Here is a 144,179-nt window from a genome sequence, read left to right on the forward strand (position 1 = left end):
GAGTCGACCCCTCGTCACGACTTCTTTGAGGTTAGACTAGATACTTACTGGGTACGCGTTGATTTACGTACTCATACTACACTTGTTGCACATTTTATACAGGTACATAAATGTCTAGTGGACTTGTGGGCGCAAAGGCACGGCTATTTCGGGGACTTACGTGAGTTTCATTCCATGTTGCGAGTCCGTAGCGCACAGAGTCTCCATCAGAGTTATTTACACTCTCTTGTCTAACTGTATTCCAGACAAATATGGTATTTTACTATATTTCCTAGTTAATGCTAATGCACTTGTGACACCGAGTTTTGGGGGTGCTTATGGGTTGTTCAGTATTGTAGTTGTGAAAACATTATCATTTACTCTGTAAATTTTATCTTTTACTATTTAATTGAAGGAATTGTGATTTTAAAAATACTAAAATGAGTAATTAAGTTAATCATTTATTGATGGCTTGCCTGAAACCGGTGTTAGGTGCCATCACGACCTTTAATGGATTTTGGGTCGTGACAACATGGTATCAGAGCATTAGGTTCACTTAGGTCTCACGAGTCATGAGCAAGTCTAGTAGAGTCTTGCAGATCGGTACAAAGACGTCTGTACTTATCTTCGAGAGGTTACAGGGCTGTTAGGAGAACTTCTATTCTTGATTCCTCATCGTACGATTTGATTCCTTTGAGGCTTATGCCTTTATTTCTTTCCTATTCAATCTTATGCGACGCGAAGCGTTTGTTATCAATTGGGAATCGAGGAATTTTAATGGTACTACATATGTAGTACAGGATGTTTCTCCCTACATATTCAATTGGGCTAATGTCGTCGCCTTGCGGAAGGATGTTCTGTCATTTCAGCTCAGTAGCTGTATTTCTGATAGTTTTGAGGCTATGCACAGATTGCTATAATGTTCATGAGTTGTTATCGCATAGTATTGATGTGATGGTAGGATGCTTGTCTATGTGTCGGGGCAATGAATGACTTGAAAGGAGGTTTTTCTCAGTGCATGATTCAGAGGTTCAGTGTTTTATTTCCAACGGAGGAAAGGAAATCGGACTATAAGTGTTCAGGTTTGGGTTGATGGAGTAACAAGATTTGGTATTTTCGAGCGTGGTGAAATTTTTATCTATGATGTGGTGTCATCGTCCTTGATTGAATGTGTTAAGTTCGCTAGTGTTATAGTCTTCTTCAATTCGCCTTTGGGCCAGGGTGTCGTGAAATGGTGCCGTGGAAGCGGCTGTCAGAGATCGCGATATTCAGTGGTTCAGGATTGAATCGGTGTTCCTAGTGTTGATGGCTTGAGAAAGATGGTCTTTAGAGAGGTTTAAAGTCGGTAGCGATCTATTGGTTCAAGTGTTACAGAGATGGATTTTGATTTAAGGCAACAACTGGGCAGCGAAGGATGAGGAAAGGCATGTGGGAGGTGTTTGCGGTGGTCGAATTTCTAGAAGGCCAAGTGTGAGAAACAGAAGTCGAGTAGTTGCTTAAGAGAGAGGGTCTGACCAAAGTGGGAGAGTGGCAGAGTAGCATATGGGTTCTGTGGTAGGATAGCTACACGCCTTGAGGAAAGTTTAGAGTGATTTGGGATTCATGGTGGACGGTGACTAGGTCTACGGACTAATTTGGTATATTAGCTACTACACTGAGGAAGATTGGATACGATAGGAGAGAGTTGCTTGATATGAAATGGGATGCAACATGACTTCGGATTGGAATGTATTGTCGCACTTTTAGTTGATATCAGTGGGGAATGAACGGATTTGTACAGCTGGTGAATAAGCACGGGCTCAGGATGGGTTACTGATTTCGTAGTAACTGTACCCAGTGCAACATCGTTGGAAGATGTCGGCATAGAATTTCCACAGGCGGGTTATCTTCTCTGAGAAGATTAGCAATTGAGTGGTATTGACGAAGCTTCTACGAAGAATTCTACTGGCTACCCAGTAAGATGTCGAATACGTGAATGTGGCTAGTGATTCAGAATGTTCATGAAATGTTTAACAGGAAGATTTTGAGAAATTTGGTGGGTCGATTGTGCGAGATCATGTCAATGAGGAAGAAGGAGTCTTGGTGGGTTCCAGGGTTATGTAATTGTAGCTTCAAGCTAAGTGGGAGAGCACCACCATCTACGATTGGATTACATGGTTGTCTACTTATGATGTTTCTGGTTATCGACATATTGGTGGGTTATTACGACTAAGGAAAGAAAACATCAGTGGTAATTTGAGCAAAGGATTTGGGGAATGTGTGCTATATTTGGCCTTATCGATTCATGTTCAGGCTTTAAGAAGACTCAGAATTTATGCTTCGTGTAGATGTGATGTACAAGGAAAGTAATTCAACCGAGTGCTTCTTTGAGAGGGTGTTCATGGGCTAGCAGAGCCTTGGAGTTGATTATATTCGGGACCAAGTCGGAGTGGGTGACTCTCAACAACGGTCCTGGTGGATTCAAAAATTTAAGTACGATGCCTAAGGATTTCGAGTCCGTAGTATGGTGAAGTATCGATCTTTTGCAGCTGATTATGAAAGGGGCTTGAGTTTTCTATGTTATCTTCGGTCTGCAGTGTAGCATTGGAGGAATGGTAGAAAATAACTTCGGATTCATAGAAGAATTTTCAGAATGGGTGTACCAGTTAAAGATGCGAATGTGCGCACAAGGAGGGTATGAGATAGTTCGTGAGTTTTGAGATGACGTGGTCTCATAAAATGGGGTCACTCAGGATGAGTGCAGATTGAGTTCGTTATATTTTGAATGGATCTATTGTTATTTCTAAGGAAAGTCCAGAGTAAATTAGAAGAAGTTGGTTCGGTTAGCAATGGTTGAATCGGCATGGTGGTGGCAATGATCAGTTCCTTTAGCGTGTTAAGTTATGCAGGTGATTTGTGGCGGTATGTGCGAGGCTTGACGACCGCCATAATTTGATTTACTTGGAGGTATTCGATTATAATAGCCTGTCATATATAGATGGATCCCAGAAGAGTTATGGTGGTTTAGACCACTACTTGAGGATTGTATTTTCTGTGGTTATGGGAATTCAGTCGCGTGTTGTAATGGTTCTCCTGAAGTGAGTTAAGTCAAAAGTTTCTACCCGATAGAGTGTTTATTCTATTAGTGGATCAGGAGTTATGATGGAATTTTTGTACTCTCGCGTATTGGCATGTTAGGTGCAGTGAGCGACATGGGAATTGGAAGTTGAGGGTCAAGGTTGCAGTTTGGTGTCGACAAGAATGTCACGAGCTCGGATGAGCAGGTTAGAATTCAGATGTTTAGAGTAAGCTGGTATTGTCTTTAGCGTCACCTGAGATCGGTGTTCTGTGTAAGAGGCTTGGTGTACTGATTTGCAGATTCCCGATTTGCTTTATAACATTAGTATGGCCGGTGGTATGGATGTGCGAACTTGTTACCTGATGCGGAAGGTCGTGGGAGCGTATCCCACGGGAAGATTATATAATTGTGACATGTAGTCACTTAATTGATTAAAGATAGAAACCAAGTATAGAGATTGTGGTACTATCACTAATGTGAGAATTTATGCCTGAAAGACGCTCTGTTCATTTGGTTGTGAACTATGGAAGTTTGTTTCGAATTTGATGGCTATTCTTGGGTGTCATGGGGAAAAGGTTATTGTGGATCGTGGAAAGGTTATTATCCCGGTGCAGTACGATCAGAATCGGCTTGAGGTCCGTGGATGGATATAAATGTGAATGTGGGATCTACATCAGGACGGATGTGTTCATTTCAGCATAGCTTTGGTTACGAAGGAGTCTTCGGACCTTGGATGTTATTTCTGTCGTTAGTAATTCTGTGTAGTCTCTATTATGCCATATGGGTTGTGAGGCGGTTTGATTATTCGCACTCATATTGAGATCCCGTGTAGTTTGTTGTATTGTGAGAGCAGGATAGATCTCAAGATACAGGTCATTTATTGCACCTTAGTTGTGCTTGAGTTTCATAGCGTATGGCGCTATCCGTCTCCTCAGGAATTGTATTATGCACTTCGCGTGTTTGTGGTTGATATTCGGGTATCTCGTAGGTATAAGCATTTTGGTTTGATGGGTACTTACCTATTTATTGTCATGTATGGATCAGGTGGCATGCCGCCACGGGTATATGGTTCGATCGGGTGGCACGCCGCCACGGGTATGTTGTTTGGATCGGGTTACACGCCGCAACGGTATCATGTATGGATCGGGTTGCATGCCGCAATAGTGAAATGTTGAGCACGGTTTCTTAGATATATTTTATGCGTCCTGTTTCTTGCCTCCAAGAAAGGATCATAGTATTTGATGGCCGTTTTATTCATTACGCGGGCTGGATAGTTCTTTCTAGGGTTCGTTCTTCCTTATGTATTACATTCGAGTTGGTAGCTTGTTGGCGCATTGTGGCATCATATGAGATCTTGGTCAATGTTTGAGGTGGCTCATTGCCAAGCAGCTTGTATTGAGGGAGATGAGAATATTGAAACTGGGATCGGTGCAATCGAATTTATATAAGGCATATTAAAGAGCAAATATCGTTATGTAGTTCAGGATGAGGTAATGGTTCTTGTCAGGAGGAGAGGCTCAATGGTTTGTTGACTCAGCAGGTAGTTATGAATTTCTACATATCTCTTCCATTGTGGCAGAATTGCGAGAGTTGGAACAAGACTTATATGTATCATGAGGTGTGTTGTGGGCATCAGATTCGTGGAATTTCGGCTATTATTATCGGAGGATGTTATTATGGTCATGTGAATTATGCGGTGCATGGTGTGAATTCAGCAAAGGTATGCAATCATGTTTTGGTACAGTGTATAGTGACTGATACAGTGTTCGTATGTTGAAAGCAGGCCCGGTGGAGAATTCCGGAAGTTGAAATTTAGCTCTAAGGCTTATTTGACTAAATAAAAGGGAGGATCTTCAGAATGGCTCGAGCTAATGTGCTCAACTGGGTTGTGGTAGCATGGGTAGGTGCTCAAGGGGTTAAACAGTGATTTCGGACAACTCCGGAGCAGTTCTTAGCATGTTCGAGGATGAACGTATGTTTAAGTGGGAGAGAATGTAATGACCCGACCGATCGTTTTGAAATCTAGCGCATCGTTCAGCGGTTTGAGGCCATGAGTAGCTTAATTTCAGGTATTATGACTTGTAAGTGTGGTCGAAATTGAATTTCGGGAAGTTCGGAGTCGATTTAGATAGAAAATTCTAATTTCAGAAGCTTTAAATTGGAGGAATTGACGAAGGTTTGAATTTTAGGTAAATGACCTTGGAATCGAGATTTGAAGGTTCCAACAGATTCGTATGATTATTTTAGACTTGAGCGTATGTCCGAATCGGGTTTTAGATGATCCGGGAGCGTTTCGGTGCCTATTATGGAAAGTTGGCATTTTGGAAGAATTTCATGAATTTACGTTGAAGTGTATTTCAATGTTATCGATGTTCATTTGGGATTTCGAGCCTGGGAATAGCTCCGTATGGTGATTTTGATCTTAGGAGCGCGTCCGGATGTGGATTTGGAGGTCCGTAGGTCACTTCGGGGTCATTTGGCGAAAGTTGAAAATTTGAAGGTTTTTGGGAAGTTTGACCGGGAGTGGACTTTTTTATATCGGGGTCTGATTCCAATTCCAGAAATTGGAGTAGATTCATAATGTCAAATGTGACTTGTGTGCAAAATTTGAGGTCAATCGGACATGATTTGATAGGTTTCGGCATCGAATATAGAAGTTAGAGGTTCTAAAGTTCATTAAGCTTGAATTGGGGTGCGATTCATGATTTTTGTGTTGTTCGATGTGATTTGAAGGCACGACTAAGTCCGTATTGTGTTTTATGACTTGTTGGTAGGTTTGGTTGAGGTCCCGGGGGCCTCGGGTGGATTCCGAACGTTTAACGGATCGAGTTGTGTTTGGGGGAAATGCTGAGGCTGCTTGTATCTGGTGAATTCACACCTGCGTGGAAAAGGCCACAGGTGCGAGCCCGCAAGTGCGGCGATGTGGTCGCAGAAGCGACATTTGGACTGAGCTGGGAGGGCTTCAGGTGTGAGGATGTTTCCACATCTGCGAGCCCGCAGATGCGAGGAAAGCTCCGCAGAAGCGGAATGCAAGCTGGGCAGCTGGAGTCGCAGAAGAGGAATGTCTCCGCATGTGTGTGACCGTAGGGGTGCATTTGTCATCGCAAGAGCGGAGCTGTGCTGGACAGAGGGTATGTACAGGTGCGAGGTTTTGGCCGCACCCGCGAGACCGCAAATGCGGTGAAGCGACCGCAGTTGCAGTAGTCAGGATGGGCAGTGTCCTCTTTAAAACGAAGGGTTTGGCTCAATTCCACCTCATTTCGTCCAAGGAAGCCAATTTTGGAGCAATTTTGGAGTGCCATCTTCATCAACTATTATGGGGTAAGTGATTTCTTCACATTTTGAGTTAAATACATGGTTTATATATGGATTTAAACATGAAAATTTGTAGAAAATTTGGATTTTGAAGAAAGACCTAGAAATTGGTATTTTTGGATTTATACCACGAATTTGGGCATGGAATTGAGAATAAATTATATATTTGAGTTCGTGAGGTTATGGGTAATGGTTATCTTCGAATATTTTTGAAAATCTGAGCACGTGGGCTCGAGGGAATTGTTTAAATTGATTAATTATGGGTATTAGAACACGTTTTGATTTGTTTGCACATTCGTTGCGTAGTTTTGGGCCGTCAAGCTTTGGGTTGAGATGTTAGAGCGGCGTCGAAGCCGGCTATGGAACTTCGGAGCGAGGTAAGTCTCTTTTCTAACCTTGTAAGAGGGAATTAACCCCATAGGTGAATTGATTTAATATGTGCTTCTATTTGTGGGGGCTACGTACGCATGAGGTAACGAGAGTCCTTACGAAGCTACTAATTGTACTTATGTCCGGGTAGTCTAGGACCCAAATCATGTTATACTTGCGATATTTGTACCCTACTTGTCAATTTAATTGTTTAAAATATATTGGAACTTGATAAAGGAATTATAAAAGGTTAAACTTCATTTACTTGAGTTTTGGACGGGTCACATGACCGTTAATGAGAATTGATATTTCTTTGAATATTAACCCTTAATAAATCTTGAATTGGTTGTTTTAATGTATTTTCTATTCTTGTGGAGCGGGTCGAATGCCTCGGTAGCAGATAGATGCATCTATGGTTCGTGTCGTTCGACCCTCAGCAGTCTACAGTTTATATTTATATGTTGTATCGGGCCATACGACCTCGGCATAATTCGTGCGTAAATATTTCTTGGAGTCCAATTATAATCGATATTGCTTCATTGGCTTGAAAGATTAATTTGTAAAAAAAAATGGAAATTAAATTGGGATTTACTATCAGTGAAAAAATTGTTTGCTTATTTCTTGTCCTTGAGTTTTCAGCTATTTCTACATAACCAATGCTTAATTATAATATCGATATTTTATGGTTAGCCCAAGTGTCGGAGTTGACCCCTCGTCACGACTTCTTTGAGGTTAGACTAGATACTTACTGGGTATGCATTGATTTACATACTCATACTACACTTGCTGCACATTTTGTGCAGGTACATATATGTCTAGTGGACTTGTGGGCGCAGGGGCGCGGCTATTGCGGGGACTTAGGTGAGCTACATCCCATGTTGCGAGTCTGCAGCACATAGAGTCTCCATCAGAGTTATTTACACTCTCCTGTCTAATTGTATTCCAGACAAATGTGGTATTTTACTATATTTCCTAGTTAATGCTCATGCACTTGTGACACCGAGTTTTGAGGGTGCTTATAGGTTGTTCAGTATTGTAGTTGTGAAAACATTATCATTTACTCTGTAAATTTTATCTCTTACTATTTAATTGAAGGAAATTATGAATTCAAAAATACTAAAATGAGTAATTAAGTTAATCATTTATTGTTGGCTTGCCTGACAGCGGTGTTAGGCGCCTTCACGATCTTTAATGAATTTTGGGTCGTGACAAGTTTTCAGAGGGAATTCAGGAAAAACTTGAGGTAAGTCACATGTGATCATTGTTAGTCAATAATATTGGATTATCATTGAGTATTTCGACTAGATTACGTGTTTTTGAGGTGAAATTAGAAGATTTGGGCCTAGAGATTTCAAAATAAGAATTTAAGAATTGGAGGTCGAGTTGATGTTGGAATTTGGTAAAATTTGTATGGTTAGACTCGTGGTTGAATGGGTTTTCGAATTTTGTAACTTTTATCGGGTTCCGAGACGTGGGCCCCATGGGTGATGTTTGAGTTAAATTTCGGATTTTGTTGGAAAATTAGTATTTTCATATGGAATTAATTCCTATAATTTGTATTGACTGAATCGAATTAATTATGACAAGATTCGAGGCATTTGGAGACCGATTCGCAAGGCAAAGGCATAACAGAGTAAGGAATTACATGGTTTGAGGTAAGTAACAGTTCTAAATTTGGTCCTAAGGGTATGAACCCCGGATTTTTGTGATATGTAATTGGTTTGAGGTGAAGCACATGCTAGGTGATGGGCGCGTGGGCGTGCACCGTAGGAATTGTGACTTGATAAACTCCATGGAACTGTATGGTTGAATAATCTGTTGATATTCATACTTTTTCTTGTATTAGACAAATGAACTATAAATCATGTTGAAAATATGTGTTGACACGGTAGGGACCCCCAGAGATCGTGTACATGTTGAATTATCTGCTAAATTGTTGTTTTGCACTCAGTCACAGTTTTACTTGCACATTACATCTCAGTCTCTATTGTTCATTATTGATGCATCATATCATTGATGTTTGGGCTGCTTATCATGATTTCTAAGAGCCCGAGAGACTGGAGAGGTTGATGACTGAGTGAGGCCGAAGGCATAATTGTGAGGATATTTATGGGATCGGGCTGCACGTCGCATCATTTTTCATTGATTTATGCCATGATTGGCTTGTTATAGTGCTTGGGCTGAAGGAGCCCCTCTGGAGCCTGTACACACCCCCAGTGAGCGTAGGTACCTACTGAGTATGTGTGTCGAGTGTGAGTACCGAGTGCTGAGTGACTGAGAGGAATGAGTGACTGTGTGGAAAGAGTGATTGTGAGGTTGGAGTGAATGGGAGGATTGAGTGACTATTGCTCTGAGAGGATGCATTGATTTTATTATTGCTGCACTTCAGTCATCATATATCACTGTTTTGGAAATTTCTGAAAGACATTATCTTCTGTTTCAGTCGAATTTGATATGAAATTACTGTTTGAGTTTTAAATGTTGAACTTGAAAGCATGCCTACCTTCTTATGTTGAAAATTACTGTAATTGGACTTAGCTGTGAAGCTCGTCACTATCTTCACTTCTTTATTTAGTATTGTTACTTACTGAGTTGGTTGTATTCATACTACACCATGCACTTCGTGTGCAGATCCAGGTGCTTCCGAACACAGTGGGTGTTGATTCTTTCGCACGGTTGATTTTTCAGAGATTCCGAGGTAGCTGCCGTATTTTGCAGACCTTGTCTCTCCTTCCCTATCTTCTTGTTTACTATATTTGGTCTCAGACTATTATAGACTGTGTTTTCCAGACTTGTGATGTATAGATGCTCATGTACTCTGTAACACCCCGATAGTTGGGAAATTCTACGTTATGTTTTGGGTTTTCTATCCCGTTTATGAGAACTTTTGCTATTAAATCTCTTTTAATTCATTCTTGTTAAAAGTGTTGGGAATTATTTGTGAGAAGTTGGCTTGCCTAGTACCACATTAGGCGCCATCATGACAAGTTAGGAGTTTGAGCTGTGACAAGTTGGTATCAGAGCCTAGGTTACATAAGTCTCACGAGTCATGAGCAGGTTTAGTAGTCTTGCGGATCGGTACGGAGACGTCTGTACTTATCTTCGAGAGGCTGCCAAACCCTTAGGAAAATTTCACTTTCTTGTATTCTATCGTGCGAATTTGTTGATTCCGGAAACTAAATTTCTGTTCTTCTATTCTCTCATAGATGTTGAGGAAACGTACTACCGGATCGAACGGTTATCCACCAGTGCCACCAATTAGAGCCGCGAGAGGCCGGGGCCGTGGTACAGGCCAAGGCCAAGGTCAAGGTCGAGGTGTAGCTCATACAGTAGTTGGAGCAGCACCGTAGCACCACCAGTTGCTCCAGCTCAGGAACAGATTCTAGATATAGTTGAGCTGGAAGGGATCAACTCTGGCACCAGCTGTGCCTATTGTGATTCTAGGCCTTCAGGAGGCTTTGGCCAAGATATTGACAGTTTGCACTGGCCTTTCTCGGGTGGTTTCGGCTCAGGCCACACCAGCCACTTTTCAAGCTAGGGGAGGTACTCATACTCTCGTACTCCAGAGCAGGTAGTGCAGGGACTTCAGATACCAGGGGAACTACCAGCCCAGCCGGCTGCAGCTGCTCAGGCCCCGGTAGTGCCCGTTATGGTAGATGATGAGCAGAGGAGATTCGAGAGATTTGGGAGGCTTTGACCTCTATCATTTAGCGGTGCTGAGTCAGAAGATGCTCAGGGTTTTCTGGATAAGTGACAGCGGATGCTTCAGACAACGGGTATTCTAGAGACCAGTGGGCTCTCGTTCACTACTTTTCAGTTTTTTAGGGTTGCCTTCATATGGTGGGAGTCTTATGAGAGGCGCAGGCCGGTCGGTGCAGTGCCACTTACATGGCAGAAGTTCTCTATTCTCTTTGTGGAGAAGTTCGTGCCGCAGTCTCGCAGGGAGGAGCTGCGTAGACAGTTTGAGCAGCTTCGGTAGGATGATATGTCTGTGACCCAGTACGAGATGAGGTTTTCTGAGTTGGCTCGTCACAAAGTTTGGTTGGTTCCCACTGATAGGGCGAGGATTAGGAGGTTCATTGATGGCCTCACATACTAGCTGCGGTTACTTATGACTCGGGAACAAGTATCTGGTGCTACTTTTGAAGAGGTGGTTGACATTGTTCGGCAGATAGAGATGGTCCATAGCCAGGAGATAGGGAGACCAAGAGGCCTCGTGGATTGAGTGGTTTCAACGGTATTCCTTCACGGGGTCAGTATTACCATGACAGGGGTCAACCTTACAGACACGCTCAGATAGGTCGTCCAGTTTACCGTGGTGCATCATCCAGTTGTAGTTCATATAATTCTCATCAGGGTCAGTCATCTCTCAGTGCCCTTCTAGCCCAGAGTTTGTCCTGTGCTCCTTCAGTTCAGGGTTCATTTGCACCGGGTGCTTCTAGCGGTTATTCTGGTTCTCGGGGCCCGATTCAGTCCTCAACACCGCCAGTACCGGGGAGTTGCTTTGAGTGCGGGGAGATTGGGCATATGTGGAGGCAGTGTCCTCGTCTTCCGAGAGGTCCAGTGCAGTAGAGGAGTCAGATTACGACTTCAGCACTTATTACTTTGCCAATCGCCCATCCAGCTCGGGGTGGGGCTCAGTCAGCTAGGGGTCACCCAAGAGGGGGAGGCCGATCAGGTGACGGTCAAGCCCGATTCTATGCTTTTCCTGCCAGGCTAGATGTCGTTGCCTCAGATGCAGTGATCACATGTATTTTCTCAGTGTGCCACAAGGAAGCTTCTATATTATTTGACTCTGGTTCTACTTATTCGTATGTATCATAGTACTTTACTCAATATCTGGATATGCCTCGTGAGTACTTAGTTTCACCTGTTCGTGTATCTACGCCGGTGGGCGACGCTATTACTGTGGACCGTGTGTGTCGGTCGTGTGTGGTAACTATTGGGGGATTGGAGACTAGAGTTGATCGTTTAGTGATCAGTATGGTTGATTTCGATGTAATCTTGGGTATGGATTGGTTGTCTCCATGTCACGCTATTCTGGACTGTTATGCAAAAATTGTGACGTTGGCGATACCGGGGTTGCCGAAGTCGAATGGAGAGGTTCTCTAGATTATATTCCCAGCAGGGTAATTTGTTATTTGAAGGCCAAACGTATGGTTGGGAAGGGGTGTTTGTCATATTTGGCCTTTGTAAGAGATGTTGATGCAGATACTCCTACTATTGATTCAGTACCGGTAGTGTGAGACTTTCCGGATATATTTTCTGCAGACCTGCCGAGTATGCCGCCCGATAGGGATATTGATTTCGGCATTTACTTGGTGCTGGCCACTCAGCCCATTTCTATTCCTCTATATCGTATGACACAAGCTGAATTGAAAGAATTGAAAGAGCAACTTTAGGAACTTCTTGATAAGAGGTTTATTAGGCCTAGTGTGTTACCTTGGGGTGCCTTGGTTCTGTTTGTAAAAAAGAAAGATGGTACTATGCGGATGTGCATCAATTACAGGCAGTTGAACAAAGTTACAATCAAGAACAAGTATTCTTTGCCGCGTATTGATGATTTATTTGACCAGCTTCAGGGAGCGAGGGTATTCTCCAAAATTGATTTGAGATCTGGGTATCACCGGTTGAAAATTCGGGATTCTGATATTCTAAAGACGGCATTCAAGATTCGTTATGGTCACTATGAATTTCTCGTGATGTCTTTTGGGCTGACCAACGACCCAGCAACATTTATGGACTTGATGAATAGCGTATTCCGGCCGTATCTTGATTCATTTGTCATGGTATTTATTGATGATATCCTGGTGTACTCACGTAGTCAGGAGGAGCATGCACATCACTTGCGTATTGTATTACAGAGGCTAAGAGAGGAGAGACTTTATGCCAAATTCTCTAAGTGTGAGTTCTAGCTTAGTTCAGTGGCATTCTTAGGGCACATAATGTCTAGTGAAGGAATTAAGGTGGATCCAAAGAAGATAGAGGCAGTTCAAAGTTGGCCCAAGCCATCTTCAGTTACTGAGATTTAGGGTTTTCCCAGCTTGGCCGGTTATTATCGTCGCTTCGTGGAGGGTTTCTCGTCTATTGTGACTTCTATGACTAAATTGACCCAGAAAGGTGCTCCATTCAGATGGTCGGATGAGTGTGAAGAGAGCTTTCAGAAGCTCAAGACAGCTATGACTATAGCCCAGTATTGGTGTTTCTTATAGGTTCAGGGTCTTATACTGTGTATTGTGATGTGTCACGTATTAGTCTCGGCCCAGTGCTGATGCAAGACGGTAGGGTGATTACCTATGCGTCCAGATAGTTAAAGGTACATGAGAAGAATTATCAGGTCCACGACATTGAGTTAGAAGCTATTGTTCATGCCTTAAAGATTTGGCGGCATTATTTGTACGGTGTCCATTGTGAGGTTTATACCGATCACCGGAGTCTACAATATCTGTTTAAAAAGAAAGATCTTAATTTATGGCAGCGAAGGTGGTCGAAGTTGCTTAAGTATTATGATATCACCATTCTCTCTCATCCCGGAAAGGCCAATGTGGTGGCCGATGCCTTGAGTCGTAAGGCAAAGAGTTTGGGCAGCTTAGCATACTTACCGATAGCAGAAAGGCCTTTAGCCTTGGATGTTCGGGCCTTGGCCAACCAGTTTGTCAAATTGGACATTTTCGAGCCGAGATGAGTTTTGGCTTGTGTGGTTTCTCAGTCTTCTCTTTATGATCGTATCAGAGAACGTCAGAATGATGACCCCCATCTGCTTGTCCTTAAGGATACGGTTCAGCACGGTGATGCCAAGGAAGTCACTATTGGTGATGACTATGTATTACGGATGTAGGGCAGGCTATGTGTGCCTAATGTAGATGGTTTACCTGAGTTGATTCTCCAGGAGGCTCACAGTTTGCAGTACCCCATTCATCCAGGTGCCGCAAAGATGTATCAGAATTTGAGGCAACACTATTGGTGGAAGTGAATGAAGAAAGATATAGTTGGGTTTGTAGCTCAGTGTTTAAATTGTTAATAGGTGAAGTACGAGCATTAGAGACCGGGAAGATTACTTCAGAGATTTGAAATTTCGGAGTGGAAGTGGGAGCGTATTACCATGGACTTTGTAGTTGGGCTCCCATGGACTTTGAGGAAGTTTGATGCTGTTTGGGTGATTATAGGTAGGTTGACCAAGTCCGTGCATTTTATTCTAGTTGGTACTACTTATTCTTCGGAGCGGTTGGCTGAGATTTATATCCACGAGATTGTTTGCCTACACGGTGTGCCAGTGTCCATCATTTCGGATCGGGGCACACAGTTTACATTTCAATTTGGAGAGTAGTGCAGCGAGAATTAGGTATACAGGTTCAGTTGAATACAGCATTTCATCCACAGATGGATGTGCAATCCGAGAGCACTATTCAGATATTAGAGGATATGCTACGCGCTTGTGTCATTGATTTTAGGCGTTCTTAGAATCAGTTTCTACCACTCGCGAAGTTTGCTTACAATAACAGCTACCAATCGAGCATTCAGATGGCTCCGTATGAGGCTTTATATGGGAGACAGTGTCGGTCTTCGGTGGGTTGGTTTGAATCGGGTGAGGCTAGGCTATTGGTTACTAATTTGGAACAAGATGCTTTGGAAAAGGTTAAATTGATTCAGGATCGAATTCGCATGGCGCAGTCTAGACAGAAGAGTTATGCCGACCGAAAGGTCCGTAAAGTTGCTTAAATGGTTGGGGAGAAGGTTCTGCTCAAGGTTTCACCCATGAAAGGTGTGTTGAGATTGGGGAAGAAGGGCAAGTTGAGTCCTAGATATATTGGGCCTTTTGAAATATTTACGAAGATTGGAGAGGTGGCTTATGAACTTGCGTTGTCGCCTAGTCTATCGAGTGTTCATCTAGTGTTTCATGTATCGATGCTCCAGAAGTATGTCGGGGATCCGTCTCATGTTTTGGATTTTAGTACAGTATAGTTGGATGGTAATTTGACGTATGATGTGGAGCCGGTGACCATTTTAGACTGGCAGGTTCGAAAGCTGAGATCAAAGAACATAGCTTCAGTGAAAGTGCAGTGGAGAGGCCAACCAGTCAGAGAAGCTACCTGGGAGATTGAGCGGGAGTTGCGGAGCAAATATCAATACCTATTTGAGGCTCAAAGTATGATTCTAAACCCGTTCGAGAACGAACGTTTGTTTAAGAGGGGGAGAATGTAACGACCCGACCGGTCGTTTTGAGTTACAGCCCCGTTCCCCAATTTACTGCTCAATTTGTGCTTTATAGTTGTTATGAGACTTGCCGGGGTAATTGGTTCGAGTCCGGTGAGGTTTTGAAATGAATTGAGACACTTAGTCTCCAAAATGAAAACATAAGTTAAAACGGTTGACCGGATATTGGTTTATGTGTAAATGACCCCGTAATAGAATTTTGATAACTCCAATAGCTCCGTATATTGATTTTAGACTTAGGAGCGTGTCCGTAAAATTATTTGGAAGACCGTAGTTAAATTAGGTTTGAAATGGCTAAAATAGAAATTTAAGTTTGGAAGTTTGACGGAGGAGTTGACTTTTTGATATCGGGGTCGGAATCCGATTTTGAAAATTGGAATAGGTCTGTTCTGTCATTTGTGACTTGTGCGAAAAATTTGAGGTCAATCGGACTTGATTTGATAGGTTTCGGCATCGAATGTAGAAGTTAAAATTTTTAGTTTCATTAAGCTTGAATTGGGGTATGATTCATGGTTTTAGCGTTGTTTAATGTGATTGGAAGTTTCGACTAAGTTTGTATGATGTTTTAGAACTTGTTGGTATGTTTGGTTGAGGTCCTGGGGGCCTCGGGTGTATTTCGGATGGTTAACAGATCGAAATTTGGACTTACGGAAAAATCTAAAATTTTTTGCTTTCTGGTGTAATCGCACCTGCAGACATTTTCTAGCAGGTGCGAGCTGGGAAAGCGCAGAAGCGGGGAGGGGCTGGCAAGGCAGTGTGCGCAGGTGCTGAGATTTTGCCGCATCTGCGAAGCCGCAGAAGCGGCTTTGTGATCGCAGAAGCGGAACACATAGGGGAGGCTCCATCGCAAAAGCAGACAGTGAGTCGGACCGCATGTGGAGACTTCAAGGTATATCTGCCAGCGTTCGCAAACCTCAGAGTCCCTCTCTATCCTTATTATGTTGTTTTTCTTATTCTCCTTGGACTCTGATGTATAGAGACACTTAGAATTTCTTTTAGAAGCTTATGACTTATTTTTACCGGGTTTTGGGAGTTGAAATTATGGATTTGCAGTTTTATATTTATATATCATGTGTTGAGATTGGAGTTCAGTTTATTATTTATTTATTTCCGCAATTTGTTAGGCTTACCTAGTCGTAGAGACTAGGTGCCATCACGATGTCCTACGGAGGGAAAACAAATGGGGTCATGACAAGTTGGTATCAGAGCTCTAGGTTCATAGGTGTTATGAGTTACAAGCAGGTTTAGTAGAGTCTCGCAGATTGGTACAGAGACATCTGTACTTATCTTTGGGAGGCTATGGAACTGTTAGGAAAAGTTTCACTTTCTTTGATTCCTTATCGTGCGAGATTTTGACTCCGGACTCTAAACTTCTATCTTTCTATTCTCTCACAGATGGTGAGGACACGTACAGCTGGATCGGATGATCAGACACTCGCTTCCCCTGCTAGAGCCGTGAGAGGTCGGGGTCGGGGTAGAGGCCGAGGACGTCCACGTGGTGCAGCCAGAGCACACGCACGAGCTACTACAGAGGAGCCACTAGTAGCTCCAGTTGGAGGGCAGGCACCTGAGATGCCTGTTACTACACCATCTCTCCAGGAGACTCTAGCCCAGTTCCTGAGCATGTTCAGTACCTTGGATCATGCAGGATTGATACCTATTGCTCCTGTCACATCTCAGGCCTGGGGAGGAGCACAGACTCCCATCGCCGGTACCCCAGAGCAGTGGGTTCAGGCAGACCACGATCTAGAGATTATACCGATGCAGCTGGTAGTCCCAGTTCAACTCGAGGTTAGGGCAGCAGCTTCTGAGGCAGAGCAACTCAGGCTCGAGAGGTATAAGAAGTACCACCCACCTACTTTCAGTGGCTTGGCGTCAGAGGATGCCCAGGGTTTTGTTGAGGAGTGCCACCGTATGCTCCATATTATGGGTGTTGCAAAGACTAGTGGGGTTTCTTTCACTACATTCGAGCTTATAGGAGCTGCCTACCAGTTCTGGCACGCATACGAGTTGGATTGTCCGGCTGAGGCAGCTTCACTCACCTGGACTCATTTCTTAGATATGTTCCTGAGGGAGTATGTTCCTCAGAGTCTCATAGATGCTTGGCGTGCAGAGTTTTAGCAGTTGCGCTAGGGTCATATGACTGCGGTCTGATTCAGTGATTTGGCTAGGCATGCACCAGCCTTGGTTGCTACTGTTCGAGAGCAGGTTCGTCGGTTTATTGAGGGGCTCAACCCCAGCATCAGATTGAGCATCGAGCAAGAGTTGGAGATGGATATTGTGTATCAGCATGTAGTGGGGATTGCTAGGAGGTTAGAGGGCATGCTGACTCGGGATAGAGAGGAGAGAGAGGCCAAGAGGTCTCAAGAGTCTGGCACTTACAGTGGTACTCGTGCCCTAGCGGTGACTCGTCATGCCAGGGGTTATATGGGTCGCCCTGTTCATTCAGCACTTCTAGCCGCCAGCGGTGCTTCGGCCACTATGATCTCAGCCAAACGCACACCATAATTAAGTAGTGAGGCGGTCGATGCAATAATAAACCCAACGAAGGTCGGGATCGAATCCACAGGGAGTTAGAATATGGGATTAGGTGTATATCTAAGTTAATTGCAAGTTCTGGCTCCAATTACACTTCCACAAACCTGATTGGTGTTCTACTTCTACTTTACTCTATTGTTTGCAAGTATAAAACTAAGGACAATATTTTTGGTTTTGAGTTTTTCAAATGATTAAAAGGGACTAGGGTCGTGACTTCTACCTAGGTGGTTATCTAATGGGTTGTAAACTCCAGGGCAAATTTGATTAGTTGGGGTCGTGATGTAGCAATCACATCCAGGTACTCACTCTATACCTCGTGGTAGTTTGAGTGATTTTGCCCAATTTGGCTTTCTCAAATCCAATTGGGTATTTGCACAATATAAGTGATATTAGCTCAAGTCGGGTACTACTATCTCTAGGTTTAACCCTTTAATTGGGCTATTAATTTTTTGAGTTCACCCCAATTTCTTGTTAGCCAAGTTTTCCTAGACTTAGTCTCTCTTTCTCAAGTAGAGGCTAAGTCAAATAGGCATGAATCAATGTTTGCAACCATTGATTCTAGGGTTCAATCATGAATAAGGTTAAATATCACTAACCCAATCAAAAATAATCCCTAAATTAAACACCCATCAAATACCCACACTAGGGTTGGGTCACAACCCTAGCTAAAGATTTAGCTACTTATGAAAAGTACAGAAATCAAAGAAGAAATTAAGATAGAATGCATATTAATTGATTAGGGAAAGAAAATCTAATGTATAGATGTTAATCTAGTACAAAAATCCTCAAAATAGCAAAGAAAATGGCTCATGTGCTCTTCTCCAGCGTCACTCTTCCTAAAAATGAAAAAAAGTTCTATTTATACTAAGTTAAAAATATCTAACAAAACTGCCCCTGCGGAGGTTGTGCGATCGCATATATCTGGTGCGGTCCGCACATTGAGCTTCTATGGCCGCACAATTATTGTGCGGTCCGCATTCTTGGAATATTTGGACTTGGAACTTTTTGGCTTCTGCGGTCCGCATAAAAACGAGTGCGGCCGCGCTTTTGATTGTGCGACCGCATAAAAATAATGTGGTCTGCACTCCTTGATTTTGAACTTGAATCCAACTCTCTGATTCTTCACTCCTGCGGACCGCATAATAGTGAGTGCGGCCGCACTTGATATTCTGCGGCCGCACAATTTTGGTACGGTCCGCACTCCTTCAGCTTGCCCAAATACCATTCTCTGAATCTCCTCTCTGCGGCCGAACTGCTGACCTTTTTGCCTTGTTTTGGTTCTTGTTCACTTTTGACTCCTTTATGAGTTGATTTTGACTTCTTTGGCTCATATCCCAATATTCCTCCAAGTAAGCACATTTTGTTAGTTTCCGGGAATGCCTTTAAGCATTTTTGAGCTAAATCGCAAGTAAAAGAGAGTAAATAATCCGTCAAAATCCCTACTTATCACACTACTAGGCCCCATGATCCTTATTATGCACAGCTAGTGTCTAGTGTGCCTCCTGCACAGGGTGCTTCCAGTGGTCAGTCCAGTCGATCAGGCTCGAGCCAGTCACAGCAGCCACATCCTCTAAGAGCTTGTTTTTAGTGTGGCGACACTCATCATTTGGGGAGGGATTGCCCCAGATTCAGGAGGGGTGCACCTCCACAGATTTCTCGGGCACCGCGTGCTCCACCGGGTCCTCAGGCTATGATTACAGCACCAGCTACCACCCCACTTGCACAACCAGCTAGAGGTAGAGGTCACCCTAGAGGGGGAGGCCAGGCCAGATATTATGCCCTTCCTGCTAGGACAGAGGCAGTCGCCCTATCACGCTATCCTCGATTGTCATTCCAAGACAGTGACATTGGCTATGCCACGTCTACTACGGCTAGAGTGGACAGGTACCTTGGATCATATTCCTAGCAGGGTTGTTTCATTTCTTAAATCTCAGTGAATGGTTGAGAAAGGGGTGTGATGCATATTTGGCCTATGTGAGAGATGTTAGTGTTGATACTCCTACTGTGGAGTCAAGTTTCGGTGGTGAGGGATTTTGCAAACGTATTTCCGGCAGAACTTCCAGGCATGTCGCCTGACAGGGATATTGACTTTGGCATTGATTTGTTACCGGGCACTCAGTCCATTTCTATTCCACCTTATCAGATGGCCCCGGTAGCTTTGAAAGAGTTAAAGGAATAGTTGTAAGAGTTACTCAATAAGGGCTTCATTCGGCCCAGTGTATCGCCTTGGGGTGCTCCTGTCTTGTTTGTGAAGAAAAAGGATGGTTCTATGCGAATGTGTATCGACTATCGCCAGTTGAACAAGGTTATAGTGAAGAACATGTATCCATTGCCACGTATTGATGACCTATTTGATCAGCTTCAGGGTGCCAGAGTGTTCTCTAAGATCGACTTGCGTTCAGGCTATCATCAGTTGAAGATTCGGGTTGTTGGATATCCCGAAGATTGCTTTCAGGACTCGGTATGGTCATTACGAGTTCCTTGTGATATCTTTTGGGCTGACCAATGCCCCAACATCATTTATGCACTTGATGAACAATGTATTTCAGCCCTATCTTGACTCTTTCGTTATTATGTTTATTGACGACAATCTGGTGTACTCCCGGAGTCGGGAGGATCATGAGCAGCACCTGAGGACTGTGCTTCAGACCTTAAGAGAGAAGAAGTTATATGAAAAATTTTTGAAGTATGAATTCAAGCTAGATTCAGTGGAATTTTTGGGCGATGTAGTATAGAGTGAAGGGATCAAGGTAGACCCGAAGAATATTGAAGCAGTGTAGAGTTGGCCCAGACCGTCCTCAACTACGGAGATCCGGAGTTTTCTTGGCTTGGCGGGGTATTACCGTTGATTTGTAGAGGGTTTCTCGTCTATTGCATCACCTATGACCAGATTGACCCAGAAGGGTGCTCCGTTCAGGTGGACCGAGGAGTGTGAGGAGAGCTTTCAAAAGCTCAAGACTACTTTGACTACAGCCCAAGTGTTAGTGTTTCCTACTGGATCGGGGTCCAATATAGTGTATTGTGATGCGTCGCGCATTAGTCTCGGCACGGTGTTGATGCAGGATAGTAGGGTGATTGCCTACGCGTCCAGATAGTTGAAGGTGCATGAAAAGAACTATCATGTCCACGACCTCGAGTTAGCAGCTATTGTTCATGCCTTGAAGATCTGGCGACATGGTGTTCCTTGTGAGGTTTACACGGATCATCGGAGTCTACAAAATCTGTTTAAATAGAAGGATCTTAACTTGCGTCAACGAAGATGGTTGGAGTTGCTTAAGGATTATGACATCACCATTCTCTATCATCCTGGGAAGGCCAATGTGGTGGTCGATGCCTTGAGTCGCAAGGCAGAGAGTTTGGGCAGTTTAGCATATCTACTAGTAGCAGAAAGGCCTTTAGCCTTGGATGTGCAGGCCTTAGCCAACCAGTTTGTCAGATTGGATATTTTCGGGCCGAGCAAAGTTTTGGCCTGTGTGGTTTCTCAGTCTTCTCTTTATGATCGTATCAAGGAGCGTCAGTATGATGATCCCCATCTGCTTGTCCTTAAGGACACGATTCAGCACGGTGATGCCAAGGAGGTCACTATTGGAGATGACGGTGTGTTACGGATGCAAGTCAGGCTATGTGTGCCTAATGTAGATGGTTTGCATGAGTTGATCCTCTAGGAGGCTCACAGTTTGCAGTACTCCATTCACCCAGGTGCAGCGAAGATGTATCAGGATTTGAGGCAGCACTATTGGTGGAGGCGGATGAAGAAGGATATAGTGGAATATGTAGCTCGTTACCTAAATTGTCAGCAGGTGAAGTATGAGCATCAGCGACCGGGTGGTTTGCTTCAAAAGATAGAGATTCCATAGTGGAAATGGGAGCGGATCATTATGGTTTTTGCTGTTGGGCTCCCATGGACTCAGAGGAAGTTTGATGTGGTTTGGGTGATTGTGGATAGATTGACCAAGTCAGCTCATTCCGTTTATATGGTTACTACCTACTCTTCGGAGCAGCTGCTCAGATTTACATTTGCGAGATTCTCAGACTTCATGGTGTCCCGGTATCTATCATCTTTGAACGGGGTACGCAATTTACATCATGGTTCTGGAGAGCCATACAATATGAGTTAGGTACTCGTGTGGAGTTGAGCATAATATTTCACCCTCAGACGGACGGACAGTCCGAACGCACTATTCAGATATTGGAGGATATGCTTCGTGCATGTGTGATTGATTTTGGGGGTGCTTGGGATCAATTATTGCCACTTGCGAAGTTTGCCTACAATAATAGTTATCAGTCGAACATTCAAATGGCACCGTATGAGGCTTTGTATGGTAGATGGTGCTGGTCTCCAGTGGGTTGGTACGAGCCGGGTGAGGCTAGGCTATTGGGTACAGACTTCATTCAGGATGCCTTGGAGAAAGTTAAATTGATTCAGGATTGACTTTGTACAGCCCAGTCCAGGCAGAAGAGTTATGCGGATCGAAAAGTTCGCCGATGTTGCATTCATGGTTGGGGAGCGGGTCTTGCTCCAGGTTTCACCCATGAAGGGTGTGATGAGGTTCGGAAAGAAAGGCAAGTTAAGCCCTAGGTATATCGGACCTTTTGATATCCTTGAAAGGGTTGGAGATGTGGCTTACAGACTTGCACTACCACCTAGTCTCTCTGTAGTTCATCAAGTATTCCATGTTTCAATGCTCCTGAAGTATCACGACGATCCGTCTCATGTGTTAGACTTCATCTCAGTCCAGTTGGACAAGGATCTATCTTATGTTGAGGATCCAGTGGCCATTTTGGACAGGCAGGTTCGAAAGTTGAGGTCGAAGAGCATCGCTTCTGTGAAGGTTCGGTGGAGGGGTCATCCAGTCGATGAGGTGACTTGGGAGACCGAGCATGATATATGCAGCTGTTGTCCTCATATTTTCACCACTTCAGGTATTCTTTATACTCGTTCGAGGACGAACGTATGTTTTAAGAGGGGGAGGATGTAATGACCCGGCCGGTCGTTTCGAGGAAATAAGCCCTGAACCCCTATTTATTGTTCCCTCTATTTCATTTTTGGGTTTTGTGACTTGCCGGGAGGATTTGTTTTGGTTTCAGAGTGAAATGTAACACATAGTCCCTAAAATAAAAGTTTAAGTCGTAGGAATCGATCGTAGTTTGAACTATGTGAAGACGACTTTGGAATGGAGTTTTAACAGTTCTAATAGTTTCGTAGGGTGATTTGGTTTTAGGAGCGTGTTCGGATATTGAATCGGAGGTCCGTAGGTCATTTTAGCGTTAATTGGCGAAAGTTGGAAATTTGATGAATTTTGGAAAGTTTGACCGAGAATGGACATTTTGATATTGGGGTCGGATTCCGATTTCGGAAGTTGGAATAGGTCTGTAATGTCAATTATGACTTGTGTGCAAAGTTTGAGGTCAATCGGACTTGATTTGATAGGTTTCGGCGTCGGATGTTGAAGTTTGAAACTTTAAAGTTCATTAGGCTTGAATCGATGTGTAATTCATGTTTTTAGCATTGTTTGATGTGATTTAAAGGCTCGACTAAGTTCATGTGATGTTTTAGGACTGGTGGGTATATTTGGTTGAGGTCCCGGGCGCCTCAGTTGAGTTTCAGATGGTTAGCGGATCATTTATGGACTTAGAGAATTTTCTGGTGCTGGGCTGGTTCTGTGTAATCATGCCTATGCAAGGCTGACCGCAGGTGCGAGCAAAGGGGTGCAGGTGCGGGGCTAGGGGAATTGGCCAGTGGTCGCAGGTGCAGTGTGAGGGCCGTAGAAGAGGAATCGCTTATGCGGAAGATCAATCGCAGAAGCGGACGGGTGCTTGGGGAGGCCTGTCAGCAGAAGCAGACGTATTGGACCAGATGCGCACCCGCAGAAGCGGGATTTGGACTGCAGGAACCGCAGATCCGGGTATTGTCTCACTTCTGCGAGGCCGCAGATGCGACTAAGTGACCGCAGAAGCGGAAATGCTGGACAGAACATTTAAATGCAAGGGTTCGCGATTTTTGCTCATTTTTGACATTTTGAGCTCGGGTTTGGTGATTTCTTGAGAGCATTTTCGAGGGATTTCTTGAGGTAAGTCCCTTGTGCTTATTTTGATTAATAATCTTGCTTCCTCATTTATTTTTCCACCTAGTTAGCGTGTATTTAAGGTAGAATTTGGGAGTTTGAGGCTAGGGATTTGGGGAGTGTAATTTGAGGATTTGAGGGTCGAGTTGGTATCGGATTTTGGTAATTTTGGTATGGGTGAACTCAATATCTAATTGGTGTTCATATTTTGTGACTTTTACCCAATTCTGATACGTGGGTCCGGGTCGACATTTTGGGGTGATTTTTTTATTCTTTGCTAAAGTCGTAAATTTATGATTTAAATTAGTTCCTTGTAGTTTTATTCATTATATGTAATTGCTTTTGGCTAGATTTGGTCCATTCAGAGTCGGAAAATCGAGGAAAGGCATTCTTACCGATTGATTGAGCGAGATTTGAGGTAAGTGACTTGTCTAACCTTATGTGGGGGAAATCCCCTTAGGATATGTTACTGTTGTAAAAATTTGTGATATGTGAGCGCTGTGTATGCAAGGTGACGAGTGCGTACATGAGCTGATTATGGAAAATTTGGTTTTTGCTGATTTGTCATCTTTTAAAATACATTAACTGAGTTATCTTCTTTTAAAATACATTAACTGAGTTACCTTAGCATATGTAGTGATCATGTTTAGCCTAGTAACGCATGTCTACATGCCTTAACCCTTACTTGCAAATTTGTGCAACATGCTTAGTTGAATTACCTGCGAGGCGTTTACTCGGGAGATCCCTATGTCTTGCATGTTTACACTACGAGGCGTTTACTTTGGTATCATAGCTCTAGGTCCATATGTGTCGTGAGTCACAAGCCGGTTTATTAGAGTCTCGCGGATCGGTACGGAGACGTCTATATTTATCTTCGGGAGGCTATGGAACTGTTAGAAAAAAAATACACTTCTTTGATTCCTTGTCGTGCGAAATTGTTGACTTCAAAATTCTAAACTTCTGTATTCTATTCTCTCATAGATGGTGAGGACACGTACAGGCGGATCCGATGACCAGGCACCCGCGCCCCCTGCTAGAGCCGCGAGAGGCCGAGGCTGGGTTAGAGGCCGAGGACGTCCACGCGGTGCAGCCGGAGCACCCGCACGAGCTGCTACAGAGGAGCCCCCAGTAGCTCCAGCTGGATGGCAGGCACCTGAGGTACCTGTTGCTGCACCAGCCCTCTAGGAGACTCTAGCCCAGTTTCTGAGCATGTTCAGCACCTTAGCTCAGGCTGGATTGATTTCACTTACTCCTGCCACATCTCAGGCCGGGGGAGGAGCACAAACTCCCATCACAGGTACTCCAGAGCAGCGGGTTCAGGTCGACCAGGTTCCAGAGATTTTACCGATGCAGCCGGTAGCTCCAGCTCAGCGTGAGGTTAGGGCAGCAGTTTCTGAGGTGGAGCAGCTCAGACTTGAGAGGTACAAGAAGTACCACCCTCCTACCTTCAGTGGATTGGCGTCAGAGGATGCCCAGGGTTTTCTAGAGGAGTGTCACTGTATTCTCCGTACTATGGGTGTAGCGGAGTTGAGTGGGGTTTCTTTTACTGCATTCCAGCTTAGAGGAGCAGCCTATCAGTGGTGGCATGCTTATGAGTTAAGTAGTCCGGCTGAGGCAGCTTCACTTACATGGACTCAATTCTCGGACATGTTTTTGAGAGAGTATGTCCCTCAAAGCCTCAAGGACGCATGGCGTGCGGAGTTTGAGCAGGTGCGCCAAGGTGCTATGACTATGTCAGAGTATGCAGTTCGTTTCAGTGATTTGGCCTGACATGCACCGGCCTCGATTTATTGAGGGACTCCACCCCAGTATCAGGATTAGTATGGCCCGGGAGTTGGAGATGGATATTTCTTATCAGCAGGTTGTGAGTATTGCTAGGAGATTGGAGGGCATGCTCGCTCGGGATAGAGAGTAGAAGGAGGCCAAGAGGTCCAGAGAGTGGTACTTTCTCGAAATGAGGATATGACTTTATGGCCTATACTCTTTTTTTGTCTCAAGGCCTGTCACCTCTCATCTTTTCCTTCACTTGAATATAGACTCTGTAATACTATCATCTTTTTGATCTAGCGATATCATCCATGTATCACATCTTACTCATAATGCTTCATTAACTCTCTTCTTATTTTTCGCTTACATTTATGTCTATCACTTTATTCTGAAAACTCGAACAAGACATTCTTTTGCTTTTAGCTCCCCTTGCTCCATCTACTGGCTCTTCGAGTTGCCTAACATTCTTTCTCTGCTAGGGACGGAAGTCACACTAAGATAATATTTATCCCTTCCAGGCTTCCAGTGCCTATCTTTATAGTACTCATATCTAGCTGTACTATTTTAGAGTGCACCATCTGGGTGTCTCACAAGGAGATTTATTAGTATATTTGCAATATCCTTCAGACATGTCAACCAACGCAAACAAGCCATCCACCATGTTGGGTAACTCTAACCCTAGCCGGATCCTAATATCCGTCCATCTCTTATACTACTTCTATTAGCTTCCATAGGGCACAAATGATATGAGTGTGGCCAATTGTACATACCTCTGTCATTGTTGAAGGTAACTCAAAGGGCTTATTTTCCTCTGTCTGAATTGTAAATACTGATAATCTTCATTAACTGGGCGCCTCGTACCCTTCTTCATCTTGCTTCTTTTACTTGTTCAAACTTGTATCTATCTTCTGAATCTCTCATTGCCTTTCACCATAGGGGTGGATAGATATTCTTGCCTTAAGACTCTTTGTCAAGAGGCTTACACGTCTTAGTACATACATGATCTACTGAAGACCTTACATTTACTCATCATAAGCATCATGAAAAATCGAGTTCCTCTGACTCAACTCTTCCATAGCTACATTCAATCTCTTACCAACTATAGGTAATGTCGTATTATGATTAAGATATAATTTAGGAAATTGAGTTCTTACAACTGAGCTATACCCCATGACCTAGAGTAAGAAGAAAGAGTGACATCCCTAGATGCCCTGTAACCTCCTGCTTATAAGTGTGGTGTACAACACACCCATAAACAAGACTCTACTAGATACGGCTTGTAGACTTCCTAGGACAGAACTGCTTTAAAAAAGGTACACCATTTTTTAATTTGCTTTTCGTATTTTTTCTCGTAAGCAAACAAGTATATCAACGGAGTATGTAAAAAAAAAGGAGGAAGAACGAGCACTTGAGCATTAACACAAACCCAAATAGTTGCCTTTTGAGGTATCTGATCTACTTTTTTCCTCTTATGTCTCAACTTGAATGGAATCAATTTAGAGAAAGCACAAAAAATGGGTGAAAAAATGTGTTACACAGGAGATAATCCATGACTAAAAACTATTTAAGCTGACAGTTTATATGACTTAAATACATATCAAAATAGCAAAATTTCTGCTTAAGCAATATATAATATAGCTAGCGTTTGGACATAGATTTGATGGAAACTTGAAAAAAGAATTTTTGAAGTTGTGTTTGGACATACATTTTATTTGAAGAAAAGTTGAACAAAAAATTTCACCCAATTTGGAAACTTGAAAATTTTTGAATTTTTCCTTTAAAATATGATTATATTTCATAAACAAATAATGCTTTATTTTTATTTTTTTAAAAATGAAACCAAAATCTATGATCAAAAGGGAGAATAATGTTTGTCTTGCAAACCCAATAACTATAGTATTTAAATTACATGACTTGTTTTAGGGAGGAAACAAAGCATTAATAGGTGACCTTATTTGACGGAAATCCTAATACGTTTGCACATGTTATTTTCCCACCCCATTAATGAATATTTCTTGATAACTGTTCGCCTTTTCTTTTTTAAAATATGAAGATTGGTTACAAAACAAAATACGAGGCATAACTTCTTCACAATTTTCAACTGTTTACACACTTGAACGTGGCAACACGACTACACCAAGTGGTCAAAGTAGCAATATATATAAGTTTTGGATAATAGACTTATTTTTATGTCGAAAAACAAAAGGACTTGTTTTTGGGCCATTTTTTGAAATACTACACTAAGTACTTCCGATTAATATTTGTTTTGAGAAATTGAGTCTCTCTTAAATAATTTTGTTTGGAACGACTTCTTTGTTTACTGAAAGAATATGGTAATAGCTACTAGTTAAAAGAGTTCATGCATTAGCTAGCTTAGACCCCTTCCCTTCCCTTAATTAACTTTATATTTTGGAACTACAATTCTACGTTGAGATGCTTAATACTACTACAAAAGTTATATCGGTCAAAGTCCAAATTCAGTAAGTTGTTTAAAAATCTCATTAGATTGCTGATATAGTGAGTTTTTTTTTTTTTATATACGTCACATATAAGTAGGGTACATGTAAGTTTAAGACATTTTCTTGATAATACAAAAGTTTCATTTTTCATAGAAGTTCAAAAATCACCAGGTAAATCGTGTAAAAAATTTTACTTCGAAAAAGGGAAAAGATGTAAAGTCCTTTTTTAATTGTCTTTTATTTTGCAATGGAATTATAAAAGGTTGTTTTGATGTTTGGGGAATGAATTGAAAGCAAGTGTTCTAATGGTCTCTTCCGTTTAAATGGCTCACGTATAAAGACAGATCCAGCCATCTAGGATTTAAACACTATAATTTAATAGTTTTGAACCTATTATATTTTTAAAATTATAAGTTTATATATATTATTTATTGTAATTTTAATAATTTTTTATACAAAGTTTACGCTTCGCATCAAAACTATTGAGTTCATGTGAACCTAATATTCTTATACTACATCAGCCCCAGCTCACATGCTCCTTACGAGCCATTCAATGAAGCTAGTTTAGACATAGTTTTGGTTGAAACTTGAAAAAATGAGTTTTTGAAGATGAGATGAAAAATATTATTTGAAAGCTGAAATTGTGTTTGGACATGCATTTTATTCGAAAAAAATTTAAAATTTTGTGAGTAAAAAACTTCAAAAACTACTCTAAAGCTACTTTTTGGGATTTGAATATTTTGTTTTCAAAATCTACCAAAAATGGTTAAAATCTATAAACAAACAAATATTTGAAAATAAAATTTGAAAAAAAACTCCCAAATTCTATGGCCAAACGGGAGCGAAATATAACTAATTTCATGTGTAAAAGAGATTAAAATTTATTCAATTTTGATAAACATAAAAGATTAAAATTGTTTGTATTCTCATTGAAAACGACAAACTTTGGTTAAATGAGATTTACTCACAAGAATTTACCATGGTAAAAATTCGTGGTCAAGAATAGCCACAAGACTTTCCTCTTCATTAAGTATGAAAAATAACGGTGATTTGATCCTATGAAAAACAATGCTCATTCTGCATGCTCCCCCACCGTTATTCTCGGCAACTTTCTCCTCTTCCTCGCTCTCTCCTCCGCCAACAACAACCCTCCCCCCACCCCCACCACCCCCAAATACGACAGAGATAACCTCTTGCCTTAAAAAAACCACATGGTACAAGTGCTAAAAACCAACCACGATCACATTTCTTTGTTTCTGGGTATAAAACATCACATCTTTCTTCTTCTTTTTTGCTTTTTCTGTCCCGACATGTTTTCCAGAATCCAAGATTCTTGCAATGATTCACTTTATTATTATTATGATTCAGCCCTTTTTAACGTAACTCTCATTTCTCTTGTATGCTTGTTATTGTGTTGTACTTGGTCGATTTTCCACATTTTTCCACATTGTATCTAATTTGGGTGTTCCTCAGATTTCCTATTCGATTGAGTGGCTATAGTTTTTTAGACAGTTTTTTTTAATACAAAAATTGGAGTTTAATTTACATATATTTATGATTCTAACTTTTTTCTCCTTATTGTTCTCAATCCCAGGGTACTTCACATTTTGCTTAAGGTTCCAAGAATCAGCCTTTTGGTCTTATTTTGGTAACATTCAGTGAATAAAGATTCAAACTTTCTTCAAATTGGGTAAAGATTCTTGGCGGGTCACGTTTAATTTGGCTGTAAATTTCAAGTCTGCATTGAAACTGGAATGGTTTGATGAGAAAGGGTATTATTGGTAATGTTCAGTGAACAAAGATTCAAACTTTCGTCAAATTGAGAAAAAAATATTTGATGGGTTAGTTCAGTTTGGCTGTAATTCTCAAGAATGTATTGAAACTATCAATCAAATAATGTGACAGGAGAAGGGTGTAAATTGATACTTGGAGTTGTTTGGGAAAAATGCTTAAATGGAGAAACTCGGACAGTGAGGATTCATATAGCAGAATCCAACTTGTTTGGGACTGAGACACAATTGTTGTTTGCTTATTGTAGAGTTGTTATAATAAAAGAATTAATATGAAAGAAGGCAATGGGCAAGAAGAGTTGCCATCATCACCCTACAGGGTATTACAGCAAATCTCTGAGGAAGCAGTAAGAGTTGCTGGCGAGGCGTTACAAAATGTTTACTCAAGTAGTAGTTCGAGATTTTCACCAAGTACAGGGATTGTTGGACATAGAAGAAGTCGTAGTGAGATTGTGACTTCTTCTATTCATAGAAGTGGGAGCAGTAATTTTACAAAATGGAAGTCTCAAATGCAAAGGGCTTTGCGTAACTGGGGTACTACTTCACAAGAAGACTGCTCGTTCTTATCGTTTAATCCTGAGGTTTTGGCTAATCAAAAGCGGCAGTGGTATCAGCTTCACTCTAAAACCTCGGTATGCTGCTTTCATATTGTATCCAAATTGCTTATAATTCAGTTTATGGCTGTTTTTTTACTAGAAATTTAAGTTGCTTTTTCATTGAACAACCTTTTCGAGGAAACATGGAGAATAATGTGTTGAATTTTGACATAGACAGTTCTGTGTTCCTTTATTTGCTCCGCAGTTCCTTTTTAATATGGGATATCAATTTATCGAGTAAGTGTATTAGGATACGAGAAGTAAGACTGAAAAGACACACTTCAAGTTAAGCCACTATAATTAGAATGAAGTAGAAATGAGATTAGATGTGATTTCGATGTCTAAAAATAAATGTTTTAGGAGAATTGTATGATAATGCCGAATCAAAATAAGATGGTTGTAATGGAAGAGTTATACGGAAGTATTTTGAGATAGGAAGACGCCAATAAAAATTCAAATCATAGTCGACACAAAAAGGTAGGTGGTTTCTTACCAATTACCTAAGCTTTGGTACGCAGAGTTACCCAGTACCTGTGTTGGTCAAGAGATGGAGGTACCCGATAGAATAATAGAGGTGGGCAAGTTGGCTTGAATATCACAGTTATTGGAATAAAGTTCTATGCAATGCTTGTAAGAATAACACTGTTGTATGAAAGTGTGTTTTGGGTATTTGAATTCAACATTTCCACAAAATGAGTAACATAGAAATGTGCACATTGAGATAGATGTATAATATTTACAAGATTAGACAAGATTAAATATGATTAGTTCAATAAGATGGAGAGAATGTCGTTTGCGAGGACTTGCTCATGTTGGTGCACTTGCATTAGGCGAACTATTTGTTAGGACTCTAGTTTATCTAGAAACTTTGTAGACCCTGAGAAAATTTAAAGAACTTACAGTATTAGAACCTTAAATTATTAAGTATTGGAATGAAATGGATCCAAATGGAGTGAGATGGATATTGAGGTTTTCGACCCCAAGTAGCTTGGGATTGAGGCATATGTGTTGTAGTTGGATCTGTACTTTTAAGGTATGTTTTGCTCTTTTGATATGGATTTTCTCAAACAACCTATGTTTTCCAACATTTTCCACTTTTATTAGCTTAATATGTGGGAAGGGCCTCTAAAGGAGGAGTAAGAGAAGTTGACAAACTTTTCAAATTCCTAATAGGGGATATTGCGTTAATGACATGTACAGATGCACAAGTATTCATGGCAAACAAAATTGTATATTTTGTTGCACAAGGATGAAGTATCGCCGACAAGCTTATATACTTTGCACATATCATTTATGGACATTCCCTTCTAGGGTGGTAGTAATAGTAAACATATATGGGTTTTTCTGATTCAGTAATTCTACCCAACTGTTTTTGCTTGAAAACTAGCCTTCAGCTCTTACACATTAGATTGCTCTAGACATTTGGGGAATCATGTTTGATGCAAACAAACGAAAATTCTGCGCAGGATTATAAGAAATATAAGGAGCCCGACACGCTTTTTGAGCACTTTGTTATCGTTGGTCTCCATCCCGATGCTAATCTTGAGGATGTTGAGGATGCATTTGCAAGGAGAAAAAAATGGGAAGTGCAGTTAGAAACATCTGACATGGTGGATTTCAGAATGCTTTCAAATTGTGGTCCTTCAGTTCCATCCCTAGAACCTCAGGTTTGTTTACTTGCATAAATCTGCATATTTATGGTTTACAAGTCAAATTCTGCTTATTCTGAAAAGAGGTAACTTTCTCATAAGTAATAAAATTATTCAAAGCCAACTTTGTTTCACATCTCAAATTAATTCGCTATGACTAACAAATTAGTACAGCCCTTAGGTGTGTTAGTCATAGAGAAAAAATTTGAATAAATGCTTTTTCTTTTCCCAAAATACGGCGAGACCTATTCTGCGTCATAAGTCTAATTTAGATATGATTTCAGGTTGTGACCAAGCAGAAATGTTCAGACTTCTTGATTCCCCCTTTCTTCTAATTACGAGTTTCAATTCATATTTTATGATCCTATAAGTTGGTATTTTGTTCACGGGCTTGAGCATTAATATTCCTATTATATTTTTTTCTTTCTTCAAATATTATATTGAAGCTCGGATTCGGTTCCTCAAATATTTCCAGTTATAATATTCCAGTTTTTATTTCATCAAATATTAGATTGGTCATTCATTGTTGCTGTGGGTACGTATGTAAATATCTATTTTGGCTCCAATAATTTACCTATATCTCAGTGACATGGTATGATATATTTTCTTGCCTTGACACTATCTTCCTTTTTCTTTCCCCTCTCTCGCAGGTACTCTTTAAGTATCCTCCTGGAAAGAAGTTAGCTATGCGCATGAAGGATTTGGCAGCATTCTGCTTTCCTGGAGGCGTTAAGGTATAGTTTTGCTGGTCTAATACTTTAATTGTGTTCTCATCAGCGTATAACTCAAGGCATTCTACTTCTCAAAATTATCCCATACATTCATGCGTTTGCTTTGTAATCCAGGCACATGTAATGGAAAGGACACCATCATTTAGTGAACTAAATGAGCTGGTCTATGGGCAGGTAAAGTAAAATAGATTTATTTTTCGATTCTGCTTGAAATCTTGATGCTCATTTGCATCATATTTTTTGATTATGCAGTAAAGCAACAATTCTCTTCTTAATAGAAATCAACTTAACTTTTCCTTTATCTTTAGGAGCACTTAGGCAGAGATGACTTGTCGTTCGTATTTTCCCTTAAGGTAAGCCCAAGGAAATTGCTGTGAATTCTTGACTTTTGATTTGGGATTGATACTTAGTTGATTAATTGACATGAACTTTGGTATTGCTTTCTTCGGTACGTAACATATATTTTCTTCTGTGCTTTTCTACTTTTCCCTTAGATCATTGTGGAACTGATGGTGCAAAATTACTCTGTTTTAAATTAAAAACTTCTATTTTTTGATGAATCCTAAAGAAGTCAAGAGTATTCATGAAAAGAGAAGAGAAAATTTGTCTTGAGTTGATGTTAAACAATGTACAAGGGGCTCCACGTATAGGAGTCTTAGGCTATGCACAAATATTACTAGGTAAGTAATTAACTTACTAGCCACTGTTGACTACTCTAAGTGAAGGGCGCGACCTGGTTTCCTCTACTGTTGGTATTTTCTTGCTCATTCTTTTTTTTTTTTATTTGGAGTTTTCTTGTAGATGACTTTTTCTATTTGCTGTCGTGGTGTTATATGTTGGCTTTGGATTTTTACCTTTTCTTCTTTTCATTGTGTTCATATTAATCCCTGTAAAATGCTGAAGTTACAATATGTGCTTTGCATCAGGTGGCAGACAATGCTACCCTTTATGGTGTATGTTTACATGTATCAGAAATTGTTCAGAAACCACCTGCTATCTATGTTCCTTCATCACCTCTTTCCCAATCATCAGTTGGTCGCAGTCGGTTTTTGGTTTCCGCGCCCCGCTGTTATTGTCTTTTAACAAGAGTTCCTTTATTTGAATTACACTACGAGATGTTGAACAGGTTTGCGCTGAATTTCTCATCGGCTGTCTACTGGTATGAATAAAGTTGAATAGTTATTTATTCTATACGATTGACTATATTATATTTATTTGAATGCAGTGTAATTGCACAAGAGCGTCTGAATAGGATAACACATTTTGTTAGTGAAATAAATCTCACTGATTTTATCCCCTCTGCATCGAAAATGAATGACGCATCAAATGCAAGCGTTGATTCCCCTTACAGGGATGATGAAGCAGATTGGACAGCTTCTGCAATACCAGTTGACTGTGCAATTGCTCTTACTGCTGCAGCAGCTGGGATAATCTCGGACGATGAGGTTCCCTCGTCATCATCAAAGTGGGAAGTTTCTTCGCCTGTAAGTGTCACCGCCAGTGAGGCATCAGATCATAGTCAAGCAAGAGGATTCGGTAAGGATGGGGGAAGGAACATCCATTATTTTGATGATTGTGTATCCGAGGCCTCAGAAAATCGATCCGATAGTACTGAAAGGGTTTTTGGAATTCAAGACAATTACCGAACCCCTGAGAGCGGGCCTTTTGTCTGCTCAAAGGTCCATTCTTTAGAGCGTCTTGGAAGCTTTGAATCCTTATTTAGGTGGTCAACTTTTAACTTTCTTATCTTGCCCGAATCGAGTCAGATCTTTTATTCTGTTATACCTTTCTTGTTGAATGGAGTACTGTTATTCTTCTTGTTTTCATCTTGTCTTTTATCCAGCATATGTGAAGCATAAACATTATTTCCTCACATTAAATATAAATTTGTCAATAAGTTGTTTTCTTTTGGCAGTTCAGCAAGAAGTATGGTATCCGAGGATGAAGACGATGACTTATTTTTCAGCAATGACAAGGATGCCGGTTGTGAGATGATAATGGAGTGGGCTAGAGTCTGTAGTTCTCTTTTCCACCCACAGAAATTCATGTTAGTGTTTGATTCACCTATGAGTTCACACCTCCTCTAATCACTTTGTTATGCTCTTGTGTAGGAGAATAAGAATGATTTGCTGCAAATAGTTTGTAGTTATCATTCCTTGCCCCTTCCACCACGAGGAAGTAAGATTGTTTTTCAGCCACTCGAACATCTACAGGCTATTGAATACGAGAGAATTTCAGTTTCTGAACTTGGAATTAGTGAGAAACATCTGGGTACAAGTATGAAGGATGCAGATGAAGTTGCAAAGGTTCTAATTCGTGTCTTTGGGATTGAAATTTTTTTCTCTTTCTAATTGATGACAGTTATTATTTTCTTAGGTAAATTTTCATTTAGCCGCTGCTGAGGAAGCTGTTGGACTATCTATATGGACAACTGCAACAATTTGTCGTGCACTTTCAATTGAGACGGTAAGATTTTGAGTAGTCCTTAACTCGTCTGATTTTGTTTCTACTGACCACTGTTCTGAAACCCGAACTGTGTCAATCTCTGTTGGCCACTTAGCTTACCTATTCCCAAATTTTAGCAAGTGTCTGCACTTTGTAAATTTCACTGCGTATGATTATGAACTTTAAATGGCATTCATTATTCAGTTTGACAAGGAATGCTCTTTCAGATATTGGCCTTAGTCACTGGTGTGCTTCTTGAAAAACAAGTGGTTATTGTGTGCCCCAATTTGGTAATTTTCTTTATATCTTGGAATTCATATGCTTTTGGTATTTCTTGAGTTTCATGAAGAGCTTATTCATTTTCTTATTTTGCAACAAGTACAGGGTGTTCTATCTGCTGTGGTGCTATCTCTGATCCCCATTATTCGTCCATTTCAATGGCAGAGTTTATTCTTACCTGTAAGTTTTTTAACATAGCTATTACTTCTCAGCCTCATAATTTTGTGTCTGTAATCTTTGTTGATTTTTTGCTGTGCTGTACTGTCATTTTATCTTATTTTAAGTGTTCAATGTGTTAAGGGGTGTTTGAATGAGTTCCTATACTTGTCGTGTAATTTTCATTCTGTACATGAGTGTTGCTTGTTCACAACTAATCGTCTTCTCCTTGGTGATACCAAATGCTTGATCACATTTATTTCCTTCACTGTGGGGTTTCTAGTTGAATAAACTCTTAAATAGTAGATGTATAATCTGTCGGCACTTGTTGACAAGTAAACAATGTCGCCAACAATTAATGGGTGAGGAGAAGTACCCCCTTAAATCTCATGGCCCTTTAATGATGTGAGCATAATAGCTTTGGTGCAAAACATGCATTCAACCCAGTGACTGTTCATTCTTGAACCTTTCAACCGTTTGTGATTTAGAAAGCTCTTTCATGGTACATTGTACTGAATTACACGAGGACTTAATTATGCAGCAATATGTGTGTTGTAGCTATCATCCTTCATGATTTTAATCGTCATTATTTCTGAATTTAGCACTCTCCCTCTTTCTTTTTATCTTCAAGATACAATCATCAATTGACTTTGTCTCTTAATTCAGATTTTGCCTGGGAAGATGCTTGATTTTCTTGATGCTCCTGTACCTTTCATTGTGAGTTTCTTTTTTTTTTCTGTCTCATCGTTCTACTTTTGGTGAAGCTATGCTACAATTTTATTGCAATTTTAAGATTGTCTAACTATAATTTATGCTACATGTTTGGTTGGTGAATTTGTTCCTTCTACAGTACTAGACAAGTCAATTAAGTACCTGAAGCAGTCAGATGAATATGCATTAGGAACTATTATTTCTTAAGAATGTTAATTCACATATGCGCGCGTTCACAAAGAACTGGATGCCAATTGACAGTTCCGGCTGGGCTGGGTAAAGTGGGCAGTTTGAGAATAGTTTTGTGTTGCCTGCCTACTGTCCATGTAAGATAATGTAAAATCTTTTATTAGGCATCCCTCTATTACGTAGCAGTGGGATTAGGAACTATTATTTCTTAAGAATTGCCCTAATAGCATGCATGAGCATGATAATGGAAGATGTAGTCTACTTTAGGTGATGCATGGAATGCGTCAAGACTAGTGAACCTTGATACAATTGCACTACTGAGAACTATAGTTTTCACATTGTTAAGAAAATTGACCTTGCGCCTAACTCAACCCTAAAAGTTAGCTCATCTATGAGGATTGCCCAAGACCATGTAAAGAAACTGCAACTCACCTTCAACTAATGTGGGACACTCTAACATGCATAACTGCGCAAACTCATTGTATTCTCCTGACAGTAGGTAGTTAGATATGGCTTGCCTTGGCTTCTTCAAAACTGTGCCAATCAGCTAGTTAAATATCCTCGGAGCTGCAGTTTTTCCGGGATAACCAACAAGATTGAATGCCAACCATTTAGCTTTGTGGTATCTGAGAGTGTCGTCCCTTAGCCGTCTTCTTTGGGTGTCAAAAACTTCGGCCTACCTAAGGGTTCTACTCAGAGAAGAAATTGCAAAATTCTGAATTCACTATCTTCTTTGTGACCAATGATTGACAGGTTGGCCTGCAGCACAAACCAACTGACTTGAAGATGAAAAGCTTTAATCTTGTTCGTGTTAATGTAACCAAAGATCAGGTTAGTTGGTTGTAGTTATAGTTCATGAAAGTATTTATTATATCTAGTAAGTGGTTTTGGTGTCGTATATGAAGATGTTTTGTAGTTTTTCTAGCCCGTGCTTTCCTAAAACATATAAACTCTTCTCCATATTTCTGGATAATGTAATGATACTAATATCACGGCATTTTGTATTGCTAGAACTTAGTTGTCTTTGCTTTCGAACTTTTCATCTTGTTATTTTTATGTTGAGCCTGCAGATAAAATCGTGTTACTTGCCTCTACTTCCTCGACGTAAGGAGCTTCTGTCAGAACTGCGGCCAATCCACGCTAGATTGTCACGTGAAGACTCTGTTGCTCAAAGGCGCCCTATATACAGATGCAGTGAACTGCAGGTATCCGTCATTATTCAGCTTCTCTTAATGTCGTGCTTAGCCTGATATTACGATTCTTATTTTGAATTAATGGAGCTTGATCAGCCAGCCTCATATTTAGTTTTATCTTCCATCTTCTCTTGCACCTTTACGAGCCTAATAGCCTGTTTGGCCAAGCTTCTAAAATCAGCTTATTTTGAGAAATGTTTTTCTCAAAAGTACTTTTGGTGAGAAACAGTTTGTGTTTGACTAATTAATTTGAAAAGCACTTCTGAGCAGCAATTAGTGTTTGGTCAAGCTTTTAAAAAGTGCTTTTAAGTGTATTTTTCTCAAAAGTGCTTTTAAAAAAGTGCTTCCGGGGAGAAGCTACTTTTTTCTGTTTTTGCTTCTACTCAAAAACACTTTTTTTTTCTAAAAGCTTGGCCAAACACTTCTACTTTGAAAAAAAGTACTTTTTTTGAAAAAAAGAAGAAGTGCTTTTGGTCTTGGAGAAGCTTGGTCAAACAGGCTATAAGTATGAATTAAGATGAGCACAAGGATGTGGAATTTGAAAACATAGTGTAAGTTTGGAGTCAATTTCAAAAGGGAACTAGAAGAAAGGGGCATGTAACTTTGATTTTGGAAAACTATCTATAGGTTGTCGCTTGTTGTATATCATGATGATAGCAATCCTTTCACCATGTATAGCCTACTCTTTTTTTCCTTTTTCTTTGATCAGGTAAAGTAAAAAGTTTTATGTACAGCCTAAAGAAAAGTTTTTATTGTCTGGTAAAAATAAAATTTTAGGTTTTATGTACAGCCTAGTTTTCATATTGTACATGTTGAGTTGTTCCACGTCGGTGGGATTTGAGGTCCTTGGTTTCCTTATATGGTCTTCGGCAATCCTCACCTCATAAGCTAACTTTTGGGGTTGAGTTAGGCCCAAGATCCATATCAGTACAAATGGGCTTGTGTCAGAGCTGCATTTCCTTAATTGCTTAATTCTTCCCCTATGACATGCTTTTCTCCTTTTATGTTTTTTATGTTAAATTATGACTAATTTTCAGGCTGAAGCTGCAGCACAATTCTTGACTGTTATGCGGCGCTATTTAGAGTCTCTTTGTTCAGATTTGAGGTCTCATACAATAACTAGCGTACAGTCAAACAGTGACCGGGTAATGACGGGTTTCTAATTGACTCCACAATCTTTTGGTAGGTTGATCTGGAAAGTAGTAGTCTGAGTCCATTAAGCTTCTCCTCTTATTTTCCAGGTCTCGATACTGCTAAAGGATAGCTTTATTGATTCTTTTCCTGGTAGGGATCAACCTTTTGTGAAGGTAAAGTCAATTTCTCTGTTATCAGTAAGTGGTAGTTATTTAATTGGCTTTTCGTTTTTCACTTGGCTTGCTCAGTACCAGATATCACTGCTTTTGGAGGCATTTTGATATATTGTTAAGTGGTATGGATGCTAAATTTTGCTGAATAGCTCTGCCCGCTCATTAATGTGTCAGTCAGAATAGATGCTTAGCACACTGTACAGTGGTTGTTGTATTGGAACTTTGTTTTTATGTTTCCACTGACTAATGATTTTGAACATGCAATCGAATTGGAGTCATATATCTTATTCATTAAAGGCCTCTTATTACACTTATAATACGCCTCCGAAGTTCCATGAACTTTTCATCAGTATTACAAAGCGGTGAGAACCATGTGCTTTCCTTTTGGTTTTCACAGTTAACGTGTCATTTTCTCATTACTTGGGATCTCTCTTATTCATTTTTATGGGCGTTAAAAGTGGTTTCTTCGGTGTTCTTTGAACCACCAATATGAGCTCTTTTTTTTCGTTAGCTATTTTGCTTCAAGAACGAGCTTTTACTCTTCAATCTTGACTCAAAACCTTGAGGATGGTGTTGCCTTAAAAAGCATGAGAGCAAAGTACCCATTTTCATGCATTTAACGGAGTGGATTTTTGAGTTTATCATCATCTGTTATTGTTTTGATAACATAGAACCTTTTCCTTGAGATATTGTTCATGGTTTTTTTTTTCCGAGTAGGATGATTGTGTAATCCTCTGTTACTTTGAAGCTTAGAAACTCTCATCAGTACATTCTCTTCTTGTTTATGCAGCTTTTTGTGGATACACAGCTTTTCACCGTTTTGTCAGATGCTCGTCTTTCAAGCTACGAGAACGAGTAGGATATTAGCAAAAAAGATGTGCTTGAACTTTCTGTTGTTGCAGAGAAGAAGCAAGAGGACATAGGCACATAACCGGACTAACCTTTTTTTTGTTGTATGTTTTGGTATACCGGTGTTGTAGCATAGAAAGGCATGAGTTGTGCACAGGCTGTAAGGAGAAACTTTATTCAGGAATAATTATGATAACAATTGACAGTTTTTCCTCCAAATTTTGGAAGTATAGGTGATCTAATGAAATGGATTTTCCAATAACATGATTAGAAAACTGAGAAAGATAGCCTAGAAGATTATCATCCCTACTTTTTTTTGTGTGTGGGATTGATGTAATTTAAGATATCTGCTTAGAGAAAAGGTAGTTCATGTTGAAAATTTATATTTGGTGTGCTGCCATATGTACACATTTATAATGTAGTCTTGAGACTAGTAACTTATATGACTTGAAAAACTGTAATTGTAATTAGTGCCATCATTTAGCCATGAGCTGCTTCTTTACTGCATTAGAATTCCTATTTTATATACTCACAGTTGAAAGAGTTGTACTAGTGATGTTTTTAAGTAGGCATTTGGACATAATTTGATTGCGATTTGAAAAAAATAGTATTTGAAGTTAATTTGAAAAACTATATTTAAAAGATAAATTGTGTTTGGACATGAAAACATAGTGTGTGCTCAGACAGTGTGTCCTATCTGTGCGGAGACTAATAAAGGGCAGTCTGGTGCACTAAGCTTCCGGGGTCCGGAAAAGTGTCGGACCACAAGGGTCTATTGTACGCAGCCTTACCCTGCATTTCTGCAAGAGGTTGTTTCCACGGCTCGAACCTGTGACCTCCGGTCACATGACAATAACTTTACCAGTTACGCCAAGGCTTCCCTCCGTGCGAAGACAATAATATTTTTCTAAAAACAATATGCATGTATATAATAGGTTTGATTTCATATAAAATAATATAAAGTAAATATTAGTTTGGGATCCGAAGTAAAACTTTAAACACCACGACAATAAGCGGACATCACTTGCGCAAAATTCTGCATGTCTCTTTTTATTGAGTGTTCATTAAGTTATTTCATAGGAGCATATACTTTTCTTGTAGATAAAGAAATGTAGATTGTACTAATCATTAACATAGAAAAGGCTGAAACTAACAACTAGCTAAGGCAAAGAAGAAACTAACATCTCTCAACTCCTGAATTAGTAAAGCTTATAGCAGTGTTCATGTCACCAGAGAGCAAAAATGTGCCATTTAAATGTGTCAATTTGGAAGGGCAAAACGTTGGGGCATCGATGATTGTACGCCGTGGTTCTAGTGAATCAAGATCAGAATATTGTAGCATAAACATTTATATAAGTAATAATATTCAAGGAGTGAATAACTCCATTTTGTTGGGAAGCAAAGTGAAAATGGGGGATCCTGGTGTAAACTTGTCATTCAAAGACTTGGAATTTGAGAGAGAAAAGAAGAAGAGCAAGAAGAAAAATGGAGCAGCTTTTACATTTTGTTGGATGTTGATATTTGCATTTATCTCAGTTTTGTTCCTTTTTCTATTCATTTAGCTAATATCATCAACCATCAATTATCAAGAAGTCTTTATTGTTCTTATTTTGTTTTTCGACAATCAACAATGGTTTCTCACTTACTTTTAATGTGATTCGAACTTTTGAAACTTGTCGTTTAATTCTCACTCAACGTTTCCTTATCTAGCCCTTCAATTTCTAGTAATATACAGTAATTTGAGTTGATTTATGAGCTTTTTCTCGATAATGCACGAAACCAACCAAAGAACCAACTATCTCAATTTACCGATTATAGCATGGATAAGATTTTAGTTATATACACTCATGATAACATAAATAAATTTTACACTATCTCAACTGACCAATTATAATATATGCTACGAAAAGTTGCATATTATTGTAGGTCAATTTTACATGTTGGTATAAGAAACTAATGCATTGTCAGTTCAGGGAAACTTAAATTTAAAGGAAAACTAACTTATATACTTTGACAATATAATTTTTTTTTTACATTATCAATATATTTTAACTTATTATAGAAGGTACCCAATCTTATTTTTCAAATAACCTAATACTAATACTTATTAGGGATAGTTACATGTAATTGCATTATTTCAGTTACACAAAAGGAGCCTCAAAAGCCTGCGCCAATGTCCTAAAAAGAAGCTAGCCGTGGCGTGACTCAATTCAATGCTCAAATGCAGTAAAAACTAAAAACCAACGCCACAGTGGAGCGTGTGCATAAATTGCACTGGTAACATTTTTATTTTATTTTATTTTGGGTAAACGAATGAACGTATTAACTGAACAGATATCTCCACGTTCTAAAATTTTCTTTCTACTACATGAACAAATTGGAACAAATTAATACTAAAAGATCATAGGAATATTTTCTTGATTTTTGAAATCTTGAAAATCATCTCGTGAAGAGGAGCTCTTAAATTTCACGAGTTTCCTCTTCTGTTTCACAAAACCAAATTTGAATTCTCTTCAACCCCTTTAAATACGACATCAAATCTTCCAAAAAAACATGCACTACATTCCAAGATTTGAGTACCTACTACTTACATGGAACTCAATATCCAATTCTACTTTCTTTGTTTCCTACTATGTTTTATTCCCTTGCTACAAGCTCAAAATTTACAAACTTACATAGTACAATTACATCCACATGCAACGACAAGAACCCCTTTTAGTTCTAAACTTCAATGGCACCTTTCATTTCTTGAAAAATTCATTTCCTCAGGAGAAGACTCTACTTCTCGACTTTTATACTCTTACCATTCTGCCTTTGAAGGTTTTGCTGCTCTACTATCTGAAAATGAGCTGAAAGCACTGAGGAAATCAAATAATGTGTTGTCCATATTTCCAGAGAGGAAACTTGAGATTCAGACAACTTACTCTTACAAATTCTTAGGACTTAGTCCTTCGAGGGAAGGTATGTTAGATAGTCTGTAACATATATATATATATATATATATATATATATATATATATATATATATATATATATATACACACACACATGTATAAATTGAGTTTAAGTTATATACACTGTCAGTATAAGCGTCAGTTTAAAAGTGACATGAAAGGGAGCCTTGGCGTAACTGGTAAAGTTGTTGCCATGTGACCAGGAAGTCACGGGTTCGAGCCGTGAAAACAGCCTCTTGCAGAAATGCAGGGTAAGGCTGCGTATAGTAGACCTCTGTGGTCCGACCCTTCCCCGACCCCATGCATAGCGGTAATTTAGTGCACCGGACTGCCTTTTTTAGTTTAAAAGTGACATGATGGCGTAAATATTTTTTATGCTGACAGTATATATAACTTAAACTCATATAAATTTAAATAAGGACATGTCTATTCATGAAATAAGATGACTATTCCGAATAGCCTTCTTTTAACTCAATAAATATGTGGCTTAAGTCAATTTGCAGTAGTACACAGGCAATGCCTCTTTAAGGAAAGTTGTTTTCACGCCTCAGAGTCTTTCTTCTTACTTTCTTTAATTCTGTCTTTATGTTAGTATGTTTTTTCCTAATAAGGTACTTGGTTAAAGTCTGGATTTGGTCGAGGGTCGATCATTGGAGTTCTTGATACTGGAATTTGGCCAGAAAGTCCAAGTTTTGTTGATCGTGGGATGCTTCCAATTCCAAAGAAATGGAAAGGTACTTGCCAAGAAGGACAAGATTTCAATTCTTCGAGTTGCAATCGCAAGCTTATTGGTGCAAGGTTCTTTCACATAGGACACATGGTTGCATCAAAGGAAACAACATCACTAGATTTAATGGAGGAATATTTGTCGCCTCGAGATTCACAAGGACATGGTACACATACAGCATCTACTGCAGGGGGAGCTCCGGTTCCAATGGCGAGTGTGCTTGGAAACGGAGCAGGAGAGGCTCGAGGGATGGCCCCTGGTGCTCATATCGCGATATATAAAGTTTGTTGGTCTAGTGGCTGTTATAGTTCTGATATACTTGCAGCAATGGATGCAGCTATTAGAGATGGAGTAGATGTATTGTCACTTTCACTTGGTGGTTTTCCTGTTCCACTTTATGAGGATACTATTGCTATTGGCAGTTTTCGCGCTATGGAACATGGGATTTCAGTTGTATGTGCTGCTGGAAATAATGGTCCAATTCAAAGTTCAGTAGCTAATGAAGCTCCTTGGATTTCCACTATTGGTGCTAGCACACTTGATAGGAAATTTCCAGCAATAATTCAGCTAGGTAACGTTACAATTTGTTTAAATATAAGTATACATATTAATTTTTTTAACATTACATCCTTTTATCTTAAGCTGGTTTTTTCTTCCCTATAAATTGTCGTTTACTTTGCCAGAAAAAATAACTTTCTAGTCTTGCATCTATTAGCATAGGCTTGTCATATCCACTAAAGTTGTTTGCATTCAATTACATATCAATCTCGCGAAATAGAGGAGCAAAAATTGATTTTAGGAAAAGAGTTATTTAACGTGTTTCATATCGGTCATTGTTAAAAAGCTTATAATGCTTCTTTTGTTCGACCAAAATGGAGATGAGTCCGAGTTCTCGACCTCCACAATTTGTGTCAGAGTCTATCAGAAACAGTCTCTCTACCTTCTCAAGGTACGGGTAAGGTTGTGTACACTCTACCCTCCCTATACCCACTTTGTGGGATTTCAGTGGGTTTGTTGTTGTTGATGTTGAGTTATTTAATGTGTTTCAACTTTCAAGCCTAAATTATTTGTGTTCTTTGTTTTCCAACAGGTAATGGCAAATATGTGTATGGAGAATCCTTGTACCCTGGGAAGCAAGTTCATAATACTCCAAAAATTCTTGAGCTTGTTTATCTCACAGATGGAGATAATGGAAGTGAATTTTGCTTAAGAGGGTCACTACCAAAATCAAAAGTCCAAGGAAAAATAGTAGTATGTAATCGCGGAGTCAATGGAAGAGCAGAGAAAGGTCAAGTTGTTAAAGAATCAGGTGGTGTTGCTATGATCCTGGCAAATACAGCAGTAAATTTGGAGGAAGATTCTGTCGATGTCCATGTCCTTCCAGCAACATTGATTGGTTTCGACGAATCAATTCAGTTGCAAAACTATATAAACTCAACACGAAAACCAACAGCTCGAATCATATTTGGAGGAACTGTTATTGGAAAATCTAGAGCACCAGCAGTTGCAGAATTTTCCTCGAGGGGTCCAAGTTTTACTGATCCTTCAATTCTCAAACCTGATTTAATTGCTCCAGGTTAGTAGCACAATATGATGTTTTGAACCCGAATCTTGTACTTATTAAATTTAAATTCTGGATCCGTCTCTGCTTTAGGTGTAAACATTATAGCTGCTTGGCCGCAAAATATAGGCCCCAGTGGCCTACCTGAGGATACAAGAAGAGTAAACTTCACTGTCTTATCAGGAACTTCAATGGCATGTCCTCATGTTAGTGGAATTGCGGCATTAATCCATTCAATTCATCCTAAATGGACACCAGCTGCAATAAAATCCGCGCTAATGACAACTGCTGATACAACTGATCACAAGGGAAAACCAATAATGGACGGCGACACACCAGCTGGAATTTTTGCTATAGGAGCTGGACATGTAAATCCTGGAAAAGCCGATGATCCTGGATTGGTATATGACATTCAGGCTAATGATTATATCACTCACCTATGTACTCTTGGGTACAAAAACTTTGAAATCTTTAGTATTACTCACAAGAATGTTAGTTGCCATGATATTTTACAGAAAAACAGGGATTTTAGCCTTAATTACCCCTCAATTTCTGTAATATTTAAGGCAGGTAAAACAAGAAAGATGATCACAAGGAGAGTAACAAATGTTGGGAGTTCTAATTCTGTTTATTCAGTTGATGTTGTTGCACCTGAGGGAGTTAAAGTTAGAGTTAAACCGCGACGTCTGATGTTTAAGCGTGTAAACCAAAGTTTAAGTTACAGAGTTTGGTTTATATCAAGGAAAAGATTTGGAAGTCAAAGAAGAAACTTTGCAGAAGGGCAATTGATGTGGATCAACTTAAGAAATAAAGATCAGAAAGTTAGAAGTCCTATTTCAGTGGCATGGGCTACAAAGAAGTGAAGGCTGTGGCTATTTTTATAAACTTGGAAAATAAGACATGTTACATGTTGTAAGCGTGTTATTATGCACGGATAGTGTAAAAATTCTTTACATTGTCGGTGTATGCAAGTCAAATCCATTTTGTAATAGTAGGAGCAGATTTTCATTGTCTTAATTCCAAACATTTAATTTGGATTTGCAGATTATATGATTTTGAGAATTTTGTGTGGTCTTAACTTTCACGTCCAATTCAATGTACTTGTCAGATCAATTTTTGCACAAAACGAATAACTAGATAGATAGCAAGTTCAAAGTGGATAAAGAAAGATACAAACAGAATAGAAAGGAAACATAACTGAATAATTAAATATATTTTTTATGATTTGAATTAGAGTAAAATCCATTTTACCCCTTTACCTATAAGGGTTGGGAAACAATACCTCCCCTCACATTTTGAATGGGAAAGGGAACCCCCATATACAATATTTTTTTGGTGAGAGTTCCTTTTTTAAAATAAAGATTTTTTTCTCTCTCTCTATCCTTTCAAAGGTTAAGTATAATATTTTTCATCCAAACCAATACTTGAATTTCATCTTTCTTGCTTGTAATATTTAAGATATTTTTTTATTATATTGAGGCCATTGTTAAAATTTCTGCAATAAAGAAAAAATTCTTGCATACAAAATTCAAGAAATATGGTGAACGCACATTCACCATGGATGCTTAAGCATTTCAATTTGAAAGAAAAAATACACTGAAATAGTCAATTCTCTGACATATATATTAGATGAAAGAATTGCTGCTATGAGTATTAATTTATTTATATATTTTCTTTGTATATTAAAATTATTGTACTAAAGCAATTATTAAACTTTACTTATTTTGAAAATATCTCTATTGAACATAAATTATAGTTGATAGTGTCACATTTGAAAATTCATTATGGAGACGTATTTGCATTACATCGTATCTTAAACTATGCAAAAAGAAGACTAAAGGGAAACTCCATAACTTATATAGATCCTAATTATTTATCATATTTTGAGCTTTTGGCTATAATGAAAGAACTTGGTTATTCTAAAAATTATCTATTCAAAAAAAAAAGATTTTTATTAAAAAAATTATTTCACCGGAAAACTATTGCACACGGGGTTCCTTTTCTCATTCAAAACGTGAGGGGTTATTGTTTCCCGATCCTTAAAAGTTAAAAGGGGTGTAGTGGATTTTACTCTTTGAATTATATATTTTTGTTAGTTCTAATTTAGGTTTGGGAAATGAACTGAATTAAGTTAACTCTTGTTAGCATTACTGAGTGCTTTATAATGGTAAAGTTTGAGTCAAGGTTGTCATTTTTAGCCACAAGGCATCCAAATTTTGGCAAATTTTGCTAGGCTTTCTTGGTCTTAAAAAGTAACACATCAAAGCTTATTGGATCATTTAGGCTAGCTATAAGAATATTTTGTCAAAAGATAAAGTATACAATTGTTAGTTACATTTTTTTTTTCTAGAAAGAAAAGAAGTTTTTGGTTTGGTTTGTTGGGTATTTTACCCTTTATTCAATTTCACCCACTTCTCTCCATTTAAAAAGGTACTAGCTTTTATTAAAATTGGTTTTATATATATTGTTTATACTTCATATATTTTCTTTATCAATTATTAAGTGATCAAGCTATGAAAATAACTCAATAAAATCACTTTTAAATTTATTGTAATAATGAAGTCATCCAATTTATCGCAGCCTAGAAAATCATTTGTGGTGCCCAAAAAAGGTGATGTAGCATGCTACTACAGTCACTAAACTTTCGAATTTCTAAAATGATACGAATTTTCACAAAGTCTCTATTTATTTCTTACATAAACTCCCAAGTCAATAATGTTTAGTTGATTATTTTTAATTATTTTTTACCAAATAATATTTGTATTTTTTTTAACCAGCTAAAATATTATTTACCTGAGAATGCAGTGAGTCATTGACAAGAATGCCACTGCAATTTTCGCCGCTCGTCCGACAAATTGCTTAACTTTCCATAGATCTATATTATGCTCCTCTCCATTATTCGCTCTCTTTCTCTCTGATTCGTAGAATCTCTTAAATCACCGTATCTCTCTCTATTCTCTGTAATAAATTCTCCTATTTAATAAAGAAGATACGGTACTTATGTATTGTAACATATATTACTAATAAGTTACCTTTTCTACGAATTGTAACAGTAATCTGCATCTCCTTTTTGAACCCTAAAGGTCTTGATCTAGGTTTTTTTTTGGGTGTGAACTCACTTGAGAGGGAAATAATGGCGAGCTCTTACTCTGCTCCAATCGGAGCCACTCAGGTTTTTTTTAATCATCGCCCTCTCTCACTATAATATGCAGTTTAATCCATTCCTGTTTTTATTGATTTATCTTAATATGTGTTGTTTTTTGCTTCTTCTTTTTTTTTTTTTTGTGTGTGTGTGTGTGTGTGTGTGTGTGTGTGTGTGTGTTTGTAGGTGGGTTCGTACTTTGTGCAACAATATTATCAGGTACTTCAACAGCAACCTGATTATGTTCATCAGTTTTATACTGATGCCAGCTCTATTGTGAGAGTTGATGGTGATTCAAGTGAATCAGCTTCTGCTCTTGTGGTCAGATTCTCGCTTCTTTTATCCTTTTTTTTTTGCTTAGTAGAATCCTAGACTTCCATTATTTTTCGAGATTTGATCTAATTGTGTTATGTCCTCACTTGTGTGGGATTACACTAGGTTGTTGTTGTTGTTGTTGATCTAATTCTGTTATGTATAACAATTAAAAAAACTTACAAATCAATACATAGTTGTTAAATAATTGGACTATCGTTCATATACACTCAAATCCTGGTAGAGGCAAAAGGCACTAGGTGATTTCTTCTTATTTGCCTAAGTCCCAGGTGATTCCTTTCATCTGCCTAAGCTCCTAGGTGATTCTTCTTATCCGCCTAAGCTGGTAGAGAAGAAAAAAAGTTACCCGGTACATGTGTTAGTGGGAGGCATAAGGTACTCCTTGAAATAGTCGAGGTGCGTGCAGGGTAGCTCGGACACCACCATCATACAAAAATCGATCAAATACTCCTTTCATAAAAAAAAAAATTGATTAATTATGCCTCATTCCAAAACTAGATAAGGTCTGCTATATGGATCCTTCGTATCCCCCTACCAACAAAGGAAAGGCTGATGGAAGGAGAGAGGTGTGGCGGGGAAGGAAAGCACTTTCTGAGATTGATATTTTTTTCCTATCTTTTTTTTTTGTCCTATCAAAAGTGAGGGAAGGGGGAGGAATGGAAAGCTCACATTGTTGATGGGACATTCACATTATCTCCTTTTCCTCTCATGCTCCCTTGTTTCTGGGTTGGTAAAGGTTCAACACACAAATCTTATTTCGAAGTGCTCTTTGAGGTCATATCATTCCACGACTAGTGAATTATCTGTCTTTTTAAGGCAAATTGGGAACTTTAGGAAGCTAGCGGTTGTCTAAAACTTCCAACGGAGAACGGACCTAATGTACGGAATTTTATTTCTACTTAGATTTGCATTATTTTCTTGATTTCTCATTTGTCATTCAATAGATTCTACCATTTAATTCTATTGTGATAATAATTGCATACAACGGCGAAGTGAAGAGAGAAATGCATCATGTAGATTGTCAATGATGAAATGATGCATTTCATGCTTAATATCCCACCTTGATGTCTAGATCTTGCTTGTCCTGAAGGGCTTTTCTGATTAAATTGGTGCTTTTTCACTGATTGCTTACCAATGATAAGCCCCGTAGAATGTAGGTTCCTCCATCTACCTTGAGAGAAACAGAGAAGAGAAGCGAAATTATAAAGTGTTTAGACATTTAGATTTAATCTGCTGGTTGTCTACCTTTATCATAGGTGGCTGCAAACGTGTATACCTTTTCATGCCATATACAGTTGAACACCTTTTGAGAATGCCACCATCTTATGTGTTATTCACTATTGATATATGGATATTATCTGAATAAACCAATCAACTACACCTCAATCCCACACTAGTTGGTATCAGCTATGTGAATTTATTTCTCTCCATGACGTCTATTTGAGCCATCTCTTTCTGATACAAAATAATTTTTCTTTTACGGCAAATCAGGGATTCTCTAGATTCATAAGCGAAGCTATTGGCTTTCGCTTTGCTAAATCGGATCGGAGATGATTCGAGCATCAGTGTTTATATATATGATATATGAGAATGAGATTTCATATCAATATATGGGTACACTGATCTCCGTGTGATATTTGTTTTGTAATTTTCTTTTTACGATATTTCTACTCAGCTTGAAAAGAAGCCTCTCTTAAGTTCAAGAGTTTAGAAAGGCTCTTAGCATGGGAAGGAGCTCAGACTTCCTTAACATACAAGGCTCTAGCCAGCGTAATGTGATTGAACAATAACTCTAACATATACCTCTTCTAACCAATGTAGGACTGTATACTAGCTCTTTTACGCCATTCCTCTGCCTCCTAAGTTGGAAATAGCAGGCGGATTTTATTTATATAAAAATAGGTGTTGGAATGTACCATGTGGATCTCCTGTTTTTTCTAAGAATGCTTGTACATGTTTTTTCGGATGCTTTGAAGGATCTGGCACAATTAGATTCTTTTGTATTTTGTGGAAATGGGTTGTACCGTACAACTAGTCGCATTACCAGATTCTCACTAGAATTCTGAAGAAAGTAATGAGGACTCTGGTTCTCTGATATAATGGAGAGTTGCTGTCCCTATTTAAGTTTTTTTGTTGAAAGGATCTTGTTGTTGCTTATGACTATTACTCTATTTAGTTTCTAGCTAACCTTATTTCCTTGCTTGAGGTAGTGTAACTAGCGTTATTTTGTTGTTAATCTTATCATGTGTATGTCTTCACTGTACAGCAAATTCATACTCTAATCATGTCAATGAGTTTCTCTGGAATTAAGATCAAGACGATAAATTCTCTTGAATCTTGGAATGGCGGTGTTCTTGTTGTGGTCTCTGGTTCTGTCAAGCTGAAGGATCTCAGTGGGTGGAGGAACTTTGTGCAAACATTTCTTCTTGCACCTCAGGAGAAGGGTTACTTTGTTCTGAATGATGTCTTTCATTTTGTTAATGAGGAGGGGAGTGAGCTTCCTCAAGCACCAGTAGGTTTACAGAACAATCTTGATGCTCAACCAACTGCTTCTTATCCTCTTGCAGAGCCACCAGGTATTGTTACATCTGGCCTGTATAAGATGCTAAACATGCCAAGATTTGTTTTTAGTAACAACCTCAGCTTCCTATTTTTTGTATTAATAATTGAAAATTTCAAGGATGGAAAGAGCTCCTTGCTCTCAGTTATTGCCCCATTATGGTTCTCTTTTTTATGTATGAGAGGGCTAATGTTACCTTTACACTGTACCAAGGGATATTTGGAACCAGTGTCACCTCTTTTAGTTTCCACTCGAAACTGTGGTGCTCCCATTTTCCCCCCCTTTTCTGTGTAAAGGGTGTGGGAGGGGACAACTGCAGGACTTTATGCTGGTTTTAGTTGCATGTCCTTTGTCCATAACTTTCTCTCTCAGATATTTAGCGAGCGTTCTCAAAAGCATATTTGATACTTGACAATGTTAGCATATGACTTGACTCGTTATAACTATATTTGCAGCCCATGACTATGCCTTAGAGGTGGAGGCAATTGAATATGTAAATTCAGTTCATATACAAGGGAATGATGGTGTTGAAGAGTATAGTTATCCAGAGCATGATCACGAGCACCAATCTGAAGCTGAGGCTGAGGCTGAGGCTGAGGCTGAGGCTGATGAGCCTGAGGCAGAGTCTGAGGCTGAGGCTGAAGTGCCAGAGGAGGCTCATTTGGGAGAAGAAACTGCTCAAGTAAGGTCATTAGAGGAGGAAACTGCTTTGCCAAATAATGTGGTCAAAGTCGTGCCAGAGCCTGAGCCTGCTGCAGAAGAACCTGTTGGAGAGCCTTCAAAGTTTAGTTATGCTGCTATTGTAAGTACATCCATCTTGCGCGCACCTTACGACTTGATCTGCATTTGTCTCTTTATGCACGAGTAATAGATCCCTTTATGGTCATTCAACCCTGCCAGATAATTGCACGAATATTAGATCTTACAGTAGGTGCTTTGATACATTATTTTAAACAGCAACTTGTCTATTACATGGCGTCTTGATCAGTTTGAATATTGGTTGGTATATTGGGCACATATCTTAAGTGAGAACTTCTTGTATAGAGTATAGACAGTGGATGAACAAAAGTAGATTCATCCACGTGTAGAATATACTTGGTGAAAGGAAGCAGTAAACAGTAATATTAGTAGAAATTTGTCCAATTTTTTATTTTGTTTTGACTTCTGGCCCTTGTTAGTTCCTGGAACTTAACTGTAGACGTAGAATTATCGTAAGGTGTCTGCAATGGTCTTTTGTTCTTGATTTCTATTTGTAAAGAGCTTAACTGGACATGGCATTTAATTGATCTTTTTTCCCGAAACACGGCATGTAATTTGATTGATAGTTAAGAGCTCCAAAAGGAAAACCCGCACCATCAATTCGTATCCAGCCATCTTATACCCAGACTGCACCACCTGTTTTGGAGTGGCAACCTCCTGTTGAGCAGTCACGCTCCATGTCCCCAGCTGTGCCGAATGCCAGTCTTGACCTGGCAGATGAAGGATCATCTCAAGAAGGTAATACAATTACACTACATCTTAAGGTGTCATTATTCATAACAATTATAACATCTCTGAGTTCCAGCAAGTGATAGAATGTGCTTTAGCATTCTTAGCATTCAATTTATGTATTGTCGAGGTTAGCTTTACTATGACTTTCTTCTGCCTTCCCCAGGGGAACCAAAGTCTGTCTACGTGAGGAATTTGCCATCTACTGTATCTTCTCTTGATATTTTGCAAGAGTTTAAGAACTTTGGGAAGATCAAGCAAGATGGAGTATTCTTAAGAAACCGCACGGTTAGTATATTTGGTGCTTCCTTATCTTGTTCCTTGTTGTCTATGCATGCTAATGTTTGGATTGCAATGGATTAACAGGATGTTGGCGTTTGCTATGCCTTTGTTGAGTTTGAAGAAGTCCAAGGTGTACAAAATGCAATCAAGGTTTGAACCTCACTAAGTTCGAGACTGTAATTTGGTCAACTTTTTCAATTGCTCGATATGACTCATTTAGGTGTACCTTATCCCTTGATGTGACTCTTCATAACTGTTCACTTCAACTTTTATGTTGGCTTTCTTTAGCATTTATACGATGCATGTTTGAGATGTTTTAGGTTATATGGTAATTTCTATAATGTTCTTGTTTTTAATGGTTATGGATCTGTGATCCATTAGTAGATGTTGGAAATCTTGTGGAGATATTCACTTGAGACATATTGGAGCTGAAGTTAGTTGTCTCAAGTTATAGCATCTCCATGACTTCATCTCATTGTGTTTGACATACTTACTATTTGAAGAATCAAATGCATTCTTTTTACCACCTGTCCAAGCGTTACCCAGTACCTGTGCTGGTAAGAGGTAGCAGGTACCCTGTGGAATTAGTCGAGGTGCGCACAAGTTGGTCCGGGAACCACGTTTATCAAAGAAAAAAGAATCTGAGACATTCTTCTCTGACACGAACTGCCTGTTGTTATCTTTGTATTCTTATATTTGTCTTAGTAAGTTCTTCCGCAATAATTAACCCGATTGATTTCTAAATTTAGACCCTAAATTGATCGGTTTCATTTTTGTACTCCGGATTAGATTATTCTTTCTGGGTGGGGCTTAGATTTCATGATTACTGTCATATGTTTATATTCAGGGATTGTCTTTATATGTCGTGTGAACCTTCGTTATGTCTAGTATATCATACAATTTTTCTTCCTACTTGCTTAGGCATCACCAATACAGTTGGCTGGAAGGCAAGTCTACATTGAGGAGAGGAGACCAATCAGCAGTAGCACTTCTCGTGGAGGAGGAAGTATGTGCCTCAAAACTGATATCAATTTTAAAATGTCTTGATCTTATTTTTATGTTACCCTTGGATATTTGACGGAATTCTTTGCCTTGACATTTAACCTTCATTTGTTAGTCCATTTTTCTGAAGTGGACATGGGTAGGAAATATTCCCCTTACTGTTATTTTAAGATTGGGAGGTCAATTTTAAAATTCTAAAGATGGTTGTTCAGTTCTCATTGAGTGGGAAGCATGTGATAATAGAATTTCTCATTTGCTTGGACTAGAATTGGTGATGGAATAATGTGGATACTATGTGTCAGGACAAAAGCTCACTTGGTGAAGAGTCAAATAGGATCTACGAGGGCATCCACCCATTGAAAATAACACAATTCAGTAGACTTCCCCTTGGTGAAAAGTACTCGTTTACCCTCTAGGGACTCAGTTAAATGCAGTGGTGCGAGAAAACTATGCACTGGTTGTTGCACATGGTATTATAGATAGTGCTTATAAGGTTTAAGGTGTTGAACAAGAGGTGAGCCCATTGAAGGGAAGTCTGGGTTGGTGGCGGACTAGGACAGAATTAAACAAAAAAGAACCCCGAATTGGCATGCCCATTAATTTTGGTTTCCCTAGTAGTGTCCTCAGCCTAAATCCAATGTGGGATATGAGTCTTGGGCTTGTACCAACCTGAGGTATCACACATGGCTAGGCTCTTTTTATGTCAATACCCCTCTGCTCGGCATAAGGAGTCTCTGTATGGTATATAAGAGTGTGCAGTTTTTTTTCTATATGATTGTTCCATTTGTTAACTGAATTTGCCCTTCTACATCTGCCTTGGTTCATGAGAAATTTTATTGTATGAGTGCAGATAGCTGATAAAGGAAGTGGTAATATAATTGCTATCATTTGGTTAAAAAACTGTAGTGTTTGTTGCTGTTTGGTTTGCGTATTTGACCCTCTTTCGCTAACATTCTTCTCTAAATGCCTTGATCAGGATCAGGAAGGGGAAGAGGAAGAGGAGGTCGTCCTGGGGGGCGAACTTTTGGTAGGGGAAGCAATCCAGATGACAGAGTGAAGAGCAATGGCTTTCGTGGTATATGATGATACTAGAGCATGAATGGCCAAACTTGCATACTAAGTTACGATTCTGGTGTTGGGATCAATAAGGAACGTGGTTACTGGTTAGCTTTTATATTTTTGATGTTATTGTCTTTCTATGGAAGGATTATATTGCTACCAGTTCTCTTTTCCCCGAGCATTTGAGAGAGATTTCCCCATCTTTCTCCTGTAGCTTAAGGTGTGTTAGTATTCTGCTCTTAATTCTTTTTTGTCTTGCAATTCTAGAGGCAATACTTATATTTTTGGAGTCATGCAAAGTGAGAAATACTGAGCATAGCTGAAAGTTTGGTCTATGGGGTTATCTAGTCCTCCACTTCTTTTCTCTGTGTTTCAGAATTATCATGATGTCTTTATACTTGTTATAATGGAAACAGTCGGTCCATCAGAAAATCCAACATTCCCCTGTGGATACTTGCATAAGCTGCACGTATATGGCTGTTAAGACGTATAAAAGTAGTAAGCTGTTAATTTAATATACACGATGGTTCGTGAGTATTATTTATGTAGTGATTGTTGGCCTTAAATAGAATAGATCAAGGTTTAAATTTCAGCGCAGAACAAAAAAATGCTAGGTGATTTCTTATTTTCTGCGTAATTGTTTTCTTTGATTTAGTAAATTAGTTCTCAGCTGCGCAAATTTTTGTTCCCGGCTATTGCCTTCATGCCTGTTGACTCTGCCCTATTGCAGCCAAAGGCGGATGTAGTCTTAGAAAAGTAGCTTCGTCAACTTGACTTGTGTATCTATAAATTTATATATACTCATATTAAGTTAACACCTATTGTCGCAACATAGCAGTGGGAATGCTATTATGCACTTAACGTCTCGTATCTATGGATGCCATCAACAGCACTAGCATCAGCTACTCTTAGCCATCTTGCAGGATACATATCTCCTCTACCCTCTGCCACTTTTAACAACTCACAGCTCATTTCCTCTTTTATAACGTTATTGGGCATACAGGATCATCTTCTTTTTCGTGATAATTTCTGAATTATGAAATGAGAAAAGATGAGATGGGTTCCAACATGGAATTGTGGGGTTCAAGTAGAAAACTTCTGGGGTGGTGGTTTCAAAGGCTGAATTATGGAAGCCATTAGTCGAGTCAAGATCCTGTCATTGCCCACAAACCGAAGGAGATATGAGAGAGTTAGAACTTACTGAATCGTGGTGAAATATGCATATATTTGTAGAGATGAATGAATTCAGCAGCTAAAACGTGTAAAGCCAAAAGTTGCAACAACTTGTTCTTGCTGGTTTTTATCTCTTCAGTATAAATTTTGATGGATATTCGAATATCCATTTGACACTTTATTACTACGTCCAAAATTTAATTAAACTTTTCTGCTTTTTTGGCCTTAAAAGTTTTCTTCGAGAGAAGGGATAATTGATCATTTGTCATTATTGTACAGTTATATTTGTTTTTGTTACGATATATAAATTCCACTACTCCTCTCTTACTTAATGTTGAAGGCAAGTAATCACAAGAAAAATTACGAAACAAGCTTCATTTGCCGGGAAAGAAGAAAAACGAAAAGCAAGCAAGCAAAACAAAGAGTCGCATCAACATGATTGGTTAGTACCAGTAGGATGTCTATTTAGAGGGGGAAATGAAAACTTGGAAGAATAAAGGACCGCACATCTTCACTTTGCTCTTGAAAAAAAAAAAAGACAAATACCTTCGGGGCTTTAGTCGAGTTGTAAAAGCACAGCGCATGTTATATGAATCAGGTGTAGCGTAAGGCATGTTGTGTGGATTAAGAATTTAGCGCATGCTGTATAAATCAGGTATAACGTAAGGCATATTGTGTGGATTAGGAATATGTCACATGTTCGAACTCATTATCCTCCGAATATCGATAATACTGTTATGAAATAAAAGCAACTTAGTAAAATATGAACAAGACATGTTGTTATGAAATAAAAGCAATTTAGTAAAACATGAACAAAAAAATGGAGATAGAGAGAAGGAAGAAGTTTTCTTCTTCAATTGTGTGTATTTTCCTATCTATTACAAGGCCTTTATATAGGCATGAAAAGTGAAGAAAAATATGTCATTGAATATGTCATTAAGCATAGAAATATGTCATTGAATATGTCATTAAGCATTTGAGAAGATCATGGATGAAGAGTAGACATCCACTATAATTTGATTTTTCTTATAACACTCCCCCTTGGATGTCCATAGATAATGTGCCTCGTTAAAACCTTATTAGGAAAAAATCCTATGGAAAAAAAAATGCTAGTGAAGGAAAAAGAGTACACATGTTTAGAAATACGTCTTTTGGTTGCCTCGTTAAAAACCTTGCAAGGAAAACCCAGTGGGACAAAATCTTGTAAGAAAAAAAGAGTACAACGCGTATTAACTCCCCCTGATGAGAGCATCAATTCACATCCTTGAGCCTTCGCATCCCAATCTTGTATACTAGTTTCTTGAAGGTTGACGTCGGTAGAGATTTGGTGAACAAATCAGCCATATTGTCACTTGAACGGATCTGTTGCATATTAATATCACCATTCTTTTGAAGATCATGTGTAAAAAATAACTTTGGTGAAATGTACTTTGTCTTATCCCCTTTTATGAATCCTCCCTTCAATTGGGCTATGCATGCTGCATTATCTTCATACAAAATTGTGGGTAATTTGTCACACTTCAAACCACATTTGTCTCGAATAAGATGTATTATAGACCTCAACCATGCACATTCTCAACTTGCTTCATGAATAGCAATTATCTCAGCATGATTAGATGAAGTAGCCACGATTGATTGCTTAGTCGATCGCCAAGATATGGCAGTGCCTCCATATGTAAACACATAGCCTGTCTGAGATCGAACCTTTTGTGGGTCATATAAATACCCAGCATCAACATAACCAACAAGATCAGGACTGCAATCATTGCCATAAAATAATCTCATACCGGTAGTCCCTTTTAGATACCGCAATATGTGTTTGATTCTATTCCAATGTCTCCTTGTAGGAGCAGAGCTATATCTTGTTAAGATATTAACTGAAAAAGTTATGTCAGACCTTGTAATGTTAGAAAGATACATTAGTACACCAATTGTACTAAGAAATGGTATGTCGGGACCAAGAAGCTCTTCATTATTTTCATGAGGTCGGAATGGATGTGCTTTATCCATATAAAATCGCTTTAAAATTATTTTAGTGTATGTTGATTGATGGACAAAAATTTCATCTTTCATATACTCAATTTGTAGACCAAGATAAAATTTTGTCTTTCCAAGATCTTTCATTTCAAATCTTTCTTGAAATAGTCTACTACTTTAGGAAGCTCTACTGCTTTAGGAAGCTCCCTAGGAGTTCCAATGATATTTAAATCATCAACATTCACGGTGATTATAATAAATTTAGATCCAGATCTTTTTATAAATACACAAGGACAAATTGAATCATTCTTGTACCCTTCTTTCAACAGGTACTCACTTAGGCGATTATACCACATGCGCCCTGATTGTTTCAATCCGTATAAGAATTTTTGAAGCTTTATTTAATAAATTTCTTGGAAACCTTAATATGCTTCAGAACAATTTAAATCCTTCAATGATTTCTATTATACGCATATCACGTTTTTCTTGTATTGTCCTATTAAAACCTGAAATGGCGACATCCACCACATGAGAACATGTCTCTATATAATCAATGCCAGGTTATTTACAAATCTTCTTGTGACACAAGTCGTCTTTATGTCTATCGACTTGACCCTTGTTTTCCCGCACAAGAACACATTTATACCTCCACTGGCTTTATACTTTCAGGTGTTGGGACTATCCGTCCAACTTCATATTTTTCATGTGAAATTAATTTTCATTGCGTATTTTTCATTTGGCCAATCATTTATCTGTACAAATTTTACGACAGATTTGAGCTCAAGATCCTCGTCAATATTAATAATATTGAGCACTACATTATATTAACAATATCGTCGACGATAATTTTATATCGGTTCTACTATTACCCAATAAAGACATAACTTATTGAGATCTCTTTATCTTATTATTTTCAGGTACCTGAGCCTCTCTCATGAGGTCTTAGGAAGTGTTATGTCGTGGTGCTCTTCTAGAGCACTTGCCTCCTTATTATGACCATCTTGAACATTTGCTCCTCTCCTTCTTCAAGGAGTTTTATCTTTGGAACCGATTAGTCTATTATGCTTTATGCATGCCATGGACTCTATTCATTATGAACTTTATTTTATTTGGAGCATTAGCAGCTGAATATGACATTTAGCTTTGGGTCAGCAAATACGCCTGGTAATATTTTGCAAATGAATTATCACTTGAACTTCAAGTTCACATTTTGTCGTACGAGGATCTCGGTGTACTCATAATAATTCATTACATGCATTACTTTTTCAGCTGCCCATTTTCTTCCCCTATTGTTGGGATCACCAACACATATCCCTAGCCTTATTTGGGATCCATCTTTGTGCATTGCGGTGGAGCAATTAAATCATATAGCACATTCATATTTCTAGATGAAAATTATTTGGTTCCTGACCCCTGAACCGATTGTGATAGGGAGAACTTATCATAACTTAGCTAGATGCGTACAAGTGCTGTTGTATATTAAATAATACATCACATACCAAATTTTATTTTTTTTTGGCAATTTTGTTCTCATAACCAATGGTTTAGATATAATTGGAGGTATATAATTTCTGTTAAACCAACTTGGATTTAAACCAGTATTATCAAGATAAATCATCATAATTTATATTCTGGAACTTGCTCTAATAATTTAAGCAATCAATCTTGCAAAAGCCAAACTACAAGTTGATAACAAATGCACATGTGACCATAGAATAGATGCATCTATTAAAATCATATAATAGTAAACGGTCCACGTGGAAGGTGACTGGGCCCATATATTTATCACCTTTTATTCGTTCCAGAAATCAAGGGATTCAATCCCAACCTTAAGTGGTATATCATGAGAATAAGCAGCACAAAAAAATTCTTGAGGAATCTTATATTTCTTCAATATATGCCAATGTAATTCTCAATTAATTTTTCGCATCATAATTGAACCGAGATGGTCAACCGGTCATGCCAACTAATATTTGTTTCAGTAAAACTCTAGTTTACTTGTGACATATGATTCCATCATCATGCTTATATTTGTGTAGTACAAATAGAAAGAAAATCGAGTAATCTTTCATATTTACCCGTTATGATTATAGAAATATGAAGATATTCAATATTTCATTCATTTATAGTCTCAAAATGTCAACCACTTTGACTTATACATTTGAAACTCAAAAAGTTTCTTTTGAGACTTTATAATATCAATGTCGTGAATAATTTTATTCATCTGGATAGTAACAAATTAATTTTGCCGGAGCTCTTAACAACTTTTGTACTACAAAATCTTTTGTCACACCATTCATATGATAAATGTCTCCTTTACGGAGAAACTTATATCTTAATAAATTATCATAGTTAAAATCATCATAAGCAAAATCACTTCTTGCTTTAATTTTGCCTTTAATAACTTTTTATAAGGCACACCAAAATATTTTTTTTGGCGTATCACATGTACGCGACCAATGACATATTCATGTAACCACACAATAATATTTATTCTCTTTATTTCACTCAAACCTCCCTCATAGGTGAGTTGTGTGGTATTCATCTAATCATGCATTGCATGTCTTTATTCATTGCTTTTATCATATATTGCCACATTCACCTTTAGGAATGAGTCTTCATTCTTAATGCTTGTCACAAGTCACATTCTCTTTGGATTATAATCAACGCCGTGCTTTATTATTTTTCATATCAATTTGATGGTAAACATTGCCTACACATTTTGAAGGACTATTTTGAGAACCCTTATTGTTCTCCTTTTATAATCATAGTGATAATTATTATTATTTTGATCTTTGGAACGCCCACGTTCATTATTCAACCACTTGTCTTCATTTAGACTTGTTATGCGCCACTACCACATTCACTTCAAGAATGGAGCAAATCAAGTGGGGCATAGTCATGCCTTTTCATGAAAAATATATTATTTTTCTTTAGTCATTATTATATCATCAATATGGTATAGTGGGACTCAAACCTAATATCTTGCCAATATAAAGGCATGTTAGGCCATAATGAATTGTGACTCAAACCCAACTCTTATCATCATGGAGCATCAAGACTTGATCCTGATGTCTTACCCTCATGGTTCATTGTGACTTGAACTCATTGAAGCTGATATCATTAATAGCAAAGGACAAAAACAATTTCAAATACGAAAGAAATGCTTACCTTTTGAGTTAAACTCTTCATAATGTCATTTGGATATAATTCTCAACAATAGACTTTTCGTTTACTCAAATCAGCTAAGTAATTAGTGTCAAACAGATATATGAAAATATAAAATAATATTGAAAATTCACATGTGGTCTTTGCTGCAATAAGCTTACTTCAAGATGAAAGTGATATGACCAAAACATTAAAGAAAAATGATATATCAAATAGAATAATATAGTACTACTAGTTACCATACATTTTTGTGGAAATTAAGTATTATGCTCTCTAGAAAAACAAAGAGATATAGCAGAACCTTTAGGTTAATCAGGGAATCAAAGAAAAATTAGGGGACAAATCTCTCTCTACTATCTACTACTATATGTTTTCCATATAGAAATGATTCAACGTGTTAATTTGATAAGAACTATCACAAATAAAAATTTTGGTGTAGTACATACTTCTTGTACTAATATTTTATCTTATTAAAATAAAATAGTTATGAGTATTATTATTATTATTATTATTATTATTATTATTATTATTATTATTATTATTATTATTATTATTATTATTATATTTTAATGGCATGAATCATTAAAATAGTGAAAAATAATTTTCTACTTATCCTTCTCAATCCACAAATAAAATTTACTAAACATTAAAGCTACTTTTGATATAAGAAGACAATAGTGCTCTAATCAAATATATATGGAACACAAGTGTTAGGAATTCTTTTTCTTTTCTAACCATGTAGGCATAAAAAACTAATTAAAGCTAAGTGTCACACATATATATAGATTAAGATTTTTGGTTTGATTATCATGTTGTCATATTGCATATAAGTGTAAACTCAAAGCTAGACATGAATTAGCAAACATATGCTGACATAAGAATTTAAAAGTAAAGCTTACTGGACCGAAAAGAAATTTGACTAACTCTGGTTGAAAGAAGATAAAATTCGATTAAAGCACATAATCTCAGTTGGTTAGAGCATCGTGCTGATAACGTGTTATGAAATAAAAGCAACTTAGTAAAACATGAACAAGACATGTTGTTATGAAATAAAAGCAATTTAGTAAAACATGAACAAAAAAAATGGAGATAGAGAGAAGGAAGAGGTTTTCTTCTTCAATTGTGTGTATTTTCCTATCTATTACAAGACCTTTATATAGGCATAAAAAGTGAAGAAAAATATGTCATTGAATATGTCATTAAGCATAGAAATATGTCATTGAATATGTCATTAAGCATTTGAGAAGATCATGGATGAAGAGTAGACATCCACCATAATTTGATTTTTCTTATAACAAATACATATAATATGGATTATGAGTATATCACGAGTTCGAACCATTATTCACCAAAATTTTCAAATCGTGCATCCACTGAAATTGCTCGATTATCAAAAAAGACAACATTTACTTGCTTTTTCTAATATTTCCTTTTTGTGAAGTCATCAAATTTGACACTTTTAGTATAAAAGCAACTGCAGTATGTTGATCCATAACTTTTTCATAAAGCAATTCATATGTGGATGTACAATCATATGATTTCCAGCAAAAGAAAAAGAAGCATTAATACAACCAATTCTAGTGCTTAGTCTTACAAAGACAGCTCTTTCATGTTTAATTCACCACTATTTACTTTGTACTTCAAAGAGCAAAAAAAAGGACCAAAACTTGGTTAAGAAGGAAAATCCTGGAAATTGGAGCCAATACAAAGCACAAAAGGCAGATCTTCCTTTCCTTCATCACCACACTATCTCCTCTTTCTTTACAGTTTATAAACCCAAAATCATGCAAACTAACTTTACACTTTTGTCTTTTCTAGAGCCATCTCCTTAAAATCTCTGCCCATTTTGTCATTCCTTTAGATACTGACCTACATACATTGCATGATCAAGTGTTATCAGAATAAACACCTCAATTAAATATATAAGTAAATATTAATGAAATGTATATTTTTAGCCGCTCTCAAATATAATCGCCAATAAAATACATATATATATATATATATATATATATATATATATAATTTATACACTTTTTCGCTACCGAATGCAATTAGTTACGGCTTGGCTTGTATTTTGCCCTGAATATTAAGCATAAATCTTTCAATTATTGTGTATCCAAGAATGTGGCCTAACAATCAAAGAAGTGGGGATGAAAAGTCAGGGAAACTAGAGTTCAAATTCTACGAGAGGCAAAAAATGCTAGATGATTTTTCTCCATCTGCTTAAGCCTTGATCGACACTGATAGCAAGTATTCAGTAGAATAATCAACATGCGCATAGGCTAGTCCGAACACCACCGATATCAACAAACAAATAAATAAATCTTTCTATTGTTAAGAACTACACCAATTTTCTCTTTTAAGAGTTCCAATATGAACATTGGAACTATTCTTAGGAACTCAAAGAACAATTGAAAATAGTCAAAAGTTGTGTAATACTAACCTCATCCTCCACCATACTTTGATTTACTTTTTTTCTTGAAAGCTGATCTTGTAACTAGCAAACAAGCAACTCCTAAACCCACACCAACCATTCCACCCAAGACTATAGCCACTGTCTTTTGAGTACTCTGCCTTGTTCCTACACCATCAATAAAACACAGTAGATATTTCAATAATTAAAAACCTTGATCATTTCAAAAATTATCTACTACTCCTATTGTGAAAATGATCTCAGAAACCCATTTAACAAACCAAAAAAAAAAAAAAAATTAATGAATGTCACTTGGTAATACAAGTGTTAATCAATGCACAAAATACTTCAGGACTATTGAAAGTCATCGAAAATGCAACTTCAATTGTACTAACAACTACATCTTAATCGAACCCGATAGTGTAATTTAATAGTCAATAAAGTATGTTAAAAACATAAGAAACTAATTCAAATTCTGAATTCCAATAGAGGGGAAAAACATTTGATGATTTCTTTTATCTGTCTAAGCTTTGGCAAACAAAATTACGAGTTGTCACATCCAGTGAAGTAGTTGATGCACGTGTAAATTCGCCATGACACCATCATTATAAAAAATAAAGAATAAAAATAAAAAACTATTACACAATTCCAAAGTAATTTAAAATCGACTATATGAATTTTCTATATCAATCTTATTTCATTTGAACTCATTTCATTCAATTACTAATTAATTTGTCTTTAGAAAAACTTTACTATACTTATAAGACACGGGTTTGAGCCGTGGAGCCGTGGAACAAGGGTAAAATTATCTCTGTGTGACCTACATGTCACGGGTTCGAACCGTGAAAGCATCCACTAATGCTTGCATTAGGATAGACCGTAGACTGTTTACATCACACACACCCCTTGGGATGCGGTGTTCACCTGATCCTGCGTGAACACGAGATATCTTGTGCATCGAGCTGTTTTTTTATTTATTTATTATTATAATGATAAGTGATAATATTAAAAATTACCTGATGGAGAAAGTGATTTACCGGGCACACCATTAGGATAATAAGTGTAACTAATATAGCACTGTTGCAGATACATATGAGCAGAAATAGAATTCCCACATTCACTTTTAGCTTTCCCAACAGCATTTTTCACACAGTTCACACAGTCCCCACTCTCTAAATCACCTTCACACTGACCCAACACATAAACCGACTGATACCCACCTGCATAAAACCCATTCCCACTCGAAACCCCTTTACTTATTTCTCCTAACGCAGTCTCAAGCTTATCACTAAACCCAGTTCCACTCGCCTGAGTTGAACCGCAAACTTTAAACAGCAACTCAGTGGGTCCCACTGTCTGAAACCCAGCAACCTCGTACCTTAAATAACACCCATTGAGCTGAATTCTTGCTGCTATAGATTCTCCACATAGTTTTTGGGACATGTTTGGTATTTTCTTGACACAATTGTTACAGTCAGAGTTTGAAAGATCACCTCTGCATTGAAAAAGACCAGAAATTGCTGAACTGCCACTACCAGCTGTGGTTTTGTAGAATTTTGTGGTTAAAGATTGTGAGACCAAGTTGTTAAAAAGGGTGTTTAGTGTTTGTGAGTAAAACCCAGATGGGAATTTTTGGTTAGCACAGCCTTTGTATACAAAGTTTGTAAGTTGTTCAGATGATGAAGATACAAGATTAATGGGAAATAAAAATGAAGAGAGAAATAGGAAAAGGATGGAGAATGTTTTTTTGGGAATTTGAGATGGACCCATTTTAGGATTTGAATATTGGAATAAGTATAAACATGAGATGAGATGCTTGTTGGAAGAATTTGATGTGTGTTGGGGGTGGGGGTGGATTTGGTTTTTTGGTGTGTTTCTAGAGGCTATTTATTAGGCTAAGAACAAAGAAGAAAGTGAAATAGTATTAGGGGGCTTTTTTATGGTTATGGGATAAACTTCCTTTTTAAGTACTTAGCCTTGCCTAAATAGTTGGCAAATAATTTAATCAAATGTATGCTATGACATGCATTATTTTACTATAGTCGTTTTCAGAGTGTTCGGTTCATTTTGCTTGCATCCTGGTTATTCTATCGGATATTTTTTTTTTTATTTGGACATAGTTACTGTATTCATCCAAACTTAGATAGATGGAAAAGAAATCAATTTTTATCTTTGTTGGGGTTTAAATTTAAATTTTTTCGTAATTTTTTCTCATTTCATTGACCGCTAAATTATACCTTTGGATGGTTGAGCCAAGACCATTTTCAATGGAAGTGATTAAATAAGTTTATAGTACTACAAATAGCGGTAGATGTATCAGGTAACCAATGAGTTTAACCAATTCAACAAATATTAAATTTTAAACTCATAATTTAAAAAATACAATGCATTCACTAGTAATAAACTAAAGGTCAAACCAATCAAATTTAAATGTTGAATTCGCCTCTAATTCTAAGCTAGCTTTTAGTCATAGATTTTCAAATTTGTTTTAAAAAATCTGATTTGGTGAAGTTTGGTTTGAAGATGAAAATATGTTTTGACATATTTTTTCAAAACATATTTCACTTTTTCTTTGTTTGAAAAAACATGAAATGTGACTTATACCCATAAGTCTAAAAACTATCAAAAATACCCAACAATACCAAACAAACAAAGTTGTTAATCTTGTATATGTAGAACCTTCGTTGATGTCATTCATTATCATTATCACAAACCATAGTCCTGGACATATAAGTTTGGCACAAAATTATCATTTTTATAATGAACTACATAATACACTATCCTAAAATCATAACTTGATATTTTAATATCAAATGCTAATAACATAATTATTAGCCACTATAATTCGTCAAATTGCAATAACATTACAAGATTCATCAGTCCAAAAAAAAAATGATACTAGTAATTAGCTGGTGGTTAGTTGGATCATAATAGATGGTGGTCTTTTTTATAAAATACAAAAATTTGGGGTAATTTTTGAAATTGTTAAAAAATCTAATAGTGATATTTTGGGCCAAAAACATGTCTAGAGCTAGTTTTGTGATTTGAAAAATTTGTTTTCAAAACATGTATAAAATCTAAAAACAAACATGTTTTGCCAAAAAAAAAAATTTGGAAAAATCTTGGCAAAATCTATGACGAAACCGGTGTTAAGTATTAGTTGTCAATAGAATTTTATTCTCACTCATCCGTCATTATACCCCACTCTTTTTCTTTAGTTAAGTTTAAGACTAATCATATTTTGCAAAACTTTCTTAAACAGAGTTTTAAAAAAAAAAGTGCAATGAAATGGAGTAAATGTTATGACAGACATTATTAACTAATGCCATTTTCTATTGGAATTTCATATAGTTTCTGGTACTACTTAGTTGGCAAATGAACAAAGAGAATGTGATTTGCATGCCAAATGTACGACAGTGTCTGGCTAATGAGCAGTGAAGAAAAGGAGAATGTGATGTCTGCCTTTTGGTTGGGACATTGGGCTCTGTTACTTATAACATTGTAAATTTATAACTGTATCAGTATATTATATTACTGTACGAAATAAATGTGGAAAATGCCCTCTGCACGGTGAAATGGGAGGGGCAAAAAGCAATACATTCTCCAGTTGGTTGAAATGAGGGATGTGCATTTATAATTAAATTCGTAGCTAATTGGAATTTTAATTAGTACCCTGATCTGAATTTTCAATGGAAAGGTTTAAGAATTAAACATTCGTGTTAATTTTAAGACGCTAATACAAAATGATATCATTTTACTTGACATTTTAAAAAGAAAAAAAAAAGGTACGAAGGAGGAGGAGGAGTATGAAATTTGTCAAATTGGATTACAATTTAAATTATGTTTAACGATTGAATATGTTTCGAACGGTACGCTTGAAATCTAAAATAATTGCAAAAATATGACACTTCTTAGAGTGGTTTTTAACTTTTGATCCCCGTTTGTCCCATAAGTAAAACTTCAAGGTTAAAAGTATCGCAATGGGAAAAGCGAGAGCCAACATTCGTTAAACTTAAAGTTATGCAAATGTAACAAGTAGGGATAAAAATTCAAGACTATCCACTGTGAGGGCTATTTGTATACTTCACCACTTGAAATCGACTACGTCGTGCCATACTACGTCGTGCCATTTCTATACTTTTTTGTGTGGGAAACTATCAGCTATGTCCATTTACACGTAGGTTATTACAAAAATGGTCAATTTATAAAATATTACTTATATTAGCCAATTAGTTATTTGTAGTAAAAAAAGGTCAGTTTTTTGCTTCCTTTTGAGTGAGTGTTATTAGAATAGATTGGGTACATCTTAAGGAGCTTGAATCTCAATTTTTTGGATGATTTAGTGGAGTTTTGAGGTAGTTTAAATTAAAAATTCAAGTAGAAGATGTACATGGAAAAAAAAATGATAGGTATAACACAGTGTTTATCACATGTATACCTGTGTGTGAGATACATGCGTGATACATGTGTCGCAAAAGAATTTTTGAACTCGATTTTAACTATGAATTTTGATACCAAATCAGTCCAAAATCACCTCCAATCTTCCTCAAAATTTGTATATTGACTCATCTATATGTTTTTAATGAATTTCACCCATATCCGTTGAAAAAAGATCATTTTTTGCTTAAATTTTTGGAATATATATATATATATATTTTTTTTTTTTCTCTGTATTTCATCACCTTATTTGCTACCTCATCTATGAGATTTCGTTTCCGTCTTGCATCTAATTTTGCTAATCACGCTTAAAAATATGGAAGGAGATCTTTGCGTGTGATTCTTAGAGAGAAAGAACCTTATTTATTTGAGTTTTTAATTTTTATACGTGCTTGACTAATTATGATAAGTGTATAATTAATGATTAGAGATTGGTAAGTTGGGTCTTATTTGGGACATTTATTTAAGATTCCCTTTGTTGGTCCATTTGAAAAGAAGGCCCAAGACTAAATTCTTTCTTTATCAGGCTGTAATGAACTGCAACTCGAAATTCTAAGCCCAAATATATAAGGCTTTCAGCCTCATTCTCCTCAACGCTCCTCTCTTGTACGTCTGAAAATTGCTCCCTCTCCACATCTCTCGCTCTCTCTCTCTGCAGAAAACTCCTCACTGTATCTTTCTCCAACGCAATCAAATTGTACGTTTCTCATTTTCTATGGTCACCTCTCTTCTCTACATTTTTTTCCTTTCTATATTTCTTTGATTTTACAAAAATCCATTCTTCCCCCCCCCAATGATTTTATAGGGTAAAACAAGAATTTTCGTGTTAAAATAGAATTGTGTACTGGATACAATGCCGGTGTTTGCTCCCCATTTTCTAAAGGAAATCTCACTTCGATATCATCGAGGTGGACCCCGCTATAGTAATTAGTTGCATGGCACCTGAAGTTTTGAGTAATTAGGAAAAATGCTTGTTTGTTAATTCCATTCTGTTAAGTTTCTTGAGAGCTGCTTCTGTAAGTCTAATTCATGCCCTTTTTTTAAAAAAATGTACCTTTTTCTAAATGACTCTCTAGAATGCTGGTCTTGCACTTAATTTAATAGTACTAATGTTTTTTTATTCAGTTATAGGCACAAAAGTACACTAATAGTCTACAATCCCCCCCCCCCACCCACCCCCCACCCCCCCAAAACCCCAACTGAAATTTGTTTTTTAAAAAATAAAGAAAAAACATTCTCAGGAAAAAAGGTTGAGTCTTTTAACCTCTACTTGTGCTGGTGGCAGGTAGCTCGGTGGAATAGTCGAGGTGCATCCAAGCTGGATTGGACACCACCATAAAAAAAAAAAAAGTTGAGTCTTTAAACAAGTGTGCCTCCATAAATTGGTTTGGATTTATTATTGGATTGAAAATAGAAGAAGCTAGTGACATGATATAATTTTTGTGAAAAGAAAGTTAGTTTCTCTAAAGAAATAAAGAATCACATCTATTGCTAGAAAATTTCACATAATTATTTGTATTTTGCATCTAACAGTTGGTTGCTGGTGTATGCAGTGTATTTGAGCAGTTTTATCAAAGGCTTGGTTGGAGTGTGCTTTAAGCCCTGAAGTTAGGGACAAGCATTGTTTAGGTGACGCCTTAGAACACCTAAGCATCAAGGTGTGTGTTTCTATGCGATGATCAAGTCTTGGTGAAGTGTTGCTACTTGGTCCGACACTATTGAGAAAAGGTGTTGTTTAGTCTGTCTTTGTTGCTCATGGGATATGTTTGGAAGAGATATAAATGTAGCTGGACTAATTGATTATTACGGAGACGTTTTGGTTGAATTATTTTGTGATTATGAATGGGAAATTAGAAATCTAGTATAAGAACTCGAGAGCTGGATGCTTACCTTATTATTATGAAAAGGAGAAAGAGCTCTTTTTATAGATGTTGAGGTGAGTAAGGGGGGGTTTGCTGGCTTGCTGGCTAGCTCGTGCAATCAAGGAAAAATGCCTTCGCCTTCTTTTTTCAAAATGAAAAAGTAAACTACCTTAGTAAGCTAGCTTTGGTTGCTAAGCAAGCCGGGCACTACGCTAGGACGTGGATCGATCATGATGAGAATGGACTTCTCCGTAATGTAAATGTAATAGAAGAGGCAGAGTCCAGTTCCCCTCCTTTCTCGACCTCGCGTAGTTTGTTACGTCAGCTCCAAAAGGGAAATTAGAAATCTAGTATAAGAAAGCTAGTCGCTGATCTAAATGAAAAAATTAAAGTTGCATCTTTGAATTTGAATAAGGGATATAATATGCTTTTTGACTTGATCGGCATGGTTTTTGCTGCATATATTTTAGTTAATTGCAGTTTATCAATGCCTTGGTTCATATAATTCGTGACATTTGCGAGTGCTCCTTTCTACACTTTTCGCATGCTTTTCGCATATGACAACACTCTGTTCGAGTATTAGACCTAATGGCTTAGCCAAATTCCTAAATTTTGGTTCTAGACATGGCCCACCGCATTCATAGATAACAGCATTGTAAGCCTTCCTAGCCGCCTACAGTGCAACCTGCCTGCGGAAGACCGTAACTTAAGTTACTCAGTGCTCCATAAGGGGGAAATGAAAGCAGAATTTGTTCGGATCCTCCCACATGCTCAATCTTGTTTTTGGATAACCGTGGTATCTGGGTTAGTTTGCGTGCACCTTGACTAATTCTACGGGATACCTGCTATCTCCCACCAACAAGGAAAAGTTTTCTACTAGGCTTGGACAAATGGGAAGAAATCACCTAGTATTTTTTTCTCCACTGGGATTTGAGCTTGAGGCCTCATGGCTCTCGACCCACCTCATTGATCACTAGGCCACACCCTTGGGTGCATGCTCAATCTTTTTGTAGCGGTCTCCCAGAGATTTTTATCATTACTGCAACCTTTATTTTGCTCATTCATGGAGTTGTATTTAGTACCTCAAAGAAATATGATTATCCAGTGTTAGTCAGTAATGCTAGTTGGCTTGGATTTAGGGCAATGTAGTAGCTTCAATTTAGCTGTGAGTCAATTTCTCTCCACCGGAAGTACTTCTTGGTGATCCCTTCGAAAAATTACCTTTTGCCATTTCCAAGTGAGATAGAACTTTGATTTCACTTTCCAGTTATCTTGATGGGATCAGGGAAGAAATACAGAAGAAACCGGATGATTAACTTTCTCCTGTGAAACATAATACACTAGGTTTTTGGACCTGGTGGTGAGGAGAATGTGAAATATTCTTGGAAAAGCTTCAATATTCTGCTTGTCTTCTTCATCCTTTAGGGTGGTTTTGACTTAACTCAGAAAAGTGTATTATCCTCATTCTTATCTTACGAAATCAATAATCTTTCTTAGCAACAGACTTGGTTGATGGCACATGGTAGAGACAGATTTTCCTTTTCAATTGGTTGCAAACTAAGGGTTCTCAATCATCACATCAGTTGCAATGATTTGCACCTTTCATGGAGTTTTATCTTTTGTTATCTAGTCCTTTATAATTGCAAACTTTGAATTGTTCATTTTGTGCAGTTTGGTGAACACATCTCATATTAACTGTAGGTTCACTGATAAAAAAAAAACCCACAAGAAAGAACAATGCCGACAAATCCAAGAGTTGCAAAAGCATTTCGTGCTATGAAGGATATTGGAATCTCTGAAGAAAAGGTGAAGCCAGTATTGAAGAGCCTTCTAAAATTGTATGACAAGAACTGGGCGCTTATTGAAGAAGAGAATTACAGAGCACTTGCAGATGCTATATTTGAGAAAGAGGAGGCAGAGGTTCAATCTATCCTTTTGTTTTTTAATCTTTCTTTTCTTCTCTTTCTCACACATTCTATTTTACCCTGAAATTTCTTTATTTTTCCTGTATAAAGCATATTTATTTGCTTAGTACGAATTTAAATATTCTTGCTTTGTGTCACTTTTGCAGGCAGCAGAAAGTAAGAAGCCTGAGAATATTGAAGTACAAGCTCTAGTTTGGTTGCCTGTATTTTGTATATGTATTCATATTGATGTCTTTTCTCATTTCCCTTTACCTTATCTCGGTGCCTTGTCATGTTTCTAGCGAGTGGAGGTTTTGGAGGTAGAAGCAGTGGATGAGGAGCCTGAAAGACCCTTAAAGAGAATGCGATTAAGACATCAAGAAGGTCAAGCTTCATCTTCTGCTAACAATTCTAGCTCTGTTTCAGCTGGGACTTCATTCAAAATGCCGAAAGTGGAGGAGGAAGCTGAGCTACCTGGAACTAATTCCCAGGGTCGCTCACAAAGCCCGCAGCCGAATAATAGAACATCAGCTGCTGAGTCCCTATCTGTCCCATGTCTGACATATGCCAGAAACAAAGGAAAGCAACCAGTCTCACCTAAAACTTCAATGTTGCCAGAAAAGTCTGGTCCCAGTCAGCCTGCTGGTCCTGAGAGATATCAGCCTAATAGTGATGACAGAGTGGAAAGTGATATTAATTCTCGGCAGAATCATCGCAAAGGGAAGGAACCTCAAACAGCTCAAATCATGCCTAGGGAGAAAAGTTTAGTCCTTGGGAAAGCTTCTCATGCATCAAACCTCAAAGAACCACAAAGTGAGCCTGGCATCGAGCTGTCTCCGAAACAGAAGATGTTGGATACTCATGCTTTCGTCAAGCCTAAGGATGAACCATATACTCTTGATAGCCCACAGTTCGAGGTTCCTATTGCTGTTATTCACCCTGGTATGTATTACCTCAAATAGCAGGACTTTGGTCCTTATCATGTCACGATTTAAATTCTTCATGCTAGTTAAATTTTCCTTGGTGAGTAGAGCCAGTGACTTTTCTCTGTTGAGGAGCTAGGCTCAATACATATCTCTAGATTGGTTTACTAGTTTACTAATTGATTTCCTGGGATGGGTTCCATATGGTTCCTCATCATTGTGCATTTATTGAGTAAACATAAAATTTTAATAATAACTCTCGCTGTCCCATATTTATTTGTTTGGAACCATTTCTTTTTCTTTTGTATCTCTCAAAAAGATTGGCACTTTCTATATTTAGGAACTCCTAATATTTACCTTCCCAGTTTACCCTTAGTGAGATGCTATGCCAGATGTTGAAGTTATTTGTGTGGACCCTACTATAGGGTTACTTTTGGTACTTTATACATATTATGCTTATGTGTCAAAGGTCCTCTATTTCTTAAACTTTCTTCCAATCAAATTGTGCCAAACAAATTGGAATAGAGGGAAGATTACCTTATAATGTCATTAGTGGACGTCTCTTGGTAAATTTCTTAGTAACATCTTAGCTAGCAATTCTCCTTTCTAAAGGCCATTATTTTGGATTCTGTAGAGCCATCAAACAACAAAGGTTCTTCAAGTGGTAATGCCTCGAGAAGAGAGCCAGAAACTTCTGACACCTTAGCAGCAGAACTGAGAGGCGGAAGAGAAGCAGATAAGGACAGTCCAACTTTATCAAATGGACTGGAAACAAGTCATGATCTAGTAAAAAAGCAGAACGGGTGTTATTCTAACATAGATATTGCCTCCTCAACTTTTGGAGAGGTAAAAGTTTCTATAGGTTGTGACTCAGCTCTTGGTAGATCAGACTTCCATTTGCCTTGTCTAGAGGCTGTTCTGAAATTGGTGGAGGATAAATGTCTTAAATCATACAAAGCCCTGGACCCTAACTTTTCTGTGACAAAGCTGATGAAAGACATGTGTGAGTGCTTTTTGGAACTGGGAAGTCAGTACAATCATGAATTGCAAGAAACTAGAAATGTGGATGCAGAAAATGATATTGGTTATAGAAGCATTGCTCTAGTTTCTTCAAACGGATCTATAAATTCAGAACTTGATTCTGGTGAGGCTCAACCAGAGAAACCACAACTCCCTCCTCGTTGTAATGGTCACACTAATAGCACCAAAGCTGATCAAACAGCATCTGCGGGGAATTGTGGTAGTGCTCCAGGGATTAATCAAAATATTCTTGAACATGCTACATCTGAGAGTCTGGGACCTCTGAGTGGATGTATAGAACTTGCTGGTATGGAGGCTCAACCAGAGAAACCACAGCTCTATCCTCCTTGTAATGGTCACAACAACAGCACATCAACTGATCAAATAGCATCTGCGGGAAACTGTGGTAGTGCTCCAGAGATTGATCAGAATGTTCTTGAACATGTTAGGTCTCAAAGTCCAGTGGCTCTGTGTGAATCAACTCCAGATGAAACAGTTTCTTGTTTTATTGAAGATATAACCAAGGGGCAAGAGAAGGTTATGATTTCATTGGTGAATCAAGTTAATAGCAAAAGCCCGCCATCCTTTCACTACATAGCTCAAAATGTGGTTTTCCAGAATGCATATCTGAACTTCTCTCTGGCTCGTATTGGTGATAACAACAGTTGTTCAACTTGCTCTGATGATTGTTTGTCACTGTCCACACCTTGTGCATGTGCATACGAAAGTGGTGGTGATTTTGCTTACACAAAAGAAGGCCTTGTCAAAGAGGAGCTTCTTAAAGAGAGTATTTCTATGAATCGTGACCCCAAGAAACATTGCCAATTCTTTTGCAAAGAATGCCCATTGGAAAGATCGAAAAATGAGGATATTATAGAACCTTGTAAAGGTCATCTAGTGAGGAACTTCATCAAAGAGTGTTGGTGGAAATGTGGCTGTAATAAACAGTGTGGGAATCGTGTGGTACAGCGAGGTATTAGCCACAAGTTACAGGTAAGAATTTGTGGTTGATGTTGGAATGGTCTTTGGTAATGTGCCTGATGCAGTGAAACCTCATGCATTACGCCCTTTTGCTGTAATCTGCTATACTTTTTGAGCTGCTTAGAAATCATTTTCGTTTCTTAGCAATTACTTTTAAAATTATTCGTGATATTCTGTATTAACTTCATTTAGGTTTTTTGTTGGTTTTACTTATTTCAGGTGTTTATGACTCCTGAAGGGAAAGGGTGGGGCTTACGTACCCTTGAGGACCTTCCAAGAGGTGCTTTTGTTTGCGAGTATGTTGGAGAAGTGCTTACGAACGCAGAACTATTTAATCGTGTTTCACAAAGCCCCAATAGTGAGGAACATTCTTATCCCGTGCTGCTTGATGCTGACTGGGGTTCAGAGGGTGTCTTAAAGGATGAAGAAGCCCTTTGTTTGGATGCGACATTTTTCGGGAATGTAGCCAGGTTTATCAATCACAGGTAAAGTTTACATAGTAGGATCTTATGTTTCAACTGTATTTTGCTGATTTTCTCCCCCAGCTTCAACTTTCTTTTGGGGTATCAGTTTTGTACCAATTTTGCTTTTTTAATTTACTTGTAGTCTAGGAGTTATAAGTGTTGTACTTTGACTATTGGTTCAGATATCAGGTGGTACGTACTTGAATTTGTTCTGGATCTTTTCTGTATTTTAACTTCTCAAATGCTGGTGAAAACCTTTTTCCTTTTCTTGGTATATTTGATGATTCACTCGTGTTCACTCGGCATAAAACATTCACATCCTCCGTAATAAATTCTGCTCATGTTTTCTTTTTGGTATTCCTGCATCTAGCCACCTTTGACTACTCTGTCTCTAAAAGCATGCACACATATTTGTGTGCCTAAAAATTTGCATAATATTACCATTTCAGAATCCATTATTGTTTCCCATTTCCCATTTTTTAAAGTAAAAGCAGAAATTGAGGGACAAATGAAAGAATGAAAGGAAACAATAGCCAAAAGAAAACTATGCATTTTTTGCGTATTAGACATATCCATCACGCATAAATATGTCACTAACCCGTGTCAGTGCATGTGATTTTGTTTTATTGTTGTTTTGGTCCAGATGTTTTGATTCAAATATGGTTGAAATACCAGTTGAAATAGAGACTCCAGATCACCACTACTATCATGTAAGGAACTTTGTGCTTCTGGATATTTCACTTTCACTTCGTCCTCAAAATTCCCTCTAGCTCTTCAAACTAACGTTTTTTCTGGATATCTCATGTGTTGTTTGATGCAGCTTGCCTTTTTCACTACAAGAAAGGTTAAGGCATTGGAAGAGCTCACTTGGGTGAGTAGGCTTGAGCTGGTTCTCACATGCTCATTGTATTCTGGTGCCCTTGATTTTTTGTGCTTCTGAAAGATATCTTTCTATTCTATACTATCTATATATAAATTTTCTCTCTCTCTCTCTCTCTCTCTCTCTCTCTCTCTCTCTCTCTCTCTCTCTCTCTCTCTCTCTCTCTCTCTCTATACACACAGAAGTTTAATTGGTATCTGGACATGGTTGTTTCTAGAGCAATGATCCTTGTATATAGTAGAAATAACAAAATGACTCGACTAGAACTATGCCTCCCACCCCCACCCAACCCCACGCCTCGAACAAAAATAGAAAAAGAAGAATGAAAACCCAGATTTTCTTGTAAAGAAAAGCTTCATAGATGGATTGATGCTTCTGAGTACTTTTAGTCTATTCTTCAGAGCTCGAAAAAATGTGATTTATCCAAGTATGGTGCATCTTTGATATAAAGAACTCACCAAGATTTGAGGGGAAAAAACGGGCGTCTGTCTGTTAGGTAGTTGGAAATTATTAAAGTTAGTTATAATGGATCTTCCTTCTTAACTGTGAAAAATACAGTTACATCCATTATTACTATTACAAGTACTCCTCAATACAATTCTAATTGGGTCCATTCTGCCCTATTTGAGCCCATTGATTCTAATACTCTACCTTGATCATTGGTAAACTGTTAATTTGAGTGTGGGTGCCGAACCTTGACTAACTAAATTAATTTACCAGATATCGGTCTTTCTATTTTTAATTTTTTTACATTTTAGAAATAATATCCTCTGATATTCGACTCTGAAACAAGCCAAGTAGTATGAAAATAAGACGGTCAATAGTAATGCTCCTGGAGAAAAAAAAAAGGCAATTTATATCAACATGTTCAACGATTACCAATTCAATGAAGTTCAACAGAGAAGAAGATGGTGGCCAAGAGGTTGACTTTGTCAAACTCTGCTGATATGGCATGAAAGATGAGCAAGTAATGGTGTCTCATTGTTTTCATCATATCTACTTTATGGAAGGATGAGCATGCCTTGATTCCACGTAGCTTCTTTTCTATATTTGACAGTATATTTTTTTGGATTTGGTTCTTGCAGGATTACGGTATTGATTTTGATGACCATGAACATCCAGTAAAAGCATTTAGATGCCAGTGTGGTAGCAAGTTCTGCCGAAATATGAAACGTCCAAGAAGTAAGTTTTTCTTCCAGAACATAAGGTTTATCTGTCGTTTTAAGAGTTTGGGTTTGCAAGTCTCGATCTTGCTTTGCTAGTAAAAGTTGGTAGCTGCATGGGTTTGGTCATAAATTGGATGAATTTTCAAAAATAATAAAATATATATATATATATATATATATATATATATATATATATATGCAATTATATATTCCTGAATTATTGGGCTCGAATAAAACAAGAAAAAGAGCTTTTAGCATTGAAGAGTTTTGAATTGGATATTGGTAGTCTTGGCACATGTTTGCAATTTCCTGAAAACTGTCCATATGCACGACTGATCATTTTATTGACGTGACCTGCAGTGCTTTTTTTTTAATATATATAGATATTATGAATTTGACATTTTCATAATTGACTATAACTTTTATCAAAAGGGATGACTGTTTGATATTTAAAATTCCCTATAGTTTTGGGGGGGAAACTTACCCCTGTATGTAAGATGTTACAATAACAGCAATCTAGGGCGGGTAGGTAAACATTTTGCATGTTGCATTTTGCATTTGATGAACCTGCAGCAGCTGCTTCAGTGTCCCCTCAATCTACCTTCAATGAAGTTTAGGTTGAGACTTTGCTTTTGCTCCATAATATTTATCTCCAGTTAGCAAGCTATTATCATCAGTATTCGACCAAGTCATCATATAGGTTAATTTTTGTTTTATTGCTTTCAGTCACTGAGTGTCATGCTACTGTGTAGGATCCAGAGCAAGGAGAGGATGGTGATTTCTTCCAAATAACATAATGGCTGATTTCCGACCTTGGTTGATCCAGAAAGCTGTTACGAATGGAACTACCAAGGCGCCGTGATTATTTAGAATCTTTGAAGGGTTCTGGTGAACTTGTGCATTTGTGTAGACTGCAGAAGGGCTAACATATTTGTATTTGCAGAATAGCATTTGTGATAGAATTTTCAAGGATATCGCGAGTAAGCTAGATTTGCTACCTTTCTTGTTGTATATTAAGATTCTTTGGTGCATTTGATTAGATGCCAGAGGGTTTTGCCTATGATGCCCGCACATGGATAAAATAGCATAATGTGGTCTAGGCCATGTGTTTAGCTTGAAGGCGCTGAAACTTACCTTTTGAACTATCATTCTTATGCTCATAATTGCTGCTTGGTCAGTTCTTTTAGTTCTCAGTTTGGCCGTGTTATTTCTTTTTTAAATCGAACCTTGCATTTTCATTTGGGATTAAGTTGTTGTAGATTGATGGAATGTTAATCATGGTTATGAATATGAAGTATATTAAAGCTAAAAATTAGTCGTGATTAAGTGATAAAAGTATATGTAAAATATAAATATATATATTCATGTATTTATTTTATTGATTTGGTGTAAACACATGATATGGGTAACATTTTTTCTACAAGGGTTCTTTCAACATATCGTCTTAGGCAAAATTTTATGTTTTTTTTGTTTTTTGCGATCAGACATTGCTAAACAAAACTTGTTGGAGACATCATCAAAACTAATTGTAAGTTACACTAGACAAAATAAAACTAACAAATTAAATTGAGAAAAAAATAAGTTCTATCCTCGAATTGAAAAATAATGGAGACGGAAACACAGAGGGATTAACAATATCAACTATGAAAAGTTCAGCTCTTAACTAATATCAATAAAATACAAAAGATAAAAATATTTTTTATTGGTAAACCTTTGATACAAAACGGGAACACGAAAACTTCGCAGAGGTTCATCCAGTAGAAAGGCTAAACTTCTACAAGGTCGATACAGGTTATGACAGAATTCATTTTTCATTAAAAAAATTGTATTTCAGAATAATGTAACTACATTTTCTTTTCTCCTATGTAGACAACAAGTACATGGGAACTCTGTACATATGGTTGTACAACATAATAAATACATATATGTACACACACACTATGTTTAAGACTAATGAATAGAAATCGGTTTAATCTCACCGCGTCTTGTCTCTGTCTATAACTCTTTAATAAAGGTAGTCAAGTAAGCACACCATCTCAAAACATGAATTCAAGAAACAGAGTGCTGCACAACTTTTGCCTCCGATTGTAGGGAGCCTCTATTATGCGGCGTGGAGAGTACTTCATCCTCAGAACCACTAGGCATGAGGGGCTTAATACCCCCAGGATTCAATGGGAACAGAATATTGTAGTAACCTTCCATTATTTGCCCCATATTGCAAGTTTCTGCAACCTTTGGTATCTGTTCAACAGTTAAAACACACTGTTATCCTACAAGCTTACTCTGCTGCAAACTTGCTACTTCTTAATCATATGGCTTGTCATCCTTAGTTCCAATGATTTAAGTACTTTCTTTTTGATAAATAGTTCAAATAACTAAGTACTATAAATAATTAACAGGCTATGAGATTATATATATGTCTTTGATAACGATGGTGTCCGAACCAAAGTGCGTAGTACATCTCGAATATTCCACCGGTTACCTACTACTTCCTACCACATATGTACTGAGTAACACCATCCACCAAGCTTAGGCAGATGGGATAAATCACCTTTTGTGTTTGTACGAGAATTTGAATCTAGTTCTACCATGATTTTTACCAACGAATGCTAGGCCACACCCTTAGCTGCCAGACTAAAACCACAACAATATCCCGAACCGTTAATTAACATAAAGTTAAAATTAATTATATTAGAAGGGGAACCTTGGAGCAACAGTAAAGTTGTCTCCGTGTGACTTATAGGTCACGGGTTCGAGCCGTGGAAACAGCCAGTAATGCTTGCATTAGGTTAGGCTGTCTACATCACACCCCCTTGGGGTGCAGCCTTTCCCCGGACCCTGCGTCAACGGGGATGTCTTGTGCACCAGGCTGTCCTCGATCGAGACATTATGTTCAAAGGGCTCTTTTTTCTATTGAACATATGCGAGAAAGAGATTTTAGTACCTGATAAATGTCTCTGAGATATCCACGGAGGTTAGGAAATTCAATGAGCTTCTTTTTGGTGCATTTGAAGAGGACATTGTAGACCACATCAAACCGAATCAAAGTAGTGAACAAACACACATCTGCAAGTGTCAAAACATCCCCACATAAATACCTTGATCCCCCCAAATGATCCTCCAACATTTCCAAGGTTCTAAACAACCCTTCTGCTGCCTTATCATATGCTTCTTGACTTTGTGCAAATCCACACCTACAAATATTCAAGAAAGGCACATAACTTAATTCAACTATACAACCAAACAGAATATAGTCCACACTCAGCACAAGTTCCATTGACTCAATCTTGGCGAGCAGGTTTACTCAGTACATGTGCTTGTAGATTGGAAACGATTACTCAATAAATTAGTTGAAGTGCACGCAAACTGACTAGAAATAATTTGCTCTTTGTTTCAATTTAAGACGTCTCAAAATGTGATACCGTTCCATTTTTTATATGAATTTAATAATTTTGAAGATCAAAATTCAAACTTTGATATTATATTCTTGTCTAATCAACTTTTAGCTATTACTACTTCTATATTTTTCTTCTATTATCACTAAAATAATATATTAGTTATATCAAAATCTTAAAATCCATGCTCATTCCCACACTATCACATAAAATGGGACGGAGGCACATGAGCGAGTAACTTTAAAAAAGAAAAAGAATTCAAGCATACTCTTTTCTTCAAAATGACACACAGACACACACAAAATGGCATTTACCTGTACACACCATTGTTAACATTAGGGTAGATAATCCCATTCCATTTTCGAATCTCATCTTTCAATGCAGGTGGTGAGAGGTCTAATTCAGGATTTCCTGCAATTCCATTCAAACCCGAATTGAAAAATTCAATAATATCATAACTCTCATTGCAGAAAACCTCCTTTTCCTCCACGTCCCACAACATTGGGACAGTGGACCGACCTTTATAACCTCCACGTGTCAGCTTATACACCTCTCTCAAAGTTCTACACCCATTGGCTTTATCCAAACCCGGAACAAGCTTATTCTTATTCGGGTCAGTATAAACCCGGAATTCCCATGCCCCGTCAATACCCGGAGAAGCAATGGAGACCGGAATAGAATCTTCTAGACCCTTAAGAGCTCGGACAATTAGAGTTCTGTGGGCCCAAGGACAAGGCAGACCCACGTAAAGGTGGAGATTTTTGGAGAATTTGGGGTTAGAATTTATACGAAATTGAGAAGTGGGTCGGGTGTAGGATCCGGTTGGGTCGGAGGGAGCGAGTTGGGACATCATGAGGTGCCACGTGGTGGACCAGGTAGAACGGACGGTGGAGATGAGGAGCTGAGGTGGTAGGGATTGACCCCATAGAAGCTTAGTAATGGTGGTTATGAGGTTGGTGTTTGGATTTTGGTTAAGTGACATTCTTGGAGTTGAGGTGCATAGCTTAGGATGAAGAACTTTAGTGTGTGTGTGCGTGTTTTTTGATGTAAGAAAAGGGGTGGAGATGAAGGAAGTGATGTGGGTAGAGTACATGTTTTTCTGGTGTTATTACCAGACAGAATTTAAAAGGAAATTTTGTAGGAGAAGAAGAGGGAGTTAAAAGGATTGTTGAAAATTGGAAAATGGGTTTGAGTTGTTTGATACCGTTAACTTGGAGGGGTAAAATTGCACCAAAAACCAAAACAAAAGGTACTTGTTTTCTATTTCTAATAGTTCAGTGGTACTTTTAAAACATGGTGTAAATAGACCTAAAATTTATACGAGGTATTGTTATTATTTTCTATTTCTTTTTTCCTTTCTTTTTTCGCTAATTCTGGTTCTACTCTTCTCCCTGTCGAAGCTTGCAGTTTGGATCTTTTTAGTCAACGTAATTGAATATATTTATAATCTATTATATTTTGCAATTACTTTTTGTATAAGTAAATTAGAGTTTTTGTGAAGTTGAAGATATGTTTGGATTGTTGTGATTTTATTGAAGATTTTTTACTATTACAAGATAATATGGTATATGGTAAATGCGGAAGAAAAGTAATTGCTACATAACTCATGCAGCGTTCACATGTAGTGGCTTTTAAAATTTATAGTTTTAAATAAGTCATAATATTTATGTGGCTATAATTCATTCGAAAGTGCTGTTAAATAAGTAATAATATTTTTGTGGATATATTGAGAGTATAATTGACAGTTTAAATTAAATTATTTTTAAATTTGGAAAGGGTTATTCTTGTTGTAACAGACTAAAAAAGTGATAAACTGAAATGGTGGTAATTTATATACTATTTTATGCGGAATAGAATGTGTAACAAGAATTTTTGTAGTAGTAATATGAGTATTAAACTTTTTGGAGATAAAAATATAACTTTAAAGTAAGTAATCATGTATAACAATTTATGAATCATCAAATAACGATTTTCTTAACCAATAAGTCTCACATGTTATAAAATCTTAAATTATGGTGGATGTCCATAACCACCAAAGGAGCAATGCTCACTATTTTTCTCCATTGTCTCCATAACTTTCACTACTATAATACTTATGAAGTTATGATTGTAACTTCATAACTTCCCCATGATCTTCCTCCATGATCTCAAATGCTTAATGACATATTCAATGACATATTTCTTCACTTTTCATGCCTATATAAAAGCCTTGTAATAGATGGAAAGATCACACAATTGAAGAAGAAATAAGAATTTCTCTGCTCTTTCTCTCTATATCTCTTAGCTTGTTTTTCCTTGTTCTATATTGTTACTTTGAGCTATATTTCATAACACGTTATCAACATGAGTCTCTAACTATCACAGTTGTTATCTTCTTTTAAAGTTTTCGACTCTGATTTAAAATTATCCGGTACAACATGTTTCTCTCTTTTGCAAGAAAGAGATATATTCATACTAGTTTTTCTTAATTCTGTTTTTTTCAATTAAAAAAAAAAGATATTCACACTTCACGATGATTTCTTTATTTATGAATAAGGATGTGATGATTTTAATAGACTGCTTCTTAATTGATTTGCATTATGAAAATATGAATAAAAGTAATCATCAATAGACTTAGATAAGTGTTTTCTTGACAGTAGTATATATCCAAAATATGATTATAAATAGTATTTGCATCATTAAAATATGGCATCCTACTTTGACTAAATCCAAGAAGTTTTTATTGATTTTTCATCTTCTTCTGTATAGAAACAAAACATGTTAGTAATAATGAGGTTACTTGAAATTGTTTTTGTTTTCAAGTGTATTTTCTTTCTGAATTCAAGTATATCCAGTTACAAACTTAGGTATTTGAATACTGGATTGGAAGATATTGTTGTAAGCAAATTCAGCTAAGGGTAGATAAGCGTCCCAACTACCTCTAAACTCAAGAATACAAGCTCTCAACATATCCTCCAAGATCTGTATAGTACGTTCGAACTGCCCATCTATCTGTGGATGAAATGCAGTACTAAGATCTACTCGTGTACCCAATGATTCTTGGAAAGATTTCTAAAATCGTGAAGTAAACTGTGATCCTCTATCAGAGATGATGGATACTGGAACTCCATGAAGTCGGACAATTTCATTCATAAATATCTCTGCATACCTTACTCCACCATATGTAGTCTTCACTGGCAAAAAGTGTGCTGATTTTGTCAATCGATCTACAATCACCCATACAGAGTCATAACCTCTAAGGGTTCGTGGTAGCCCGGTGACAAAATTCATAGTAATTCTTTCCCATTTCCACTCCGGAATCTTAATTTGTTGTAGTAGTCCTGCTGGTCGCTGATGCTCAGTCTTGACCTGCTGAAAAGTCAAACAACTAGAAACAAAGTTAGCAGCATCTTTCTTCATACCTTCCCAAATTGCTTCAGGTCATGGTACATTTTTGTGGATCCAGGATGTATAGTGTATTTAGAGTTGTGGGCTTCTTCAAGAATAGTCTGTCTCAACCCATCTACGTCTGCTACATATAACATGTCACCCATTCGAAGAATACCATCACTTTCAACAACCATATCCTTTCTTTTACCAGCTAAGGCCTCATCTCTGTATTTGCATAGTCGCTCATCCTCATATTTGGTAGCCTTAATGTGCTCGACTAATGAATACTTAGCCTGAACACAAGCCAACAATGCCTCTGAATTTCCGACACTAAATCTGATACATGTACCCTCTATCTATGCATATCTTCAACCAAAGGTCTCCTTGTAGGAACTATATGTGCCAAACTTCCCACAGATTTTCTGCTCAATGCGTCAGCTACCACATTGGCTTTTCCAAGATGATACAAAATAGAACAATCATAGTCCTTGAGTAGTTCCATCTACCGACGATGTCGAAGATTTAGACCCCCCTGCTGAAAAATGTACTTCAAACTCTTATGGTCAGTATAAATCTCACAAGTTTCACCGTATAGGTAATACCTCCAAATATTTAAAGCAAATACCACTGCAGCCATCTCCAAATCATGTGTAGGATAGTTTTGCTCGTGCTTTTTCAATTGTCTCGAAGCATAAGCTATAACGCGATCATTTTGCATGAGAACACATCCTAATCCCATCCTCGAGGCGTCACAGAACCCCGTAAATTCTTCGGAACCTAATAGTAAGGTTAATATTGGTGCAGTTGTCAAACATGTTTTGAGTTTTTGAAAGCTCTGCTCACATTCCTCCGTCCACAAAAACTTTGCATTTTTCTGTGTTAGCTTGGTAGTGGCGCTGCTATTTTGGAGAAATCCTACACAAAACGCCTGTAATAGCCTACTAAGCCTAAAAAGCTGCGAATCTCTGTAGGAGGAGTAGGTCTGGGCCATTTTTGCACAGCTTCTATCTTTTTGGGATACACCATAATTCTATCCTTGGATACAACATGCCCCAAAAATGCTACTGAGTGTAGCCAAAATTCACACTTTGAGAACTTAGCATAAAGCCGATGTTCTCGCAATGTCTGCAACACAGTCCTCAGATGATTCTTGTATTCTCCTTGGCTACGAGAATATATCAGGATATCATCAATAAATACTATTACAAATCTATCCAGAAACGGTTTGAATACCCTATTCATTAAATCCATGAATGCAGCTGGAGCATTAGTCAGTTCAAAAGGCATCACAAGAAACTCATAGTGCCCGTACCGAGTCCTGAAAGCAGTCTTAGAAATATCTTCATCTTTGATTCTAAGCTGATGATAACCAGATCGGAGGTCAATCTTTGAAAAGTGGGCAGCTCCTTGTAACTGATCAAACATATTGTCTATACAAGGCAAAGGATATTTATTGCGTATTGTTATCTTGTTCAACTGCCTATAGTCAATGCACATTCTTAGAGATCCGTCTTTCTTTTTAATGAACAATACTGGTACACTCCTTGGTGATACACTAGGTCTAATAAAACCCTTATCTAACAAATCTTGTAATTGTTGCTTTAGCTCCCTCAACTATGCTGGTGCCATCCAATATGGGGGTATCGATATGGGCTGTGTGTTAGGTGGCAAATCAATATCAAAGTCTATTTCTCGTACTGGAGGCAATCCTGGTAAATCCTCAGGAAATACATCAGAAAATTCTCTCACTACTAGTATATTTTCTATACTAATTGTTTCCTCTCTTGTGTCATTTACAATAGCTAAGAGACTCAAGCAACCTTTCTTCAGAAGTCGTTGAGCCTTCATAAAAGATACAACTTTACAAATCTTTGGAACCTGACCCTTTTTAGAATAAAACTGGGTTCGTTTTGGTATCTCAAACTTAACTATCTTAGCATGAAAATCGACGATAGCATAGCAAGAAGATAACCAATCCATTCCCATAAACATATCAAAGTCAATCATATCAAGTACAATAAGGTCAGCTAGAGTATCTCTACCCTCAACCCGAATCTGACAAGCACGATACACGTATTCAGCAAATAGGGACTCTCCTACAGGAGTAGCAACTAGGAAAGGATCATTCAATAGCTCAGGTTGTCTACCAAACCTCAAATCAAAGTACGAGGACACATAGGAGTGAGTAGATCCCGGATCAATCAATGCAAGTGCATCAAATGTACAGACAGAAAGAATACATGTAACCACAACATTCGAGGCCTGAGCATCCTATCTAGTAAATGCAAAAACTATCGCCTGACCTCTACCAGTATTCCCTTTCCCTAGATTCACATTAACACGATTTCCAGCACCTCGACCTCTATTTCCTCTACCTGCAGCACCTGAAGTATTATGAGTTGTCTGAGTAGGTGCAGCTGACTGGATAGAAGATTGGCTGAAATTCCTCGGAGGCTGAGGGCAATCCCTCAAGTGGTGTACTAATTGGCCACACCGAAAGCACTCTCCATTCAGAACACGACACTGGCCCAAATGTGATCTACCACAGGTCTGGTAGACTGGAGTAGTGGCATATATCTGCCCAGAATTACGATGTCCAGATGATTATGGTCCCCTAGTACCTTGTGTGTAATGTGGTTTGTATGTGGACTATGAAGACAAGTGTGTCCCGGTCTGAGAATCCTGTTGTTGTTGTCCCTGATTTCCTGCTCTGCGATTTTCACTAAAACTGCCACTGAAAGATCCTCTTGTCTTTGCCTTCTTACGTAAATCACTGGATGCACGCTCATCAAGTCCCTTATTTTCAATCTTTCTAGCAAGATCGAATGCATCAACGTAGGAAAAAGTCTTCATCTGTGGGGCTACTGCAGTGTATAGACGACCAACCAACCCATCAACAAACCTCTGAACTCGAGCTTCCTGGGTAGGCACTAAGTAAGGAGCATATCTAGCCAGATTACAAAACTTAGTATTAAATGTTGACACATCCATATCTGGAGTCTGAACCAATCTCTCAAAGTCTCTAGCATATTTTTGCCTTAGGCTATCTGGAAGGAAATGATCCATGAACAACTTACTGAACTCGTCCCATGTTAGTGGTGCCGCTCCTGCTTGCCTTCCTAGCAATACAGTTTCATACCATGTGTTGGCCATATCCTCTAGTTTGTATGTTGCGAGCTCCACGGCTCTCTCACTAGAACATCCTAGAGCACGTAATGCCTTGAGTGTCCCATCCAATAAACTTTGAGGATCTGTCAAATTATCAGAACCTGTGAATTTTGGTGATTTCAATTTTAGGAACTCTTGTAGGGATACCTCCTTATTCCCAAAAGTCTGAATCTGTGCAGGTGCTTGTGTCTGTAAAGTAGCCTGCAGAGCTGGACTTCCACCCTGAGTAGGCACCAATTTCTCTAACACATTCAATAACTTTGCCATTGCATTTGCAGGTAAGGTAACAGTAGGTACAACAGTTGGCACTGGTGGTGGAGCGTCTTGAACTCCTTGTTCTTGCACATGATCTGGCATAACAACTTGGGGTTGACCCATGTTCACAACTTCAGGTTGAGGAGCGGCCTGTCTTCTAGTTTGATGAGCCCCAATTTGACCACCACCTCGGGTAGTACCACGTCCAGCAGATGAAGGTGTGCGTGTCCTAGCCATATGCGAAAGAAATACTCCAAAGTAGATCTCAAGTTATCTCAACGCACGATCAAAGAATAAAATAAGGAAAAACATGCCTAGATGTTCAGTAGCCTCAAGATCATAAGTATGGGCGCCTACATACCCATGAACCAGACTCTACTAAACATTGCTTCATGACTTGGGACTTAAAGCCTAGGCTCTGATACCAACTTTGTCACGACCCAATTTAGGATCATGACCGACACTTAGGAGCAAGTGCCCCTAAGTAAGCCTCTGCGATATTTTACAGAAAAACGAACAAAATTTCCCCTATTTTTTGGACTATCCAAAAACTTTCCTATCTCAAAATCAACAACCAAACATCCTAATATTAATCCAACCAACAATAACTTTATCTATTAACCAAAATAAGTCTTAACCATTAATAATCCACCTGTTAACAACCAGAAATACTAATTTATCTCCAAATTTGATAAGAAAGTGTAATACTCATCATAAGTCTATAATAACAAAATAATACTCATGACACTAAAAGAATGACTAAGGAGTGACTCTAAGATTTCAAGGAAAAGACTATAATGATTAATTCAACTCCTTTCCCACGCGAACAACTACGGGGCTTACCAAGAACTATCAACATGTGCGCTCTAATTAACGAAATAATCGCATGCGTCAATTGCTGCCTCTATAAAAAAAATAGCGGGGAGTGAGTCGCTAGCTCAGTGAGTAATAACACTTAACAACAACTGTTTTATTGGGGACAAGTCAAAAAATATGCTAGTATATCAAACAGAAAAATATCATAAGAATGCCCTTTCTAAAACGGTAAATATAATCATTGTTTTCATGTGTTTCCTGTAACAGAAATCAATTAAAAAAATCGGTAATAAAGTCAGTAAACACTTGTTGATGCCCAATTTTGCCCTCATATCTTTTCAAACAGTATATATATACTTTCAAAATATCATTTTGCATCATTATTTAACTTACAAGATTTATGCAAGTATTTTCTATAATTTTTATAATTTTTAACCTTTAAAATTAATTTTTTTGCATTTAAATTACTTGAATATTTATTTATTATCCCTTTAAATTATTTATGATGACTTAATCATCCAAATTTTATCGTTTTATATCCATTTGTTTGTTTAATAATATTTTACTTTATTTTATATAATTGCATCTATATTTTTAGTTATTTACGTAATTTTTGCAATAATAGTCTATATTCATGCATAATTACATTTTTATTTACATTATTTGTGCCAAAATAGCCTTTTTATATTTTATAATTATAAGTTATTATTTGCAATCATTTTAATGCATAAAAAATATTTTATTATTTATTATTAATTATTTTTATTTAAATAATTTTGTATTTAAAAGATAGCCTAAGTTATACATATTTGGACCACATTAGTAGCCCAAAACTACTCAAATCCCAGGCCCAATATCCCAGCCCAAGCCAAACGACCCCTTAACCTCAGCCCAGTTGGTACTCGCTTAAACGACCCGTCCCACTCCCATTTCGATCATGGCCGTTGATTTCAAATGATCAACGACCCATAATAATTTCACCACTTTCCTTATATCCCCATAACCCTAACCCTAGAGACCACTCTTGTTAGCTAGCCGCCTCTATACTCTCTCAAACCTTCCCCTCTCTTCTCCAAACCCTAGTATCCGTTGTCTGATTCTCTCCAATTCCGACCTAGAAATGGAATCCACCTGTGATTTACTTACCTTATTAGCCCTCTCCCGTTACTGGTTGTCGGTTTACGGTATCACATAGGTACTTGCCTAACTATGGCAAGTACCACTTCCAAGATCGGACTGGAACGACTCAAATCTTTGGATTTTAGGCGGTTTTCTGTCTATATACACTCTACAATGAACGACTCTTGCATTATTAGTTCGATTCAAGACCGTTGGACCCAACCAGTGTTTGAGATTTTCCTTTTTCCTTACTGATTTTGATTGCATATGATATATTCTTTCCTTTCTTGTGTTTGACTGATGATTTTCCATGATCGTCCGCTCAATTTGAACACTATATAAACCCCTCCCCAATTCCCTCGGGAGAGAAATTTTTTACTACTATTACTCTCACTATACTCTTCTCTCACTCATTCACTTCTTCTGAGACAATTGAGTATTTCTTGAATCGGCTTAAGAACTATCCCCTCACTCTCACTTATTCGACACTATCCTAAAATTAAGCTCTTGGCCGGCTGGAAGCCAAGGCCACCATATTCTGTCGACCTTTTCCAGTGCAAGCACTGCTCGGGGTCCATTTCGAGGCCCTTGTGAACTCTGAAGCACTGGGGTTTGGGGTCTTTCGTCACTCACCTGCAATTGCTGTTATTTCTGAGATTTTATTTATTCGTTTGTTTGCAACTGGTTAGTGCCCTGTCCTCTAGTAACTTTACTCCTTTTGTTTGTGTTATACGTACTAGTGTTGTTTGGATTTCTCTGAGTTAATTATGATATTATGTCACTGCGTATACAATTCTGCTTGTTCTAGCACCACTCTGTAGTTTCACTAGCTTCAATCTTGTGCAAGTTTTGATGTTAAGTTTTGATGTTAACTCACATGAGGATAGCTAAGTTGATTCATGATGATTTCCTTGCTTTGCTAAAACCCTTTTGAGACTATGTTCTTGCTTAAATTACTCTTTTCATGTTGAATCCTCCTATGTGTAATTTGCTATTTCTCTGCAAGTTTTGTGATAATGATATCTAAGTGCTTATCTTAACATGTCAGCCTTAGTGCATGCCCGTTATAAGTGTCCAGCTTGATTAATTGCTCACCTTCATGTTTAAGTATAAACTGGTCTGTTGTTTGTCATGACTTATATCCTCTTAAGGAACCGATGCATGCCTAGAACCCATTGGAGTGTGTCTTTGCTAAGACTTTCACGTACAAACTGCCACTTCTCTAAAGTCACCCTGTGATTATATGAATTCTATATGCCAATACTATTACAATTCATAGACAAACTTGTTGCTTTGCTTTCGTATACTCACTGATCATTTCAAGACTCCTAGGGTAAGATCTGACATATGCCTAGTATATTCCATCTTTCTTCATGTGATGCCTGCTTGCCTTATAAATGCTCATCTGTTGAATGTAAAACCTTGTGTGACGGTTGGTACTTACCTGAACAGTTCACATGTTAAGCCTTGCAAATTAGTTGTCCTCATTAGGCTCTTACATTGAAGTTTCTATGTTAAGTCTATATAGTCTTTCCCATGACACTATTAGGTTCCCATGTTTGAACCCCTGTTTAAGGCCTCTTAGGATAGTTTTGGACCAGGCTGATTTCTGAAATTTAGTTTGAAATAATCCTACTGCTCTTAAACTTTGTTTCTGGTGTGATAAACATGAGCTTGTCTCATATGTGTCTTATATGTTTTCCCAATTTGAGCATGATCTTGCTTAGAATAGTTTGCTAATTACAGTTTAAGACTAGTCTTGTTACTTGTGTGTCCAAACTTTGCATCCTTTAGCTTAGTCATTAGCATCATTTGGGCTTGGTATGTTGGGCTTGCCTTTTGTTCTTGAGGTTTTCAAAGTATACTGGCTGCGCTTGGAGTTTGGGCCTGCTATCTGTACGAAGTCTTGAGCCTATTCGAAGACCCAGATGTACTGTTGGGTTATCCTCTATTGTATTTGGGCCTGTAATTATTTAATAGTGATCTGTATTAGCTTGTAAAATTGAATGATGGGGAAATTAGTAAAAAGGGAGTTGGGGTATTCTAATACTTGTATGAAAGGGTAGAAAATATGTCTATAGTTTCTATGTGCTCTACTTGTTGTTTAGCATGTTTTATTCCTATACACTGATAGACATCATGCCCATAGGAGTCTTGCACATACTTCACTTAACTTGTCAAACATGTTAGTTCTGATATCTGCTACACCTGTTCCCATGTCTGCTATTCAACACTCTTAGATAACATGTCTATAGGGCGCATCATTGCAATTGTTTTTCACTTACCTAGATACCATGCCTATAGGACTTCAAATAATCCGTCTATCAATTACTTCAATTATTTTGGTGTACTGCTTATCTAGATATCATGGCTATAGGGTTCTAATACTCTAATCGACCATTCCCGTTGTTTTCTATTACACTGTCGCCTGTTGAGATGCATGCTTATAAAACCAGTATTAGTAATTCAGAACTATGATTGTTTTCACTAACTTTTTACGTAAAAATGATTAGATATCATGTCTATAGGACTTGCAACATTCAATTTGCCTATGCGTTAATCCGGAAATTACCACACTGCCTATGTATTACTGGAAATCATAATCATTTAGAGACCATGCCTATAGGATTTATAACGATTTAATCTGTCTGTACATTAGCTTAAAAAATGCAGCATTACTTGTTTGATACTGGAATCACATAGAGATCATGCCTATAGGACCAAAGGACTCTAAGTCTTAAGTTCGAGATGTTCCACTGCTTAAATCTGGAAATCGGTCTGCGTGCTTCTTTGCTTATGTGTGGAGGCTGATATGAGCCACTTTTGCTATTATGTGTAGTCCTATTTGTTTTGTATGCGCGATTAGTTTTTATCATTTTGAGCAACCTACGTAAGTCTAGAACCACCCAAATAGAGGTCCAAAGCCTCCTGGACCATAGGCATGGGACGGGTAGTGCACGTATAGGCCGCGACTTAGAATTGAATTAGAACGCTTTAGGCAAACAACTTCAACATAGTAATCGGGTAGCAGGAGATGATAGGCTGTGACCGCTAGATAATATGAGCAACCCCTATTCAAAAGGAGTTGTGAAGTATTATTTATGCTGCACGGGGTGATCCTTTAGGCTAAAAAAAACTTAGGACCCCCCTCCTTTATGTACTTGCTATTCACAATTAGTTATTTAATGTAGATCATTATAGTTGTATCCTTGTAGTCCTTAAAATTTGTACCAATTCTCATTGTGTTATAATGAACTTCTTCGACTTTTATATTTCTTGTTTATCTGATCACCTAGCCTAATTACGTAATCCACATAGTCTTAAGTTCGGTCGGGACCCATAGTTGTGGACCTCGAAGAGTGCCTAACACCTTTTCTTTGAGGTAATTTGATCCCTTACCCAATTTTTGGTGGCGTTGACTAGTCAAACAAAGTTATTTGCAAATAGGTGTCCTAACGCACCTTAAAAATTGTTAGGTGGCGACTCTTCTCCTTTAAATACTTTTTAAAAGAGTTGTCACACGTCGTAACCCGATTTCGAGAGAAAAACAGGGCGCGATAGCATGGCGACTTTACTGGGGATTTACACTTAGGCTCTTACCATAATGAACTTAACTTATGTGGATTACTTTCTTTGTTACATGCACATCCTTTCCCCTACTCACCTTTATTTGTTTAAATCCGCTACGACATGCACATACCTTCCCCCTACTCACATTTATTTGTTTAAATCTGCTATGACAGGCACATCCCTTACCCCTATTCACCTTTACTTGCTATGACCGCTCTTTTATCTTGTCAAAATTGCTATACCATGCCTACTTCCTTACCTGCTTTATTACATTCCCACATATATTTTTATGAACTAAAATATATCAAGAATACTGGCATGTTTACCTTTGCTATATTATTTACTGCTTTTACATATCATGCAAATACTTGACAACGTGTTATTATTGATGCATAAAGCATGCTCCATATCATACTCCACTCGTGCCAACTATCAACATAGCGGCACTTGATGAGTGTCCGCGCTCTTCCCAAAATTACCCTTTTAAAAGGCTTATTTGCGGTAGACTAGTCGATCAGCGGTGCAATCGACGGTCCCGTGCCTTTCCCTCTCAAGTTGTCCACTTGGGAGTACTAGTCTAGACCATTCTAGAAACCCTACTCCAACTTGAAATGTACATGCATCATGCTAAACCTAGTACGAGTTGAAGCGTTATTAACGTAACAACCCGCTAAGATGAACCTCGTCCAAAGTCCGATGGGATTTCCATAATCCTAATGGACGCTATCATACTATGTGCATTACTTTGAGAAAAATATGCCAACGTGTTGATCATTATTGCGTAAACATTTTTGGCATTAATGAAATGACGCAAATGTTGGCATCAATTTTGTCCAAGTCTACGTGTTGCTTAGGACTACCTCTAGCACAATGAGGTCCCCAAATTAGGACGCGAATTATTGCATGACTTTGTGAAACATGTTTTAATATCAGAAACACTCTTTTAATATTCCTTACTAACTTAGTTACCTTTTGCTTTTTCTTTCTTTTGATTATGCACATTCCCAAAGGTTGGTTCGTGCATACTGGCATCTTCTCAAGAACTGGACCGCTACACCATCCCGGGCCCGTCGAGTTCCTGGGTAGCCTGGCAAATTAGCATGAATTACTTTAAAAAATAGTTTTGAACATTTGAGACATTTTTCAGTATTCTGTTTTGAAATAATTGCTCGAGCCAGCGAGCCGCACTTGTTGACGTTTTTAAGATTTTTTTTATGCATTATTGCTTTTCGTATTTATTATTATTTTTACATTTTTCTTTTCAACATTATTATTACCTATTCTGATGAACCTACGACTGTGACATGTAATGAGACAACGCAACATGAGGATAGTGATTCAGTGAATCATTACTGACAACGCCGCCAATTTAAACATCGATTTGATGAAAGCCATGTGTGAAACGTTCAAGATCAAGCATAGGAACTCCACAGCATACAGACCGCAAATGAACGGAGCCGGAGAAGCCGCCAACAAGGACATCAAGAATATATTGAGGAAAATGGTAGATAATTATAAACAATGGCACGAGAAGATGCCATTTGCTTTGCTTGGATATCGTACCACAGTTCGCACATCAACTGGGGCAACTCCCTACCTATTGGTTTATGGTACTGAAGTTGTTATTCATGCCGAAGTAGAAATTCCTTCTCTAAGAATTATACAAGAAGTTGAGCTCAGTGATGCGGAATGGATACGAAGCCGCTATGAATAACTAGCTCTCATTGATGGAAAAAGAATGAATGCAGTATGTCATGGTCAACTATACCAGAACAGAATGGCAAGAGCTTTCAACAAAAGGGTCAGGCCAAGGCAATTCACACTAAGGCAATTGGTGCTAAAGCGAATCTTCCCGCATCAGGATGAAGCCAAGGGGAAGTTCTTACCCAACTGGCAAGGTCCCTGCATGGTTCATCGAGTACTAACAAGAGGAGCACTTATACTTGCAGAAATTGACAGAGAGATTTGGTCGAAACCTATCAATTTAGACGCGGTCAAGAGATACTATGTTTAAGATTGTTTGTATTTTTTATTTGATGTAACTGAACTACGCTTGACCTGATTCCCATTTAAGAGAGGATACATAGGCAGCCATGTGGGTTCGGTCACATCCTAATAAAATCTTCATTTCCCCATGATCAGAAAACTGGGGCAAGATCACGAGTTCGTCCAACTTCATCACATACAGAACAACCAAGGAACGTGTTGTCAGGAGTATGCACTTAAACTGGAGGAACCTCAAAATTCTAAAGCAATGAGGTTGCAATGTCTCTAAATGTGTCGCAATCACCGGTTCATCTAAATTATTTGATCTCATGCATTATCATATATTTCAAAATAACTACACTTTAGCAAATAATTTATCAAGTGCATACATGCTTCTCGAAAACTTCATTTCTGCGGCAGCCAAATGTTACCCAGGGTAACTCAAGCAGGACCCCAAGACAAGAATGAAGGCAAAGCAGGGAATCAAGAGCACGAACCAACCGTCCCCCGCAAAAACTCACAATTTTCCTTTGAATGCAGGTACGATAGACACAACAATAATATTTGTAGATACATATGCACAGTGAAATCACTACCTTTATGTCGACAAGTCACTAAACGCAAACACATCAAGCTAAGAAATACTTCACTCCCTCGCAGCTGATCATTGCTTTTCTTGCATAAGGCTAAGCACTGAATTTCTTTGCATGAAACTAAGCAATGTCTATATTTCTTGCATGAGGCTAAGCATTGCCTCCGTAATTGCATAAGGATAAGCACTCTTTCCTTGCATAAGGCTAAGCACTGCCTTTCTTTGCATGAGACTAAGCACTGTCTCCATTTCTTGCATGCGGCTAAGCATTGCCTCCGTAATTGTATAAGGCTAAGCACTGCCTTTCATTGCATAAGATTAAGCACTGCCTTTCCTTGCATGGAACTAAGCACTATCTCCACTTCTTGCATGAGGCTAAGCACTGCCTCCGTAATTGCATAAGGCTAAGCACTTCCTTTTATTTCATAAGGCTAAGTACTGCTTTTCCTTGCATGGTACTAAGCACTGTCTCCATTTCTTGCATGAGGCTAAGCATTGCCTCCGTAATTACATAAGGCTAAGCACTGCCTTTCATTGCATAAGGCTAAGCACTGCCTTTCATTGCATGGGACTAAGCACTGTCTCTATTCTTACATGAGGCTAAGCATTGCCTCCGTAATTGCATAAGGCTAAGCACTGCCTTTCATTGCATAAGGCTAAGCATTGCCTTTACTTGCATGGGTCTAAGCACTGTCTTCACTTCTCGCATGAGGCTAAGAATTGCCTCCATAATTGCATAAGGCTAGGCACTGCCTTTTCTTTGCATGAGACTAAGCACTGTCTCACTTCCTTTGCAGGAGACTAAGCATTGTCTCATTTCCTTACATGAGATTGAACATTGTCTCATATAAGACTAAGCCTCGTCTCATATAAGACTAAGCCTTGTCTTATCTCGTCTTCACATACAACTAAGCATTATATCTTTGCATTTCATAGGCTAAAATATCGCCATATTGTCCGAAGGCATCATGGGCTGAGGGCATCATCCTCATAGCCCAAAGACATCATGCCATGGATGGAGGATCTCTCGGTACTGCACATCATTATTCAAAGGCGTCATAGTCCAGAAGCACCATCCTCATGACCCGGGGACACCATTTCATGGCCTACGAATCCCTTATCACACGCTTCATGGCCCAGGACGTCATGGTCTAAGTGTAACGACCCTGCCAGTCGTTTTGAGAGTATTATCCCCGATCCCCTATTATATTTTTTCCCCTGTATATATTTTTGCTTATGTGACTTGTCGGGAGGTTTTGTTTTTGGTTTTGGAGTGTTTTGGGACACGTAGTCTCTAAAACAGAAGCTTAATCCTTAGGATTTTGACTGTAGTCAGAACTATGTGAAGACGACTCCAAAATAGAGTTTCGTCGGTTCAGTTAGCTCTGTTGGGTGATTTTGAACTTAGGAGCGTGTCCGAATTGTGTTTTGGAGGTTTGTAGTTGATTTAGGCTTGAAATGGCGAAAGTCGAATTTTTGAAGACTTTGACCGGAAGTGGACTTTTTGATATCGGGGTCAGATTTCGATTCCAAAAATTGTAATAGGTATGTAATGTTGAATATGACTTGTGTGCAAAATGTGGGGTCAATCAGACGTGGTTTGATAGGTTTCGGCATCGGTTGTAAAAGTTTGAAGTTTCAAGTTCATTATGCTTGAATTGGTGTGCGATTCGTATTTTTTCTTGTTGTTTGATGTGATTTGAGGTCTCGACCAAGTTTGTATGGTGTTTTAGGACTTGATGGTATATTTGGTTGAGGTCCCGGGAGCCTCGGGTGTTTCAGGGTGAATTTTGAGTGAGTCCGGGCATTTCGGCACTCTGATGTTGTTCTAGTACTTTCGGAAGTGCGGGCCACACATTTTGGAGTGTTGAGGCAGAAGAAAAGTGCTGAGGCACAAGAAAAATTTCTGAGGCAGAGGAAAAATGCGGACCACAGAGGAAAAGTGTGGACCGCACAATTCTTCTTGCGGCTGCACTTCAGGGTGTTCTGCAGGTTCGCCAACTTCAGAAGCTTATATCTTTTGATCCACAAGGAATTTGGAGATGATTCAAAAATAAAAGTTGTAGACCTTCGTGTCTCGTTTCCAGAAAGATAAAGAAATTATTATTTGGACATTTGTACAGAAAGTTATTACTATTTTACTAAATTCTGGTAGGGCCGAATTTGCTGAAGTGCGGCCGCACAATTTGGATTGCGGCCGCAGGAACTGCGAAGTGCGACCACACTTGAAAATGTGCGGTCAGAACTTTGGAAGGCATATTTGGTACTATATAAACGAGGGTTAGGGTATTATTTCATATTTTGGACTTTTGGAGCTCAGTTTGTGACGATATTTCATGGGGTTTTGAAGAAAATAATCGGGGTAAGTGATTCTAACTCAGATTTGGTTAATATACATGAATATATCACTGATTTCATCATTTAATTAGTACTTTGAGATGGAAATTTGGGAAAAATTGTAGAAACTTCATAAACTATAAATTAGGGATTTGAAGGTCGAGTTGTGATCGGAATTGGCTAATTTTGGTATGGTTGGACTCGTGAGTGAATGTGTGTTCATATTTTGTGACTTTTACCCAATTCCGAGACGTGGGCCCGATGAAGCTTTTTAGGGCAATTTTTGAATTTCTTATTAAAGTCTTGATTTCATTAATTAGATTAGTCCATTATAGTTGTATTTATGATACGTTATTACTTTTGGCTAGATTTGGGCCATTCGGAGTCGGATATTTGTGGTAAAGGCATTATTACCGATTGATTGAGCTTGGTTCGAGGTAAGTGGCTTGCCTAACCTTGTGTGGGGGAACTCCCCTTAAGATTTGGTACTGTTGTGATGTGTGAGCTCTGTGTACGTGAGGTGACGAGTACGTCTAATTGTTCAAAAATCTAATTTTTACTGAGTAATAACCTGTTTTCTTCTTAATTGAGTTATACCAGCATGTGTAGTTATCCTGTTTAGCCTAGAATAGCATGTCTACGTGCCTTAATTGCTTATTTGAACTATGTGCAGCATGCTTAGTGGATTTCCTGCTTTTTTTCTTGACTTGTACTTAGTCTAAACTGTAGGATTTATTGCCGTAACTGTAATTTCCATTGTTTGAGCTGCGTATTTTGGAACTACGGAACGGTATTCCGGGAGATCCCCCCTGCATATTTACTTTGGGACTACGAAATGGTATTTCGGGAGATCCCCTGCATATTTACTTTGGGACTACGGAACGGTATTCCGGGAGATCCCCTTGTATATTTACTTTTGGGACTACAGAACGGTATTCCGGGAGATCCCCTTGCACATTTACTTTTGGGACTACGAGACGGTATCCCGGGAGATCCCCCTGCACATTTACTTTTGGGACTAGGAGACTGTATCTCGGAAGATCCCCTGTTATTATTCCGGTGTATTGTACTGTTATTCTCTGTGATTGCCTTTTTGTGAAATTTCAGTCTCTTATTATACCGCGATATTTATTCTGCCTTATTTAATTTATATATACCATTAAGGCCCTGACCTGACCTCGTCACTACTCGACCGAGGTTAGGCTTGGCACTTACTGGGTACCGTTGAGGTGTACTCATGCTACTCTTCTGCACATATTTTCGTGTGCAGATCCAGGTACCTCCTTATAGCCTCGCTTTTAGTTGCACAGTTTTTACTGTTTCGGAGACTTCAAGGTACATCTGCCCATGTCCACAGACCTCGGAGTCCCCTTCTATCCATTCTTATGTTGTTCCTCATTTTACATCTTCTAGTATTGATGTATATAACAATTAGACAAAAATCTAAGAAGCTTGTGACTTATGGTGTTCCGGGTCTTGGGAGAATTTGTGCATATTCGAGAGTGGTTATTGTATATACCGAGCGACACTTATATCAGTTGTTAAATTATTTATTACAGTTAGTTGTTAAATTTATGTTTTTATTTCACTATTCTGCAATGTTAGGCTTACCTAGTCGTAGAGACTAGGTGCCGTCACGACATCTCACGGAGGGAGGATTTGGGTCGTGACAAGTTGGTATCAGAGTTCTAGGTTCATAGGTATCGTGAGTCACAAGCCGGTTATTTACAGTCTCGCGGATCGGTACGGAGATGTCTGTACTTATCTTCAGGAGCCTATGGAACTGTTAGGAAAGTTACACTTCTTTGATTTCCTTATCGTGCGAAAATTTGTTGACTTCAAAATTCTAAATTTCTCTCTTCTATTCTCTCACAGATGGTGAGGACACGTACAACCAGAGATGACCAGGCATTCGCGTCCCCTGCTAGAGCTGCCAGAGGCCAGGGCTGGGGTAGAGGCCGAGGACGTCCACGTGGTGCAGCCAGAGCACCCGCACGAGCTGCTACAGAGGAGCCACCAGTAGCTCCAGTCGGAGTGCAGGCACCTGAGATGCCTACTACTATATCAACTCTTCAGGAGACCCTTGCGTAGTTCCTGAGCATGTTCGGTACTCTAGCTCAGGCAGGGTTGATTCCCCTTGCTCCTGCCACATCTCAGGCCGAGGAAGGAGCACAGACTCCCGCCGCCCGCACCCCAGAGCAGCGGGTTCAGGTCGATCAGATTCTAGAGGTTATACTGGTGCCACCAGTAGCCCCAGTTCAGCTCGAGGGTAGGGCAGGAGTTTCTGAGGAGCAGCAGTATAGGCTCGAGAGGTACAAGAAGTACCACCCTCCTACTTTCAGTAGTTTGGCGACAGAGGATGCATAGGGTTTTCTAGAGGTGTGCCACCGTATCCTCCATACTATGGGCATAGCAGAGTCGAGTGGGGTTTCTTTCACTGCGTTCCAGCTTAAAGGAGCAGTCTATCAGTAGTGGCATACTTATGAGTTGGACAGTCCGGCTGATTCACTTACATGTACTCAGTTCTCGGATATGGTTTTGAGGGAATATGTTCCCTAGAGCCTCAGAGATACATGTCGCGCCGAGTTTGAGCAGTTGCGCCAGGGTGCTATGACTGTGTCAGAGTATGCAGTTCGTTTCAGTGATTTGGCTAGACATGCACCGACCTTGGTTTTTACAGCTCGAGAGAGGGTCCATCGATTTATCAAGGGGCTCCATCCCAGCATCAGGACTAGCATGGCTCGGGAGTTAGAGATGGATATTTCGTATCAGCAGGTTGTGAGTATTGCTTGGAGAGTGGAAGGCATGCTTGCTCGGGAGAGGGAGGAGAGAGAGGCCAAGAGGTCTCGAGAGACTGGTTCTTATTCTGGTGCTCGTGCCCCAGCTGCAGTTCGACATGGTAGGGGCTATGTGAGTCGCCCCGTTCATTCAGCTCTTCAAGCCATCAGTGGTATTCCGACTACTCCTAGGCCCTAGGAGCCTTATTATGCACCTCCAGTATCTAGTGTGCCTCCTGCACGAGGTGTTTTTAGTGATCAGTCCAGCAGACTTGGCCCGAGCCAGCCACAGTAGACACTCCCTCGAAGAGCTTATTTTGAGTGTGACGACACTTGCCATATGGTGAGGGATTCCCACAGACTTAGAAGGGGTGCACCTCCACATATTTCTGAGGAACCGCGTGCTCCACAGGGTCCTCATGCTATGATCACAGTACCAGCTAGCACTTCACCTGCTCAGCCAGCTCGAGGTGGAGGTCGGGGTGGTAGAGGTCGCCCTAGAGAGGGAGGCCAGGCAAGATACTATGCTCTTCCTACTCGTATAGAGGCAGTTGCTTCTGATTCTATCATTACAAGTATTGTTCCGGTCTGTCATAGAGATGCATCGGTTTTATTTTATCCAGGCTCCACTTATTCCTATGTGTCATCTTATTTTGCTCTGTATCTGGGCATATCCCGTGATTCTATGAGTTCTCCTGTTTATGTGTCTACACCCGTGGGAGATTCCATTGTTGTTGACCATGTGTATCGATCGTGTTTAGTTGTTATTAGTGGTTTTGAGATTATAGCCAATTTATTATTGCTCAGTATGGTAGATTTTAATATTATTTTAGGCATAGACTGGTTGTCGCCCCATTATGATATTCTTGATTGTCACACCAAGACCGTGACGCTGGTTATGCCAGGCTTACCGCGATTAGAGTGGAGGGGTACCTTAGATTACACTCCCAGCAGAGTTATTTCATTTCTTAAAGCTCAACGAATGGTTGAGAAGGGGTGTGACACTTATTTAGCTTATGTGAGAGATGTCAGTATTGATACCCCTACAGTTGAGTCAGTCCCAGTAGTGAGGGATTTCCTTGATGTATTTCCAACTGATCTTCTGGGCATGCCGCCCGACAGAGATATCGACTTTGGTGATTTGTTATCGGGCACTCAGCCCATCTCTATTCCTCCATATCGTATGGATCCTCCTAAGTTGAAGGAGTTGAAGGAATAGTTACAGGAATTGCTTGATAAGGGCTTCGTTCGTCCCACTATGTCACCTTGGGGTGCTCCGGTCTTGTTTGTGAAGAAAAAGGATGGTTCTATGCGTATGTGCATTGATTATCGCTAGTTGAACAAAGTTACAGTGAAGAACATGTATCTTTTGCCTCGTATTGATGACCTATTTGATCAGTTACAGGGTGCCAGAGTGTTTTCCAAGATTGACTTACGTTTAGGCTATCATTAGTTGAAGATTCGGGAGCTAGATATCTTGAAGACTGCTTTTAGGACTCGGTATGGTCATTACGAGTTCCTTGTGATATCATTTGGGCTGACCAACGCCCTAGCATCATTTATGCATTTGATGCACAGTGTATTTTGATCATATCTTGACTCATTCATCATTATATTTATTGATGACATTCTGGTGTACTCCCAAAGTCGGGAGGATAATGAGCAGCACTTGAGGACTGTGCTTCAGACCGTGAAAGAGAAGAAGTTATATGCAAAATTCTCAAAGTGTGAGTTCTGGTTAGATTCAGTGGCATTTTTGGGTCAGGTAGTGTCAAGTGAAGGGATCAAGGTGGATTCGAAGAAGGTGGAAGCAGTGCAGAGTTGGCCTAGACCGTCCTCAGCTACGGAGATCCGGAGTTTTCTTAGCTTGGTTGGGTATTACCGCTGATTTGTTGAGAGATTCTCATCTATTGTAGTACCTATGACGACGCTGACCCAAAAGGGTGCTCCGTTCAGGTGGACATAGGAGTGTGAGAAGAGCTTTCAAAAGCTCATGACAGTTTTGACTACAACGCTAGTATTGGTATTGCCTACAGGTTCGGGGTCTTATACTGTATATTGTGATGCGTCGTGGGTTGGTCTTGGAACGGTGTTGATGCAGGACCGTAGGGTGATTGCCTACGCGTCCAGACAGCTGAAGGTGCATGAAAAGAACTATCCTGTCCACGACCATGAGCTAGCAGTTATTGTTCATGCCTTGAAGATTTTGAGGCACTATTTGTACGGTGTCCCTTGTGAGATCTACACTGATCATCGAAGTCTGCAACATCTATTCAAGCAGAAGGATCTTAACTTGCGTCAGTGAAGGTGGTTAGAGCTGCTTAAGGATTATGATATCACTATTCTATACCATCGTGGGAAGGCCAATGTGGTGGCCGATGCCTTGAGTCGCAGGGCGGAGAGTTTGGGGAGCTTAGCATATTTACCAGCAGTAGAGAGGACATTAGCATTGGATGTTCAGGCCTTGGCCAACCAATTTGTCAGATTGGATATTTCTGAGCTGAGTCGAGTTTTTTCTTGTGTGGTCTCCTAGTTTTCTCTTTATGATCGTATCAGGGAGCATCAGTATGATGACCCTCATCTGCTTGTCCTTAAGGACACGGTTCAGTACGGTGACGCTAAGGAGGTCACTATTGGAGATGATGGTGCACTGAGAATACATGGCTGGCTATATGTGCCCAATGTAGATGGATTGCGTGAGTTGATTCTTCAGGAGGCTCACAGCTCGCGGTACTCATTCATCCGGGTGCCGCGAAGATGTATCAGGACTTGAGGCAGCATTATTGGTGGAGGAGAATGAAGAAGGACATAGTGGAATATGTAGCTAGGTGCCTAAATTGCCAGCAGGTAAAGTATGAGCATCAACGACCGGGTGAATTGCTTCAGAAGTTAGAGATTCCGGAGAAAAAATAGGAGCGGATCACTATGGATTTTGTTGTTGGGCTTCCACGGACTCAGCGAAAGTTTGATGCAGTTTGGGTATTGTGGATAGGCTGACCAAGTAGGCTCATTTCATTCCTGTGATGACTACCTATTCTTTCGAGCAGCTGGCTCGAGTTTATATCCGCGAGATTGTCAAGCTTCATGGCATGCCGGTATCTATCATCTCTGATCGGGGTACGTAGTTTACATCACGGTTCTGGAGGGTCGTACAGCATGAGTTAGGTACTCGGGTTGAGTTAAGCATAACATTTCACTCTCAGAAGGACGGACAATCCGAGCACACTATTCAAATACTTAAGGATATGCTCTGTGCGTGTGTGATGGAGTTTGGAGGCTCTTGGGATCATTTCTTGCCACTTGCGGAGTTTGCCTACAACAACAGTTATCAGTCGAGCATTCAGATGGCACCGTATGAGGCTCTGTATGGTAGGCGGTGTCAGTCTCCAGTGGGTTGGTTCGAGCCAGGCGAGGCTATATTACTGGGTGCAGACTTGGTTCAGGGTACTTTGAAGAAGGTTAAGGTGATTCAGGATCGACTTCGCACCGCCCAGTCCAGACAGAAGAGTTATGCGGATCGAAAAGTTTGCGATGTTGCATTCATGGTTGGTGAGTGGGTCTTGCTCCGGATTTCACGTATAAAGGGCATCATGAGGTTCGGGAAGAAGGGCAAGCTGAGCCTAAGGTTCATTGGTCCATTTGAGGTGTTGCGGCGAGTTAGGGAGGTTGCTTATGAGCTTGTCTTGCCTCCCAGTCTAGCAGGAGTTCATTCGGTATTCCATGTTTATATGCTCTAGAAGTATCACGATGATTCGTCTCATGTGTTGGATATCAGCTCAGTCCAGTTGGACAAGGATCTATCTTATGTTGAGGAACCAGTGGCTATTTTGGACAGGCAGGTTCGAAAGTTGAGGTCAAAGAACATTGTTCCGGTGAAGGTTCAGTGGAGGGGTCAGCCGGTCGAGGAGGCGGCTTGGGAGACCGAGCATGATATGCGCAACCGTTATCCTCATCTTTTCACCACTTCAGGTATGTCTCTATGTTCGTTCGAGGACGGGCGATTGTTTGAAGAGGGGGAAGATGTAACGACCATGCCGGTCGTTTTGCGAGTATTAGCCTTGATCCCCTATTAACTGCTTCCCACGTATCTGTTTCTGCTTATGTGACTTATCGGGAGGTTTTGTTTTTGGTTTCGGAGTGTTTTGGGACACTTAGTCCCTAAAATAGAAGCTTAAGCCTTAGGATTTTTACCGTAGTTGGGAATGTGTGAAGACGACTCCGGAATGGAGTTTCGTCGGTTTCGTTAGCTCCATTGGGTGATTTTGGACTTATGGGCATGTCCGGATTGTGTTTTGGAGGTCTGTAGCCGATTTAGGCTTGAAATGGCGAAAGTCGAATTTTTGGAGATTTTGACCGGAAGTGGAATTTTTGATATCGGGGTCGGATTCCGATTCCGGAAGTTGGAATAGGTCCATAATGTTGAATATGACTTGTGTGCAAAATTTAGGGTCAATCGGACGTGATTTGATAGGTTTCGACATCGGTTGTAGAAGTTTCAAGTTTCAAGTTTATTAAGTTTGAATTAGTGTGTGATTCGTGTTTTTGTTGTTTTTTGATGTGATTTAAGGGCTCGACCAAGTTTGTGTGGTGTTTTAGGACTTGATGGTATCTTTGGTTGAGGTCTCGGGGGCCTCCGGTGTGTTTCGGGGTGAGTTTTGAGCGAGTCCGGACATTTCGGCACTCTGATATTGTTCTGGTATTTTCGGAAGTGCGGGCCGCACATTTTGGAGTGCTGAGGCACAAGAAAAGTGCTGAGGCACAAGAAAAAGTGCTGAGGTAGAGGAAAAATACGGACCACAGAAGAAAAGTGCGGACCGCACAATTCTTCTTGCGGCCGCACTTTAGGGTGTTCTGCAGGTTCGCTAGTCCGACTTTGGAAGCTTATATCTTTTGATCCACAAGGAATTTAAAGATAATTCAAAAACAAAAGTTGTAGTCCTTCGTTTCTAGTTTCCATAAAGGTAAAAAAATCTTCATTTGGACATTTGTAAAGAAAGTTATGGCTATTGTACTAAAGCCTGGTAGGGCAGAATTTGCTGAAGTGCGTTCGCATAATTTGGATTGCGGTCGCAGGACCTGGGATGTGCGACCACACTTGAAAGTGTGCGGTCAGTACTTTGGAAGGCAGCTTTGGTACTATATAAACGAGAGTTAGGGTATTATTTCATATTTTGGACTTTGGGAGCTCGGTTTGTGACGATGTTTCGTGGATTTTTCAAGAAAATCATCGAGGTAAGTGATTCTAACTTAGATTTGGTTAATATACATGAATATATCACTGATTTCATCATTTAATTAGTACTTTGAGATGAAAATTTGGGAAAAATTGTAGAAACTTCATAAACCATAAATTGGGGATTTGAAGGTCGAGTTGTGATCGGAATTGGCTAATTTTGGTATGGTTAGACTCGTGAGTGAATGGGTGTTCATATTTCATGATTTTTACCCGATTCCGAGACGTGGGCCCGGGGAGGCTTTTTAGGGCGATTTTTGAATTTCTTATTAAAGTCTTGATTTCATTAATTAGATTAGTCCATTATAGTTGTATTTATGATATGTAATTGCTTTTGGCTAGATTTGGGCCATTCGGAGTCGGATATTCGTGGTAAAGGCATTATTACCGATTGATTGAGCTTGGTTCGAGGTAAGTGGCTTGTCTAACCTTCTGTGGGAGAACTCCCCTTAAGTTTTGGTACTGTTGTGATATGTGAGCGCCGTGTACGTGAGGTGACGAGTACGTACACGAGCTAATTGTTCGAAAATCCGATTTTTACTGAGTAATAACATGTTTTCTTCTTAATTGAGTTATACCAGCATGTGTAGTTATCCTGTTTAGCCTAGAATAGCATGTCTACGTGCCTTAATTGCTTATTTGAACTATGTGCAACATGCTTAGTGGATTTCCTATTTTTTCCTTGACTTGTACTTAGTCTAAACTGTAGGATTTATTGTCGTAACCGTAATTTCCATTGTTTGAGCTGCATATTTTGGAACTACGGAACGGTATTCCGGGAGATTCCCCTACATATTTACTTTGGGACTACGGAATGGTATTCCGGGAGATCCCCCTGCATATTTACTTTGGGACTACGGAATGGTATTCCGGGAGATCCCCCTGCACATTTACTTTTGGGACTACGGGACGGTATCCCGGGAGATCCCCCTACATAATTACTTTTGGGACTACGAGACAGTATCTCGGGAGATCCCATGTTGTTATTCCAGTGTACTGTACTGTTATTCTCTGTGATTGCCTTTTTGTGAAATTTCAGTCTCTTATTATACCGCGATATTTATTCTGTCTTATTTAATTTATATATACCAGTAGAGCCCTAACCTAACCTTGTCACTACTTGACCGAGGTTAGGCTTGGCACTTACTGGGTACCGTTGTGGTGTACTCATGCTACTCTTCTGCACATATTTTCGTGTGCAGATCCAGGTACCTCCTTCCAGCCTCGCTTTTAGTTGCACAATTGTTGTTGTTTCGGGGACTTCAAGGTACATCTGCGCCCGCGTCCACTGACCTCAGAGTCCCCTTCTATCCATTCTTATGTTGTTCCTTATTTTACATCTTCTAGTATTGATGTATATAACAATTAGACAAAAATCTTAGAAGCTTGTGACTTATGGTGTTTCGGGTCTTAGGAGAATTTGTGCATATTCTAGAGTGGTTATTGTATATGCCGAGCGACACTTATATCAGTTGTTAAATTATTTGTCACAGTTAGTTGTTAAATTTATATTTTCATTTCATTATTCCGCAATGTTAGGCTTACCTAGTCGTAGAGACTAGGTACCGTCACGACATCTCACGGAGGGAGGATTTGGGTCGTGACACTAAGGACACCATCCTCATCGTCTGAAGACAACCTTCATGGTCTAAAGGGAATTTGCATCATGTTTAAATTTTCGTAATAACCCATATATATTCGTATGCATCGTATTTTGAGTTTTGCAAGTAACTCGGGAGGTAACCATTCTATAAACAGGAGCAATCTTCGCTTCGGTTTCCGTTCATAACGTTTACATCCTTTGACTACCTCAAACACAACCGACTATCAATAATTAACTACCTTTTCTATGACCGTTCGAACATCTGCCTCATACACGCGTAACGTCCAAAATTTGCATTCATGGCTCCACCTAAAATTGTCCGTTACTTACAACACTATCCTACCCAAAGAACCTCTTCGAAACATACAACCATCATTATAGCAACTCCATCGGTTTTGTTCGCCGTTGGATCCAGAACTACACACGACCTGATTCTTGTAGCACCAGGGATATACAGACAACTCAGGAACCAGGGTTCGACCCCTATTTTTTCAAATCCCATCATTCCTCACTCAATTAGGCCTAAATTGATCATCATTTTCTCTACCCGACAACTCTTTCATCATTCCCGGGTAAAGAGGGGCAGCTGTTGATACCCAGTTTTGCCCTCATATCTTTTCAAATAGTATATATATACTTTCAAAATATTATTTTGCATCATTATTTAACTTACAAGATTTATGCAAGTATTTTCTATAATTTTTATAATTTTTTAAGCTTTAAAATTAATTTTCTTGCATTTAAATTACTTGAATATATATTTATTATCCCTTTAAATTATTTATGATGATTTAATCATCCAAATTTTATCATTTTATATCCATGTGTGTATTTAATAATATTTTACTTCATTTTATATAATTACACCTATATTTTTAGCTATTTATGTAGTTTTTGCAATAATAGCCTATATTCATGCATAAATACATTTTTATTTACATTATTTGTGCCAAAATAGCCTTTTGATATTTTATAATTATAAGTTATTATTTTCAATCATTTTAGTGCATAAAAGATATTTTATTATTTATTATTAATTATTTTTATTTAAATAATTTTGTATTTAAAAGATAGCCTAAGTTATACATATTTGGACCACATTAGTAGCCCAAAACTACTCAAATCCTTGGCCCAACCTCCCCAGCCCAAGCCAAACGACTCCTTAACCTCAGCGTGGTCGGTACCCGCTTAAACGACCTTTCCCACCCCCATTTCGATCATGGCTGTTGATCTCAAATGATCAACGACCCATAATTATTTCTGCACTTTACTTATATCCCCATAACCCTAACCCTAGACACCACTCATGTTAGCTAGCCGCCTCTATACTCTCTCGAACCTTCCCCTCTCTTCTCCAAACCCTAGTATCCGTTGTCTGATTCTCTCCAATTCCGACCTAGAAATGGAATCCACCTGTGATTTACTTACCTTATTAGCCCTCTCCCGTTATTGGTCGTCCGTTTACGGTATCACATAGGTACTTGCCTAACTATGGCAAGTACCACTTCCAAGATCAGACTGGAACGACTCGAATCTTTGGATTTAAAGTGGTTTTCCGTCTATATACACTCTACAATGAACGAATCTTGCATTATTGGTTTGATTCAAGACCGTTAGACCTAACCAGGGTTTGATATTTTCCTTTTTCCTTACTGATTTTGATTGCATGTGATATATTCTTTCCTTTCTTGTGTTTGACTGATGATTTTCCATGATCATCCTCTCAATTTGAACACTATATAAACCCCTTCCCAATTTCCCCTCGGGAGAGGAATTTTTGACTGATATTACTCTCACTATACTTTTCTCTCACTCGTTCACCTCTTCTGAGACACTTGAGAATTTCTGGAATCGCCTTAAGAACTATCCCCTCACTCTCATTTATTCGATACTATCCTAAAATTAAGCTCTTGGCCAGCTGGAAGCCAAGACCACCATATTCTGTCGACCTTCTCCAGTGCAACCACTGCTCGGGTCCATTTCGAGGCCCTTGTGAACTCTGAAGCACTGGGGTTTGGGGTCTTTCGTCACTCACCTGCAATTGTTGTTGTTTCTAAGATTTTATTTATTCATTTGTTTGCAACTGGTTAGTGCCCTGTCCTCTAGTACCTTTACTCCTTTTGTTTGTGTTATACGTAATAGTGTTGTTTGGATTTCTCTGAGTTAATTATGATATTATGCCATTGCGTATATAATTCTGCTTGTTCTAGCACGACTCTGTAGTTTCACTAGCTTCAATCTTGTGCAAGTTTTGATGTTAACTCACATGAGGATTCATGATGATTGCTTTGCTTTGCTAAAACCCTTTTAAGATTATGTTCTTGCTCAAATTACTCTCTTCATGTTGAATCCTCCTATGTGTAATTTGCTATTTCTCTGCAAGTTTTGTGACAATGATGTATAAGTGCTTAGCTTAACATGTCAGCCTTAGTGCATGCCCATTATAAGTGTCCAGCTTGATTAATTGCTCACCTTCATGTTTAAGTATAAATTGGTATGTTGTTTGTCCTGACTTAGATCCTCTTACGGAACCGATGCATGCCTAGAACCCATTGGAGTGTGTCTTTGCTAAGACTTTCACGTACAAACTGCCACTTCTCTAAAGTCACCCTGTGATTATATGAATTCTATATGCCAATACTGTTACAATTCATAGACAAACTTGTTGCTTTGCTTTCATGTACTCACTGATCATTTCAAGACTCCTAGGGTAAGATCTGACATATGCCTAGTATATTCCATCTTTCTTCATGTGATGCCTGCTTGCCTTATAAATGCTCATCTGTTGAATGTAAAACCTTGTGTGACGGTTGGTACTTACCTGAACAGTTCACATGTTAAGCCTTGCAAATTAGTTGTCCTCATTAGGCTCTTACATTGAAGTTTCTATGTTAAGTCTATATAGTCTTTCCCATGACACTGTTAGGTTCCCATGTTTGAACCCCTGTTTAAGGCCCCTTAGGATAGTTTTGGACCAGGCTGATTTCTGAAATTTAGTTTGAAATAATCCTACTGCTCTTAAACTCTATTTCTGGTGTGATAAACATGAGCTTGTCTCATATGTGTCTTATATGTTTTCCCTATTTGAGCATGATCTTGCTTAGAATAGTTTGCTAATTACAGTTTAAGACTAGTCGTGCTACTTGTGTGTCCAAACTATACATGTTAATCGGGTTGGGTTGACCCGTTTACAACCCGGTTCAGCCCTGTACTGTAGCGTGGGGGAGGGCTAGGACGGGTTGGGCGGGGAGCGGATTTCAAACGAACAGTTTTTTGATACTGGTGCACCGGAATCCGCTAAGCCCGTTAACGGGTTTTTAACGGGCTACAGCCCGGTTCAACCCGGTATTCGTTATAATTTCTTTTTATTATTATTATTTTTATTTTTATATTTTTTTTAACCGTTGCCAACGGTCAAATTCAAATATGACCGTTGGCCAACGACCCTTTTTTGCAGAAATGGCCATTTCGGCCTACCCCTTAAGAAAATATCCCCCACACCCCTAATATTTGATAAATTACAATTTTAACCTTTTAAAAATTATAAATAGCCCCCCTTATTCTTCATTTTTCCTCACAATTCACTCTCTTACTACTCTAATTCTCTCTTGATATTATTGATTATTGTTCTTAAATTCTCAATTACTTATTATTTCAAGTTTCATCAAATATTTAGTTTAGCCATTACAAAATTATTATTATCAAATATCAAGTATTCAAGTGAAGTGCGGTATCAACTATCAAGTATCGATCTATCAATTGAAGTTTGATTTTTGATATCAAATTTAGTGCGACATCCGGAATTCCGGTACACTCGTTCCATATCTTTCTCTTCTTTGGTGTACACTTATTTTATTATTTAGAATTATTGATTTAATTTACATAATGAATTTATTTAGAGCAGCCAAAAAAGCGTGCACTAGTAGAGGTGGTAGTAAGAAAATTTCCAAAAGATCAAGAGGTGGTGTTTGTTCTTCTAGTAGCTTTACACATATTTCTGAAAGTTCACCTGAAAATTTAAATATAGATTATGAGCGACTTCAAGAAAATTATGGTATAGATGATAATTTAGATGATATTCAATCACCTGATAATCTTGAAACACCACCAGCTACACCTGGTAATGCTAGTCAAACTCAAAATATTAGGGGTGGACGTCGTGGTAATACAAGTAGGCCTCCCCTCCCTATTAAGAAGAATCGAAGATTAAGAAGTAAGTGTTGGAATTTTGTTGACAGACTAGAAGAAGATAAAAATTATGTAAGATGTAGAATTTCAAATTTAAAACTTTAAACTTCAAAGTTTAATTCTAAGCCTTAAAAATTTGCAAACACTTAAGTATCAATAACATTGAATAAGAAAAATAAAATTTACTTTAAAAAAAATAGCACGGCCCGGTCCAGCTCGTTAAACGGACGGGCTGGTTTTTTTATATGCAGCCCGTCCCAACCCGCCCGTTAAACACCCATAGTCCAAACTTAGTATCCTTTAGCTTAGTCATTAGCATCGTTTGGGTCTGGTATGTTGGGCCTCCCTTTGTTCTTGAGGTTTTCAAAGTATATTGGTTGCGCTTGGAGTTTGGGCCTGCTATCTGCCGGAAGTCTTGAGCCTATTCGAAGACCCAGATGTACTGTTGGGTTATCCTCTATTGCATTTGGGCCTGTAATTATTTAATAGTGATCTGTAATAGCTTGTAAAATTGAATGATGGGAAAATTAGTAAAAAGGGAGCTGGGGTATTCTAATACTTGTATGAAAAGGTAGAGAACATGTCTATAGGGTCTATGTGCTCTACTTGTTGTTTAGCATGTTTTATTTCTATACACTAATAGACATCATTCCCATAGGAGTCATGCACACACTTCACTTAACGTGTTAAACATGTTAGTTCCGATATCTGCTACACCTGTTCCCATGTCTGTTATTCAACACTCTTAGATAACATGTATATAGGGCGCATCAATGCAATATTTTTTCACTTACCTAGATACGATGCCTATAGGACTTCAAACAATCAGTCTATCAATTGCTTCAATTATTTTGGTATACTGTTCATCTAGATATCATGGCTATAGGGTTCTAATACTCTAATTAACCATTCCCATTGTTTTCTATTACATTGTTGCCTGTTGAGATGCATGCTTATAAAACCAGTATTAGTAATTCAGAACTATGATTGTTTTCACTAACTTTTTACGTAAAACGATTAGATATCATGTCTATAGGACTTGCAGCATTCAATTTGCCTATGCGTTAATCCAGAAATTACCACGCTGCCTATGTATTACTGAAAATTAGAATCATCTAGAGACCATGCCTATAGGATTTATAATGATTTAATATGTCCGTACATTAGCTTAAAAAATGCAGCATTACTTGTTTGATACTGGAATCACATAGAGATCATGCCTATAGGACCAAAGGACTCTAAGTCTTAAGTTCGAAATGTTCCACTACTTAAATCTGGAAATCGGTCTGCGTGCTTCTTTGTTTATGTGTGGAGGCTAATATGAGCCACTTTTGCTATTATGTGCAGTCCTATTTGTTTTGTATGCGCGATTAGTTTTTATCATTTTGAGCAATCTAAGTAAGTCTAGAACCACCCAAATAGAGGTCCAAAGCCTCCTGGACCATAGGCATGGGACGGGTAGTGCACGTATAGGCCGCGACTTAGAATTGAATTAGAACGCTTTAGGTAAACAACTTCAACATAGTAATCGGGTAGCAGAAAATGATAGCATGTGCCCGATGGATAATATGAGCAACCCCTATTCAAAAGGAGTTGCGAAGTATTATTTATATTGCATGGGGTGATCCTTTATGCTATTCACAATTAGTCATTTAATGTAGATCATTGTTGTCGTATCCTTGTAGTCCTTAAGATTTGTACCAATTCTCATTGTGTTATAATGAACTTCTTCGACTTTTATATTTCTTGTTTATCTGATCACCTAGCCTAATTAAGTAATCCACATAGTCTTAAGTTCGGTCGGGACCCACAATTGTGGACCTCGAAGAGTGCCTAACACCTTCTCTTTAAGGTAATTTGAGCCCTTACCCAATCTTTGGTGTCATTGACTAGTCAAACAAAGTTATTTGCAAATAGGTGCCCTAACGCACCTTAAAAATCGTTAGGTGGCGACTCTTCTCGTTTAAATACCTTTTTAAAAGTTGTCACATGTCGAATTCCGATTTTGAGAGAAAAACGAGGCGCGATAACACTTTCTCATAGCAAATATTTATGTTTGGGAGATTTCCAAGAAAGGATCATGTAATCTATATCACTGCGTAGACCCCTTCATAAAAGGAGTCAAGTATAATTGTAGGTCCCTACTCGAGGAAAATCTGTAACTGTATGCTAGTTCTACCTTCCCACTAGCGAGGGCTATAACTGTACTCGATAATCGATAAATATAAGGTGCACCAGGTCTAACGAACCCACCATTAGCTACGGGATCCTTCAAAGTTTCCTCTCATTAATAATCTTTCTTGTAAACAGTAAATACTCGTATAAAAGTATTTTCAAAATAATGAAGGGCATATCATTTCTTATCAAATCTAGTAGTTTTATTTCGTTAACGGTAATCATGTCTCGAGTAACAGTAGAACATGTCTAGTAACAGTGAGAACATTTTAAATAACTGTTACATCTCAAGTAACGGTAAAACATATCTACTAACGATGAAAATAGTTTGGTTAACCGGTAAACATCTCAAGTAAACTGTTAGGTACCATATCAAGTAAATGACTTGTCCCACATGCAAATTTCAAAGCATCGGTAACACATTTATTTTCAAAATCATATATATAAACCATGCAGGTTATGAAAATACAAATTGTGGTAAGATTACTACTCATAATACTCATGCCGAAATACCAAATGCTTCACCTCGAGCAATTCGTACAACTTCCTCCAATCAATCTATAATTACATAATACTGTTAATTTCCATGTTTAGGCTAATTCATAGCTAATTTAAAATACCCAACCCTTGAGGTTTCATATTTGACTCTTAATTCGCCGAATTATATTTACTCATAGAACTAGTCCATAATCTATCAATTTCAAAATATTTAGTATAATTTATTCCTCTAAAATTAGACCTATCAATGCTTAAACTAAATCTTTATAGCCTTACTGTCCATAGAATTATTTTTTAAAAACAAACTGATATTGAATTCTTTTGTACTTTGTGAAATCGCATAGATACAGTAAAATAATTCAACAGACGATAAGAAGAAGGTTCTTGAGCCGAAGGAGAATTGCTACTTTCAATTCCAACTCCTAGTTCTTCTTAAAGCCTCTGTCCAAAGCTTTCTTTTTCTTCTCTTTTTTCTCTTTCCCAGTCACGGCTTACTGTTAAAGCCCCTCTTTCCAAACCCCTAATTTGATTCCTTAAGTAACAGATAAGGTTTTAGACTCTCCCCAATCAAATTCCCGTCCCAGGTTTTCTCGGCACTTTAGTGCTTTTGTCTTCTTTTTTTTTACTGTTTTTGATGCTTTGTGACCTAAGGGATTTTCTTGTTTTTAAAATCCCTTTTTTTTTTGCCTTCGTACTTGACCAGATGGGCTAAGGCCCACTAATTGCATTCACTCTTTATTTTATTATTATTTCTTTTTTATTGTTGTCTTATAGTATTTGATTGCTATTTATTTATTTATTATATATATTATTATTATTTTGCAAATTCCTTAACTACTCATTATTTAATATGAGATATTACATGATTGACGAATGAACATTGGTGTGACAAATGAAAAAATAATAATAGTCATCATTATTATAATTATAAAATGAGAGAACAATAATGGTTCTCAAAATATATCCTTCAAAAGGTGAAGGCAATGTTTACCATCAAATTGGTATGAAAAAATAATAAAGCACGTCGCTATGATTATACTCCATTCTTTGAAGAAAATATGACTTGTGGTAAACATTGAGAATACAGACCCATTCCTGAAGGTGAGTGTGGCAATATGTGATATAAGTAATGAATAAAGATATGCAATTGCATGATTGGATGAATACCACACAACTCACCTCTAAGGGAGGTTTGAGTGAAATAAAGAGAATAAATATTATTGTGTGGTTACATGAATATGTCATTGGTCGCGTACATGTGATACGCCAAAAATATTTTGTTGTGCCTTATAAAAGGTTATTAAAGGCAAAATTAACGCAAGAAATAATTTTGCTTATGATGATTTTGACCATAACAATTATTATGATATGGTTTTCTCCGTAAATGAGACATTCACCATATGAATAGTTGACAAAAGATCTTGTAGTACAAAGTCAATTAAAATCTCCGAAAGAGCTAATTTGTTACTACCTGGATGAGTGAAATTGTTCATGACATTGATATTGTAGTAAGTCTCAAAAGAAACCATTTGAGTTTCAAATATATTAGCCAAAGTGATTGGCATATTGAGATAATAAATGAAAGAAAGATTGATTATCTTCATATTACTATAATCATACCGGCTAAACATGAAAGGTTACTCATTTTTTCCTCTATATGTACTACACAAGTATAAGCATGGTGATGGAATCACATGCGACAAGTAAACTAGATGTTTACTAAAACAAATATTAGTTGGCATGACCGATTGACCATCCCGGTTCAATTATGATGCGAAAATTGATTGAGAATTCACATTGGCATATATTGAAGAAATGGAAAATTCTTCAACAATTCTCTTGTGTTGTTTATTCTCATGATATACCAGTTAAGGTTGTGATTGAATCTCTTGATTTCTGAAACGAATAAAAGGTGATAAATATATGGGCTCAGTCACCTACCATGTGAATCGTTTTACTATTATATAATTTTTATAGATGCATCTATTGTATGGTCACATGTGCGTTTGTTATTAACTTGCAGTTTGGCTTTTGCAAGGTTGCTTACTCAAATTATTATAGTACAGTTCCAGAATATAAATTATGATGATTTATTTTAATAATGATGGTTTAAATCCAAGTTAGTTTAGCAGAAATTGTATGCCTCCAATTATAGCTAAACCATTGGTTATGAGAACAAAACTCCCAAAACGAAATTTGGTATGAGATGTATTGTCTAATATACAACAACACATATACGCATCTAGCCAAGTTATGAAAATTTCTCCCTATCACAATCGGTTCAGGGTCAGGAACCAAATAATTTCCATCTAGAAATATGGATATGCTATATGATTTAATTATGCCACCATAATGCACAAAGATGGATTCCCAAAGAAGGAATGTGTTGTGATCCCAACATTAGGGGGAGAAAATGGGCAGCTGAGAAAGTGATACGTGGAATGAATTATTATGAATACATATAGATCCTCGTACAAGAAAATATGAACTTGAAGTTCAAGTGATAATTCATTTGCAAATTATTGACAGACGCATTTGCTGACCCAAAGCTAAATATCATATTTCACCTGCTAATTCTCCAAATAGAATAAAGTCCATGAGGGACATAGTCTATGGCACGCAAGAAGCGTAACAGACAAATCGGTTCCAAAGATAAAACTCCATGAAGAAGGAGATGAGCAAATGTTCAAGATGGTCTGTAGCAACCCCTTTGGGAGGATGCTACTTAAGAAACAAATCTAATTTACTACTTACAACATTAAGAAGATATTAGTTTTAAAAAAAATCAGAATAATTTAGGAGTGGAAATAGGCCCCTGCGATAAGATTCAAAGTGCAATTTTTATTTTTATTTTTGAAAATACACTTCATAATTTTCTTTTAAAAATGAAATACATTGTCAAAATATGGTGATATAACCCTTCTTGAATAAACAACACGTTAAATCAACTTCCTAACAAAATTATACTTTCATTCAACATCACTGCAAGTTTGTATTGTACATAAATTTTAAACTATCGGGTATAAAAAGGAAAACTAGTTTTCTCCTTTGTACATAATTACAAGACAAAGTGTAAATTCAGCATATTACAAGACTTGAGTTATTAACACACCCTAAAACAGCAACACAAGTTACCAAATTCAAGTTAAAAGATTTTGGTCTTAAGATCCAACAAGCCTCCAAATAACATACATAAGTGTGACATATATATATCATGTACAAGTCCCCAAACTATACAAAACCAAGGTGCATATGCAAATATGATCTCCATAAATGTTCCCAAAAAGACTACTTCATAAGGCCGTCTTCAAATTTCATCCCGTACATTACCTACGATAGAAAACAACTATCGCTAAGCATAAAGCTTAGTGGCGTATAAACTTTGGGCTTGGAGTCATTAAATTCTCCAATTCCCTTTTTCAGTCATAGGTAGATCAAATTTAACATAATTTAAAATAAGTGAACAAATATATCAAAAGTATCAAATATCAAACCTTGAAGTGTTTTCAAATATCAATAACAATGTTCAAGAGTCGAGAAAGCGTATACTATCAATCCAAGTGAGTTTGTAAAATATTCATTTCTCACCCAATATGTATATCATGCCATCACACTAAGAATAATCAGATATCAAGATAGACCGAATCCCCAAATCAAGTAGGGTCAAAACCGAATAGTCAAGAGAATCAAGAACCATATTTAAAATGGCTTCCTAGTTCGTACTTAACACGGACAAGTTCCATAATTTAAGACAAACTACAAATCCAAAGTCAAGATGAAAAAAGATCCAAATCAAGAGGCATGCCAAGATGAGTGACAAAGTCACTTCTACAAGAAGGACAAAGTCCCAACAAGAATGCAAAATGATCAAGCAAATCCGTACGAGTGGGCGATTTAGCGAATAATTTACACTACTTGATATAACACGAATACAACGATATAAATTGAAGACAAGAAAAATAAAATATCAGGTTATTTCAAATATTCCAACAAATAAAAAGAGTACAAAGTTTATATACAAATATTGGTGTTTTACTACAAAATAGTTCAACCACAACTTGAGGACAATCGAATCGTCTACGCCATAGAAAAACCAAATCCGTCCACTTCCTCAAACACTTCTCCTTAGACTTTACAAGCGTATATATACCTTAAATACATAATCAAAAATCTATATAAGTTCAGTGATTTAACATGTCAAACTAAACATGATATAGGTGAAAATACCCAAAAACTTTGAAACATAAATTCTGGACAGTATCACTGTCTTGTGTTGTGACTCAGTTTTGAAGATGAAAAAGGACAAACTAGACTGTATGGTCTTTATTACAGTCATAAATATATGTCTTAACACTTCAGAATATCCTTAATCACCCCAATATCAGTTTCGTACAAAAAGTTATGCTAAAATTACTAACATTAGTACAGGGAGTATTTTTAAAACTAAAAATCTGGGCAGCACCTGCCCTGTACTTTATGATCCCTTTCCGGGTAAATACAGGCAAAACTAAATTTTGGTTCCTGAATAAGAGTTATATATCTATGAAATATCTTTCCAGAAAGTCTTAGATAACTTAAAACGGAGCTTTATAAAAAATATATGAGAAAAACACTAATAGTTGTCTAGTGTAAAAACGGGTTTAGTAACTTACCACAAAAGAGATGAGCAACTTGAGCTTCACCAAGAACGAGTTTTGCTGGTTGGTTTAGTGAAAATTTATGATGGTTTTCATGAATTTTTTCAGGTGATAAGAAGGAGAGAGGGTAGGGATTTTCTTTGTCTTGAAAGAATGAAATATGAGAGGAGGTTATGCAAAATCAAGTCAACCAAAGTAATATCTAAACTTTGGAGAAATATGAAAGATGTGGCTACCCAACCTACTAAATATCTTTAGATAGATACAAAAGGGTGGCAGCCCAAAACCTTAATTATATAATATATTTAATAACAATTCATCAAAATAATATTAAGTGTTACACATAGCAACACCATGAAACTTCTTTGTCAATATTAACACAACCTAAAATAAGGAATTTTCATGTATTGTCAATTTCACGTTTAGGAAGTGCGAAGTAAAATATATCCTCATTATAAAGATGCTCAATCGAAAATGCAAATATTAGTAAAAATTTGGGGTGTTACAACTCTCTCCCCCTTAAATAAATTTCGTCCTGAAATTTACCTTGTACTAGTCTCAAAACAAATGTGGATATTGAACTCGCATATCCTCTTCTCGCTCCCAGGTAGCGCCAGAATGATTTTTCCAAAGAACTTTCACTAAGGGGATGCTCTTGTTTCTAAGTTCTTTTAACTTACACGCTAAGATTTGGATTGGTTCTTCTCCATATGTTAAATCAGGATTGACCTCACTGGATTCAATAGGAAGAACATGAGATGGATCTGAGCGGTATCTTCTAAGCATTGAAACATGGAAGACGTTGTGGATCTTGTCTAACTCTGGTGGAAGAGCTAGTTTATAAGCAACTCGGCCAATTCTCTCAAGCACTTCATAAGGTCCAATAAATCGTGGACTAAGTTTACCTTTTTGGCCAAATATCATAATCGTCTTCCATGGAGAAACCTTTAAAAATACCTTATCACCCGCCTTATACTCAATTTTATGCCTCTTAAGATCAGCATAAGACTTTTGTATGTCTAAGGCAATTTTTAAGCGATCCCTGATGATCTTTACCTTATCTTCAGTTTGTTGCACAATCTCAGGACCCACCAATTTTCTTTCACCAACCTAGTTCCAACAAAGAGGCGTTCTGCATTTTCTCCCATATAAAGCTCCATAAGGAGGCATGCCTATACTTGATTGGTAGCTATTATTGTAAGCAAATTCTATCAGGGCTAAGTGTTTGTCCCAACTACCCTCAAACTTAATAATGCAGGCTCGAAGCATATCCTCCAAGATTTGTATTACCCTTTCAGACTGGCCATCTGTTTGTGGATAGAAAGCGGTACTAAAATTCAACCTGGAACCCAAAGTTTCTTGCAAGCTAGACCAAAAATCTGGATTTAAACCTTGGATATCTATCAGGCACAATAGAAACAGGGATTCCATGCAGCCTCACCATCTCATTAATGTATAATTTTGCCAAACGTTCCATTGAGTAGTCCATTCTGATTGCCAAGAAATGAGCACTCTTAGTTAGTCTATCTACAATGACCCAAATTGCATCATGATTCCTTTGAGTGCGTGGAAGTACAGAAACAAAGTCCATCGTTATCCTTTCCCATTTCCACTCAGGTATTGACAATGGTTGCAGTAGACCAGCTGAGACTTGATGTTCAACTTTTATTTATTGACATACCAAGCATTTAGAAATGAACTCTGCAATGTCTTTCTTCATACCACTCCACCAATAGTGCTCCTTGATGGTCTGGTACATTTTAGCACCTCCATGATGAATTGCATAAGGTGAACTATGTGCTTCAATCAAGATCTGCTTCTCAATTCATCATCATTAGGAACACACAACCTATTTTTATAAATAAGGTACCATCTTTCTTCAATGTAAAATCTAATTCTCTTCCATTTTAGACTTCTTCAACCTGTTTCACAAGATTCTCATCTAACTTATGCGCTTCTTGGACCTGCTCAAGTAATACTGGCTTGACTTGCAAATTAGCAATTATAGAACCATTAGAATTAAATGAAAGACAAGCATTCATGACTCTTAATTCAAGAAGCAAAGGCAAATGACTTAGAATTAAACTTGCAAGGGAATTGCGACTCAACACATATGCAACCACATTGGCTTTACCGGGATGATAATCAATCGTGCAATCATAATCTTTGATGAGTTCAAGCCATCTACGTTGTCTTAAGTTTAACACTTTTTGTGTACCCAAGTACTTCAAACTCTTGTGATCAGTAAATATGTGACACTTCTCCCCGTACAAGTAATGCCTCACAAATTTTTAAGGCAAAAACAATGGCAGTAAGTTCAAGATCGTGAGTGGGATAATTCAACTCATGCGATTTCAACTTTCGAGCGGCATAAGCAATTACTTTCCCGTCTTACATCAAAACACAGCCCAAGCCACAGTGAGATGCATCACTGTATATCACATAATCTTTCCCTTCAGCTGGCAAAGAAAGTATTGGAGCTTGTGTCAATAAGGATTTGAGCTTTTCAAAGCTATCTTGACACTTGTCATCCCACACAAACTTGTTGTTTTTCCCCAAAAGTTTGGTCAAAGGAGAAGTTATAATAGAGAAGCCCTCCATGAACCTCCTATAGTATCCTGCTAAACCCAAGAAACTTCTTATCTCAGTTGGAGTTTTAGGGGGTTTCCAATTAACAATAGCTTGAATCTTACTAGGATCAACTTTCACACCTTCAGCTGATATAATATGCCCCCAAAAAGCCACTTCACTCAGCCAAAATTCACATTTGGAAAGCTTCACGTAGAGTTGCCTCTCTTTCAGAATTTGCATGACAATCCGGATATGCTTATCATGATCTTCTCTATTCTTGGAATATACTAAAATGTCATCAATAAAGACCACCACAAATTGATCAAGGTAAGGCTTGAATACACAGTTCATTAGATCCATAAATGCAGCAGGAGTATTTGTCAAACCAAATGGCATTACCAAAAGTTCATAATGGTCATACCTGGTCCTAAAAGCAGTTTTAGGAACATCTTGCTCCCTCACTCGCAACTGATAATATCTAGACCTCAAGTCAATTTTTGAGAACAAGCTGGCACCCTTCAGTTGGTCAAACAAGTCATCGATTCTAGGCAGTGGGTATTTGTTCTTGATTATTACCTTGTTCAGCTGTTGGTAATCAATGCAAAGCCTAAGAGTGCCATCTTTCTTTTTCACAAATAAAACAGGAGCTCCCCAATGTGAAATACTGGGATGGATAAAACCTTTCTCAAAAAGTTCTTGCAACTGAGCCTTCAACTCTTTTAATTCGGCTGGAGCCATTCTATAAGGAGCGATAGAAATAGGAGTAGTTCCAGGTACAAGCTCTATAGGAAATTCAATCTCCCTTTCTGGAGGCAACTTAGGAAGATCATCAGGAAATACATCAGGAAAGTCACACACAGTTGGTATGTCCTCAAGACTTGGACTCCCCAATCATGTATCGACTATATAAGCAAGATAGGCATCACAACCTTGACGAATCAACTTCCTTACCAAGACCGCAGAAATAATATTAGATGTCAATGATCTTTCTCCTTGAACTACTATGTGTGAATATGAAGGAGTTCTAAAAGTCACTTGCTTCAACCTACGATAAACCAATGCATGGTGTCGATGGAGCCAATCCATACCAACAATAACATTATAGTCTTGGAAGGGCATTTCAAGCAAGTCTACAGGGGAAGACTAGATTTTGAATCATGAATGGACAATCTCGATAAATCCTGTTAAAATAGCTTGATGCCCTAATGGACTCGTGACAAGCACATCAAAGTCAAGTCTCACAGATTTAACAGTATCAGTAAATGCAAGTGATGAGCAAACATAAGAGTGCGAAGATCTAGGATCAAATAATGTAACAACAAATATGCCAAATAAGTGAAATTTACCAACAACCACGTCTGGGCCATCTTGGTCATTCTTCTATCTCATAGCATAGACTCGTGCAGTAGATCTCGACCCACTAGCCTGATTAGCTCCATCTGAACCTGCCGCTTGCATATTTCTGGGTCTTGCACCGCTATTACCTTGAGAATGAGTAGTGACAGGCTTTCGAACTGAGCCCTCTGTATGTGTAGAAGAAAGAGGATTAGGATTAGGACAATCCTTCACTTTATGATCCAGACTTTCACAATTAAAACAAGCACCAGAAGTTCTTCAACATGCATCATAGTGGTTCTTCCCGCACTGTGCATAAGTAGATGTATAAGTTTTGCCTTGGCCATAACTTGGAGTACTGGTAGTAGAGAAATTTGGCTTATTCTGCTTATGATATGATGACTTTTGTGCACTTTCAGTCTTGGAATAGTCAAACTTTCCCTTCTTGGATGGACCACTATAATCTGAATTACCCTTCCTAAACCTGTTTCCCTCCTACTAGCTTCTTCCTTGTCAATTCTTTCCCAAGTAAGAGTAGCTGAAATTAGCTTGGAAAAATCCTCAAGTTGAAAGATTGCCACCGATTTTCGAATGTAACCATTCAAACCTTCTTCAAATATTCTGCACTTGTCTCTTTCACCATTAATAATACCTCCAGCATGGCGAGAAAGCCTGAGAAATTTTTGTTGATACTCTGCAATAGACACACTCCCTTTTCTTACATTCAGAAACTCTTTTTTCTTAGCATCACAATAGATAGGGGGACATATTTTGCACGAAATGCTTTCACAAAGTCATCCCAAGTCAACACCGGAGGTTTGCTTTTGCATTTGGCATACTTACCCACCAATCATAGGCATCTTTTTGTAAAAGAGAGATAGCATACTTAAATTTGGCAGCATTAGTACACTCTAGTTGTTCAAAGACCCTTTCCATTCGCTCGAGCCATTGTTCAGCTACCGTGGGATCAGTAGTGCCTTCAAATTCAACTCCACCCATTTTCCTTATCTTCTCAAAATTCATTTCACTAGGTTCTGACATTGTCCCAGCCAAGTGACGAAAGAACTCAACCATCTGTTGAAATGGAGGAGTCATAATAGGAGTACTATGACCCATTGCTCTTGGATTATTGCTCACTTCATTTTCACTAACACGATGATGATTTAGGTTAGGCAAGGGTTTCTCATCTCCTTCCTGGAGGTGAGGTGGAGCATTACAATGGGTTTGACTTTCATCAACGGATTCAATAGCTCTATTCAAAGAAGAGGCCATATTAAAATTTCTATAAAAGATAAGATCACATTGTATTGGGGACATGTACATGATGCATATGCACAAGGAATACAACAAATTACATTAAACAAGTATGCGAAAATTTATAATCTCCAAGTCATTTTCAAGAAAGAAAATAACAACAAATATTAGCTACAATCACAACAAAAATCCTAGAATCACAAACCTAGGCTCTGATACCAAAACTTGTAGCAACCCCTTTGGGGGGGAGGGGGGGGGGAGGTTCTACTTACGAAACAAATCTAATTTATTACTTACAACATTAAGAAGATATTAGTTTAAAAAAATCAGAATAATTTAGTAGTGGAAATAGGCCCTTGCGATAAGGTTCAAAGTGTAATATTTTATTTTATTTTATTTTGAAAATACACTTCATAATTTTCTTTTAAAAATGAAATTCAGTGTCAAAATATGGTGATATAACCCTTCTTGAATAATCAACACGTTAAAGCAACTTCCTAACAAAATTATACTTTCATTCAACATCACTGCAAGTTTGTATTGTACATAAATTTTAAACTATCGGGTATAAAAAGAAAAACTAGTTTTCTCCTTTGTACATAATTACAAGACAAAGTGTAAATTCAGAATATTACAAGACTTGAGTTATTAACACACCCTAAAACAGCAAAACAAGTTACCAAATTCAAGTTAAAAAATTTTGGTCTTAAGATCCAACAAGCCTCCAAATAACATACATAAGTGTGACATATATATATATATATATATATATATATATATATATATATATATATATATATATATATATATATATCATGTACAAGTCCCAAAACTATACAAAACCAAGGTGAATATGCAAATGTGATATCCATAAGTGCTCCCAAAAAGACTACTTCATAAGGCCGTCTTCAAATTTCATCCCGTACATTACCTACGATAGAAAACAACTATCGCTAAGCATAAAGCTTAGTGGCGTATAAACTTTGGGCTTGGAGTCATTAAATTCTCCAATTCCCTTTTTCAGTCATAGGTAGATCAAATTTAACATAATTTAAAATAAGTGAACAAATATATCAAAAGTATCAAATATCAAACCTTGAAGTGTTTTCAAATATCAATAACAATGTTCAAGAGTCGAGAAAGCGTATACTATCAATCCAAGTGAGTTTGTAAAATATTCATTTCTCACCCAATATGTATATCATGCCATCACACTAAGAATAATCAGATATCAAGATAGACCGAATCCCCAAATCAAGTAGGGTCAAAACCGAATAGTCAAGAGAATCAAGAACCATATTAAAAATGGCTTTCTAATTCGTACTTAACACGGACAAGTTCCATAATTTAAGACGAATGACAAATCCAAAGTCAAGATGAAAAAAGATCCAAATCAAGAGGCATGCCAAGATGAGTGACAAAGTCACTTCTACAAGAAGGACAAAATCCCAACAAGAATGCAAAATGATCAAGCAAATCCGTACGAGTAGGAGATTTAGCGAATATCTTACACTACTTGATATAACATGAATACAACGATATAAATTGAAGACAAGAAAAACAAAATATCAGGTTATTTCAAAATATTCCAGCAAGTAAAAAGAGTACAAAGTTTATACACAAACCTTGGTGTTTTACCACAAATAATTCAACCATAACTTGAGGACAATCGAATCGTCTACGCCATAGACAAACCAAATCCGTCCACTTCCTAAAACACTTCCCTTTAGATTTTACAAGGGTTTATATACCTTAAATACATAATCAAATATCTATATAAGTTCAGTGATTTAACATGTCAAACTAAACATGATATTGGTGAAAATTACCCAAAAATTTTTAAACATAAATTCTGGACAGTATCACTGTTTATGTTGTGACTCAGTTTTGAAGATGAAAAAGGACAAACTAGACTGTATGGTTTTCATTACAGTTGTAGATATATGTCTTAGAGTATCAGAACATCTTGAATCACCCCAATATCAGTTTCGTACAAAAAATTATGCTAAAATACTAACAGTAGTACAGGGGAGTATTTTTAAAACTAAAAAATCTGGGCAGCACCTGTCTTGTACTTTATGATCCGTTTTCGGGTAAATACAGGCAAAACTAAATTTTAGTTCCTGAATAAGAGTTATAGATCTATAAAATAGCTTTCCAGAAAGTTTTAGATAACTTAAAATGGAGCTCTATACAAAAAGATATAAAGAAAACACTAATAGTTGTCTAGTGTAAAAACGGGTTTAGTAACTTACCACAAAAGAGAGGAGCAACTTGAGCTTCACCAAGAACGAGTTTTGCTGGTTGGTTTAGTGGAAATTTATGATGGTTTTCATGAAGTTTTTTAGGTGATTAGAAGGAGAGAGGGTAGGGGTTTTATTTGTCTTGAAAGAATGAAATATGAGAGGAGGTTATGGAAAAGAAAGTCAACCAAAGTAATATCTAAACTTTGGAGAAATATGAAAGATGTGGCTGACCAACCTACTAAATATCTTTAGATAAATACAAAAGGGTAGCAGCCCAAAACCTTAATTATATAATGTATTTAATAACAATTCATCAAAATAATATTAAGTGTTATACATAGCAACACCATGAAACTTCTTTGTTAATATTAACACAACCTAAAGTAAGGAATTTTCATGTATTGTCAATTTCACGTTTAGGAAGTGCGAAGTAAAATATATCCTCATTATAAAGATGCTCAATCGAAAATGCAAGTATTAGTAAAAATTTGGGGTGTTACATGGTCATAATAAGGAGGCAAGTGCTCTAGAAGAGCACCACGACATAACACGTCATAAGACCTCATGGGGGAGGCTCATGTACCTAAAAATAATGAGATAAAGAGATCTCAATATGTTATGTCTTTATTGGGTAATAATGGAACCGACATAAAATGATCGTCGATGATATTTTTAATATAATATGGTGCTCAATATTATTAATATTGACGAGGATCTTGAGTTGTCACGACCCAAACCGATGGGCCGCGATGGGCACCCAGTGCCTTACCTAACCGAGCACCAACGTAAATGGGCCAGATGTGATGTCATGAGATAACCAGAATAAAACATAAGGGGATATAGACATAGGACGACCCAACATAATATAGAAACTTATACATATGACATACGGGTCTATAAGGCCGACATGATCATTTTTATACTCAAAACATAGGCCGACAAGGCCATACAAGTATCCATAAACATGACATCTGTCTACAAGCCTCTAAATATACGTAAACATCATAAAAGGTCGGGACAGGATCCCGCCATACCAATTAATGCATGTCCAAATCATACTGACCAAATAGGCAACTCCGGAGCAAGTGGAGTGCACCAACACCTTTCGCTGAGCTGATAGCCTACTAGGAGGACTCTCAACCTTTCTATAGAGACCTACAGTCATGAAACGCAGCGTCTCCAGGCAAAAGGGATGTCAGTACAAATAAAGTACCGAGTATGTAAGGCATGAAAGCGGTATATAAAAGACATGAAAGAAACATGGAGTAAAGAACTCAACCTGTAAGTATGAATAGCTCTGTGAATCATGAAATATTTATAATGTCATGCATATGCGTATAAATGTCACATCATGCATAGGTATGTGCGTACATAATATCATTAAGCCTCTGAGGGCATCCCATCATATCATCTCGGCCTCTGTGGGCGAAATCATCAACGTAGACCGGTTGATCAGGTGGTGGTGCGTATATAACGCTGTAACCTTTTCCCATATCCCATATACATATAATATACGCGTATATAATTCCATCTAGTCATTTTTCAATGTACATGTGTAAATGAATGCAATGCATAAGAAGTAAGTCAATAATATCTCTCGGGATGCCATAAGATCAATATACCTTCGGTTAATATCATGAAATAAACTTTATCAACTTACGTATTTTATGAGACCCATGAACAGACGATATAATAATAGGACACATGGGGAATTAAGAACATAGGCACCCCTAGTACTTCTAAGAATAGAGTCATTTGTGAAAGTTCTGTGTTTGCTCATTTTGTTTGTATCATATGGATCATGCCAAAAGGAAAGAAGGGATATCCTTAACATACATTAACTCCATTGAGTCCTTAATACCTTCCAATCAATTCTTCAAACAACTCAACTCAATCTACCATAGCATAAAGAGATTCAAAATCAGTGTTGAGTAAAGGCTAAGTCAGCAACTTAAACTAGTAGCTCGCTTATGTAAATTTGGGAGGTATCTCCCCTGTAACAAGAGCCTCCTCCAATACCATATACCAACAACAATGACCAGAGTAATCCAGCAATACATAATTATTGATAACAAGACACCATATAAAAACAACCAGTCACAACTACTTCACGACGGGCGTCAAGCTCCGATTGAAACCTGTATACCCCATACCACCCCTTATAGACTTCTTAATTTAACTTAACAGTATCATTAACATGACAATGAAATCATTCATCAATGATTCCAGCCTTATACCATATATTTATAACAAAGAAAATAATCCACAATTCCAACTATCCTAAATTAGCAACTTTATTAACTAGTTCATGTCTAGCCCATCCATTTAACTTAATCAACCTCAAGATAACCTTAAGCACATGCAAGAACATAATATAATTATCTCCTACAGTGGATACAAGTTGAAATACATGTTATATTTAGCTTACAATAGCCCAACACACCCGAATCACTTCATACCCAAAACGACAACTATAGTAGTGTCAAACACTTCGAAAATGTTACAAAGAACGACTAATCCACCATTTCGCCATTATGTGGTGTTTCTCCACACCATTTCTCCTCCAAAACTCCATTAAACAGTAGCAAAATATACATCCCAAAACAACATGAAACAACCCACAAAACAGTCCACTACAAGTCGAATAACTCGAACGCACGACTTTCGATCATCGTCTCGTGAGTTCTAACTATTAGGAAATGAATTTATCAACCTTCCTTGATATTTAAAATCTTAAATACAGAAAGTAGGCATTTTATTAACTATTAAATACTTTCCAAAACTCAAACTACAAAGAAAAAGAGAGACGCTATAGCGATACTTACGTCGTAGGGATCGTTCTAATGTTATCGCTTCTTACCCGGGATATTAATCTTCTTTGAAACCCTTGTAGAGAGATTAGGGGTAAGTTTATGGGTCTTATTTGGTCGTTGTTTCTGTAAAAATGAAGAAAGAGATGACTTAAGGGATATAAATATCCAATTTGTTGAAAAGTAAAAAAGGTGCTACTTGGTACCCTATCATTGGCCCTTCTTCCAACGCTTATACCTTTTTATCCGGATGTCGTATGAATGAACGGTTAAAAGCGTTGGAAACTAAATTCCAAGACCTTCAATTTGGTATATAATATGTCCCAAAAGGACCTCATATAACACACGAAAGGTATTGCTCAAAAAGCTTTAGTGACCCACATACTTGTCATCTATGCAGTCTGCGTAGTCTCGCGAAACTGCAAATATCTCTCTACTCTGATGTAGTATCGATGAAAGGTTTAATGTATTAGAAACTAGACTCGTAGATATTCAATTTTATTTATAGATCATTCTGTAATTCCAAGTATATTAGGAGAAAAACTCTGCTATATTTGACCTAATATTCAGCATATTATGAATGTAACTTGTGATGACCTTTGCCAACTTTTGTTCCAAAACTCACTTGACTTCAAAATGTAACACACGACTATCATACGAATAAAATAACTCATAACATAATCTCCTTATCATGTTAAGAACCCTAGTATCACCCCAAAAGTACATGTTATAACATTCCCAACTTGTCGACATTCGACGAAACTTATTTTCTTCAATTTGCTTAGCTCCTACGCCTTTGAACCCCCTTGGTAGTTGTTATCCATGATCTTAAAGATTTGTAACCTCCAAGGTAACATGATTAACTTACTTTATGTACTTTCAAAGATGATCTCATTTCTAAACTTACATCAATTGACTTATTATGTACTCTCACGTACGAAAATATGAGGTGTAACATCATTCCCCCCTTTGGAACATTCGTCCGCGAATGTTGACTGATGCGCCTATCAGTCTCATAACCTATAGATTTTATGAATACTTTAATACTGTCCTTGACATCTAGACAATTGTTCTGTGAATGAATTCAAAGGCCATGGCATTCCCCCCTTTAGGCCTCTTCCTCACACCACGACTTGTGGTCGGAATCCTTTCAATCTCGTAATTATTGCTACCTTCTATCATGTAGCATGTACGACATTAACCTTGTAAGTGCCTATGCAACTCTTCTTTCCTTTTTCCTCCATACTATACCATAACTCTTAACTTCAGTTTATTATTACCGAGGTCTGCTACCTAACTCAAGGTTACTCTCTCGCTGCTTATCGTATATGTATAAATCTACGTTCTTTAATGCTTCCTAATTACCATTTATCTTAATAATGACGGCCTAATCTCATCTCATACTTTGGAAACTCTACCCCTCTATTGTCAATTCACCTTAATATTGATCTATAATCTACCACTGATAACTTGAAACCTCTTACGTAATACCTTGTCACTAGGGCTCACGTCTCATCGGGGAACATTTGAAGTGATTTGCCTGATCCACCTAGGGACAATACTATACTTTAATAATCGTATTTCATAGCATACCAACATGATTCATCATATGGATTCTAATCCAGTGCAATTCATGAAAACTTTTTTTCTCAAAATCATTACTGAATCAAGGGCCTAAACGCCATCCTCTTATCTATCACAATTACACTCTTATTCTACTACCAGGGCAGCATTTCATCTCTTCTAATTGCTCCTAGTCTTAGATTCCTCCGAGTCAATTCAAGTTATACTGAGCTTTCTATAACTTACGAAAACCCTCAGCTCTCTTATTTTGATGGGCTTAATCCCGGGGCCTTGTCTATTCTTGTCACCTTCTCACTCATCTTTACTTATCCTTACTCCTATCTTCCTAAACCCTTGTCGCTCTACAATACTTTAGCTTGCGACCTACACACATTTATTCATACTACTCGCAACCTTCCTTTAACTTGCTAGCACTATAGATTTCCTTTCGTGCCTTCTCAATTGCCTTTAAACATAAGCAATTATTTTTCCTGGTCATTCTGCCACTTGTTGCATGAATACATGGCATATCTCATTGCCCACGAATACTGGAATTTCCTGTAACTCATATGATCTCAAATATCACCTTTTGATTTTTTTTCTTCTTCCCGTTCATTAGCCACGATAGGTGCCACTTTCTTATGGAGTACATGCAATGTTGTAGTGAGACTGTTATTACAAGACCATTTTTTCTTTATGTCACTATGCTTAAGTTGAAGCCTTCTTCCTTATTTCCTCAACTAGTCTTTGTTTGTAGTACTTAAGAGAGACCCTTTGACTCATGGAAAGCTACGAGCTTATTACATCGTATACCTGAAAGAATTTTTGATGTTCTTACTCGCCTATCATTATCCTTAGTTACTTACCTCTGCGCCCTTGTGCTTGTAGGGTTGCTTCTGAATTGAAATTTTTGACTGCCTTCTCAGTGGCACCGTCTTTTATTTTCGTAACACTTATACGGTACCTTTAACTACCCCAATCCCTATCTGAATGTTTCTGAAGGATCACGATGCCATCATATTTGCGAGATTGAATTCCTTATGTTGGGTTCCACTATATTTATCTTGCACAATCTGCTGATTTGTCTGTATCCTCTTGTCTAGCCATAACTAGACTCTTCGTGAATCAACTACTAACTACTCGTTGGTCTATTCTCATATCTATATTCCGCGTAATCTCCCTTGGGATATGTCCTTTGTTTGAACTTACCTCTCGCATTGGCTCCTTATGTATCAAGTGTTTATTCGGACTTATTTATCAATAACATCCTCAGCGGGAACCCTTACTTCCTCTCCCCGATGTCATTCTTGCATAATGTTCTGGAGTCGTAACATATCCGTGGGATCTGAATAAATGCAATCTCATTCCTTTCGCCTCATCATCTTTGGCATCTTTTCACATCTTCACTGACATCTTACTCATCTTGCGGTAACCCTTCTGTTCCAAGGATAACTGAATTTTTTTTACGCACGAGGGTGACACCTAGTGTAACTGGCACACTTAGCCCCTTAAGCTTAACTCTGCTTACAGTGCTTGCTTTTGGGAAGCATCTTCCTGAATGACCTTTAAAGGTTATTCTTATGTTGTCCATTCTATTATCGCCGTAACGCGATCTCTGAAATTCTGACGATGTCGACTATTATCAAATTCTTTGGTCCTGACTTCATGTTCAGGTTATCTTATTCACTAGCCCATACTAATTTTTATTACTCCGGGGGTCTAACTTTTCCTTCTAGTAATCATGTATGAGTCACCAACTCATTTCTCGAAATGGGGACATGACTTTATGGCTTATACTCTTTTATTGTCTCAAGGTCTGTCACCTCTTGTCTTTTCCTTCACTTGACTATAGAATCTGTAATCCTGTCATATTTTGATTTACCGTTATCATCCATTTATCACATCTTACTCATAATATTTTATTTACTCTCTTCCTATTCTCCTGCTAATATTTCTATCTATCACTTTATTCTGAAAACTTCAAAAAAACATTCTTTCACTTATAGCTCCCCTTGCTTCATCCCACTAGCTCTTCGGGGCGCCTAACATTCTCTCTCCTTTTTTTCTAGAGACGGGAGTCATACTAAGGTAAATATTTATCCCTTCTAGGATTCCACTTCCTATCTTCTGAAATTTCTAAACATTCTAGTATTTATATCTTACTATATTACTCTAGAGTGCACCATCTGGGTATCTCACAAGGAGAATTATTACCACATTTGCAATATCCTTCGAAAATATGAGCTAATGATAACAATTCATCCATAATTTTGAGTTAATCTAACCCCAGCTGGATCCTGATATCCCATCATTCTCTTAAACTATATCTGTTAGCTCCCATAGGGCATAATTGAGATAGGTGTGGTCAATTGTATATATCTTTGTTACTCTTGAAAGTAACTCAGAATGCTTATATTTCTCTGCCTGAATTGTAAATACTGATAATTTTCACTAACTGGGTACCTCGTATCATTCTTCACCTTGCTTCTTTTACTTGTTGAAACTTGTATATACCTTCTGATTCTCTCGTTGCTTTTTTACCATATGGGTAGATAGATATTCATGCCTTAAGGTTCCTTATCAATAAGCTTACACATCTTAGTGCACACATGATATGTAGAAGACCTTACATTTAATCATCATAAGCATAATGCAAAATCGAGTTCCTCTTACTCAACTCTTCCACAACCATATTCAATCTCTTACCAACTGTCTTTCTGGATGTAGATATCGTTGTATTACAAATAAAATAGAATTTAGGATTTTGAATACTTACAACTAGGCTCTACCACACGATCTAGAGTAAGAAGAAAGAGTGACAGTCCTAAATGCCCTGTAGCCACCTGCTTATAAGTGTGGTGCACAACACACCCAAAAATAATACTTTACTAGAAACGGCTTGTAGACTCCCTAGGACAGAACTGCTATAATACCACTTTTGTCACGACCCAAACCGATGGGCCGCGACGGGCACCCAGTGCCTTACCTAACTGAGCACCAACGTAACGTATCTTTATTATCATATCATCATGGGTAAATGGGCCAAAAGTAACGTAATGAGATATGCAGAATAAAACATAAGGGGATACTAGACATAGGACGACCCAACATGATATAGAAACTTATACATGTGACATACATGCCTATAAGACCGACATGATCATTTTTACACTCAAAACATAGGCCGACAAGGCCATACAAGTATCCATAAACATGATATCTGTCTACAAGCCTCTAAGAGTACGTAAACATCATAAAAGTTCTGGACAGGGTCCCGCCATACCAATTAATACATGTCCAAATCATACTGACCAAATAGGCAACTCCGGAGCAAGTAGAGTGCACCAACACTTTCCGCTGAGCTGATAGCCTACTAAGAGGACTCTCAACCTGTCTATCGGGACCTGCGGGCATGAAACGCAGTGTCCCAGGATGTCAGTACAAATAATGTACCAAGTATGTAAGGCATGAAAGTAGTATATAAAATACATGAGAGAAACATGGAGTAAAGAACTTAACCTGTAAGTCTGAATAGCTCTAGGAATCATGAAACATTTATAATGTCATGCATATGCGTTTAAATGTCACATCATGCATAGGTATGTGTGACATAACATCATTAAGCCTTTGAGGGCATCCCATCATATCATCTCGGCCTCTGTGGGCGAAATCATCAACGTAGACTAGCTGATCAGGTGGCGGTGACGTAGACTAGCTGATCAGGTGGTGGTGCGTATATAATGTCGTAACCTTTTTCTATATCCCATATACATATAATATATGCATATATAACTCCATCTAGTCATGGGTCAATATACATGTATAAATAAATGCAATGCATAAGAAGTAAGTGAATAATATCTCTCGGGATGTCATAAGATCAATATGCCTTTGGTTAATATCATGAAATAAATTTTATCAACTTACGTATTTTCGGAGACCCATGAAAAAATGATATAATAATAGGACACATGGGGAATCAAGAACATAGGCACCCCTAGTACTTCTAAGAATAGAGTCATTTGTGAAAGTTCCGCGTTTGCTCATTTCGTTTGTATCATATGGATCATGCCAAAAGGAAAGAAGGGATATCCTTAACATACCTTAACTCCATTGAGTCCTTAATACCTTACAAGCAATTCTTCAAACAACTCAACTCAATCTACCATAGCATAAAGACATTCAAAATCAGTGTTGAGTGAAGGCTAAGTCAGCAACTTAAACTAGTAGCTCATTTATGTAAAATTGGGCAGCATCTCCCCTGTAACAAGAGCCTCCTCCAATACCATATACCAACAAAAATGACCAGAGCAATCCAGCAATACATAATTATCGATAACAAGACACCATATAACAACAACAAGTCACAACTACTTCACGACGAGTGTCAAGCTCCGATTGAAACCTGTATACCCCATATCACCCCTTATAGACTTCTTAATTTAACTTAACAGTATCATTAACATGATAATGAAGTCATTCATCAATGATTCCAGCCTTATACCATATATTTATAACAAAGAAAATAATCCACAACTCGAACTATCCTAAATTAGCAACTTTATTCACTAGTTCATGTCTAGTCCATCTATTTAACTTAATCAACCTCAAGATGGTAAGCGCATGCAAGAACACAATATAATTACCTCCTACAGTGGATTCAAGTAAAAATCCATGTTATATTTAGCTTATAATATCCCAACACACCCAAATCACTTTATACCCAAAACGACAACTATAGTAGTGTCAAACACCCTGAAAATGTTACAAAGAACGACTAATCTACCATTTTGCTATTATGTGGTATTTCTCCACACCATTTATCCTAAAAAACTCCATTAAATAGTAGAAAAATATACAGCCCAAAAACAATATGAAACAACCCGCAAAACAGTCCACTACAAGTCAAATAACTCGAACTCACGGCTTTCGATCATCGTCCCGTGAGTTCTAACTATTAGAAAACGAATTTATCAACCTTCCTTGATATTTAAAATCATAAATACAGAAAGTGGGCATTTTATTAACTATTAAATACTTTTCAAAACTCAAACTACAAATAAAAAGAGAGACGATATAGCGATAATTACGTCGTAGGGATCATTCTAATGTTATCGCTTCTTGATTTCGTACCCAGGATGTTAATCTTCTTTGAAACCCTTGTATAGAGCTTAGGGGTAAGTTTATGGGTCTTATTTGGTCGTGGTTTCTGGAAAAATGAAGAAAGAGATGACATAAGGGATATAAATATCCAATTTGTTGTAAAGTCAAAAAGGTGCTACTTAGCACTTTATCATTGGCCCTTCTTCCAACGCTTATATCTTTTTATCCGGATGTCGTATGAATGAACGGTTAAAAGCATTGGAAACTAAATTTCAAGACCTTCAATTTGGTATATAATATGTCCTAAAACCTCATATAACACACAAAAGTTATTGTTCAAAAAGCTTTAGTGACCCACATACTTGTCACCTATGCAGTCTACGCAGTCTCGCGAAACTGCAAATATCTCTCTACTCCGATGTAGTATCGATGAAAGGTTTAATGCATTAGAAACTAGACTCGTAGATCTTCAATTTTATATAAAGATCATCCTGTAATTCCAAGTATATTAGGAGAAAAGCTCTGCTACATTTGACATAATATTCAGCACATTATGAATGTAACTTGTGATGACATTTGCCAACTTTTGTTCCAAAACTCGCTTGACTTCAAAATATAACACACGACTAAAATAAATCATAACATAACCTCCTTATCATGTTAAGAACCTTATTATCACCCAAAAGAACATGTTATAACATTCCCAACTTGTCGACATTCGACGAAACTTATTTTCTTCAATTTGCTTAGCTCCTAAGTCTTTCAACCCTCTTGGTAGTTGTTATCCATGATCTTAAAGATTTGTACTCTCCAAGGTAACATGATTAACTTACTTTATGTACTTTCAAAGACGATCTCTTTTCTGAGCTTACATCAATTGACTTATGATGTACTCTCACGTACGAAAATATGGGGTGTAACACGAGCTCAAATCTGTCATGAAATTTGGACAGATAAATGATTGGCCAAATGAAAAATACGCAATGAAAATTGACTTCACCTGAAAATATGAAGTTGGACGGATAGTCCCAACACCTGAAAGTATAAATCCAGTGGTAGTATAAATGTGTTCTTGTGCGAAAAAATATCAAGTCGATAGACAAAAAGACGACTTGTGACATAAGAAGATTTGTAAATATCCCGGCATTGATTATATAGAGACATGTTCTCATGTGGTTGATGTGGTCATTTCAGGTTTTAATCTGGCAATACATGAAAAACTTGATATGCGTATAATGGAAATCATTGAAGGATTTAAATTGTTCTGAAGCATATTAAGGTTCCCAAGAAATTTATTAAATATAGCTTCAGCAAATTCTTATGTGAATTAGAGCGATCATGGCGTACATAATTTGTTTTTGTGTCTTGTGCAATTGGTGCACTAATGTATCTTGCTAGAACTATGAGCAAAACAATGTGCAAGAAAGATATAGTTATATTCCTATATGAAGATATTGGAATACTATTATGATTATATTGTAAAGGGAATCCTTGATATAGATTTGTTTATTCTAACAAATATTGCCAAAGTTTTGTTAGTTATTCAAATGCATGCATTTTCTGAAGTTCGTTCTTCAAACAATCTATTTGTATGTGAGATTACTGCCATATTATTATTTCACAAGGCAATCAATTGTTGATACTTATTCAACAATGTTAATATACTAGTAACTGATAAATCAAGTCACTCAACACACAACTGGTGTGTGACTTTACTCTGAAGAGAAGACTCCAATAATAGTGAAGACGATGATGTTTGTTTATCTCAATTGAAAGAAGGATATATTGAATGAGACAAAATAAATCATATATTTCATCAAAATTCTTTATCATACACAATCTTCACCGAACGGTTAAATGGATGTTCAATGAATTTGTTCGCTTGATAATTTGGTGATTCTATTCAACGAAGCATGATCAACCTCAATATTTGAGAAGTTGGTATACATGATTGGAACACATCATCCAGGTGAAATTAATTGATGTTTTCATCAGGGGGAGGCAAATACGCGCTGTAATCTTTTTTTCTTAGCTACGATTTTATCCCACTAGTTTTCCTGGCAAGGTTTTTAATGAGGCAGCAAGCAATGCGTATTACATGATATGTGTACTCTTTTTCCTTCACTAGGATATTTTTTTTCATATGTTTTTTTTTCTAGCAAGGTTTTAACGAGGCACATTATCTATGGACATCCAAGGGGGAGTGTTATAAAATCTTGAATTATGGTGGATGTCCATAACCACAAAAGGAGTAATGCTCACTACTCTTCTCCATTATCTCCATAACTTTCACTACTATAATACTTTATGGAGTTATGACTGTAACTCCATAACCTCCCCATGATCTTCCTCCATGATCTCAAATGCTTAATGACATATTCAATGATATATTTTTTCACTTTTCATGCTTATATAAAGGCCTTGTAATAGATGGAAAGATCACACAATTGAAGAAGAAACAAGAATCTCTCCGCTCTTTCTTTCTATATCTCTTAGCTTATTTTTTCTTGTTCTATATTATTATTTTGAGCTATATTTCATAACACCATATCAATAATTCATGCATAACTAGTTTGCGAATCAAACGAGCCCTTGGAGTCTTTTGTGTTTTTCCTTTATGAACACACATATGCACGTACGCGCACACGCACATAAAAAGGATTAAAAAGGAAGGCATTTTTACGTAAATAGCCTATTGGATTCATATTTTTTTTAACCAGTATAAATTATACACGCTTATACACCAATTAATTTTTAATTTACGCGATTGAATGGACAACTATTTAGGTTAAAAAGCCAGTCACGTTGGGCCAGACCAGACAGCAGGCCTTATCTTCAATCTCAAATGGGCCTAACCAGCTCAAGAGAGAGCATAGGACCAAGGCCCAGTAACCTAAAACACTTTTTGCAAATACAAGCTGCATATAAAACCCTAGCTCCTCCGATTCCTCTCATTCTTAGGGTTTGGAGGCATAAAGAGAGAGGGAGCAGCTGAGCAAGACCGTCAACAATGTCGAAGAGAGGTAAATCGCACAATCATTTCTCAATTACAACTATCCTCTACTATTAATTTTGTTCGATTTAATTTACGTTTCAATCCTTAACTTATTCAATCTAATTTATATGTTCTATTTCTGCAAATGTATCTTTGTTAAGGTCGCGGAGGTTCCGCGGGGAACAAATTCAGGATGTCACTGGGTTTGCCGGTGGCAGCTACCATTAACTGCGCCGATAACACTGGTGCAAAGAACCTTTACATCATTTCGGTGAAAGGTATCAAAGGAAGGCTTAACAGGTTGCCATCAGCTTGTGTAGGTGACATGGTCATGGCTACAGTGAAGAAGGGTAAGCCCGATCTCAGGAAAAAGGTTATGCCAGCTGTCGTTGTTCGTCAGCGCAAGCCCTGGCGCCGAAAGGATGGTGTTTTCATGTACTTCGAAGGTATATATTTTATAATAGTTAATCGTTTTTGTTGTCTGTAATTTAGAAATATAGTTTATATTTTGCATCAATTATGGGATGTCATGTGAAAAATAATCTAACTTTTTAGTCATTGGCTTGTAGATTATACATTACACCATGAACTGTTTACTTAATAAAAAGAATTTACTCCATTGAGATACAGGCTTACACCATTCGAAACCTGGTTATTGTTTTGAAAAGCTCAGATCAATTTACAGTGAACTTTTTCATTTATAAATTGTTAGGTTTTATTATTTGAAAGAATGCATATTCGGGTTTTGGATTGCAAAATAGTGGAGAGCTTCTGAATAATAGCTCTGAAATACTTACAGGTTTTCTGTGGGGTGCCCTTCAAATCTAAAGCCTTAAACAACAAATGAAAAATGACATCATAGTACGGATTTGTTGCTGTTCTAAGTGGATCTTTTTTCTTCTGAAAAGTGATTTTTTGATCCTCTCTTTTGAGCCAATTTTCGCTTTCTAGAAGCTAACCCATTTCGTCTCTTTCGGTCACAAATTCGCCTCCAAATGCCATTGCATTTTTGCGCTCACTTTCTCTTTTCCTTATAAAAAGAAATAAATTTACTCAATATATATTACAGCATGGCCCTTATGATGTGAAATTATTAGGAAGTATGCTATTCTCCTGGCAGTTTCATTTTTATGTGTTTTCTTTAGGTTAGTGGAGAGTTCTAATCTGAGAATCATGTGTTGGATAACTTTTCATTGTTAATAGGGTATAAAAGTGCCAGGCAGGTGAGATAAGTTTATGAAGGGCAACAATAGGCTAGGAGGTTAGTTTTTAGGCTAAATAATTGAGTATTAAAAATGAGAATATCCTAAGTCTAATGTTGGTTTAAGCAAATAATCTTGTGCAAGAGTTTGCTATATTTGTGGGGTAAAATAACTTCTCCTTGTAATGAGGAAATCACTTATTCTTTTTTGGTGAAAATATATTTATTAGAGAATTTACAATCTTAGGTAACAAGTAAAATCATTTTGCAGAGAAACATTTTTTGTACCAACTGCCAAACATATCTTGGTTATGACCTATGAACCTTTTATGCAATTAATACTATCTTTATTGCTGCAAAAATTAGGAGTAAAGTGAGGAGTGCTACGTCTTTTGTTCTCTTTGTGTGCTAATGTGTGTTGGGTACTCGAGTTGCGTGTATGCTGATGAAGCTGTTGTATTTGAGCTCTTTTAAGCAACTGTTGCAAGTGTCTTACAGCGTATATTAGAACTTGTCGTCTGATGCTTTGATTTTTCCTAATACAGATAATGCTGGTGTAATTGTGAATCCCAAAGGCGAAATGAAAGGTAACTTAACATATTACTTGCACTGCTTTTTTCTAGACCAAATTACACTGAATAACTGTTTTTGGTAATTCACTAGCATTAGTTCAATGCCAGAAATCATTCTTTGTAAAGCCAGATTTTACAAGCTTTCTGTGTTATGCATTTCTTGTTTTCTGTTTTTGTCTTGTAGGATCTGCAATTACAGGGCCAATCGGGAAAGAGTGTGCCGATCTGTGGCCTAGGATTGCAAGTGCTGCTAATGCTATCGTGTAGGAGAGCCTTTGAGTAGTTTGAGATTCTTGTTTTGATGGTTGGTTTAAGTTTTTGGATATCAGATTGCTGTCTTATTAAGAGTTACAGAGTATTAGCTTTGCTCGCTGTGAGAATTTTGCATCAAGAACACAGAACTATTATCTGTTTCTACTGTGTGGTATTTACTTTTTCAGATGAATGCTTTAATCATCTCTTTATCTTAATTTTGTTACTTGGATGAAAACAAGTTTGGTGGGCATTGAGATAAGCACTTTATGCCTTCCCTAACTCTTCAATTAGATCACTTGAATACTGAAAATTCCCTCATTAGGATGATTTTGAGATCTTTCAGTGTTGTACTCTTCCCTGCTTTAAAATGATTGGGTTGAATTTTAAGTTTTATAGAGTGAATATTTGTCATGGTTCATCGAATACATTTAGATGAATTTGAGATATTGTAGGAGAGTGAATTGCTTGTTCCTTATTTTGATATTGTCAATTGACACCCTAGAACAAGGAGAGTCCGACCTGTTCACAATATAACAGGTAGGAGTCTCATGTCTAACCTCACAGTACTAAGTTTTTGTTACTTGTAAAAAAACCCATTTAATTTAAGTAATAGAAATGAGTACTTCATTTCTTGTTAATAATGATAAGTTGATACTGGTCCAACATATTAGTGAACGTTTGTCAATATCTTAATTAAGAGGTGTTCTAAACAATAATGCATCTTTTAAGAGAGATTGTCAATTGATACCCCTGGAATAAGGGTGTGCATCCGGTACTTCGGTTCGGTATTTAAGAATTTCGGTTCGGTATTCCGTCGTTTATCAATTGTGTATATCAAATACCGTATCAAAATATTTTGATATGGTTCGATATTTCTTATTTTGGTTTGGTATGGTTTTGATTTAAACCAAATCTTCAGTGTCTCCCCCACTCCATTAACTAATGTAATCCATGCTGTTTGAGATTCCACCAAAGATCAATCTGATATAGAATCAAAATTTTTGTTTGTTTCCTAATTAAAAAAAATGGTACATAAATTGGTGTATCTGCAGAAAAAAAGCTTTCGATGACTTGATATCCCAAACAAAAGGTCAAAAAGCTTCACCTGAGGCACAAAAAGTGTGATCTTGGTAGAATTGTATATTAGGTTTTTAGACAAGAGTATTTCGATGAAGGCTGGGGGACATACGACATGATACGTAGCACAACCTGAACTCAGCAGGTTCTTATAAAGGCTAAATGTGTTGAGATTGTTTTAACAGGCACAAAGTTAAATGAGGCGGGTAATCCGTAATAGTACAGTTAAGTCAGCTTGATAACGGAAAAACTTTAATTTGCGATTCTTTTTATACAAAAACTGAAATAAAGTAAGAATCTTTTGCAAAGGTCATGATATATAAAACACATTTATAGAATATTATTGAAAGTAGCAGAAATGAGGAGGTTGCGGTGGATGTGCGGGTATACTAGGATAGATAAGATTAGGAATGATGATATTCGGGAGAAGGTGCACGTGGCTCCCATTGATGACAAGATGCGTGAAGCGAGGCTTAAATGATTCGGACATGTTCAGAGGAGAAGCCCAGATGCTCCGGTACGGAGGTGTGAGCGGTTGGTTGTGGAGGACACGAGAAGAGGTAGAGGGCGGCCTAAGAAGTATTGGGGAGAGGTGATGAGGCAGGATATGACGATGCTCCAGATTTTCGAGGACATGACACTTGATAGGAAGATGTGGAGGTCGAGTATTAGGGTTGTAGGTTAGGAAGTAGTTGAGTCGTGCCTTACTTCGTACCATTGTGGGACTAGCCATGTAGAGTTTTTGTCTAAGATAGCTAGTGGCAATGTTGTGTCTTATTATTTTGCTTTTCAGTGCAGGTCCTATTTACTAGCTATCGCTTTTGCTTTGCATCTTTCTTCTAGATTTCATGGTGTTTCTATTTTTCTTATGATTGTTGTGGTTATACTAATATTGTCTTCCTTTGCTTTGCATCTTTCTTCTGGATTTCATGGTGTTCTTATTTTTCCTATAGTTGTTGTTGTGATACTAATATTGTCTCCTTTTTGTCCTTTTGTCTTTTTATTTTTTTGAGCCGAGGGTCTTTCGGAAATAGATTCTCTACTCCTTCGGGGTAGGGGTAAGGTCTGCGTACACACTATTCTCCCCAAACCCCATTAGTGAGATTTTATTGGGTTGTTGCTATTGTTGTTTATAGAATATTATTGAAAGTTTAGGAAATTCAGAACAAGAATAGTTTCTATGCATCTATTTTGTAAATAAAATATGTTCTCTCTACATATTTTATATTCTTAATGTTTAATTAAATTCCAATATTTTAAAATTCTAAGAGTAGAGATGCTATATTTAAGAATATTATGTTGTTACATTCGAATTATGCTTATTCAGTCACAAATTATTTACATTAACACCAGTACATCATGTATACCAAATATCCTATTGCATGATAGTCAAGAATATAATTATTTAACACCTTAGTATTGAATAAGACATGAGTACACAATTTACTCTATCTATTTCTATATTTTTAGAATAGAACGGGGAAAAGGTTGTACAAAGAAGGTAAAATCAAGTTTTGCTATAAGACTAGGCATCACTTTGGGACATTTCACAAAGAAAAAATAACCATTTTGGATATACCAATGCAGATTTCATTTTAGTAAGATAGGCAAGTGTTTTAAGCAATCATTCGGATTTTATCTAAATGGACTGTTAATAAACTAAAACTGATTGAAAATATCAGGGCTCCCCATGGATTAACCCAGCCCATATTGGGTGATAAACAAGTCACCTGACAACAGCTACGACGTTTCCAACTATGCAGCAAAAAAAATAAAGTTGGGCTTGGACTAAACTATTATCGAAATATCAAAAATCCAATACCGTATATCATACCGAATTATCGAAATTTCTGTACCGAAATAAATCGAAATATCGAAAAGACCGAAACCGAAATACCAAATTAATTCGGTTCGATTCGGAATCCGATTTTTCGGATTTTATGTCCACCCCTACCTAGAACAAGGATGAGTCTGATCTGTTTACAATATAACAGGTAGGAGCCTCATGTCTAACCTCACAGTAATAAGTTTTTGTTACTTGTAATAAAAACCCATTTAATTTAAGGAATATAAATGAGTACTTTCATTTCTTGTTAATAATGATAAGTTGATACTGGTCCAACATATTAGTGAACGTTTTTCAATATCTTAATTAAGAGGTGTTCTAAACAATAATGAATCTTTTAATGATGGGATTGGACTGGAATTCTGTATACTAACTTTCTGTTTACTTCAATATTTTTTTTACAATTGCACGAATTCAATTGACAAGTCAAATTAGCGTTTTAAACTTTATGAGTGCGTCAAACATTGCGGTTTGTACGGAACAGAAAAAGATAACCTC

General features: G+C 37.7%; 9 protein-coding genes across 13 annotated transcripts; 6 read left to right on the forward strand and 3 right to left on the reverse strand.

Annotated features, from left to right (window-relative positions):
- Window positions 1-28,668: 28,668 nt before the first annotated feature.
- On the forward strand, window positions 28,669-40,146 carry LOC104087611 (uncharacterized). 3 transcript variants are annotated; one of them, XM_009592142.4, is made up of 19 exons: window positions 28,669-29,024; window positions 29,359-30,186; window positions 31,617-31,817; window positions 32,450-32,533; window positions 32,645-32,704; window positions 32,839-32,883; window positions 33,457-33,656; window positions 33,756-34,253; window positions 34,446-34,542; window positions 34,642-34,836; window positions 34,907-34,996; window positions 35,203-35,265; window positions 35,360-35,434; window positions 36,077-36,127; window positions 37,064-37,141; window positions 37,381-37,515; window positions 38,541-38,648; window positions 38,745-38,810; window positions 39,601-40,146. In XM_009592142.4, the coding sequence occupies exons 2-19, from the start codon at window positions 29,827-29,829 to the stop codon at window positions 39,667-39,669; spliced, it is 2,475 nt and encodes an 824-aa protein (XP_009590437.1). In that variant the 5' UTR covers window positions 28,669-29,024; window positions 29,359-29,826; the 3' UTR covers window positions 39,670-40,146. The 3 variants fall into 3 exon arrangements, with proteins under 3 accessions (XP_009590437.1, XP_009590438.1, XP_018623426.1); XM_009592143.4 differs by having other exon boundaries at window positions 33,756-34,066; window positions 34,451-34,542; XM_018767910.3 differs by lacking the exon at window positions 28,669-29,024 and adding an exon at window positions 29,025-29,143.
- Window positions 40,147-42,188: 2,042 nt separating this feature from the next.
- On the forward strand, window positions 42,189-45,979 carry LOC104087609 (subtilisin-like protease SBT1.2). The gene is made up of 4 exons (XM_009592139.4): window positions 42,189-42,620; window positions 43,225-43,911; window positions 44,431-44,916; window positions 44,995-45,979. Exons 1-4 carry the CDS (start codon window positions 42,251-42,253, stop codon window positions 45,762-45,764), a joined length of 2,313 nt encoding a protein of 770 aa, XP_009590434.1. The 5' UTR covers window positions 42,189-42,250; the 3' UTR covers window positions 45,765-45,979.
- A 1,804-nt stretch (window positions 45,980-47,783) lies between these two features.
- On the forward strand, window positions 47,784-55,102 carry LOC104087608 (nuclear transport factor 2-like). 2 transcript variants are annotated; one of them, XM_009592137.4, is made up of 9 exons: window positions 47,784-48,073; window positions 48,230-48,364; window positions 50,643-50,952; window positions 51,392-51,738; window positions 52,262-52,433; window positions 52,591-52,712; window positions 52,791-52,856; window positions 53,628-53,712; window positions 54,685-55,102. In XM_009592137.4, the coding sequence occupies exons 1-9, from the start codon at window positions 48,035-48,037 to the stop codon at window positions 54,789-54,791; spliced, it is 1,383 nt and encodes a 460-aa protein (XP_009590432.1). In that variant the 5' UTR covers window positions 47,784-48,034; the 3' UTR covers window positions 54,792-55,102. The 2 variants fall into 2 exon arrangements, with proteins under 2 accessions (XP_009590432.1, XP_009590433.1); XM_009592138.4 differs by having other exon boundaries at window positions 47,787-48,073; window positions 54,691-55,102.
- A 7,463-nt stretch (window positions 55,103-62,565) lies between these two features.
- LOC104113130 (plasmodesmata-located protein 2) lies at window positions 62,566-65,397 on the reverse strand. The gene is made up of 3 exons (XM_009623231.4): window positions 64,515-65,397; window positions 63,529-63,666; window positions 62,566-62,954 (listed from the first exon to the last, which is right to left on the reverse strand). The coding sequence occupies exons 1-2, from the start codon at window positions 65,266-65,268 to the stop codon at window positions 63,530-63,532; spliced, it is 891 nt and encodes a 296-aa protein (XP_009621526.1). The 5' UTR covers window positions 65,269-65,397; the 3' UTR covers window positions 62,566-62,954; window position 63,529.
- Window positions 65,398-68,501: 3,104 nt separating this feature from the next.
- On the forward strand, window positions 68,502-78,328 carry LOC104113128 (probable inactive histone-lysine N-methyltransferase SUVR2). 2 transcript variants are annotated; one of them, XM_070178001.1, is made up of 12 exons: window positions 68,502-68,632; window positions 69,221-69,285; window positions 69,489-69,663; window positions 71,499-71,717; window positions 71,869-71,901; window positions 72,004-72,643; window positions 73,259-74,637; window positions 74,845-75,110; window positions 75,733-75,799; window positions 75,910-75,960; window positions 77,055-77,151; window positions 77,888-78,328. In XM_070178001.1, exons 4-12 carry the CDS (start codon window positions 71,535-71,537, stop codon window positions 77,911-77,913), a joined length of 2,742 nt encoding a protein of 913 aa, XP_070034102.1. In that variant the 5' UTR covers window positions 68,502-68,632; window positions 69,221-69,285; window positions 69,489-69,663; window positions 71,499-71,534; the 3' UTR covers window positions 77,914-78,328. The 2 variants fall into 2 exon arrangements, with proteins under 2 accessions (XP_070034102.1, XP_070034103.1); XM_070178002.1 differs by having other exon boundaries at window positions 69,489-69,593.
- A 599-nt stretch (window positions 78,329-78,927) lies between these two features.
- On the reverse strand, window positions 78,928-81,703 carry LOC104113127 (uncharacterized). The gene is made up of 3 exons (XM_009623227.4): window positions 80,845-81,703; window positions 80,080-80,329; window positions 78,928-79,376 (listed from the first exon to the last, which is right to left on the reverse strand). The coding sequence occupies exons 1-3, from the start codon at window positions 81,621-81,623 to the stop codon at window positions 79,185-79,187; spliced, it is 1,221 nt and encodes a 406-aa protein (XP_009621522.1). The 5' UTR covers window positions 81,624-81,703; the 3' UTR covers window positions 78,928-79,184.
- Window positions 81,704-85,513: 3,810 nt separating this feature from the next.
- LOC138894896 (uncharacterized) lies at window positions 85,514-87,559 on the reverse strand. Its single transcript, XM_070179631.1, has 3 exons — window positions 86,657-87,559; window positions 86,203-86,476; window positions 85,514-85,995 (listed from the first exon to the last, which is right to left on the reverse strand). Exons 1-3 carry the CDS (start codon window positions 87,557-87,559, stop codon window positions 85,514-85,516), a joined length of 1,659 nt encoding a protein of 552 aa, XP_070035732.1.
- Window positions 87,560-94,220: 6,661 nt separating this feature from the next.
- Window positions 94,221-94,541, forward strand: LOC138894897 (uncharacterized). Its single transcript, XM_070179632.1, has one exon. The coding sequence runs from the start codon at window positions 94,221-94,223 to the stop codon at window positions 94,539-94,541; it is 321 nt and encodes a 106-aa protein (XP_070035733.1).
- Window positions 94,542-138,614: 44,073 nt separating this feature from the next.
- LOC104113126 (large ribosomal subunit protein uL14) lies at window positions 138,615-140,973 on the forward strand. The gene is made up of 4 exons (XM_009623226.4): window positions 138,615-138,758; window positions 138,892-139,176; window positions 140,477-140,518; window positions 140,688-140,973. Exons 1-4 carry the CDS (start codon window positions 138,746-138,748, stop codon window positions 140,768-140,770), a joined length of 423 nt encoding a protein of 140 aa, XP_009621521.1. The 5' UTR covers window positions 138,615-138,745; the 3' UTR covers window positions 140,771-140,973.
- The last annotated feature ends 3,206 nt before the right edge of the window (window positions 140,974-144,179 follow it).

The sequence above is a fragment of the Nicotiana tomentosiformis genome, chromosome 6, assembly GCF_000390325.3.
Source record: "Nicotiana tomentosiformis chromosome 6, ASM39032v3, whole genome shotgun sequence".
NCBI lineage: Eukaryota > Viridiplantae > Streptophyta > Magnoliopsida > Solanales > Solanaceae > Nicotiana > Nicotiana tomentosiformis.

Bases quoted from the DNA above. Each gene is read 5' to 3' on its own strand.
- LOC104113130 (XM_009623231.4), bottom strand. From the start codon at position 65,268: ATGGGTCCATCTCAAATTCCCAAAAAAACATTCTCCATCCTTTTCCTA. The intron at 63,667-64,514 runs GTAATTTTTAAT...TTGATGGTGTAG, and splicing joins TAAATCACTTTCTCCATCAG to GAACAAGGCAGAGTACTCAA.
- LOC104087608 (XM_009592137.4), top strand. From the start codon at position 48,035: ATGGCGAGCTCTTACTCTGCTCCAATCGGAGCCACTCAG. The intron at 51,739-52,261 runs GTAAGTACATCC...TTTGATTGATAG, and splicing joins AGTTTAGTTATGCTGCTATT to TTAAGAGCTCCAAAAGGAAA. The intron at 52,857-53,627 runs GTTTGAACCTCA...CTACTTGCTTAG, and splicing joins GTGTACAAAATGCAATCAAG to GCATCACCAATACAGTTGGC.
- LOC138894897 (XM_070179632.1), top strand. From the start codon at position 94,221: ATGTGTGAAACGTTCAAGATCAAGCATAGGAACTCCACAGCATACAGA.
- LOC104087609 (XM_009592139.4), top strand. From the start codon at position 42,251: ATGGAACTCAATATCCAATTCTACTTTCTTTGTTTCCTACTATGTTTT. The intron at 42,621-43,224 runs GTATGTTAGATA...TTTCCTAATAAG, and splicing joins ACTTAGTCCTTCGAGGGAAG to GTACTTGGTTAAAGTCTGGA. The intron at 43,912-44,430 runs GTAACGTTACAA...GTTTTCCAACAG, and splicing joins TCCAGCAATAATTCAGCTAG to GTAATGGCAAATATGTGTAT.
- LOC104113127 (XM_009623227.4), bottom strand. From the start codon at position 81,623: ATGTACTCTACCCACATCACTTCCTTCATCTCCACCCCTTTTCTTACA. The intron at 80,330-80,844 runs GTAAATGCCATT...GAATATTTGTAG, and splicing joins GTTAACAATGGTGTGTACAG to GTGTGGATTTGCACAAAGTC. The intron at 79,377-80,079 runs GTACTAAAATCT...ACTGTTGAACAG, and splicing joins ATCTCAGAGACATTTATCAG to ATACCAAAGGTTGCAGAAAC.
- LOC104113126 (XM_009623226.4), top strand. The intron at 139,177-140,476 runs GTATATATTTTA...TTCCTAATACAG, and splicing joins TGTTTTCATGTACTTCGAAG to ATAATGCTGGTGTAATTGTG. The intron at 140,519-140,687 runs GTAACTTAACAT...TTTGTCTTGTAG, and splicing joins TCCCAAAGGCGAAATGAAAG to GATCTGCAATTACAGGGCCA.
- LOC104087611 (XM_009592142.4), top strand. From the start codon at position 29,827: ATGAAAGAAGGCAATGGGCAAGAAGAGTTGCCATCATCACCCTACAGG. The intron at 32,534-32,644 runs GTATAGTTTTGC...TTTGTAATCCAG, and splicing joins GCTTTCCTGGAGGCGTTAAG to GCACATGTAATGGAAAGGAC. The intron at 35,435-36,076 runs GTAAGTTTTTTA...CTCTTAATTCAG, and splicing joins GGCAGAGTTTATTCTTACCT to ATTTTGCCTGGGAAGATGCT.
- LOC104113128 (XM_070178001.1), top strand. From the start codon at position 71,535: ATGCCGACAAATCCAAGAGTTGCAAAAGCATTTCGTGCTATGAAGGAT. The intron at 71,718-71,868 runs GTTCAATCTATC...TCACTTTTGCAG, and splicing joins TTGAGAAAGAGGAGGCAGAG to GCAGCAGAAAGTAAGAAGCC. The intron at 71,902-72,003 runs GTACAAGCTCTA...TCATGTTTCTAG, and splicing joins AGAAGCCTGAGAATATTGAA to CGAGTGGAGGTTTTGGAGGT.
- LOC138894896 (XM_070179631.1), bottom strand. From the start codon at position 87,559: ATGGCTAGGACACGCACACCTTCATCTGCTGGACGTGGTACTACCCGA. The intron at 86,477-86,656 runs GCAAAGACAAGA...AATTCTGGGCAG, and splicing joins CCAGTGATTTACGTAAGAAG to ATATATGCCACTACTCCAGT. The intron at 85,996-86,202 runs GTCAGGCGATAG...CTACTCCTGTAG, and splicing joins GAAAGGGAATACTGGTAGAG to GAGAGTCCCTATTTGCTGAA.